General features: G+C 41.4%; 9 protein-coding genes and 1 long non-coding RNA gene across 13 annotated transcripts; 5 read left to right on the top strand and 5 right to left on the bottom strand.

Annotated features, from left to right (window-relative positions):
- The first annotated feature begins 817 nt into the window (after positions 1-817).
- Positions 818-5,515, top strand: LOC113581981. 3 transcript variants are annotated; one of them, XM_027017493.2, is made up of 4 exons: positions 818-952; positions 1,116-1,466; positions 3,557-3,684; positions 4,644-5,515. In XM_027017493.2, the coding sequence occupies exons 1-4, from the start codon at positions 886-888 to the stop codon at positions 4,698-4,700; spliced, it is 603 nt and encodes a 200-aa protein (XP_026873294.1). In that variant the 5' UTR covers positions 818-885; the 3' UTR covers positions 4,701-5,515. The 3 variants fall into 3 exon arrangements, with proteins under 3 accessions (XP_026873294.1, XP_026873295.1, XP_026873296.1); XM_027017494.2 differs by having other exon boundaries at positions 1,116-1,391; XM_027017495.2 differs by having other exon boundaries at positions 1,136-1,466.
- A 657-nt stretch (positions 5,516-6,172) lies between these two features.
- fdxr (ferredoxin reductase) lies at positions 6,173-16,236 on the top strand. Its single transcript, XM_035533332.1, is given in 13 exon segments — positions 6,173-6,886; positions 7,161-7,285; positions 8,743-8,838; positions 9,938-10,060; positions 10,176-10,289; positions 10,576-10,677; positions 10,947-11,054; positions 11,510-11,594; positions 13,937-14,020; positions 14,023-14,117; positions 15,152-15,323; positions 15,415-15,588; positions 15,961-16,236. Coding segments are annotated over 13 exon segments (1,491 nt in total). The 5' UTR covers positions 6,173-6,804; the 3' UTR covers positions 16,092-16,236.
- A 2,324-nt stretch (positions 16,237-18,560) lies between these two features.
- LOC118242401 (39S ribosomal protein L38, mitochondrial-like) lies at positions 18,561-22,658 on the bottom strand. Its single transcript, XM_035533333.1, is given in 10 exon segments — positions 18,561-18,755; positions 19,478-19,549; positions 19,552-19,613; positions 19,936-20,094; positions 20,220-20,265; positions 20,626-20,698; positions 20,834-21,036; positions 21,179-21,330; positions 22,200-22,374; positions 22,553-22,658. Coding segments are annotated over 10 exon segments (1,167 nt in total). The 5' UTR covers positions 22,641-22,658; the 3' UTR covers positions 18,561-18,618.
- Positions 22,659-22,727: 69 nt separating this feature from the next.
- On the top strand, positions 22,728-24,787 carry LOC118242402. The gene is made up of 3 exons (XR_004776838.1): positions 22,728-22,910; positions 23,480-23,661; positions 24,700-24,787. It is a non-coding gene; the product is annotated as an uncharacterized LOC118242402 (long non-coding RNA).
- A 6,687-nt stretch (positions 24,788-31,474) lies between these two features.
- LOC113581975 (39S ribosomal protein L38, mitochondrial-like) lies at positions 31,475-35,782 on the bottom strand. 2 transcript variants are annotated; one of them, XM_027017482.2, is made up of 9 exons: positions 35,663-35,782; positions 35,287-35,481; positions 34,307-34,456; positions 33,962-34,164; positions 33,755-33,827; positions 33,349-33,394; positions 33,065-33,223; positions 32,608-32,744; positions 31,475-31,881 (listed from the first exon to the last, which is right to left on the bottom strand). In XM_027017482.2, the coding sequence occupies exons 1-9, from the start codon at positions 35,748-35,750 to the stop codon at positions 31,745-31,747; spliced, it is 1,188 nt and encodes a 395-aa protein (XP_026873283.2). In that variant the 5' UTR covers positions 35,751-35,782; the 3' UTR covers positions 31,475-31,744. The 2 variants fall into 2 exon arrangements, with proteins under 2 accessions (XP_026873283.2, XP_026873284.2); XM_027017483.2 differs by having other exon boundaries at positions 35,266-35,481.
- Positions 35,783-35,931: 149 nt separating this feature from the next.
- Positions 35,932-41,566, top strand: trim65 (tripartite motif containing 65). Its single transcript, XM_027017481.2, has 7 exons — positions 35,932-36,024; positions 36,394-36,845; positions 37,257-37,352; positions 37,626-37,856; positions 38,049-38,217; positions 38,328-38,417; positions 38,801-41,566. Exons 2-7 carry the CDS (start codon positions 36,411-36,413, stop codon positions 39,337-39,339), a joined length of 1,560 nt encoding a protein of 519 aa, XP_026873282.2. The 5' UTR covers positions 35,932-36,024; positions 36,394-36,410; the 3' UTR covers positions 39,340-41,566.
- Positions 41,215-45,726, bottom strand: wbp2 (WW domain binding protein 2). The gene is made up of 8 exons (XM_027017484.2): positions 45,545-45,726; positions 44,769-44,877; positions 44,055-44,190; positions 43,689-43,781; positions 43,344-43,493; positions 42,821-42,931; positions 42,510-42,586; positions 41,215-42,232 (listed from the first exon to the last, which is right to left on the bottom strand). Exons 1-8 carry the CDS (start codon positions 45,601-45,603, stop codon positions 42,185-42,187), a joined length of 783 nt encoding a protein of 260 aa, XP_026873285.2. The 5' UTR covers positions 45,604-45,726; the 3' UTR covers positions 41,215-42,184.
- A 4,503-nt stretch (positions 45,727-50,229) lies between these two features.
- On the top strand, positions 50,230-54,147 carry bccip (BRCA2 and CDKN1A interacting protein). Its single transcript, XM_027017500.2, has 7 exons — positions 50,230-50,447; positions 50,634-50,708; positions 50,853-50,933; positions 51,123-51,209; positions 51,670-51,857; positions 53,372-53,531; positions 53,639-54,147. The coding sequence occupies exons 1-7, from the start codon at positions 50,325-50,327 to the stop codon at positions 53,807-53,809; spliced, it is 885 nt and encodes a 294-aa protein (XP_026873301.2). The 5' UTR covers positions 50,230-50,324; the 3' UTR covers positions 53,810-54,147.
- Positions 54,148-54,278: 131 nt separating this feature from the next.
- dhx32a (DEAH (Asp-Glu-Ala-His) box polypeptide 32a) lies at positions 54,279-64,060 on the bottom strand. Its single transcript, XM_027017499.2, has 11 exons — positions 63,726-64,060; positions 61,764-61,957; positions 61,083-61,455; positions 59,939-60,172; positions 58,297-58,390; positions 57,921-58,070; positions 56,819-57,010; positions 56,381-56,521; positions 55,817-56,007; positions 55,203-55,393; positions 54,279-54,691 (listed from the first exon to the last, which is right to left on the bottom strand). The coding sequence occupies exons 1-11, from the start codon at positions 63,960-63,962 to the stop codon at positions 54,499-54,501; spliced, it is 2,190 nt and encodes a 729-aa protein (XP_026873300.2). The 5' UTR covers positions 63,963-64,060; the 3' UTR covers positions 54,279-54,498.
- A 6,049-nt stretch (positions 64,061-70,109) lies between these two features.
- LOC113581973 (disintegrin and metalloproteinase domain-containing protein 12) lies at positions 70,110-143,445 on the bottom strand. Its single transcript, XM_035533227.1, has 23 exons — positions 143,218-143,445; positions 130,959-131,062; positions 124,922-124,995; positions 108,985-109,063; positions 104,658-104,734; positions 103,177-103,369; positions 98,298-98,363; positions 97,148-97,219; positions 96,505-96,674; positions 95,696-95,780; positions 93,351-93,499; positions 85,887-86,064; positions 84,664-84,753; positions 84,320-84,515; positions 83,783-83,891; positions 83,104-83,302; positions 81,208-81,285; positions 78,575-78,683; positions 78,255-78,390; positions 78,007-78,121; positions 76,194-76,499; positions 72,332-72,489; positions 70,110-71,960 (listed from the first exon to the last, which is right to left on the bottom strand). Exons 1-23 carry the CDS (start codon positions 143,312-143,314, stop codon positions 71,888-71,890), a joined length of 2,913 nt encoding a protein of 970 aa, XP_035389120.1. The 5' UTR covers positions 143,315-143,445; the 3' UTR covers positions 70,110-71,887.
- Between the last annotated feature and the right edge of the window lie 734 nt (positions 143,446-144,179).

A 144,179-nucleotide genomic window follows, 5' to 3' on the forward strand; every position in this document is an offset into this window, starting at 1 on the left:
AAAATTTTAAAAGTATGTCCAGGTTTCTCACTAGTTTTCATTTTGTAAAGAGATCATTTTCATTACATATCTTGCACATATGTAACATAAATATATATTTCTGATTCATATGAAATAGTATTTCACAGCTGATCACTGTGCTTATAGATCAAGGATGAATAAAGTTAATAAATTAATTAATCATTAAATGAATAAAGGATTAAGCATATATGTCTTTATTGCTGACTCTCTGACCATGGGACGTTATCAATATCTTATTAGATATTTTTGTGTCCTTCTCTACCTGTTCACTGTGGAAATTCACTGAGAACACTAAAACCCCTTGAGGTTATTGATTAAGCTGAGGAAAGAATATTTTTCTGTGCTCTTTTTGTTTCTGTTGGATTTCATTTGACATTTTGTCTTCTATTTTATACTGTGTTCTTAACATATATATTTTTTAACCAACCTTAATAAAATATTCCATGTGTTTTTTATACAAAAGCTACAATGTACATATAACATTTGATGAGGGTTTTCAGATTTTCATGTACATTAAACATTGAAACTGCTCCAATGTACACAAACTGTGTGGTGTTAAATAAAAAGCTACTTAATTCACAACTACAATTTGGGTTGTTTCTCACTATGTAAAGATTCACAGGGAACAGGCAAGGACATTTCATGCACTCGGCATTTCAGGGCTCACTGTCACCTCAAGCACTTATAAAAGGAAGGCAGGCAGCCGTGATCATCAGCAAGACCTGAAAAGGAAACTAGACTTCCTGTTATTACGAGATAAAGGAGGTGGGCTGTGAAATGACTTTTATGTGGCATCACCTACATGCGGATACAGCAGGGTACAGCATTTCAGCAGTTTTTGTTTGGTTCTGTTCCTGCAACAAGATGTTTAGAACTATTTTCTGTCTCTTCCTGGCTTTTTGCTGCAGTCCAACACATCTGACCAATACAGGTGGGCCACATGCAAAGTGTCTCCAACAATAATTTATACAGACACTTCACAGCTGACTAAGAATAACAGTATTTAGTTCCAGTCTGTGCAACAACAAGCGATTGGTTGTTTACTCCAGTGTAACTGTTATGTAGGTCGGTCTTTGTCTCCCTTTGCATCGCAGTGTCCTCTGGAATCTTTCAGATGCCATCAGCCATCACCCTCTTGCAGGTGAATTCCACAGCCGAGTTCCGCTGCGCTGCCACAGATGACGAGCCTTTTGGGCTGTACCTCAAACGCCGTTACGCTCTGAAGAGAGAGCTGCTCTACATGTCCCTTCCCAACTGCAAGAAGACCCTGCATGCCACCGTTGAGCATCGTCTGTCAATCACGGGCACCTGCTGCAACTTCATCCTGCGGTTGTCTCAGCTCCAGCCGCAGGACACTGATGGCTACATCTGTGAGTGGCTCTTCTACAACGGCGTGTTTCCACCCACTCACAAACAAGCCAACGAGACAGTCATCATTATTAGAGGTATAGTTTCACCAGACTTACCAAAAAACAGTAAATAAATAAAAACTCAGAGCTATTAATTCTGATATATAAAACCAATATATGTTTATATATATATATATATATATATATATATATATATATATATATATATATATATATATATATATGCCGATATTTTATAGATTTGATACATTTTTATAAATGTATTTATAATGTGGTTTATGGAATGTACAATGCTGTATAATGCCTGCCATAAACCTGTATAATTACTCATAGGTAGTTATATCTCCATGCATAACACTTTATGAAGTGAAACTATAACTTTATAGTCAGGTTTTATAAAGCATTATAACATTTGTTCATAAGAACATTGTTGTTGTACTATAACAGGTTCTGAATTTTATGTATTAGTTATAAGGCCTTATAATTTAGTTTCTCAAACCACCCTTGACCAATTATTTATAATAGTATATAACACATTTATATAATAGAGCATTATACTAGGCCACTACATGCTTTAAGTGTGTTTATGGCTTTCAAATTTTAAGGATATTCCATATCAATACATAACACTATACAGAGTTATAAGTGCTCATTACAGGCTTTAAATGAGGTGAAACAATCACATCTAAGTTGATTCAGAAATAGGACATACAGCTTAATGTTAATGTATATTTATCGTAAACATTATACAAGCATTTCTGCATGTAATATGGACAAAAATCTTTGAAATGCTAAATTAAATTGCACGTTTAGTCAATGTTATGAATGCAGTTATACGATATGCAGTTATACCTTAGCTATTTTCAGTTTACCCATTTAATTTTCACACAAAAAGTACACAAAGCTGTCTATTATCAGTAAATGTTTGACTCAAATATATGTTTGTTTGGGGTTTTTTTTTGTTTATTTGGTTTTTTTTAACATTTTCCATAGCTAAGAAAGATGATCAAATGTTTTATATACACCATATAGCCTACTCCTAGCTAGCTAGTTCAACAACATAACTTGTGTTGTATTAGAAAGCGGCAGCGCATGATGTTTACACTATGCCTTGAGAATTAGTTTAAAGTACATAAATTACATTACATAATAAGCCCAAGCTTATTATGTAAGAACCCCCAGGGAATTATTGTTATTATTTAAACATCTACTTTTTCCATATATAAACTTGTTTCACTAATTTTGAAGCACTTTGCTTGCACAGCTGATGAAGGACCTCTGTCTAAAACATCCTTTTTCTCTGGAAACTCTCTCTCTCTCTCTCTCTCTCTCTCTCTCTCTCTCTCTCTCTCTCTCTCTCTGTGCATGTCATAAATAGAGAGAACAGAACATTTCAGCAAATAAGCACTTCCTGTTTCTCTGTAACTCTTGTGTACTTCACTGTGAGTGTGTTATAATGCATTATACACAAGTTATAACTTGTGATATACAACTGAGATACATAAAGTTGTTCAGAACCTGTTATATGCACTACAGCAGTAATATGTAATATGTTCTTATTAGACAATTGCAATTGTTTATAAAACCTCACTTTATGAAGTTTTGTTGCTTATACTTTTGCTTTACAAGGCATTGTGCATATAGCAATAACATTTATTGAGTAATAATACAAGCTTATGGCAGGCATTATAAAGCATTATAAAAGTGTGAGTGTGTGTGTGTGTGTGTGTGTGTGTGTGTGTGTGTGTGTGTGTGTGTGTGTTATAACATATGTTATAAAACAGCCATGTACTATAGTAAAAATTGCAGGGAAGTACATATAAAACCTCTCTCTATCTCTCTCTCACTCACATATACACACACACACACACACACACACACACACACACACACACACACATACACACTTTTTTTTTTATATGCTTTAAAATATTTTTAGAATTGCCAGACAGATTATAATAAAAGATTATTTTGAGAGCTACTCTGACCTCTAGACCTTTAGTTTCAGGAAAGACATGATGTGTTCTAACAGGGACAGGAAGTGAGACTGGCTTTTTGCTGACTATTATATGAGTAAACACGACAGCCAAAAGTTTGTTTAAATGCACAATATTTGATATCTGTAGATGTGCATGTGAAACAAGTAAATTTGCTCTCTTTCTCAGATGGAAACCCGGAGGAACACTGCAATAAAGATCATTCAGCAGATCGCTGGTTCATCATGATCAGTATTGCAATGGGTGTTGCAACACTCATTATTTGCGCTTGTGCTATAGCCTGGAAAATCCGAAAGGTAACATAGCATAATGATTCAGGTCTAACTTTTTTCACAGTAAAGACCAACAAGCATTCCAACAAGACCAACAAGCATTAATTGTCATGTTAGCTCATAGGCCAGTACCTATGTATGTTAAATATAGTGTAAATAAAAGTCATGATGGCTTTTTGTTGTTAAAAATTATAAACAGTGGGAAATTAAACTGAGAAGAGAGGAGTTTTTCCCTCCTTAGTAGATAGCATCCAGGCTTTCAAAAGTGCTCTTCTGGACACTTGGATTTTTATATCTCCACCCTCAGGAAAGTACCTTGAATCTGAAAAATCACAATTAAAATGCTTTAAGCAGGCTTTCCAGTTTGGTCCTAAACAATTTAATTATGTTTTAATCATGATGGCAAAACTAAGAACTGCAAAAAGTTAATTCAAGCACAAATGATATTAGTCCCTGCTCTACCTACTTTTCAGTTAGCAAAAGAAAGCAGTCATCAGTAATGTAGCTTGATGACATGATATAAGCACTAATGTAGGTATGTCAGAGCAGTTCTATATTTATCTGGAATACTTTTTATTTAGAGGCACAGAACCATTTCTGTAAACCATGGCAGCAGAATTTTGGCAATCACAAACTACAGGGTTTGTTTTGGCCTGAGCATATAAAGACAAAATAGACACTGTTGTTCTGCTGATATGGAGAGTAGGGAGTTTCAGTTTATACTTGTATATCGCTGAAATGAAAGTAAAAAGCCACTTGAATGTCTTCACTCTTTGGATCATTCCATTTTTGCCACTGCAAGCAGCATTGCCCTCCTCTACTCAGATCACTATCAAGTCTGAGAGAAACATTATGTTATGATGCTCACGAGATTGTTAAGATTTAGATTATGAAATAACTGAGTCATTTCATGCTTAGGATTTATTGACTCCAGTGTTGTGTTGGTTTGTGTAATCTGTATTTTTTACTCTCATGTGTTTCAGATGAATTCTCTGCATTATTCAACTTCTGAGGTCCAACATGTGCATCACAGATCCTAATGCTCTCGTCACAGAGGAAAACACTACAATTCCCATGGCACTCTCTCTTAGCAACATACTCTACGTCTTCATAGTACACTCATTTGAGAATATATCTGGGCTACCTTAAATCTTGCCACAGGAGACAGATTAAAGAAAAGGCTTCATCTTAGTTTACTTCTTTCGTTGCTGTTCTTCTTTTATCCTGTAGTGTTTTCTTTCCCTTTCTACTGATTCTATGTTATTTATTTCCAAAAATGTATTTATTTACATGTATATGGTCTTGTGAATACTGCAATGGTGACACAGGACACTGTCACCAGTATCCAATAATACTTTTCCAGAGGCCATCTGGTAATGGAGTACTAGGTTGAGAAAGCATACAAAGCATATCTATTGTGGTTATTTTCCAATGTGACATATTTGAATGTTCTCATGTCCTGCTCAAGCACAGTTCTTTCATATATTTCTGCTTTCTTCTTCTTCTTATACTTATTTTCTATTCCCCTTTTAATTCTTGTTGTTACGTGATGCAGTTTCTTCTTTGACTAAATCTAAACTTTCGTTTTTTGCAGTATAGTTAAAATGTGTGTAAGTTTGTCTTTCAATCGCTACAGCTGGCTAAGCACTAGGAGAGTGAAATCAAAAATGTTATTTGTGTTCTAAATGCTCATAAATTGGAATTAGAGATCATAGTGTGTCCTAGTTTATTTCTTGGTATTTTCTCTTTTGGAATAAAAGTACTTTTGAGGTTAACTACCTGTGAGGGAAAATGCTTAATGCTTGCATAAAGGAGGAAATAAGGAATATGTGACCTTTGCCCTCATCTCGACCAGTTTGCAAGAAAGGCGAATAGAGAAGTGATGGAGTATGACAGTTATCACTTAACTGTTGCTGGGCAGGGGTGCAGGGAGTAACAACTCCTTTTTTAGCAGAAAAGAAGATGAAAATAAAAGCATGTATCTCAATGTATCTTAACCATGTATTTGAAACAGCAGCTTTAAATTTGTTAATATTACTTGCATTGGAAAAGCAACATCTGATCAGCTGTTTAACATCGGTATTGTACTGTACGTAAGTGGCATTTTTTCAATGTGATATAAGACATAAACATTTATTATTAACACATATATCACATAACACATCTTAGGCCTTTATCACTGTGCCATGTCTCTGCAATAGTCTATATCGTTGTGCCATTGTAATAAATGAAGGTATGTTAATAAACAATGACTAAAAAGGTCACTACTGTATTTTGCTTGTGTGTTTGTTTTATAGGGGGAAAAAAATCTCTTAATGACATATTTTGCGGACCACCGAAAAGAAAATTCAGTGAACTGATAACACTTTGATAAAGTATCTCGTGTTCGTCCTTCTAAATGTGATAAGAAGACGAGGCCATTCTTGAAATAAAGCATGGACCTTCAGCCAAGGTAAAAGAGGAACGTTTTTATCAACACCCTCGTTCACTACGGATCGTTTTAAAGGGCGGACGACATTTCTTGCAAAAGTTGTTGCAAGTTGCTACATTTTAACTCAGTTTACCCGAGTGTCTGTAACGTTGTTTAGAAGGACTGCATATAAAGTTCACGGATTTATACTTTTGATTTCGCTAGCTAAATTAATTGTTGCTATTTTACAAAAAAATCATGTTAGTGTACCTATCTAGCTAGCTAGCTATAGCTTGTGTAAAACTATTGTGATGTGTGACCGAAAGCGTTTTAGGTAGCCTCCTGTCTAATTACGTATTTGAGCTTTTTTGTGATCTAGAAATGACTAAAACACATCCTATACAGTTTTTCCGCATATATACTGCATACCTACAACAAAAGCAACCTTAGATGGATTTGCAAGATTAAAGCAATAGGCCCGACCATAATTAAATGTAATTCAAATTGTGATTTAACGGACAGCGTTAACGGTTCAAATCTTTTGCTATGTAAACTGACTAGTTAACCTAACTGAGTAAATACGGGACCATCTTTATATAGCTCTGGGTAAATAGAGGACCACCAGTCGTAGGAAGGTAACACAAATCGAGGATCAAAGCTCATTTGGTAGCTAAGGGGCATACAGTTCAAAAGTGGAAATATTCAGTTCAAGTCAAATCCCTGGATGTGTGAATATGAGAAATCTGAAGGGATGCACTGTGATCATGCAGCATATGTTGTATGCATCCAAATGGCTTGGGATTCTTCCGTCATCCGGTAAGTTTGTTAGTTTTATTTGAAATGGTAACATTGCAAATAAAGAACACGCTTCGTTCGAGTGGTTTTCTGTGACTATTTGCTGATATGTATTATCTAAACGATTGTAAAAGGGACATATTTTACGACTTTCAGTCAGAATTCAATCGTCCCGTAGCATAAGTGTTCAAAGTACACATGCTGATTTTTTAATACATTTGAGGGTACTTTTAAAGTTATTTTTAATATGCAAAGAACGTTTGGTGTTAGAAGAATTTTCTTTTTACTCTTTCAGGTAGTTGCTCTTGCTCTGTTTCCTTGCTCGTACGGAAGCTGTCCTCGGTGTCTGGAGCCGCTCCAAAAGTTTGCATAGTGGGAGGTGGCCCGGCCGGCTTTTACACAGCACAACAACTCCTGAAGGTTATCTTGCTTTTCTGTTACTCATTACATCATTTTGTGGACTTTATGAGAGGCTGGAAATTGTCCGAGCGTTATCGTATTGTGAACAAGTGTGGTTTCATGTCGAAGAAAGTGAGGGCTATTCAGATGTTTTCAGACGCCATAAATTGCTGTGTTTAAAAGGACTTGGATGCGGTACTATATTAACTATCTGAAAATGTAGTGTGCTGTGGAAAACACTTGTCATATTTTCAAGCCTGTAATGTACCACATAACCAGTAGCCGAATAAAATGGCAAACGAATTACATCAGCTCTGGCTGCCTCTTTACATTACAAATGTAAGAAAACCTTTCCATTTATTTCTAGCTATGTTTACTACGTATTTATCAGTTTACTTCAAACAGGTTAGTCTGGCTAACTTAAACGTTGCCAGCTAATGTTGTCTACCTTATCCAATGGATTAGCTGTTGCATGAGCACCTCATATTCTTTTGAGTTTCAGCAGTATGGAAAACTCACTATAGTTCATAGCGGCATTATTAAATTGCAAATACTTAAGAGATAAGTGAGGAATATGTAATTTTAATATTGGAGCATAGTACTCGATTTCAGACACAACTTTATTGTTTGGGTTTTATTTGGTTTGATTAGGTCAAGACAGTATGACACTATGTCACCACAGAGAAGGATTCAAGAAGTGAGATTTATGGCTTTCATTCTTTCATGTCCCAGCTCATGTTGCATTGCATACTGTTGTAGTCAAGGTTGACACCCTCTTCAGTGATGAAATTCATGCATCCAGATGGCATTAAAAGTACTACAGGATGAGCAATTTTATAGTTTGTTATATTTTCTACAAAACTATTTTGTGCCTTGGTGCTTTTAATACGTTGAGCACAATAAATTTAAGGGGGACCCTTTAATAGTTACTAAGAGTTTTATATTAAGAGAATGGCTCTGTTCATGAGATCCTAATATACACCAACTTTTAAAGCATTATTAAAGGCTTAGGTCTGATTTAACATACAGTTTAGTTGTAAAACTGAGAGGAAGCTTTTTCCCATGATATGTTCCCCAGCTTTTTTTCCTTTACCTCTGATCTGCGTGCATTCATTTGAAGCCGTGTTTAGATTTGGAACTGGAACTGGAGATGGAAGAGAGGAGCCAACTTAGTTTTATGGTGTGCACTAACATTACATAACTACAACACTGCAGTTCACCTATATGTTGGATCAGTTTGTCTTCAGTGAATGTGCTACTGTGGATTTTGTAAACTTTGGGGTTTTGCATTTACTTTCAGTCACTTGAAGGTAAATGTGGCTTTTGCCTTTACTGAGGAAATCATGCCTTATTGCTAATCACCTGAGAGGGGTCAATGCAGATTTTACTTGGTACAGAATCAGTGCACATACTTTGTTTCATTAGACAGTAAATATTATGTGTGCATAGTGTGAGTAAATGCATGTAATTTGCCTCAGGCCCGGCATGACATAGTTGTGGACATCTACGAGCGGCTGCCTGTGCCGTTTGGGCTGGTGCGTTTTGGAGTGGCTCCAGATCACCCGGAGGTTAAGGTTAGTTTTTGTTTATTTGGATAGAAGCTCGTGAGAAACCAAATATAATTTGGTTGAGTAGCACAAATGCAGTGCAATAATAAACAGTATTACCAAAATCAGTGCTTTGTAAAATGAAATGTGTGGTGTAGTAGAGTCATGTGGTGGAGTTACAGCTGCAGAACAACACCTTTTTATGCCACCAGCTTCTTTTCATCCTACAGTGGGGGTTTTACTACAGGTCTCAGATCAGTAAATGCTCGGTATTGCTCAGTATTGTGTTTGAACAGCTCTACTGCCTATAGCATGAAGGAAAGTAACAAATTCTTACAGATCAGGTAGTAATAATGTGTACATGTTAAATATCAGTCTGTTATGCTGATTGCTTGCTTTATCAAATGATTAAACAGCTCTGTACATTCTCTATTTTTGCCATACCAGTTTGCACCCATCATTTAGCTATCTCTGTACAATCCTGACCTCTCATTTGCAGATTTGCTTGTTTTATCAAATTATTCAATACTGGATTAGCATAGGGGAGCACAGTGCAAGAAAGGTCCATACAGCCCACCACCCTTCTGGTAGTGAATAGTAAACATGCTAGTAAAAGTAAAAGTGTTTGGGTTTTGTTTTTGTTTTTTTTCTATAACAAACTGTGTAAATCCCCTAATATACTTGATACACCTGGAATAATACTGTGATCTGTTCAGTAAGGTGCAAAAGGAGAAGGACAGGTTTTGGAATTTTCTGTGCTTTTATAATCCATTGTTTCACATGAAGATGAGTGGGTGTGTTGCCTCTACTACTAGTACTACTACTACTCAGGAATGCTTTCATAGAGATCTGGGATTTTCCAGACAAGCCCAATTTTTGGGGAGGGGAAAAATGTAAATTATAGCATGCCAGAAAAATATCTAGTGGAAATCCCTGCTCCATTCCGTCTTTCAAAATGCATTGCTGACCTCCAAATATGGCCTTTCTTTCAGGATATCAGATTTTCAGAATATCCTCTCTCAGGAGCCCTGACCTTTGCCCTTGAGAGCAAGGCCAGGAGTCACAGACACCAATGTATCTGATATATCTGCTGAGGTGTTTTGTTTTTTTTTTACTTCTTTTCTAGAACGTCATTAACACCTTTACACAGACAGCCCACAGTGAGCGCTTCTATTTCCATGGCAACGTGAATGTGGGGATGGATATCAGTGTTGAGGAGCTGAAGGAAGCCTATCATGCTGTGGTGCTTGTGAGCAGCTGTTTCACATGTTCATTCATCCACTCATACATCCTCTCATTCTATTCATCACATTCAGTTTTAACTGTTTTACAACTGAATACCACACTTGCTCTTGTTTGGACAGAGTTACGGTGCAGAAGGGAATCGCTCTTTGGCAGTTTCAGGGGAAGATTTGATTGGTGTGTTCTCAGCCAGAGACTTTGTGGGATGGTACAATGGACACCCCAGTAACAAGGAGGTAACACACAGCTTTCATTGCAATGAATGCATCTCAAACCCTGAGTTGGTGCTAAACCTGTAATGCAGTTTAAATAAATTTAGTTCAAATACTTTTTCTTCATTTTTTTTCTTCCTTATTCACTTGTCCTAACAATCAGGTAATTCTCAGGGCAAAGGACCTTCCAGGCTACAACTGAGTGCATATACAGAGGTATCCTGGAGCCCCAGAGAGCCTGTTCCCTCCACAGAAGCTAGTCCAGACTCCTTGCCTGAATTTTTCCCAATCCTGTTTTTCTCACACACAGCTCCACCCAGATCTAAACTGTGAGACAGTGGTGATTTTGGGACAGGGCAATGTGGCACTGGACATAGCCAGAGTCCTGCTGTCTCCACTGGACATGCTGAAGGTCACTATACTACTAATTCATATCATTAAGCAGATAGTGGTGTTTGTTGCTTTGTTTTTCATTTTCACTTGATACAAATGGTTACAAAAGCCATGAATCTACTGACAGATTAATAGAGTGTAGGAGTTCTCTCTTAAGTATGACGTTCATAAACCTTGTTCAAACTTCCTCTCCTGTATTTTTCTTGTTCCACGGCTGCATAATGCATTAAAGTCTCATTACCATATGATACAATATGATCTATTGAAGCTCATCTCCTTTCCCTACAGAAGACAGATATTACCCAACGTGCACTGCAGACTCTTGCAGCCAGTCGCGTCCGCAGGGTTTTAATGGTGGGACGAAGGGGGCCTCTGCAAATTGCAGGCACCATTAAGGTATAACATCTTTCTCTCTGTCTCATTCTTTGTTTCAGGTAGTTTTCTCTCATTTTGTGTTTCTCTTGATCTTTCTTTTTCTTCCATCACTCTCCCCACATCTGGGTCTGGGTCTTGCGTGCTCCTTCTCTCTCTACTGCATATCGATTCTGTTTAAGCAAAGACCTGAGCACTCTTTCACGTGCTTCCCAGACTAGTTTTCCTATGTTGACACAGCATCATTATATTGAAGAAGCCCAAATAGTATTGAGCTTTTATGTCCACTCCGTGTGTGTTTGTAAAGCAGCAATAATGCAGAAGAACCAGTTTATGGGAGTTAGAATGTTTTTTACTTAGTCTCTTGTGTAATCTTTGTTATGGTTAAAACATCATGTTTCATTGAAACATTGCGTAAGAGTAATGTGAAATTCTAACTTTATGCTGTCATGTTTTAAGCATTAACTTTTCCTCACTAGGAGGTGCGAGAGATGATTAACCTGCCTGGTACCAAAGCTGATCTGCTTCCTGTTGACTATGACGGCATAGCTGAGGCTCTGAACGGTAGGAATGTTGAACACAAAAGACCATCCCCTTTTTGATTAAAGTTTAATTAATGATTAATAAAATAAGATAATAAATACTCAGAATAATTGATGCATATAGTAAGCATGTCAGCTACACAGCTTCCACAGCTAGTGTGTAAAAAGTCTAATCGTTAAAATACTGGAGTTTAAAGTAACATGAAGACTAGCATGAAAGTTCAGTGTCACTGTAATAAATAATGTTTTCTGACTGGTTTGAATTAGGCAGCTGAATAGCATCTTAAAATAAGCACACTTCCAATTCATGGACTTTTTTGTGCGTGCGTGCTTTTTGCTGATTTAAAAGACAAACCCATTCTCCATGTTACCTTCTCATTACAACTGGAATTAGTTGCCCTGGCCCCTTGCACTTCAATTCAGGAATGTTTTGGGGCTGCATTTTGTGTGTTTGCCAAGAGTTTATGATTAATGTTGGAAATGGTTAAAGAATGAAGTGCTTTAGATCCAGTGCATTGTATACCAGCAGCAAATCATATTGCCAGCAGCAAAACATATTTCTGGGTCATTTGTTTTGAAGGATGTTCTGTTGGTTGTTGAAGAACTTTTATTATTGTTATTTCAACAAATCGTAAGGTAAATGGGGCATTTGTCGGGGATAAAATACCTTTTATATAAGAAAATGGCAAAAAATATTTAATAAAATGGTGATTATGGCTAATAACAACAAACTAGCTGGACCTATTTTCTGCTCAATTGCAAAAAGATAATGAAAACAGATCATGTATCAATAACCCATAAGGATCACAATGATAACAATTTATATCTGTGCTTGCGACTGTGTTTGAATATGATGGGTTAGCAGAAGTCTGTTTTCATGTAATCTGCAGCTATGTTGCCAAAAGTATTCGCTTACCTACCCAAATCATTGATTTCAGGTGTTCCAATCACTTCCATGGCCATTGTGTATTAATCCAAGCACCTAGGCAGACTGCTTCTACAGACATTAGTGAAAGAATGGGTCGCTCTCAGGAGCTCAGTGAATTCCAGCATGGTACCGTGATCGGATGCCACCTGTGCAACAAGTCCAGTCGTGAAATTTCCTCACTACTAAATATTCCACAGTCAACTGTCAGTGGTATTATAACAAAGTGGAAGTGATTGGGAACGACAGCAACTCGGCCACGAAGTGGTAGGCATGTAAAATGACAGAGCAAGTTTAGTGCATGCTGAGGCACATAGTGCGCAGAGGTTGACAACTTTCTGCAGAGTCAGTCGCTACAGACCGCCAAACTTCATGTGGCCTTCAGAGTAGCTCAAGAATAGTGTGTAGAGAACTTCATGGAATGGGTTACCATGGCCGAGCAGCTGCATCCACGTCTTGCATCACCAAAGCAATGCAAAGTATCGGATGCAGTGGTGTAAAGCACGCTGCCACTGGACTCTAGAGCAGTGGAGACGTGTTCTCTGGAGTGACAAGTCATGCTTCTCCATCTGGCAATCCGATGGACAAGTCTGGGTTTGGCGGTTGCCAGTAGAACAGTACTTATCGGACTGTATTGTGCTAAGTGTAAAGTTTGGAGGAGGGGAGATTATGGTATGGGGTTGCTTTTTGGGAATGGTCAAACATTCCCAAAAACACCCAAATCTTGTGGGAATTCTTCCCAGAAAAGTTGAAGCTGTTACAGCTGTAAATGGTGGGCTGACATCAAATACTTGGCACACTAAATAAAAAACAAAAACCCCTCTGTGAAACACCAGCATTACGAAGTATTGTGCAACAAGACTTCCTGTAGTACATCCTCCTGTTGAGCATAATGCCATATTACCTTCATTTTTTTAATAGTCTGTCTATCTAATAATAATGTCAGTTTTTATGACTTAAGCTTGGCAGCAACTGTAGAAAAAAATTCTTGAAACAGGCGAGGTCAAATATGAACGTGATCTTTTTTTATTCTTTGCTCTTTCAATGGACATAGAATAATAACCAGGAATAAAATGTCTTTGGCTTGGGCCAAAATACAAGACTGAATGAGAATCACAATTTCTCAAAGATCTAAGTAAAAGCCAAATAAAAAGGAATTACCTAGGTCACTGTCTATGGAATCTATGTAGGTATCTATGGGATTGGTTTGGACTATAGTAGTTTTGGTAAGATTCAAAGTTGGGGAAGCTGAGATGTTTCATTAAGTTAGACAAATGGAAACAAGCTCCAAATAAACTTCACAATCTGAAGCATCAGACAGTGCAGATTCAGTTATCTTTGAATATATACCAGTTTCCTGGTATTATATATCCAACAGAATACAGTGGTCATTAATTGTGGTTTACTTTCTTTGTGGGTGCATGTGTTTATATGTATAGACCTCCCAAGGCCAAGGAAAAGGTTGACAGAGCTCATGATAAAAACATTGAAAATGGAGGATGGTGGACAGGAAGTAAGCAAGCAATGGGGATCCGTTTCCTACGAAGTCCTGTGAAGGTGCTCCCAGGGGCTGATGGGAAAAGAGTTGCAGGAATTCGTTTGGCTGTTAAGAAGCTTGAGGTAAAAACTCTTGCATAGGAGAGTTAAATTGAACTAAAACGGATGCTTAAAAAAGCTACCCCTTTGATATTTATTGATATTGGATTTTATATATGAAGTAATGAATCATTGCCTATGGCAGCTGATGGCACAGTGGTACAGAGGAAAGTCTTTCTAGTCAGTCAAAATAGCCAAAATATGAACAAATCTTGTTGCATGATTAAGGAATTCATGCAAGAATTGCATGAATACCCCAGAAGTTTCTTCAGTGATTACACTGGAGTCCAAATGTGCACTACCAAAAACTAAAGCATTTGATACTGGAAATGTTTTTCACTATTTCCGTCTTGAAAAAATAATAGATTTGTCTCAGTCTTAAACATTGTAATAGGTATTAGCTGAGTCAAACTGTGTGTTGGTTTTAGATGTTTGAGCCTTGTTTGTTTTGTTGTAAAAACAAACGGGTGCTGTCTAGCAGGCATGTTTCCCTCACAATGATTTTTGATCAGTGAGATGCTGATGCTGATGCTCAGATTCCAGTGTGAGCAAAACGTTCCTCTAGTTGCACTTCTGATTTATCTTTATATTATGTGGCCTAGTAGCACATTGATGCACCGGTTCCTGTTGGCTAGGAAGTCACGCTGAGCTAAGATGGATAAAGTCACATTTGCATTCAGCTCAAGGCAAACCTAAATGATTCCAGTTACTATGAAATCCCTGAACTATGTAAAAAATTGATAGAAAGGAGTGAATTAAGTAGACAAAGTCTATTGTTTTGTTTTGTTTTTTTCCCCTTCGAGCTGTATCTTCCGTTTTAGGTGACAATACTGGGGTCAATGAACCTGACAGGAGGAGCAGAATAATACTCTGTCAGTTTCAAAGTTTAAGCGTGGCTATTTACAAGCTGTGAGTAGACAGCTTAGACAGCCTCTCTCTGAAAAAGAACATGTTTGCTTTGTGAGGCACACAATTCTCTTAAATATCTATCAAGATGATTTTGAAGTGTATGATCTGGGCTTGCTGGATGAAGGGCTTTCTCCTGTGTCTTTTCACAGGGCTCAGGGGAGGGGGCTCAGGCAATACCCACAGGCCATACAGAGGACCTGGAGTGTGGGATGGTTATCTGCAGTATTGGCTACAAGAGTCTACCTATCGACCCAGCCGTGCCCTTTGACCCACGCAGAGCCATAGTGCAGAACAACTTGGGCAGAGTGCAGGGTACAGCGGGTAAGAGGAACAGAAAGTGTTGCTGTGTCTTTGTAAATGGTGTGTGTTTGTGTATACATCTGTTTTCCATGGGTTCTTGATGTGTGTACAGGGCTGTACTGCAGTGGCTGGTTAAAGCGTGGTCCAACTGGTGTGATTGCCACCACTATGAATGACAGTTTTGATACAGCAAGAATTATACTGAATGACCTGGAGGCAGGAACACTGGACATGTCCATCCACAAACCTGGTGCTCAAGATATAACAGCCTTACTGAAGGCACGAGGTAAAACACTCATACACTAACAGGTATACATGAATGAATAAAAGTGCAAAAAGACACACACAAACATACATATAAATAATGGTACAACTACACACATGCACACAACAGTACTTAATAAACTGAATTTTTACAATCCACTGAGAACCATAGCAAGAGAGGTGACGTGGAAGAGAGTAATAGCCTAGAGAGACTCCTTTTTTTCAATCTGAACAAAGAGATGTTCCTCGAGAGAGAGTGTGAGAGAGAGAGTGAGAGAGAGAGAGAGAGAGAGAGAGAGAGAGAAGTCAAAATTCCAGTAAAGTACACAAGGTTTAGTCAAATCAGACATGTCTGTTCATTTGCTGATGTATCTCTGTGTATTTGTATTCCCAGGAGTGAGAGAAGTATCCTTCTCTGAGTGGGAGAAAATAAACTCTGAGGAGGTGCGGAGGGGAGAAGCTTTGGGAAAGCCCAGGGAGAAGCTTCTCGATGTGGAAGAGATGCTAGCAGTAGCCTGGTCCTGATCATGCCTTCAAGAATCCTGCAAGAATCCTTGAAGGCTGAACTACAGGGCATTTGAGGCACATAACCACAAGTCAGATTAGGAGCATGTCCATGTCTTACACCGACTCCCAGTATTAGTCCTGGGGATTGACTACCATGCCCTTTCCCTCTTCCTTAAGTGCTTTATTCAGTGCCTGAAAAAACTCGAGTAAAAATATTAACGTGCAGAACAAGGTGGATCTACAGGACCCCCTCCAAGTCTACAGGACTGGCCTTATGAACTACTCATCAGGTTATCAGTCCTGTGTCAACAATCTGACATGTACACCAACATTATATGTTGATAAACATTTAAAAGACCAGTGTAAGACAAACCAGTTAATAGTAAAATCCATTACACTTTCAAGAGCACATTGTCAAATAGCCTCTGTAAGCTTAATTCGTCTGACTGTCAAGGCTTCCCACAAAATTTTAAAATTGTCTAGTTTTTTTAAGTCATCCTGTGGTTTGCACATCTGTGAAGCAAGGTCCTTATTTATCACAGGAATGGTCACCCTCAAAGCTAAAGACCAGTTCAGTGTTTTCTCTGCCTTTACACGTTGACAGAATAAACTGGTCACAACTGATTATATATATATATATTCATATATATATTTCTTACCAAAATTCTTATCAAAATTGTGTGTGATGATATTATGATATTAATATTGAGTTACTTTAGGTTGAATCAGGTGTTGCAAACCGACATGTGTGCACAGGATCACCACGTAAGCACCAAAACTGTAACCTTTTCCAACACGTCTTTTTTTCAGCAGTGGCAATTTTTATATATATATATATATATATATATATATATATATATATATATATATATATATATATATATATATATATATATATATATATATATATATATATGAATAAATATAAAAAACCATATATATATATATATAAGTCATTTAACACATGATGATATTTCCTTACATTCAGCTAGGATGTTGATTGAACACTGGGAAAGAGCATATGAGACAATTAAGAAATGTTTAATACAAAATGTTTAATACATTCAGAAATATTACAGTGGACAAGAATTCACATTTTGAATACCCAGAGGCTAAGAACTAAAGCCTATGAGATGAATAATGGGTGGTCACAGCATTGGGTACAGAGGTGTGGCATTCTCTTTAGTAAGCATTACAATACTCACCTGATGAAATCTTAGCCAGTGAGAAGCGAGCCTGTTTCCATTGTTTAAGTGGCTGTGTGAACAGGGTTCTCCGGCTCACAGAAGAAAAAGTTTGTATAAGAAAGTGAAGGTTTATGAAAGGTTAGTTAAAGATAATTGCATGACACTGTGAGGAACAGAAAATAAAAATTCAAGAAGGATTAAGTTGTTTCGGCATTTGTCTGGACTGCTGTTCCTCATTTCCAGCACCAACAAGAGAACTGAAAATCCCAAAAATAAAGCAGTTGGCTTCCGTCACACCCTTTCGGGCTTGTCTAAAATGATAAAATGACAGGTCTTTTTTCTTGGTGTGTTTGTTTTTAACCATTGGGATTCATCTTGTGAACAAAAGTGGATTGAATATGTATCAGCCCTTTAATATGATTGGTGAGGTTAGTGCTTGTAAAAGGTTACAGTTTGCCAAAGAACACATTGACTGTCATGTCTTGGCATATTCATAAATGATTGCCATGGTGCTTACGTGGTGATCCTGTGCACACATGTCGGTTTGTTATTTTCCTGAAGATTTTGGGGTATTTCCAGTTTGTATGTAGCCAGGGCATCCAAAGTTAATATCCTGTGAATGTTTTTACTCAAACACCTGATTCAACCTCAAGTAACTCAATATCATAATATTCATCAGGGTGATCTGTGGTAAGAAACACTTAAAAGATTAATTTCCATCTACACACATCTATCCTAAATTACACCCCCCACACACACAATTTTGATAATAACAGAAGTCTGTGACATAAGTGGCTGTGTAACACAATCTGGCTCCTCTGTGCGTGTAAATTATTGAAAGAGCTTGATAGGGAGTGAGATGATTAGCTGAACACGATGAAGGTCGATGCATGACTAGGAAAAAAAACAAGTGTATGTGTCATTACACTTGTACCGTTGATGCAAAATAACCTGTTCATTAATTATAGAAATGGCTTCTCTCCCCACATCACACGATGGATCACATTCATGTTCTCCCCCCCCCCACCCCACCCCCAATCAGAAGTCTAAGAAAAGTTAAGAGTAAAATCAAGTTGGACCAAATGACCTAAAATAAGTTTTTGCTTTATAGAGCAACAAGACATGCAGGAAAAAAAAACAGTATTCTTCTGAAGCGTAGATCAAGCCTTTAACGCTATGCATGCACGCGAGAGATAGCTGTCGTGTTTGCTTAGGTTTTTGCAGAGATTGTAAACCTTCACATCTAATTACCACATAGTTGCTGTATGTATCTGCATTATGAAATCACATACACTGAGAATTTCACTGGATCAGATTTATATTTACAACAAAACATTTTTACAAATGTGTGTTCATGTTTAGTAAATGCCATAGGTATGTTCTTTTCCTCCCCTGTAGCGATCCAAATATCTGAGTGGCTGTCCGTGAGGGTATTTTTTCTGCGGTGGGTGGTACACAGGAGGTCTATCATATTCAAACACTGGCTCCCTCATATCTGTAGATGTAAAAACACATCATTACTGTGGGCTCCAATTTCTAGCCTGGACATCTTGGAAAGAACTTATTTCACTATGTCATAAATCTGTGCGAACATCTAACAACTGCAACAGTGCAGGGAGGCCAATATTACGCACACTTGTTCAGGGAGACACTAAACATTCATTTTTGGCACCTTTAATTTTATTTTTCTATTCCGGTCATATGACGGTTACTTGGTTACGAGATATGAAAAACTATTGAGCAAAGCTCATCTCTATAGCAAGGATTGTGAATCCAGACTAAGCAAGCACAAGTGGGTGTGCTCTTACTTGATTCGAACATAAATCTGTAGCGATTGCAAGTTTTAAAATATTGTTAATACATGTCTCACATTTCCCAACAAAAGATACTAATTTTGGCTTAATGCAAGACAGGCATTAACAAGCATAAAATTATTTTGTACTGATATCACTGCCTCTTAGGTTAAAAGAATGGTAAACATTTTGTGCTTGTCTGACACTGACCAGGACTGTTGAAAAATACTGGCATATTTGCAATATAAAATCCATTAGCAGAGGCAAAGATTTTTAAATGATCAGTGTGAAAAACCGAACCAAGCTAATCGTTTTCAAATATTAGACTGGCAAGTCTAAGTCTATCAGCATTAGATGACAGACAGCTGTGTGTGTGTGGTGTTTACGTGTGTGTGCAAGCTACTGTGCTTATTTTGTGACTTACTGAACCGTGTGAGAAAGGCGTCACTGACAGAGCTGTCCCACTGGCTCTGAAAGAAAACCAGTCCAGCAGGGTGATCAGGTCTTCATGTTTCCTGTAGAATTCCAGTGTCTTAAAGCTTCGCTTCTTTAGACTGTAACTATAACACACGCCCCCCCCACACACACAAACCAATGCTGAGGACATTTTCAACTGCAAATACTTTTGATACAAGATATACATGATGGATTCAACACAATTATTTTGTAGAAACACTACAGGGGTTGTGCATAACAGTTCAAATAAGATCATATATTACAAAATATGATTGACATAAAACTCAATGCAGACAGCTCTATATAGCTGTCTATTTAATATTCCTGAAATTGCATATAAATTCAACACAGTAATGACACAAAAGCAGCATTAACAGAGGAGCTTTATAAGGAGGCCAATTTAGTGCACTGGCTTTATTAGCTCACCAGGGAGAAGGCAGGAGATCACTGCTGAAGTCAACAAGTACTTCCTGCTTAAACAGGAGGAAGATGTATCTGTGGTAACCAGTTCCCTTGGTGGGAAATGGTGCAATGTATTGACACACTTCCTGTCCAGAATGTACCGCATTTCCTGGAATATTTCCTCTGTGAAAATAAAAACATTTATCTACATCACTGGTAAAGAACACTCGATATGTAGTAATATGCAGAACAATTCTCAAATAGACAACCTTTGCTATGTGAAAAGCTATTCCAGTTTGAATACTCACACTAGCCAATGAACATATTCTTGCTCACTATCCTGTAAATGCTCATCTGAGAAAACATGGACATTTTAGTCAATTAAATACCCATTAAAACTCAGGACAATGTTTCCATTTGTTAAAACTTTCTCCAAAGCTCTTATATTACCATCTTGTGGTGTACTTTGAAACTGACAAGGACTGTCTACATAATTTGTCCAGATTAGAATATGGGGGAAAACCCTGACCAAACAGGCAGTTATCACTTTCTCAAAACTTTCATTTTAAACTAACACAGACAGTAGGAGAAAACAACTGAGATCACTCCCTGATATACATTAAATAACAGTTCAAAAATCTGCTTTTTGAGCAGTACCAAAACAACTTTGAACCTTTGACCTTCTGTCTTTAATTCCAGGTATTTTATTGGTACCTGGGCTTGTCAGGAGCAATGTCCAGAGAGAATTCTCTTCTGCCTCAAAGCTTACGTGAGGTGCTAATGATGCCTGAAACATGATTACAAAGTCAGTGGTGGTGTGGGTGAAAGCTTATTCACTGAATTCCAAACAGCACCTGTGACAAGATGATGATTATCATAGATGAAGTAACTGAGTATCTCAGATTACCAGAGATTATCGTACCTGACTAGGTGATAAATGGTTGCCATAATGCACCATGGCACTACTGTCATCTCCATATGCCACCCTCAGCATGACTCTTGGCACAAAGTAAGCCATGGGGAAAAGATCCTGGTAGATTCCGTAGTGTTCTGCCAGCCTCCGAATGTGATGTGGCCCGTTTGTTTTCTCCCATGCTGCCTTCACTCTGTCCAAGGGAATGCGAACTAGAATGGGAAGGGTGAGGGGTGGAATCCAAGGTCACGATGTGCATGCAGGTGAATGTAAAAAAACCTGATTTATATAATAGCATTATGCATATTGTAGCAGGCTCAGATGAAACTGTGGGACAATGGAAGCATGACATACAGGTGCGCAGGCGGGTAGCCCTCTCCAGGTCGGAGTTGTTTTTGTTTTGCTTCGTCACCCTTATCCTCTCTTTAACTTCCACTTTTCTGGAAGGCCGACAGTGAGGCAGCCCGATGTTCACTGGCTCAAAATCTGCCTCATCCTTAAGACCTGTACACATTTACAGCATTTAGCAGATGCTCTTATCCAGAGCGACTTACAAAAGTGCTTTGTCATTTACTCATAGAATATATCCTAGTACAGTACAGTAGGTTAGAATCAAACATACCAATAAACTAGAATACAGGGATGAATGCTGATACCTAGAAGTGCAAAATACATAAGGTCCATCTTAAACAATGATAAGTGTTATAATCAATAAGTGCTAGAGTTTGTTAAAGAACATAAACTAATACCCTACAGCATGTAATAATTTAGTCAGTCAATATGGGAGCAGTGTCAGTTGTCCTTGAAATATTCTGCAAATAGACTGCATTTGAAGACTAAAAGGGACTCTGCTGTCCGGACAGAAAGTGGGAGTTCATTCCACCATCTTGGAGCCAGGACAGAAAATAGCCTTAATGCTTGTCGTCCATGAGACCTGAAGCAAGGCATTTCAAGCCGAGCCGTACTTGAGGTTCGAAGTACGGAACGGGCTTTGACCATTGACCTCATGTATGAAGGGGCTGGTCCATTTTTGGCTTTGCAGGCAAGCATCAAGGTTTTAAGTCTGATGCGTGCAGCTACAGGGAGCCAATGAAGGGAGCGCAGCAGTGGAGTAATGTGTGAACTTCGGAAGACTGAAAACCAGTCGTGCTGCTGCATTCTGGACAAGTTGTACACATGCAGTTCTTATTATGAGGTACACTAACTGTGACTGAATTCACACACTACATGCAGAACTGCCTATGCAGTTAGTGAATGAGTAAGCGAGCAGACCATTTTAGATCAAGTCTTTATGCTACATTCACGTCCAGGACGTCAAGGCCGAGCCTTTATATACCAATATAGATGTCGCATGTACCATGGTCATGTTCTGTATCTGTATTTCCTGTACGTCTTCCACCAAACCTCTTTATTATTAGTCTTCTCTGCCACTCGGATATAAAGTGTGTAGCTGCGATAATTCTCCAGTGACTCCAGGTTGTCCAAGTCTATGCCTGCGTTGGGCATTGGACCCAGAGGTGCAGCCCGTCGACATAATACACCTAAATGTGCTGGAATAAAAAAAAATGCCATTAAGAAGTTAATGTCAGCTACTTCTTGGACAGACTAGCTAATCACTGGACATGCATATGTGAAGTTTGAGATATCGAAGCTTCGTAGATTAAATCACAGACAAAGCAAAGGTGAACTGAGACCACAAAAACGTAAATAAATAAATAAATCGCTTGCCTTCTGTTTTAAAAAGCCTTGCAGTGGTTTTGACCCTCAAAGCTGTCCCGATACGCAACACGCGTCTCACCACCCTGCCTAAAGCCATTTTGGAATACAAAAAAGAGTGACGTGAGTACGTGTGCGTGCTTGTGCTTGGAGTGTCACAGCTGCTTCCGCAGTACACGTAAACACATATACGTATGCTATTTGTGACGTAAACACATATACGTATGCTATTTGTGACGTAAACACACACGTAAAATATTTATGCTTGAAACGTCACAGCTACTCCCGCTGTACACTGTGAAGTTCTGCTTAAGAGGAATTCGAATAGCTTTCGGATAGGTTACATCACATCATCTTTCAGCAGAGCGTGGTAAGTAAGTTATACGTTATTATCGCGGGAACATGTCAAATGCTGAGCTGAGATGTTTCATTAAGTTAGACAAATGGAAAACAAGCTCCAAATAAACCTCACAATCTGAAGCATCAGACAGTGCAGATTCAGTTATCTTTGGAAGGTGAAAGAGACTTTTTATAGCAAAAGGTGTATTCTGTAGGAAGTTGTGGATGTGACAAAAGGAGATAAGACTGCATCCACAGCATGGCTTGTTAGTATCATTCACTATATTACACTATAAACGACGATACAGTTGTACTGTATCAGTGATTGTATAAAGTGAAATGTCATCAGAGTATGAGAGGCATGTTACACAAGAGTAGACTGGCAGGCTGAGGTTAATTGTCTGGGATTCACCTAGGGCAAGAGCATGATTGTGGTTTTCAGAGCTTCCTGTGTGCATATGCACACATGCCCCGTTTCAACTGATCTCACATGTATGTATATCAGGTTCAAAAGTTTCCTGGTATTATATATCCAACAGAATACAGTGGTCATTAATTGTGGTTTACTTTCTTTGTGGGTGCATGTGTTTATATGTATAGACCTCCCAAGGCCAAGGAAAAGGTTGACAGAGCTCATGATAAAAACATTGAAAATGGAGGATGGTGGACAGGAAGTAAGCAAGCAATGGGGATTCCGTTTCCTACGAAGTCCTGTGAAGGTGCTCCCAGGGGCTGATGGGAAAAGAGTTGCAGGAATTCGTTTGGCTGTTAACAAGCTTGAGGTAAAAACTCTTGCATAGGAGAGTTAAATTGAACTAAAACGGATGCTTAAAAAAGCTACCCCTTTGATATTTATTGATATTGGATTTTATATATGAAGTAATGAATCATTGCCTATGGCAGCTGATGGCACAGTGGTACAGAGGAAAGTCTTTCTAGTCAGTCAAAATAGCCAAAATATGAACAAATCTTGTTGCATGATTTAAGGAATTCATGCAAGAATTGCATGAATACCCCAGAAGTTTCTTCAGTGATTACACTGGAGTCCAAATGTGCACTACCAAAAACTAAAGCATTTGATACTGGAAATGTTTTTCACTATTTCCGTCTTGAAAAAATAATAGATTTGTCTCAGTCTTAAACATTGTAATAGGTATTAGCTGAGTCAAACTGTGTGTTGGTTTTAGATGTTTGAGCCTTGTTTGTTTTGTTGTAAAAACAAACGGGTGCTGTCTAGCAGGCATGTTTCCCTCACAATGATTTTTGATCAGTGAGATGCTGATGCTGATGCTCAGAGTCCAGTGTGAGCAAAACGTTCCTCTAGTTGCACTTCTGATTTTATCTTTATATTATGTGGCCTAGTAGCACATTGATGCACTGGTTCCTGTTGGCTAGGAAGTCACGCTGAGCTAAGATGGATAAAGTCACATTTGCATTCAGCTCAAGGCAAACCTAAATGATTCCAGGTACTATGAAAATCCCTGTAACTATGTAAAAAATTGATAGAAAGGAGTGAATTAAAGTAGACAAAGTCTATTGTTTTGTTTTGTTTTTTCCCCTTCGAGCTGTATCTTCCGTTTTAGGTGACAATACTGGGGTCAATGAACCTGACAGGAGGAGCAGAATAATACTCTGTCAGTTTCAAAGTTTAAGCGTGGCTATTTACAAGCTGTGAGTAGACAGCTTAGACAGCCTCTCTCTGAAAAAGAACATGTTTGCTTTGTGAGGCACACAATTCTCTTAAATATCTATCAAGATGATTTTGAAGTGTATGATCTGGGCTTGCTGGATGAAGGGCTTTCTCCTGTGTCTTTTCACAGGGCTCAGGGGAGGGGGCTCAGGCAATACCCACAGGCCATACAGAGGACCTGGAGTGTGGGATGGTTATCTGCAGTATTGGCTACAAGAGTCTACCTATCGACCCAGCCTTACTGAAGGCACGAGGTAAAACACTCATACACTAACAGGTATACATGAATGAATAAAAGTGCAAAAAGACACACACAAACATACATATAAATAATGTATGCTATTGTGTAAAAAAAGCTAGTGTGTAAAAAGTCTAATCGTTAAAATACTGGAGTTTAAAGTAACATGAAGACTAGCATGAAAGTTCAGTGTCACTGTAATAAATAATGTTTTCTGACTGGTTTGAATTAGGCAGCTGAATAGCATTTTAAAATAAGCACACTTCCAATTCATGGACTTTCAAAAAGTTATTTTTTGTGCGTGCGTGCTTTTTGCTGATTTAAAAGACAAACCCATTCTCCATGTTACCTTCTCATTACAACTGGAATTAGTTGCCCTGGCCCCTTGCACTTCAATTCAGGAATGTTTTGGGGCTGCATTTTGTGTGTTTGCCAAGAGTTTATGATTAATGTTGGAAATGGTTAAAGAATGAAGTGCTTTAGATCCAGTGCATTGTATACCAGCAGCAAATCATATTGCCAGCAGCAAAACATATTTCTGGGTCATTTGTTTTGAAGGATGTTCTGTTGGTTGTTGAAGAACTTTTATTATTGTTATTTCAACAAATCGTAAGGTAAATGGGGCATTTGTCGGGGATAAAATCCCTTTTATATAAGAAAATGGCAAAAATATTTAATAAAATGGTGATTATGGCTAATAACAACAAACTAGCTGGACCTATTTTCTGCTCAATTGCAAAAAGATAATGAAAACAGATCATGTATCAATAACCCATAAGGATCACAATGATAACAATTTATATCTGTGCTTGCGACTGTGTTTGAATATGATGGGTTAGCAGAAGTCTGTTTTCATGTAATCTGCAGCTATGTTGCCAAAAGTATTCGCTTACCTACCCAAATCATTGATTTCAGGTGTTCCAATCACTTCCATGGCCATTGGTGTATTAATCCAAGCACCTAGGCAGACTGCTTCTACAGACATTTGTGAAAGAATGGGTTGCTCTCAGGAGCTCAGTGAATTCCAGCATGGTACCGTGATAGGATGCCACCTGTGCAACAAGTCCAGTCGTGAAATTTCCTCGCTACTAAATATTCCTCAGCCAACTGTCAGTGGTATTATAACAAAGTGGAAGTGATTGGGAAAAACAGCAACTCGGCCATAAAGTGGTAGGCATGTAAAATGACAGAGCAAGTTTAGTGCATGCTGAGGCACATAGTGCGCAGAGGTTGCCAACTTTCTGCAGAGTCAGTCGCTACAGACCGCCAAACTTCATGTGGCCTTCAGAGTAGCTCAAGAATAGTGTGTAGAGAACTTCATGGAATGGGTTACCATGGCCGAGCAGCTGCATCCACGTCTTGCATCACCAAACGCAATGCAAAGTATCGGATGCAGTGGTGTAAAGCACGCTGCCACTGGACTCTAGAGCAGTGGAGACGTGTTCTCTGGAGTGACAAGTCATGCTTCTCCATCTGGCAATCCGATGGACAAGTCTGGGTTTGGCGGTTGCCAGTAGAACAGTACTTATCGGACTGTATTGTGCTAAGTGTAAAGTTTGGAGGAGGGGAGATTATGGTATGGGGTTGCTTTTTGGGAATGGTCAAACATTCCCAAAAACACCCAAATCTTGTGGGAATTCTTCCCAGAAAAGTTGAAGCTGTTACAGCTGTAAATGGTGGGCTGACATCAAATACTTGGCACACTAAATAAAAAACAAAAACCCCTCTGTGAAACACCAGCATTACGAAGTATTGTGCAACAAGACTTCCTGTAGTACATCCTCCATGTTGAGCATAATGCCATATTACCTTCATTTTTTTAATAGTCTGTCTTATCTAATAATAATGTCAGTTTTTATGACTTAAGCTTGGCAGCAACTGTAGAAAAAAATTCTTGAAACAGGCGAGGTCAAATATGAACGTGATCTTTTTTTATTCTTTGCTCTTTCAATGGACATAGAATAATAACCAGGAAATAAAATGTCTTTGGCTTGGGCCAAAATACAAGACTGAATGAGAATCACAATTTCTCAAAGATCTAAGTAAAAGCCAAATAAAAAGGAATTACCTAGGTCACTGTCTATGGAATCTATGTAGGTATCTATGGGATTGGTTTGACTATAGTAGTTTTGGTAAGATTCAAAGTTGGGGAAGCTGAGATGTTTCATTAAGTTAGACAAATGGAAAACAAGCTCCAAATAAACTTCACAATCTGAAGCATCAGACAGTGCAGATTCAGTTATCTTTGAATATATACCAGTTTCCTGGTATTATATATCCAACAGAATACAGTGGTCATTAATTGTGGTTTACTTTCTTTGTGGGTGCATGTGTTTATATGTATAGACCTCCCAAGGCCAAGGAAAAGGTTGACAGAGCTCATGATAAAAACATTGAAAATGGAGGATGGTGGACAGGAAGTAAGCAAGCAATGGGGATTCCGTTTCCTACGAAGTCCTGTGAAGGTGCTCCCAGGGGCTGATGGGAAAAGAGTTGCAGGAATTCGTTTGGCTGTTAAGAAGCTTGAGGTAAAAACTCTTGCATAGGAGAGTTAAATTGAACTAAAACGGATGCTTAAAAAAGCTACCCCTTTGATATTTATTGATATTGGATTTTATATATGAAGTAATGAATCATTGCCTATAGCAGCTGATGGCACAGTGGTACAGAGGAAAGTCTTTCTAGTCAGTCAAAATAGCCAAAATATGAACAAATCTTGTTGCATGATTTAAGGAATTCATGCAAGAATTGCATGAATACCCCAGAAGTTTCTTCAGTGATTACACTGGAGTCCAAATGTGCACTACCAAAAACTAAAGCATTTGATACTGGAAATGTTTTTCACTATTTCCGTCTTGAAAAAATAATAGATTTGTCTCAGTCTTAAACATTGTAATAGGTATTAGCTGAGTCAAACTGTGTGTTGGTTTTAGATGTTTGAGCCTTGTTTGTTTTGTTGTAAAAACAAACGGGTGCTGTCTAGCAGGCATGTTTCCCTCACAATGATTTTTGATCAGTGAGATGCTGATGCTGATGCTCAGAGTCCAGTGTGAGCAAAACGTTCCTCTAGTTGCACTTCTGATTTTATCTTTATATTATGTGGCCTAGTAGCACATTGATGCACCGGTTCCTGTTGGCTAGGAAGTCACGCTGAGCTAAGATGGATAAAGTCACATTTGCATTCAGCTCAAGGCAAACCTAAATGATTCCAGTTACTATGAAAATCCCTGTAACTATGTAAAAAATTGATAGAAAGGAGTGAATTAAAGTAGACAAAGTCTATTGTTTTGTTTTTTCCCCTTCGAGCTGTATCTTCCGTTTTAGGTGACAATACTGGGGTCAATGAACCTGACAGGAGGAGCAGAATAATACTCTGTCAGTTTCAAAGTTTAAGCGTGGCTATTTACAAGCTGTGAGTAGACAGCTTAGACAGCCTCTCTCTGAAAAAGAACATGTTTGCTTTGTGAGGCACACAATTCTCTTAAATCTATCAAGATGATTTTGAAGTGTAGATCTGGGCTTGCTGGATGAAGGGCTTCTCCTGTGTCTTTTCACAGGGCTCAGGGGAGGGGGCTCAGGCAATACCACAGGCCATCCATACAGAACCTGAGTGGTGGATGGTTATCTGCAGTATTGGCTACAAGAGTCTACCTATCGACCCAGCCGTGCCCTTGACCCACGCAGAGCCATAGTGCAGACAACTTGGCAGAGTGCAGGGTACAGCGGGTAAGAGGACAGAAAGTGTTGCTGTGTCTTTGTAAATGGTGTGTTTTTGGTATACATCTGTTTTCCATGGGTTCTTGATGGTGTACAGGGCTGTACTGCAGTGGCTGGTTAAAGCGTGGTCCAACTGGTGTGATTGCCACCACTATGATGACAGTTTTGATACAGCAAGAATTATACTGAATGACCTGGAGGCAGGAACACTGGACATGTCCATCCACAAACCTGGTGCTCAAGATATAACAGCCTTACTGAAGGCACGAGGTAAAACACTCATACACTAACAGGTATACATGAATGAATAAAAGTGCAAAAAACACACCAAACATACATATAAATATGGTACAACTACACACATGCACACAACAGTACTTAATAAACTGAATTTTTACAATCCCTGAGAACCATAGCAAGAGAGGTGACGTGGAAGAGAGTAATAGCCTAGAGAGACTCCTTTTTTCAATCTGAACAAAGATGTTCCTCGAGAGATGAGAGAGAGAGTGAGAGAGAGAAGAGAGAGAGAGAAGAGAGAGAGAAGTCAAAATTCCAGTAAAGTACACAAGGTTTGTCAAATCAGACATGTCTGTTCATTTGCTGATGTATCTCTGTGTATTTGTATTCCCAGGAGTGAGAGAAGTATCCTTCTCTGAGTGGGAGAAAATAAACTCTGAGGAGGCGGAGGGGAGAAGCTTTGGAAAGCCCAGGGAGAAGCTTCTCGATGTGGAAGAGATGCTAGCAGTAGCCTGGTCCTGATCATGCCTTCAAGAATCCTGCAAGAATCCTTGAAGGCTGAACTACAGGGCATTTGAGGCACATAACCACAAGTCAGATTAGGAGCATGTCCATGTCTTACACCGACTCCCAGTATTAGTCCTGGGGATTGACTACCATGCCCTTTCCCTCTCCTTAAGTGCTTTATTCAGTGCCTGAAAAACTCGAGTAAAAATATTAACGTGCAGAACAAGGTGGATCTACAGGACCCCTCCAAGTCTACAGGACTGGCCTTATGAACTACTCATCAGGTTATCAGTCCTGTGTCAAACAATCTGACATGTACCACCAACATTATATGTTGATAAACATTTAAAAGACCAGTGTAAGACAAAACCAGTTAATAGTAAAATCCATTACACTTTCAGAGCACATTGTCAAATAGCCTCTGTACTTAATTCGTCTGACTGTCAAGGCTTCCCACAAAATTTTAAAATTGTCTAGTTTTTTTAAGTCATCCTGTGGTTTGCACATCTGTGAAGCAAGGTCCTTATTTATCACAGGAATGGTCACCCTCAAAGCTAAAGACCAGTTCAGTGTTTTCTCTGCCTTTACACGTTGACAGAATAAACTGGTCACAACTGATTAAACTGATGAGGCTAACTTTATGGATTAAAGCAGATGCATTAGAACAGCAAAACCCCTAACCGAGTACAGCACTGCAGCTCACTGATGACAGTGTTCTGCAGATGGTCTCAGCTCTGCTTTTCGAGCCCCAATGGCATCCATTTCTCCAGGATTAGGTACACTGCTGAAGAAGCATGACAGACATGAACAAATCATTACATCAATACATAGCATTATGTTCTTTTAACAACATGAGAAGTGTCTAAATAAAATGTGTATGCATACACCCTCTAGTGTTCCCAATTCTTTCCGCCTTTCACATTTGTTCCAGCTTGATCGCGTGATGGGTTTGACACTACATGATGGGTTGTTAGGAAGTCAACCCTCAGCAGTGTGAGAAAATCTCTCATCTGGCTTATCCTGAACTGTTCTGAGCCAGTCAAATGAAAACTATAACTGAAAGAATCTGTCATGGCATGTGTCTGGGTACAGATAATGGAAAGCATAAATAACACCTAAACCAAAAGCAGCTGTGTAACTACTGTCACGTCTACAGGGGAGAAGTAACATACAAATTTACAGGGTAAGAGATATAGATAGATAGATAGATAGATAGATAGATAGATAGATAGATAGATAGATAGATAGATAGATAGATTATATATATATAGATATATGCATATATATAGATATATATATATAGACGCGCACTATACATGTATATGTGCGTGTGTGTATTATATATGGATATATATATATATATATATATATATGGACCTGAAAATCCCAAAATAAAGCAGTTGGCTTCCGTCACACCCTTTCGGGCTTGTCTAAAATGATAAAATGACAGGTCTTTTTTCTTGGTGTGTTTGTTTTTAACCATTGGGATTCATCTTGTGAACAAAAGTGGATTGAATATGTATCAGCCCTTTAATATGATTGGTGAGGTTAGTGCTTGTAAAAGGTTACAGTTTGCCAAAGAACACATTGACTGTCATACTGTCATGTCTGGCATATTCATAAATGATTGCCATGGTGCTTACGTGGTGATCCTGTGCACATGTCGGTTTGTTATTTTCCTGAAGATTTTGGGGTATTTCTAGTTTGTATGTAGCCAGGGCATCCAAAGTTAATATCCTGTGAATGTTTTTACTCAAACACCTGATTCAACCTCAAGTAACTCAATATCATAATATCATCAGGTGATCTGTGGTAAGAAACACTTAAAAGATTAATTTCCATCTACACACATCTATCCTAAATTACACCCCCCACACACACAATTTTGATAATAACAGAAGTCTGTGACATAAGTGGCTGTGTAACACAATCTGGCTCCTCTGTGCGTGTAAATTATTGAAAGAGCTTGATAGGGAGTGAGATGATTAGCTGAACACGATGAAGGTCGATGCATGACTAGGAAAAAAAACAAGTGTATGTGTCATTACACTTGTACCGTTGATGCAAAATAACCTGTTCATTAATTATAGAAATGGCTTCTCTCCCCACATCACACGATGGATCACATTCATGTTCTCCCCCCCCCACACCACCCCCCATCAGAGTCTAAGAAAAGTTAAGAGTAAAATCAAGTTGGACCAAATGATCTAAAATAAGTTTTGCTTTATAGAGCAACAAGACATGCAGGAAAAAAAAAACAGTATTCTTCTGAAGCGTAGATCAAGCCTTAACGCTATGCATGCACGCGAGAGATAGCTGTCGTGTTTGCTTAGGTTTTTGCAGAGATTGTAAACCTTCACATCTAATTACCACATATTGCTGTATGTATCTGCATTATGAAATCACATACACTGAGAATTTCACTGGATCAGATTTATATTTACAACAAAACATTTTTACAAATGTGTGTTCATGTTTAGTAAATGCCATAGGTATGTTCTTTTCCTCCCCTGTAGCGATCCAAATATCTGAGTGGCTGTCCGTGAGGGTATTTTTTCTGCGGTGGGTGGTACACAGGAGGTCTATCATATTCAAACACTGGCTCCCTCATATCTGTAGATGTAAAACACATCATTACTGTGGGCTCCAATTTCTAGCCTGGACATCTTGGAAAGAACTTATTTCACTATGTCATAAATCTGTGCGAACATCTAACAACTGCAACAGTGCAGGGAGGCCAATATTACGCACACTTGTTCAGGGAGACACTAAACATTCATTTTTGGCACCTTTAATTTTTATTTTTCTATTCCGGTTCATATGACGGTTACTTGGTTACGAGATATGAAAAACTATTGAGCAAAGCTCATCTCTATAGCAAGGATTGTGAATCCAGACTAAGCAAGCACAAGTGGGTGTGCTCTTACTTGATTCGAACATAAATCTGTAGCGATTGCAAGTTTTAAAATATTGTTAATACATGTCTCACATTTCCCAAACAAAAGATACTAATTTTTGGCTTAATGCAAGACAGGCATTAACAAGCATAAAATTATTTTGTACTGATATCACTGCCTCTTAGGTTAAAAGAATGGTAAACATTTTGTGCTTGTCTGACACTGACCAGGACTGTTGAAAAATACTGGCATATTTGCAATATAAAATCCATTAGCAGAGGCAAAGATTTTAAATGGATCAGTGTGAAAAACCGAACCAAGCTAATCGTTTTCAAATATTAGACTGGCAAGTCTAAGTCTATCAGCATTAGATGACAGACAGCTGTGTGTGTGTGTGTGTTTACGTGTGTGTGCAAGCTACTGTGCTTATTTTGTGACTTACTGAACCGTGTGAGAAAGGCGTCACTGACAGAGCTGTCCCACTGGCTCTGAAAGAAAGCCAGTCCAGCAGGGGTGATCAGGTCTTCATGTTTCCTGTAGAATTCCAGTGTCTTAAAGCTTCGCTTCTTTAGACTGTAACTATAACACACGCCCCCCCACACACACAAACCAAATGCTGAGGACATTTTCAACTGCAAATACTTTTGATACAAGATATACATGATGGATTCAACACAATTATTTTGTAGAAACACTACAGGGGTTGTGCATAACAGTTCAAATAAGATCATATATTACAAATATGATTGACATAAAACTCAATGCAGACAGCTCTATATAGCTGTCTATTTAATATTCCTGAAATTGCATATAAATTCAACACAGTAATGACACAAAAGCAGCATTAAAGAGGAGCTTTATAAGGAGGCCAATTTAGTGCACTGGCTTTATTAGCTCACCAGGGAGAAGGCAGGAGATCACTGCTGAAGTCAACAAGTACTTCCTGCTTAAACAGGAGGAAGATGTATCTGTGGTAACCAGTTCCCTTGGTGGGAAATGGTGCAATGTATTGACACACTTCCTGTCCAGAATGTACCGCATTTCCTGGAATATTTCCTCTGTGAAAATAAAAACATTTATCTACATCACTGGTAAAGAACACTCGATATGTAGTAATATGCAGAACAATTCTCAAATAGACAACCTTTGCTATGTGAAAAGCTATTCCAGTTTGAATACTCACACTAGCCAATGAACATATTCTTGCTCACTATCCTGTAAATGCTCATCTGAGAAAACATGGACATTTGAGTCAATTAAATACCCATTAAAACTCAGGACAATGTTTCCATTTGTTAAAACTTTCTCCAAAGCTCTTATATTGCCATCTTGTGGTGTACTTTGAAACTGACAAGGACTGTCTACATAATTTGTCCAGATTAGAATATGGGGGAAAACCCTGACCAAACAGGCAGTTATCACTTTCTCAAAACTTTCATTTTAAACTAACACAGACAGTAGGAGAAAACAACTGAGATCACTCCCTGATATACATTAAATAACAGTTCAAAAATCTGCTTTTTGAGCAGTACCAAAACAACTTTGAACCTTTGACCTTCTGTCTTTAATTCCAGGTATTTTATTGGTACCTGGGCTTGTCAGGAGCAATGTCCAGAGAGAATTCTCTTCTGCCTCAAAGCTTACGTGAGGTGCTAACGATGCCTGAAACATGATTACAAAAAGTCAGTGGTGGTGTGGGTGAAAGCTTATTCACTGAATTCCAAACAGCACCTGTGACAAGATGATTATCATAGATGAAGTAACTGAGTATCTCAGATTACCAGAGATTATCGCACCTGACTAGGTGATAAATGGTTGCCATAATGCACCATGGCACTACTGTCATCTCCATATGCCACCCTCAGCATGACTCTTGGCACAAAGTAAGCCATGGGGAAAAGATCCTGGTAGATTCCGTAGTGTTCTGCCAGCCTCTGAATGTGATGTGGCCCGTTTGTTTTCTCCCATTCTGCCTTCACTCTGTCCAAGGGAATGCGAACTAGAATGGGAAGGGTGAGGGGTGGAATCCAAGGTCACGATGTGCATGCAGGTGAATGTAAAAAAACCTGATTTATATAATAGCATTATGCATATTGTAGCAGGCTCAGATGAAACTGTGGGACAATGGAAGCATGACATACAGGTGCGCAGGCGGGTAGCCCTCTCCAGGTCGGAGTTGTTTTTGTTTTGCTTCGTCACCCTTATCCTCTCTTTAACTTCCACTTTTCTGGAAGGCCGACAGTGAGGCAGCCCGATGTTCACTGGCTCAAAATCTGCCTCATCCTTAAGACCTGTACACATTTACAGCATTTAGCAGATGCTCTTATCCAGAGCGACTTACAAAAGTGCTTTGTCATTTACTCATAGAATATATCCTAGTACAGTACAGTAGGTTAGAATCAAACATACCAATAAACTAGAATACAGGGATGAATGCTGATACCTAGAAGTGCAAAATACATAAGGTCCATCTTAAACAATGATAAGTGTTATAATCAATAAGTGCTAGAGTTTGTTAAAGAACATAAACTAATACCCTACAGCATGTAATAAATTAGTCAGTCAATATGGGAGCAGTGTCAGTTGTCCTTGAAATATTCTGCAAATAGACTGCATTTGAAGACTAAAAGGGACTCTGCTGTCCGGACAGAAAGTGGGAGTTCATTCCACCATCTTGGAGCCAGGACAGAAAATAGCCTTAATGCTTGTCGTCCATGAGACCTGAAGCAAGGTATTTCAAGCCAAGCCGTACTTGAGGTTCGAAGTACGGAACGGGCTTTGACCATTGACCTCATGTATGAAGGGGCTGGTCCATTTTTGGCTTTGTAGGCAAGCATCAAGGTTTTAAATCTGATGCGTGCAGCTACAGGGAGCCAATGAAGGGAGCGCAGCAGTGGAGTAATGTGTGAACTTCGGAAGACTGAAAACCAGTCATGCTGCTGCATTCTGGACAAGTTGTACACATGCAGTTCTTATTATGAGGTACACTACATGCAGAAGTGCCTATGCAGTTAGTGAATGAGTAAGCGAGCAGACCATTTGAGATCAAGGCTTTATGCTACATTCACGTCCAGGACGTCAAGGCCGAGTCTTTATATACCAATATAGATGTCGCATGTACCATGGTCATGTTCTGTCTCTGTGTATTTCCTGTACGTCTTCCACCAAACCTCTTTATTATTAGTCTTCTCTGCCACTTGGACATAACGTGTGTAGCTGCGATATTTCTCCAGCGACTCCAGGTTCTCCAAGTCTATGCCTGCGTTGGGCATTGGACCCAGAGGTGCAGCCCGTCGACATAATACACCTAAATGTGCTGGAATAAAAAAAAAAAATGCCATTAAGAAGTTAATGTCAGCTACTTCTTGGACAGACTAGCTAATCACCGGACATGCATATGTGAAGTTTGAGATATCGAAGCTTCGTAGATTAAATCACAGACAAAGCAAATGTGAACGGAGACCACAAAAACGTAAATAAATAAATAAATCGCTTGCCTTCTGTTTTAAAAAGCCTTGCACTGGTTTTGACCCTCAAAGCTGTCCCGATACGCAACACGCGTCTCACCACCCTGCCTAACGCCATTTTGGAATACAAAAAAGAGTGACGTGAGTACGTGTGCGTGCTTGTGCTTTGAGTGTCACAGCTGCTTCCGCAGTACACGTAAACACATATACGTATGCTATTTGTGACGTAAACACATATACGTATGCTATTTGTGACGTAAACACACACACACGTAAAATATTTATGCTTGAAACGTCACAACTACTCTCGCTGTACACTGTGAAGTTCTGCTTAAGAGGAATTCGAATAGCTTTCGGATAGGTTACATCACATCATCTTTCAGCAGAGCGTGGTAAGTAAGTCATACGTTATTATCGCGGGAACATGTCAAATTTGACGCTAGGTTAAAACATGGAGTTAATGCCCTTTGCGACAGTGTCATTCATTGTAACTAACACAAATGCAACTATCTAGTAGTATGTTTTGATGGTAGCGTAGCTAAGTTAGCTAGCTAGCTGTCAGGCCATAATGGTCGCTCACATTTTGTTTGCTAGCTGGTTAAATATCGAGTTAGGAGTATAAATATTGCTTTGTTTTTCTTTTCACAGTGTCGTATTTAAATGCACTACGCCTCAGCAACCCTTAAACAATATGACATGTACCAATTTGTGGCAAACATTAGCTATCATCCTAGTCTACTGCATGGTTTTCTTTTTGACAGGTTAACGTGTTTGTGTCATGGAGGCGCACAGTTTATGCTGTGCGATCTGCCTGGAGCGTTTTAAATACCCGGCGACTATACCATGCGGCCACACCTTCTGCAAGGACTGCATCTCCAAGCACTGGGATCAGAGAGAGAAGGGGAGACCTCAACACGTTGAATTCAACTGCCCTGTTTGCAACGAGAAGTTCCCCACCAGACCCTCGCTCAAGCGGAACGTGTCCCTGTCGGTTTTGAGCGAAGCCGCCGCCGACAGCGGCGGAGATCCGAAAGATGCCGGTTCTCCGTGTGAAAGAGCCGACGTCGGCACCGAGCTGCTCTGCGCGCGCCATCAGAAGCCCCTTGACGTGTACTGCAGGAACGAGCGCATGTGCGTTTGTTGTGCGTGCGCGATGAATGAATGCAAGAATCACGACAAGGTCCTGGTGGAAGAGGAGAGGAGTAACAGAGAAGTAATAACGCTCACCTGCGTCTGTTTCAACTGTTGAAGTTTACAAGCTGCACTCCTGTTTTTGTAGTTCACTTACAAGTTGTGACCAAATTTGTGACCACATGAAAACATTCAAATAATGGCAAGGCTGTTCTTAGTAAACATTTTGTAGAGAAACTCTGCTGCTTGTCCACAACAGCTCTGACTTATGACCAAGGAATAAGAAGCCATGATTCCTGAGACACTTCTGTAAAGATATTGTTTCTAACTCAAACCATTGTGCCTTAATCATCATGTGATGTACCTGGTTTAAAGTATTTAGATATTATATCCAATATTCATGTTTTCAGTATTTTGTCAGATTGTGTTGTAAAGTTCTACCTGATGACATACAAAGTATGGAATGTTTGCTGTGTTTGTGCTGATTTGACAGGCAGTTCTGAAGAAGAAAAGCTTGGAGATCAGGAAGTGCAGGGAGAATACAGAGCAAAACATTCTGGAGCTCACAGAGAACATTGCAAAAGCAAAGGTAAGAAAACAGCCCAGTGAGAGCCTTAGCCGTGTAACTCTCTTATGAAGAAAATACTGAACAAAACTGAGTTTATCATAAGAGGATATTTTAACCCAGCCTTGTGTTGCACAGCATTATAAACCAGAACCACATTCAACCCATTAAAATCCTGCCCAATGGATGACCCCACTGAGTCACCGTGTATCAGAATGATGATTCCGGGCCATAGATCTGTGTTGTGATGCCCTGCTGGTGCTTCTCTCCCTGGCCTCCCTGGTGCTGCTTTCTCAGGTGTCTCTGCAGCAGACGTCGCAGTGGGTGAACGTGAAGTTCTCACACCTGCTGAAGGTGCTGGAGGAGAAGCAGGAGTTGACGGAGAGCTTTGTGGCACATCAGCAGGAAGCTCTGCTGTCTCAGGCCGAGGCACGCCTCCGTGACCTGCAGGAGAAGGCGCTGCAGCTCTCAGAGCTCGAGGAGCAGATCGCTGGCCTCTGCACCCTCCCCCATCACCAGCTTATACAGGTCTCTGTGCCAGTGCACCTTGGGCCACATTTGAACCTTCACAGATGATGGGCTTTTGAGTATGATTGAGATTAACAGATTTCTGACATAGTAAAGGTCCTGGGATCATGTTGGATGCAAATTTTAAAATGTTTTAGATAAAGAGTTGCCATATTATTCATGCTAGTTATATGTGTCTGTGTTCGAGAATAGGATTCCATGCTGATAGAGGTCCCTCAGATGGGTGAGGTTCCTGTAGATGTTAATGTGAACGTATTGGAGAAACTGGCTCCGGTCACAGACGTGCTGTCTCGCATCTCTAAGATGGTGTGTGAGGACCTGGATAAAGCTGTTTATGCAGCTGTGGGGCACAACAAAGAAGGTCAGTTTGGTAACTAAATTAACAAAAAAGGAGCTGTTTTAGATTTGTGTGTGAAACATAGATATTCTATTTGTGTTCTTGCTCTTTTGGGGTTTGTGTGTTTGTTTTAGCTTCACCTCAGGACAAAAGACCAGTGCTTGCTGTAGTACCCAGTCCTGCTACGCCATCTTATACAGCAGGAAAGGAAGGCCTTAGTGCATGTAAATAATTCACTTTTGTCATATTACATATAATCTATTTTATCATAGGTATTATTAGTTATCAAAGTTGTGTGCTATTACTAACACCATAAACAAACAGGAATAATTCTGAGGTTTATCTGGCCTTTTAAAGGGTGAATCTAGAATATAATAAGCAATCTAGAATAATAAGAGCATCTGTCAAGTGCTCCAGTTCTAATGTGTTCACCATTAAATTGAAACAACAAACGCTAAACAAAGAGGAGTCAAATATTAAACAACAAGCTAGGTAAACACGCTTGTATTTAAAAAAGTTTACAATAATCACTCTAACTTGATTTTATGACTGTAACACTGATTGATAAAATATCAGTTACGAATAATCTTTATTTTATTTTTCGCAGACCGTTGCTCCTTGACCTTTGACCCTCGCACAGCCAACGCTAACCTCCTGCTCTCTCAGAGCAACCGTCGGGCGGAGCACCTTACCTCTGGGCCCCGTCCTGTCCCGGCTCACGAGGCCCGCTTCGACCACACCTGGCAGGTGCTGTGCTTTGAGAAGTTCACCCACGGCCGCCACTATTGGGAGCTGGAGGTGTCCAAGCCATGGGCATACGTGGGGGTGACGTACCAGGCCATCCCACGCAAGGAGAAGGGACGGACGGGCATGCTGGGGATGAACGAGCTGTCCTGGAGCCTTCAGCTGGACGAGCGGCAGCTGAGCGCCTGGCATGCTGGTAACAAGGAGCCCGTGCTGGGCCAGATGCAGGGCCAGTCCCAGCCGCTGCGTATCGGTATGCTGCTGGACTACGAGTCCGGTACGTTGACCTACTACAGCGAGGGCCAGGTGAGGCTACATGCCTTCCACTGCGTGTTCACTGACGAGCTGTTCCCAGCCTGTTGGATCGGAGAGGGGGTTAGTGTTACTCTCTGCCCACCGTGAACCGCGAGACCTTTTCTGGCAAGGCTGTCGAACCACAGTCCTCAAAGTTTAAACCACCTTCCTTGAACCACAGTCCTCAAAGGACAAAAAAATACTTTTTCCAGCAAGGTTGTTGAACCACAGTCCTCAAACCACAGTTCTTAAATGCACTACATCTGAAAACACATTTAGCTCAAAGAGAGCTTGATAATGATCTGATGTCAGGCAGTTAATGTTCTCTTTTCTCTGACACAAATGATTTTGTAGCAGATTATGAAACACTAGCTACATAAAGTGACACGTTTTCTAGTGCAGGGAAAACATACAACTCTGCAGGGGAGGGCCTCTAATAGTTGTGGTTTAGAACTCTGGCACTAATTTGTGCCCAGTGGTGATGTGTCAGACAAGAACTAGACAACTCCATAATGAACATCTCCCACAGACCCTTTCACTAGAAAGGTGAAAACTGAGGCACTGTGTTATTAAATGGAGAGCCTAAGAAGTCTCATATACTCAAATAATTTCTACTTTTGAGTTTCCATGACACTCCATGATCTTCTAGTTTCAGTGATATTTTATTACATTTTAGAAGCTGAGAAATTCAAGCTGTCAGCTCAATTCCTGATACACTACCACCAATGGATATAGTAAGAGTGGTTGGGAGGAATTAGCAATGTATTTTATTTGTCTTGTAATTATAAATTGAGTTTGAAATCTGACTTATCAAGACACTGAACATTACTTTTTTTCCAGTAGAGTAAAGTATTTCGAATTCTCAAAGCACTTTTGAATTCCATAGAACGGAAATTGTATTGTATTCGTTACAAGCTATGTTAGATTAACGGTGGTAGTAATTTTGTGTAGGTCTGTTTTGTAAATTACCTTATTGTCATGCAGCTTGGCACAATTGTATATCTAGGTGTTTAAAGAATGGTTTAAGACTGTGTTCCTTGGAGCTAGGTCCATAGGAACCTTTTTTGAAAGACTTTTATAGAGTACTGAACTGAAAGAGGTGTTTTATGGGAAATGCCAAGGGTTGGTTTTCCAGCCATGGATTGAGCCTAGTCTTGGACTAAATTGCAGTGCCAACACTGAATCAGAACTGGGTTTCATATTTTCTCTAAGCATAGGCTTAGACTAAACTGGCCCCAAATGTATTTGGGTGTATAAAATGGATTTTAGGAATAAAACAATTTTCTTTGATTTTAAGTTTGATTTTAAGCAAATGTAACTTATGTTATGAGATGGATTCATTTTGTTAAGAGTTCAACTCAAGACTGTCACACACTGTCTTTTCTCTGTGTGGTGTTCAAATGCATTACACCCTCCTGATCTGTAGACAATTTTCTTGCACATTATTTTGGCACTAGCCTTTCCACTACCTGTCTTAAATGGTTACTTATAAATCAACATTTTTTAAACAAGTTGTATCAATAAGATGTGCGGTTTGAACCCCACCCAAATTCTCTTTACATCAATTGCTCTGCTTTGAGTCAGAAAGTGGAACACATTTAAAGCACACAATGTGCCATCTTGAATTTATTTATTTTAGAACTGTGAACAAGCTGGATTGTTTGAGTAATGGTACAGATGTTTAATCTCTTGATTCTTCTAGACAGAAGTCAAAAGGCTGAAAAAGATAAGTTTTGAACCATGTGCTCTTAGAATGGTTATACTGGATAAAGAACAAAACGCAGACTGCTGTCCCTCACCCACTGTTAGTCCATCACAGGGAGAGAAGGAAAGGACTCACACTAGAGGATGATCTGTTAGTGCAATACAGTTTTCATTACTCTATCAGTTCATTAAGGGCAGGGTGAATGCTGAATGTACAGAACCATATTTTGAAGTGTTTGTTTTTAAAAAAATAAAAATAAAAAATCCCTCAAATAAATCTTTCAACTTTCAACTAGTACATCTTTAATAAAATACATTACATGTTGGACATTGCAGCTGAGACCATGCTTCTGAAATGGTTTTACATTTCTTCAGTCATATAAATTAAGTAATTAATTACTTATAATTACTTGTAATTAAATAATTAGTAGTTAATTAATTACTATGCTCAATAATAAATAGTACTTGCAGCCAAAAGGGTGGTGCTGGGGGATTGTACTGGCATGACGAGAGTTAAAGTGCTATGTTAGTTTGCGCCATGCTCCAGGGCTAGAGAGATGCTTCGAGAGAGAACGGCAGTAGTCACAAGTGCAGCGGGACCACAGATCACGAGGGAAAGCAGATCCACAGGTGATGTGCACAGTATGTGGTGCTTTGGTCAAGGTACCTTGAAGTTACAACATGTTCCGGAAACGGGAATAATGAGGACGACTCCAAGTATGACAATGAAATGACTGAGCTAATACGCGAATACACAGTAATAGTGTTATACTGCATATCCAAGCTCACCGTTCCCATTCTCTCAGATAATCATGGTCCTTTCTATTTAGCACAGCACACACCAGCTCAAACTAGCCCATTTGCATTAAATAAATGAACATTGCAATTTACATAAGTCAATTGCTTCTATACAGCAATTTGTATGTAGCTATTTCTATGTAGTTACATCTTTACAAGTACAGAAAATATTAACAAATTCTAAACTCCTTTTGCTAACAACCCTAGCTAATATTTTACTTCTCATTCAGTATGAAATCAAAAACAGTTGTGCCATTTATCCTCTCCTTCCCCAATTCTGCCAGGGTACAGCATTTACTGCTACTTGCTGGAGACTTTCACTACTGCATGCAGCCTTACAGGAGGACACGGTTAGTCGGACTAATGAAATGAAATGAAATGCTGCTGTTGGGAACACAGGCAAGAGAGAGAAGACTTGGGGTCTGGCTGTGGAACTGCTGTCCTCAGACCTTTACTGCTGCTTTTTGTCTTCCGGTGGTGAGTAAGGTGGGGGCTTGTCCTGTAATGTAGAAGATATACACATCCAATTATTATCTGTCCATGCAGCATCCAAAGCTTTGCGTAAAGCGACTTTGAGCAGGTGTGCTGAATGTGTTCCTGGGAGACTCATAGCTATGCTCTGAGGCACAGACGTAGCTGCAAGCAGTGTAGGGAAACAATAGGTATGTGAACCTGCTGGGGGGGTTGGTTGGGCGGGAGCATCCGATGGGTGTTTGGTAGTAAATGAGTGTAAAAGAGGTTATTTGGTTCATGTGGGTTAATGGAGATCAACTCACTTCTGGCAGGTAAACGCGAGTCGGTGGGAAAGAGGAAGTGCTGGCACTGGCTGCTGCTTCTGCAGCCTTCGCCTCCGCTGAGAGACAGACAGAGAGACATGATCAACTACATTACCCCTAATAAAGCACCATTCATTCATGCTCTACCGAACTGTACATCTCTGTATATCTGCAGTATCTGCACATCACATCACAGCACATCATGCTCTCTCTGAAGTAGCTAGCCAAAGCTGATCTTTTTTAAGCACTATTCCTGGGAGATCATTGGAATCGTGATTATGATAATTATGTTGCTGGGCTGTGGTCCTGACCTGCAGGTGTCCGGGGAAGGTCTGGATCAAGCGGAGCTTGGGCCACAGAGGCAGAATAGGGTGGAGGGGGCATGTATGCTGCAGCACCGGGTGGATTGGGGTAGAACACACCTGGGCAAGAAACAAAAAAGGGACACTTTTGTGTAAAAGCCCATATGCAGGTCATAAAATGGGTAGGCCAGAGTATCAATTTTTAACTTTGCATCTCAAGACTGACAATGACAGAATGGACTGAGAACATCTGGTTGTTTATCTAAGGCTAAACAGTGCATGACAGTAGTCGGTGTATACGCTTTGCTGCCATGCAGGGTCCACTTATAGCACAGTTCATTTGAGTCAACATATTTTTTTTATTTACATTAATTTAAGTAAGTAGATGGGTCCCAAAACTTATGAGGAACAGAATGCACATATGATATGAGTGCAACCTTATTCTGATAATACACTCTTCACAAGCTCAGCTTGTGTCCACGCCTCAGCCAAATTGCAATTCACAATTAATCAATCACCCCCAGCGCATCACCTGGAGCAGGGGGTCCAGGAAAGGAGTATCCAGGAGGAGGGGGTCCAGTGGTGTAGATGCCATTAGCTGGAGGTGGGGAAGGGTACACATATGCTCCATTAGCCATGTACGGACACCCAAAATCACCGGTCACAGGCTGGCCTCTGGAGGCTAGGAGCAAAAACAAAAAACAATTCTGAATCAAACACATTACATTTGATGCACTGTTGTTTTTTTTTTCGGAACCCCTCCGGAATCCGAATAACCACAAACAATATGCTTGGAATCTGTAGTCTTTGCTGGTAGACATACCCCAAAGCCCCACCCCCCCAGTGACAGAAAACAAGAAGGGGTTGGTGAATTTACCCTGGGCTGCCACCTGTAGCATGTACTGTCCAAACTCAATTGCTCCACCAGAGATGAAGAGCATCTTGAAGGTTGCAGACCCCTCCCAACCACCTACAAAACAAAGTGACAACCAACGATTTTACTAATGTGTTCTACAATCACTTCAGGCAACAATAAAGATATCTATACACGGCCAGGTATGGTTGTTCACAGCTAAAGTTCATTAAACCGCTCAGCTCAAGTTCATCACAGGGCTTAGTCCTAGAGAACATAATCTGGTTAGTAAAGAACATCTTTGGGCTTTTTGTTAGAATCCTGCACTAAAGTGCAGTAAAACAAGTGTCATGAGTCTCTCTTCATTAACGAGGAGAGTGAAGCTCGTACCCCCTGGCTCAGCAGTCACTGTGCCCTTTATGTAGTTGGCTCCAAGGACAGGTTGTTTGACCTCACACCCTTCATCAAGTAGAATGGCAATCATAAAGGACTGCAGAACATCCTTCCCCTTTGCCACGAAGATAAGCTGATAAAAAAAAAAAAATGTAAACACTTAAGTCCTCATCAATGACCAATTTTTGGAGTAATGATTAAGACTAATGAATGTTAATAATCAGGATACCAGTATCACCTATGCCTACGTCTGGGCCTGATAAGAAATCCTTTCTTTCATTTAGAACACAGTGATACTTGCTCTCGACATAGAAGGAAGGAACATTGGCTATATATGGAGAATGTTTCTGGTGAGACGTTTACGAATTGTGTGGCCAATGGACGACCAGTGACGGGTCCTGTATCATTTCAGTTAGAGCCATTGTAAGGATTCCTGTAGCCATTACATCCATTCAGGTCTCCAGGAAAAAATAAAGCACTACCAAAATAATACCTTATAAATACATAAGCAGTTTACTAAAAAAGGTTTGACATTTGTACCAAGCAGACAGCTAGTACAGGGGAGCATGGTTACCCCCCCCCCCCCCCCCCAAGTATCCTGTTCAAGCAGAACTGCACTTTTAACATTTGCATAAGTAAGTCATGTGTTGTACTGGTCAGAAAGATCATCTCCATAAGGTCTCCCCTTTCTTGCAATCTTGTCACACTCACCCTGTATGGCGTAAGATAGATGCTCCCCTTTCTGGTCTTCCTAAAAGCCTCCGGTAAGTGGTCTGCATCACTGAATGCCAGCTCCACATTTTCATAGGACATCAAGACACTATGGAGAAACCCAGTCTATTCATGGGCATATCATGATCACATATTCCCAAGTTCAAAACTTGCTTTGATATCAAAGGGACACAAAATGGTAGAGCATCAAAAATAAAACATAATACATATTGTATTATAATTAAATAAATAATGTGTATTAATAATACATATCCCGATCCACTGGTTCCCACTGTATGGCCCAATTAGGCCCGATAACACCAACGTCTGTACTGGTTACAAAGTTCTGTAGCTAGCGTTAACCATTCAGTTTACCCACCTATGTCAGCTAGAGTAACATTACACACAAAATGTATGTAACGTTAGTCAACTAGCCAAGTTGTCAAATAAACAGCTCATATAATAGTACTTAATTTAATCAGCTAGCTAGCCATTACATGGCCAGCAAATGCAAGCCGATATTTTATTACGAGACACAGGACATGGATCACTATTTGCACAGAGCGAAAAGTCTATCAGCTGTAACAATGTCAGGGTTTTCAGTTAAGCAAAAAATCGTTGAAGTCAATTTAAATGACCTAGCTAGCTAGGTTAACTTAGTTAGGTTAGGTGAGATTACCTAACTAGCTATTCTGCGTTGACTTGCTTGCTATAGCTAGCTAGCCTAGATAACATTAAGTTATGTGAATGCAGACTGTCAACGATGATAACTTTACCTCTCACTGTTGTTGATGATGACACCTCCGGATTCTGAATGATTATGGTTAAGGGACATCGTGTTTCCACCTGTTTCCTGAGCATTCACAAGGTGAGCTCCTTTCCTTCCAACAAATTTGCGGAGAGCAAGAAATGGTTATTTACGACTGCACCTGCACTTCCGGCATGGACAACGCCTCTTTATGACGTAACAGATATTTGGAAATCAGTGGACGTTTCCCGAATATTTCTCATTAATATTTTTGGATTAGAGAGGTTTTAGCAAGACACTATATTCTGTTTCATTCTATCTGAGTTGTTGACGTGCCACCATGGAAACATTTGCGTTATTATCAACTTTACTAGTACCTTATTTATAAGGATTAGTGGTGGAAACCTGTCAGTGATGACTCTTAACTGTAGTGCCTATTAGATATCCGTTTACAGACCCTGGATTTTCAGTATTATTGTTTTTGTACCTGGTTACGCATGGATAGGAATATTCCCTGTGGATCTGCCTCGTCTTATTAATAAGATTATAAAGACACATAATAATAACTGAAACCAACCTGACTGAAATGGGGGAGATAATTGAACGTAAAACATAGTACGCTTAACAACGTTCCAGCTAAACTAAGAGACCCACTAAATTATAATGCACACACAAAAAACACCAAAATACAACATTAAATACTAAATTTAAAACTATTTACAGCCTGCGGGGAGGGGTACGGCATCTTGTGAATCCTAGCCGTGCCCTCTCTTTCTCTGGGCCAGTGGCTGATAGCACAATAAAGGAGCAATAAGTCATTTTTTTTCCCAAGGATTCTTCACGTTATGAAGCAGCCATTATATTTACACATCGTTTCTTGGATGTTTCAAAGATTTTGTTTTAAATATAGTTTAAACATGGATGCCTCCATGTGGGGGACCCTCTGGAGCATACAAAGTAATGAGAGTTTTTCTCTTGTGAGCTGCACTTTTTAGAAAAATTTAAAAATAAGAAATAATCACTTTCATAAATATTGCTTGCTACTCTTTAGTGGTAAAAATTACTCATTGCTCCTTTAAATAGTTTCATCCCTCTTTCTTGCCTAAGCAGAAAGCATAGGGTTACCAGAGAATTGCTCCTTTTGTTGCAGTCTTTCTTGTAATGATCGTCGTTCTGCAGCCTCTACATTTAGTTATGCAAGCATAGCAACAGCAACAACAACAACAATAATAACAATAATCATAATCGTAATAATAATTATAATAATAATATGAATGTAGTGTTTTCAAGTAGCTTCTAGTTTTCAAACTCTATATAAAACTTGTAAGTAGGCTGCTACATACTGTCAGTTTTTCCTTTAGAGCTTTAGAGTATCTTAATCTATGACAGATACCTACCATGCAGGCTTATTGATTTTCTTATTCTTTTTGCAAGTTCAACCTTCGCTTATATTTGATTATTGTAATATGTTCCTTAAAATTCTTAGGCATCCTTCAGCAATATTCACACTACAGATATTCAGCAGATCTCACATTACAATTAGCCTTTTGAATCATTTGAGATTTGGGGAAGCCCTACAAACAGGCCTTGAAAATCCCTGCACCACCCATTATTTATGATAAATAAGTTAGCAAGTAAAGGTGGCATGAAGATATACTAAGTCAAAGAACACTAAGCTTAAATTGCACTATGACATATATAAAATGCAACAAACACTGTTACTGATTAACAATCAAGTTATAATAGTTCTGGACTATTATCAAGCCTCTGGAACAGTCAAAATACAACCCTAAAATCCCTTAACATAATAAATAACTTGATTAACCAATTGGGAACAGAATAGCAAATGACTGACCTCTGAAGGTCTGTTAGTTTCCTGTTTAATTGCCTTGAGGACATCAAAGGTTAAACAAAGACAAAACTCAATTCCTTGTCCCAAAACCTGGGTGTTACAGAAATATTAATATCAATATTAGCTTTATGAACCATATAAGCAATGTTGGCAAAATTGGATTTTATCACATTATGTTAGAAATATATCCAAGGTCTGTGACATTCTCTCAATAGTTGACAGTTGTGATAAACTCACACATGCTTTTGTGTCAACTCCTCTGGATTATGCTAGGGCTCTTTTTGCCTGGACTTCTAAGAAACCAACATGAAGAGAGTGCAAATATTGTGGTGAGAAGTTTGACAAGCACAAGAACGAGAGACCATATTCTTCCTCTGTCTTTCATAAGTGACTTCAAGATACACTTAATGATCTTCAAAAGTGTATGGTCTCTCTCCATTGTTTTTCAGTGTACAGATTATTTGGTATGTTCTTGTAAAAGCTCTGAGATCTAATAAACTGGTCATACCTGCTGCCTGAATGTGGCAAGACAGCTTTTTCTAAGTATGGCCCTAAAGCTCTGGAATTTTCTTGCTAATGTCCTGGGGTCTCTTGACAGTTTAACTACATACAGTTATGTGCAAAATAAGAGCAGTGTGTTTAAAACAACTGAGAAAAAGATCAATCCTCATAATAGCATTACTTTTTATATACACAAAGGCACTGGGAGCACTGCACATTCAATTCCAAATGAAAACATGAATGAAATATCAATTTCTAAACTGAAAATGAATTTTTTAAAAAAGAATAATAGCCTGTTCAAAAAAAAAAAGAGCAGTGTCTTCATTTTCATTTACAAACTCAAATATTTACAGTATAAACTAAATGTTGTTTACAGATTGAGCTTTTCTGTTGATCACTGAACTAATATTTAGTTGTATAACCTTTATTTCCTGATAACTGCTTTACATCTGTGTGGCATGGAGCCAACTAACATCCGACACCTGCGAACAGATATTCCAGCCCAAGGTGACTGCAGAAGAACTGTGGAATGTAGTCCATTCTTGGGTTTTGCATCAAAAACAGCATTTTTGATGTCATTCCACAAATTCTCAATCAGATTGAGGTCTGGGGATTGGGCTGGCCACTTCATAACATCAATCTTGTTGGTCTGGAACCAGGATGTTGCCCGCTTGCTGGTATGTTTGGGGCCGTTGTCCTGCTGAGACACCCATTTCAAGGGCATTTCTTCTTCAGCATAAGGCAACATGATCGCTTCCAGTATTTTGATATTTTGATTCAGACTGGTCCATAGTGCCTGGTATGCGATAAATGGGTCTGACTCCAAAGTATGAGAAACATCCCCAACCATTATGCTTGCACCTCCAAGTTTTACAGTCTTCACAGTGTACTGTCATCTCTCAAACTGTCTGTGGCCTTTAGACCCAATAAGAACAATCTTGCTCTCATCTGTCCATAGAATGTTGTGCCACTTCTCTTTAGGCCAGTCAATGTGTTATTTGGCAAACTGTAACCTTTTGAACACGTCTTTTTTTCAGCAATGGTACTTTATGAGGGCTTCTTTCAAATAGTTTGGCTTCACGTAGGCGTCTTCTGATTGTTGCAGTACTCACAGGTAACTGAAGATCTTCTTTGATTTCCCTGGAGCTGATCATTGGATGCTTCTTTGCCATTCTTGTTATTCTATGATCTACGCAGATGGTAGTATTCCTTTTCCTACCACATGTTTTGGGTTTTGTTGGTCATTTTAAAGCATTTGAGATCATTTTAGCTGAGCAGCCAATTATTTTCTGCACTTCTTTATATGTTTTCCTCTTCTCCAGTCAACTTCTTGATCAAAGTTCTTTCTCCTTCAGTACAGTGTCTAGAATAACCCATTTAACTCACTGAGCAAAGGCTAAAACCAGCAGGTACAACATTTGCTGCCCTCTTTCTTTAAATAAGGGCCATAATTGACACCTGTTTCTTCATAGAATGAATGACCTCACTGATTAAACTCCATACTGCTATTAATTTGAATACGCACCTTTCATTAAATGAGTAAATTACACCCAATTAGCAGTGTGCATGTCATGACTGTTGATTCTCTTGGTTGCCCCTTACTCGGCTACACCTAGTCATGAATCTTTTCCCATGTTGTATTATCTTTTCTGCCAAAATCAGTAATTAAATACATTAGTGATGTTAGACTGCTATTATTTTGCACATAACTGTATATTATGAGGGTGAAAATCCATCTGTTCAGAATAGCTTTTTATTGACCTGTAATAAATGATTTTGGTGATTTTTCCCATGTATTTTCTGATCCTGCAATTTATTTGTTGCTTTATATTTAAAAGTTTTGTTTTATCCTATTTTATAATTTTATTTTATTTCTGCTATTCTTCTTCTTCTTCTTCTTAGTAATACCAAAATAATAGGGTAATATATACATTTAAGCCTCTAGAAAATGAAAGTATTAAAGTATTATTTAAAAAGATATAAAAATCTTAAAAGTATCTAAAATACTCAGTACTTAAATATATAAAATATTTATGTGTAAGGCTACTCAGACAGGATACTGTTAGCCCAGTATGGCAAATTAAACAGAAATAAATAATAAGACAGAATAGAGTAAACAAAGGAAAGAAGAATATTACATACTCACATACTCTGATATCATATAGATAAATGGGATAGCTTTTATTGTATAATCCTGGCAATGTATGGGCGGACACAGGTACTTTTATTTTTACTGGTACATCCTCACAAAAATGGTGGCTTCCATTTTACAGGTATAAAATAGAAAAAGAAGCCATGTTGGCTCTATGACTGCGACTATGCCTCCTTAGAAGCCTTCGTGTTGTAAGATCCGTAATGGCATTTGATGGCAGTCAGTTTTGCTGAAATAAAATATGAACCGAACTGAGCCTCATTTCCCCCTTTCCCAACGTGTGTCAATTATCTGAGAGGCAGCATGGCTTCATCAGCGAAAAGACGTGCAGTTGGAACTGGTGAAAATCCTGAGGACAGTGATGACAGTTTGGATGAAGGACTAGAAGAGGAGGACGACGAAGACTCGGAAGAAGAAATAAACGAGGTAAATAGCTTGGCTTGGGTTTTCTCTGGCGTAGCGTTAATGTTGACAAGCTGGCTAGCTAGAATGCTAGTTAAACTATCCTAACGTTAGCTAGCTATCAGATACTCTAGTCGGGATGTCATTAGTTCATATATATTTCCGGCTGACTAAAGTTTGTTACATTTTTTGACACTGACTTGTGTTCAGGAGGTTGTCGTGGATTTCGAAGCCCACGCGATATGTGACAACGATTTCAGTGGCGTTAAGAAACTGCTGCAGCAGGTAACTTGCTAGTAACGGCATAGCTTGAATTAAGAAATGTATATGTGTAACTAGATGGTAAACCATTTAGCCAGCCTTATTAAAACGTATTGGTAATAGCTAGGTTACCGTGTTTTAAGTCGTGCATTTCTTCTAACCTAACAGCTTTTCCTGAAGGCTCATGTGAACACCTCTGAGCTCACGGACATCATTATCCAGCAGTCTCACATAGGCAGTGTCATCAAGGTGAGAACCCATTTCAGCATGTTTTTAAACTAGTCAAGTGCAGTGTTCAGGGGTCTTTTGAGTTAGTTAACGAGCCAAACGGGCCGTCTACTGTTTTAACCGCCCCGACCAGTCAGTCTCTCTCAATCTCACACTTACACACGCCCCCACCCACCAGAAAGCAGGTATATTGCATGTCTGTGTTTACAGCAAGCCGAGTTGCCGGACGACAGCGATGAAGAGGATCCGGACGAAGTGTTTGGCGTTATCAGCATTTTAAATCTAACCGAGAGAAAGGTAATGTTACAATAGTTCTTAAGATTTGGGCCACCTTGTCGAAATGGCTTGTTGTAGGGTGCACAGACTGTAGTATGAAATATGGATGCTTACTAAGCTATATGGAATGCACAAAATAAAGTTGTTACATTTGTTTTCTATATACACTTTTAGAACGCCCAAAAGCAAATAATACATTGATAGGTTTGTATAATGCACTTAAAAATAATTACAATCACACTAAATCTTCATCTTATTATGATTTAAACATCTAAAAAAAACCTTGCATTTAAAAAAATCTAAGCAGTAACCTGATGTAATGTTCTGCACAGTCAGAAGCCCTTAGTAGTACTACACAATAGCTGGGATGTTCAATGCCATAAATGGAATAAATCAACAAAACCCTGGCATTTTATACTATAAAAATGTTATGACATTTTTATGTCATGTTCTATTGTGTGTGTGTGGGGGGGGGGTTTAGGGTGTTGAATGCGTGGAACAGATCAAGGAGCTGATTTTAGGGCAGTGTGAAAAACTGTGCCCGGCTGGTGTGCTGGAGCAATTTGAGAAGGTTCTGCATGATGGATCTCAGTCTGTTGGACTGCTACTCAGCGAACGCTTCATCAACGTTCCTCCGCAGATTGCTCTGCCTCTCTACAGACAGCTCCTGTGAGTATTCTCTATAGCCTCTTTTCTACTGTCTAACTGAGCCCTGTTCCCCAAAAGCATTGCAAAACAAAGGTCATCTTAGAGAGCATTACACCAAACAGTTATTATCTTAACACTATGATACTTTTGGGAAACTAGGGTTCTTATTATAGACTGTCTGATCGCATATCCATGCGAACAAGGCACAGAATGATTACAAAGCACGGTTAGCTAACTACGCTCAGAGCTGCAGAACCATTTGGGTGGGATGTCTTAATAACTGGGATTTGCTTATTTGCTACACAAATGGAGGTAGAATGTTTGTTGTCTTCTCTGCTGTTGCATTTGAACATGTCCTGTGCTTATTTGCAAATAAAAATAAATGTTAACATCTGAACAACTGCAACTTATCCGTCTTGTGGCGAGTTGTTTAGTGACCTTTTTGAGAGCCTGTCTGTGCCACAAACACTTCCTGGCCCTGATTTCCAGCACAATATTTATGGAAGAGGAAACGGTAACCAGTCTCAGGAGTCCAAAACAGCTTGACATTGCCTTAGTAACTGTTTGGCCCTACGAAGTGGAAGAGGCTACAGCTGCCATTTAGATGCTGGTTTTTTTGTTTTTTACCACAAGGGGGCAGCTGTTGAATGTCCTGAAATTTGTCCCAAAAACACTTGGAATTCAATAATACAAAATTATGGTATCAGCCTAGAGGGTTTTGTCCTTTTAAACTGGCATTTAGACCTTTTTGAATACAAAGTTTGTAACAACTCTAAGTTATACTGTTCTTACTAAAACCTCAGTATTTTGCATATGAGAGCTGTTTTTCAACAAGCAGTTCATTAGTCTTTCATTTGTAAACATGAGCATTTTCTGAGCTATAGTCCTTTAAATCCATGCTGGGAGTTCTGAAAGTGTATTGTCCTTTGTTTTTATTGTTTTGTGACAACTTGTGTCCCTAATTCCATCATATGGCTCAGTAATGGCACAGAATTCAGACTTGCATAAACAGTGCTGAGGCTGCATGTCACCTCATACCAGGCCAAACCCCCGATTTCCATGCTCTTCCGTGACAAATGCACAGCAAATGGCACCAGCATACACAAAGGACAAAGCTGCATTGAGCTTAAGCTCGACACCACCTCGATTTCTCCAAAGCATTGTAATGTAAAGATTAATCACAACCTGTACGCTTTTACGGTAGTCTCAAAACAACTTTGTTCAGTTAAACGAAGACCTAAAATCAGGCCCACAGTTAGCACTTACTCCTTTGTTGTAGTCCCACAGTGGTCTTTTGTGAGAGATTTTAATGTCTCAAGTTTCAAGTTTGGTTTATTCGTCACATACATAGTCATACACAGTATAACCCGCAGTGAAATGGTGGCGAGTGCTCTGTGCAAACTGAGGAAAAGAAAACAGGGGTGCGTAGAGAAATATAGATATTCTCTATATGTGAAATATATATATATATATATGCAAGAGAAATATATATATTCTATGTATGTACAAAATATCTCGCATGGACGTTTTGACAGAGAGGAGATGGCTGAGGCACAGAAGACCAACAAGCCCAGTGGGAAGTGTCACTACTGTCTGCTGATCAGCAAAACGTGTCAGGAAACCAAGAAGCCTGCCCGAGGACCTCCCAAAGGGGAGCTTCTTTTCGTCAACGCCGAGGAGGAGTTCTTTTATGAGGTGTATTCAGAGCACACGATCATCTTGCAAAAGTTCAAATATGATCATGGGAAATGTCTGTCTTCCACTGTTGGTCTAAAGGCGTTCTGTTTCTCATCCAATCACAGCAAGCCGTTGCGAAGTTTAACTACTCTGTCCAGGGGGAGGCTGATTCATGTCTCACAGGAAGATGGTCATTCGATGATGTGCCCATGAAACCCTTCCGTACGGTGTGTCTAGTTCCCATGGACAGAATGCCATTTATCATGGACAAGCTAAAGGAGTACCTCACCCTCTAAACTGACCCTACAGGCCTCCAAGCCTTTCATCTCTTTCAACACTGACGGACTGACCTTTGGTCCGCTATATGAAAATCTAATGAGATTTTTCTTTTACATCCTTTGGAGCTGTTTTCTAAAAGGTCAGATATTCAGGATTTTAGCTACTGACCAATAAGGCAAATGGGACTGTAGGCCAGGATGAAACCAGAAGCCAGTTCCTTTTACAGTAACTTAATAGTTTGCTGTAATCCACGAAACAGAAGTGTGTATATTACATCTATTTTCCCAAAACACTGTCTGTGTTGTGTGTGTGTAATCATCTGAAATGGGCTATAAAATAAAGTGCCTTTCTCTTATAGGACTTTTCATTAATACTTGGAGTAGCAATCAAAATGTTTAATTCTCCATGTATATAATGAAAAGAGGTGAGTAGATGGATTAGTACAGATAATGTTAGTGTTGGGCAGCTTATAGAAGTGAAATCATAGACAAAGCTGAACCTACTTTATTTTTACACATGATGTCTTACTTATGAAAATGCCGTGAAGAACTGTAACCAATAACCATGCTCACATGCCTGAATAAGACTGTTAAATCGGTGAAAAGTCTTGATGCTGAGTGGCCCACAGTGCGGGTTCTCCCATTAAGGGCCATCTGCTTTGAAAAGTCTCGGGTGTGGCTGAAAGCATGGAGGTCATGCCTGTTCATTACTGTAGCAAACATCTGTCGGAAGACCGTGACCCTTCCGTCTCTTTTGGGGCATCTGTGGCAACAGGCTGAGGCTTGCGTCTCCCGTTTCTGTTTGCAGACCCCTCACGGTCCAGAATGTGTTGCAGTATCTCCTTACTCTCACTAGAGGGCAGGTTATAGAAAAAATATTGTGGCACCATTTGAATGAACCTGCAACCACAAAGGAACAGGACAAATTGTTTGTTTCACAGAACACCGACTTCATCATATATCTGTAAATACGTTACAGCAAGGATGGCTGCTATGGTCGTTTATGAATTTCAGTCTGCTTTAATAATGCAAAAGATATCTTTAATCCTTTTAACATACTGAATGTAATCTGTAGATATTTTATGTAATACAATGGCACAGAGGACAACTCGCATTAAAAGGGCATCATGTTTGAGGGCATAAATCATGTCTAGTGGAAGCACAGTGTCAGGTACATGATATCGTCACGGTCTGTAGCCCATGTCCCAAACAAACATACACAAAACCATCACACAAAAGTGGTTTTGTATTCCATTAGTCCCAGAGTACCAAAGCACAGCATTAAATCTCCTGAAACAGGCGAGACTGCTCCAGGGCGGCTGCTGTGCTGTGCAGCGTTGCGGGACTGCCAGGGCTGGAGTGACATTCAGAACCAGATGGAGTGGAGGCGGAAGCCGGTGCAAGTACGTACAGCTGGGGCGGGATGGGCGTGGCCGTGCGGATGCAGTTGCTGTCGCAGAGTGTGTACTCGTGGAACAGCAGCCACTCGGGAGGGCTGAGCTGGGGCGTCTTGGCACCATACGCCGAAAGGGGGTGGAGCTTTGCCATGTGCTTGGTGCTCAGCATGAAGTAACTGCCTGAGCCGTCCACATCTCGAGCAATCTGACAAACAGCACACAGTGCAGCAGCAGTGCTACCTGGACTCACACTGGAGGACAGGGAGTCAGGAGTAGTACTGGCTACTCGGAATGGGACGGTGCTGACTGTTTCGCTTCATTGGTATCAGTATGTCAGCATTTCTAGAGGATCCTCTGATTTCCCAGAAGTGAACAGTATAAATAATCATTAACATTTTATTTAAAATGTTTAAAAAAAGAAAAAGGAAAAAAGAAAAAGATGACTTCCTCACGACTCAAGCTCTGGCAGCTTAAGGCTATGTTAGAATGGCGTTTTATTTCACTTAGTAAATTTTCACTTAAAGAACACAAAACTGCAATAACCTGACAGGTTGAACATCCTCTACAATGCTATTCTTTAAAACATGTTAGTTATAACACACCCTTAAAGTTTTCCTGGCTCTCGTACCTGCATGAAGAAACCGGCCAGCAGTGCTCTCTTGATGTTGAGCGTATTGGCCTTGGTGCCGAAGGCCGGCTCGGACATCGGCAGTTCCAGCTGCTTCATGATGTCTGTGAGCTCAGCTCTTATGGCCTCTGCGGTCTGTAGCGCTGCACAGCAGAGAAAGTAGTCCTGACACCACTCCTCCGGCGTGAAGTCTGGGGTTCAGAAAATGGCAAACACCACACAGCCTCCAGCTCCCATCACCTGCATCTATTGTACTTTGTCTATTGTTTATTGTTGTTTTTTTTTAAAGTAGGTTAGAAAAAAAAAACCCCACAAGGATGTCAAGTACTAGTCAGCAACGTCAGCATAGGCTTTAAATCGCCACAGAGGAAACTGTAAAACCTGGGTAGCTAAAAAGCATGAGTGAGTATCTTCTGAAGCCAGGTTTCTGGAACGCAGAAATATGCCTACAGTAGTCTATAAGTAAACCCAGAGCTAGCAGGGCAGTTGCAGCTCTGGGCCTGTCTGTCTGGGAAAAGCACATACCTTAATGACAGATCTGGACATGTGGAGACCCCTACTCACGTGGCTTTTCCTGGCTACTTTTGAAAGTGTTGTAGATGTTAATCAAAGTGAAGTGGTCTCCTTCTGGGTGATATAACTTCATGTAACACCTCATGGCTTCTGTTACCATGCCAACAGGGGGCTCCACGAAGCAGCTCGGAGCTGACGGACACGGCAGAATAGCGTACATTAGGTGATATTACAACCCGAGCATAGGTTGTGTATAAAAGAAAGGCCACAGAGCCACATAAAAAAACAAGCAAACAAACAAGCCCACAATGTAACAGTTAGCTATTATTAAACGAGTTCCATTTTACTTCACTTGGGTTGAAAAAAATGACTGTTTTAAACTGCACTGTACTAAAAAAATATATATAAGGTTGATATAGAAGGAATTTATATTAATTGCTTAATCAAATCTAAATCAATCAATCATTCTCGCAGTCTCAGTGTTTGTACCTGCTAGCATTGCTGCAATAGTTAACACCTCACTGACACAATCAAACTGGCAGGAGGCCAGAAGAGCCTTCGCCATCTGTGGGTCCAAGGGGAACTCGGACATTATAATCCCAATCTCTGACAGGTTCCCATCATCATCCAGTGCAGCAAGATAATCCAGCTCTTCCAGAGCCTGCATGAAGCCCTCGGGATCTGAAAGAGAAATGGAGATAGGGGCACAAAGTGGTCATCGCCAGACAGGCATGAAAAAAAAATACCTTCCTGCACAGTACTCATCAATACCCAGAGTGCAATTTCAGATCATATTATCTAGATGGATGTCATGCAAGAAGTCCATTTGTAACCATCATTGAGTGGATGATTAAAAAAAAAAAAAAAAATCTAATTAGCTGCCGAATATCTAGAGCCATTTTCAAGTAGGTGAAGATCAACCATATGGAAAGGTATCCTCACTCTGCCGTCTAATGACATTTCTATTATTCTTCTTAAAAAGTGGATCCATGGCAGTATTTTCTGGTCCTGCAGTCTTGTTACGTTGCCTGTTTTGGTGCTTTCTTTGCCCTCACACAGCCATTATAAGCACATGAAGGGCCTGCTGAATAGCTGACCCGCTACAGCAGGGAGAGCAAGCTCAAATAGCTTTCAGATCATACTGTTTCCCATGCAGGCCGAGCTGATGCTCAGTAACAATGAGATGTAGAGGACAGCAGGGGCTAGTGCCGTCAGGATGGTTAACACGCATCACTGGCTACCAGCCACTGAGAATGACTCTCACAGACACACGCGAGCACAGCGCATTTACTTCAGTTGAATACTGGCACGCTTCCTGTCTCTCTCTAACAAACATTACTCCAACATTCCAATCACTGCACTAAAAATTCTGTCTGTTGGTTGTACAAGTATTTGATCAGAGACACTTCATAAGACTTGCTTATTTAGTATATGAGATCATACCAATCTATTAATGATGGGTCTGTCTGAATCATTTTACTGCTGAACAGGGCCCTGGGTATAAATGGTGATGTGAGAGCAGTCAATACAATACAAACACCGATGGGTCACCTGACCCCGCAGGCAGACGGTCCTGATCTTCAGGTCTTACCTGGCCTGCTGATAAAGTCACAGTGTCTGAGTCCGGCAACCTCCATCCTCTTCAGGAATAGCACAGCCGAGGTGATGTTTGCTTCTAGTATGCCAGCAGGAATCTCAGGAGAGAGCTCCATCTCTTCAGGGTACAAACAGAAACACTTACCTTTTCACGCACACACACACACCCACACAGAGACCGCAGGAATTAGTTTTATATCATTCTTTGTGGACAGATTAATCTTACAAGAGATAAAGAAACACATGGGAAAATGTGTAAATGGGTACAGTGCAAAATTTGGGATAGAAATGTTTGAACATCAAAACAGCATGAACATCGAAGAGCCTCAAAATGGAATTTTGCCAAATAGCTTCCGAAGACGGCGACGCACCTGCCGTGCCAGCGAGCTGTTTACGGATCTCTGCCCTGCACCTACTGATGGGTCTGATCACCTCAGAGCTGGCTCTCACACGGGGGTTATACACCTGCAAAATACAGCAATAGCAATATCACGAGATATACAATGACAAGATACTGTTAAATCAAAAAGTGCCACAAGCACTGCTTTATTTTCACACACACAAAAAGATTTGACCCATGATTAAAAACATGGGTTCATTAAATACAAGTTATAGAAAATATAAGCTATACACCTAGTTGACAGCTGCACCTTATATGCTGACATACATTTAATATTCCACTGTTGTACTCAGAAGACAACTGCCTGATGGTAGCATGTCCTGTACACAACTGTGTCATGTTTCCTGTGGCCTCCTTCATGTTGTGACAGAAGGGCCCATGAAGAATCAATGACTCTGTATATATTAGTTTGAAATTGGACTGTGTTGTACAGGAAAAACTATATATATCGGCTGCACAAGCAAAGCGCTTCTAAATTAGTAGGAAGAGGAACTAGTTTATATTTGAAAATTCGCATACATACACACATGTATTGTTCAAAGAATTTAAGAGAACACTTAAATCACACATTGGATCTCGAACGAAAGATTCAAGTGGAAAATCTTTACCGATTTAACCTGTGTACTTTGTTGAGAACAAAATAATGTAATGGTCAATGGAAACTAAAATGAACAACCATCAAAATCCCACCCATAATCAAAGCACAAACTGAAGGCGTGAATTTCATCACGTGTCTAAGTAGTGTGTATGGCCCCACATGCCTGTATGCACTCCCATCAACATCTGGTCATGCTCCTAATGAGACAGCAGATGGTGTCCTGTAGGATCTACTCCCAGATCCAGATCTGGGCATCTCCTCATGTAATGGCACATGTCCCGGTATCTCTTCCATGCTCTAGAGACACATATGGATGCGTCATCCTGGAGGAGCTGTACCACCTGTACCACCTCACACTATCAGTAGTGACAAGGACACTAAACACAAAACTAAAGCACTGTAGAGAAGAATTCGGAGGATAAGGAGAGAGAAATTGTCTGTGGCCATCACCTGCAAAACTATTCCCCGTTTGGGGGTTTCTTGCTGTTGCCTGTCCAGCGCACCTGTTGTCACGTTCATTTGCACCAAAGCAGGTGAAACTGATTCACAATCGCTTCTGCTTCATAACTAGACAGACTGATATCCCTGAAGAAGTTTAACTGACTTTGTGCTACACTGTGATGATTAAGTGTTGTTATTTTTTTTGAGCAGTGCACGCACATCCAGACAACACCTCCTTTTTCATCAAAGCCAGGTTTGTTTTTATGTCATTTACCTACAGCAGGGTGGGGATAATAACTTGGCTTCCTAGTGCAGCTGTGCTGGCAAAGACATGCGGAGCACAACCTATAACCAACTGGATAAGGTACAGCAACATATTAGGTGCAGCCTTAGAGTAAGAGGTACTGAATGTAGATCAAAATAGTTAATTTAATTTATTAGGTCCAACACAGCTGGTGATATTACTACTGTGCAGATAAAAAGACAAATTAGTTGTCTCAGATCAGGTGTCGGTTCATTTGTAAATATACAATGCAGACATTATTTTAAAGCCATCACTCAAAATGTTACTTACAAATCTCTTTTCCACTCCTGTATCAATCACAAAATTCAGTGTGTCCACTGACCAAAACAAATCTTCCGATTGGCTACAAGACAGAAAGACCCTCCTACTCTTCTTCTGGTCCTCTGTGATTGGAAGGCAGATACCAGCATGGAGTGGACACATCGCCAAGGGAACTAGCTCTCCCAGGGTACCACTTAGCCTAGCAGCCTCCTTAGCCAAGATACTGCAAGCGCAGCTGACTTCCTAACGAACACACACACACACACACACACACACACACACACACACACACACACACACACACACACACAAACAAGGTCAAAATCAAATGAACAATAAACAAACAGTACAGCACTCTGTAAAGCAGACAGGGCTGACAGGTAGTGTTGTATGATCATTCACAATGATCATGTGATGATTGTTGCAGTGACACTGGTCTCTCTTCGCATCAGTCCATTTCAGGGATGTGGTGGCAATAGTGGGTGCAAAAAATTCCTAGGGTGTCTCAGTCACTTCCCATAGCTCCTCCCAGGGAAGCCCCGGGAATTTTCAGGCCAGCCAGATGATGTCATCCCTCTAGCGATCCTGGATCTACCCTGAGGCTTCATCCCAGTCAGCCATGCAAAGTGACTCCATGTTGTCATGCACAGTACCAATATAGAGTACTAAAACAGGCAAACGCCCCACTACCTAGCATAACAGAATGGATGTATGGCACAAATTCTGTAGCTTATAGATCCTGTTATGAATCTTTGCACCTTGCTCCGAGTCCGTGATCTGCAGCAGAGATGTTTTACCATGCAGTACACCTACTTGAAAATATCCCAGCCAGCTCAGAGTTTGCCAAAAATAAATGACCTTTAGAATTTACATTTATGGCATTTAGCTGACGCTTTTTATCCAAAGCGACTTACAGTTATAACTGACTACAACTTAAGAAACTGAGGGTTAAGGGCCTTGCTCAGGGGCCAAACAGTGGCAAACTGGTGGTGGTGGGGCTTGAATTGGCAACCTTCTGATTACAAGCCAAAGTAGCTTAACCACTGTGCTACTACTGCCCCACAAGTTTAGAATGAATATGCTGCGCCTTCCCTAAGCTCCATGCTATCTCATCAATGCAAACTGCAAATTAAGGGTAGAGCAGCACCGGTACCTGCTCCGAGGCGAGGAAGACGGCCATGTCGCCAGGCTCCTGGGCTCTGTGCACCTCCAGCACGAGCCTCAGGGCCGCGTAGAAGCTCTCCGCCCTGCCTCCACTGCTGTACACCACCTCGGCCGAGGGCATGGCCTCCACCCGCAGGTGGGGCACGCCACCATAGTGCGCGACAAGCCTGTCAGAGGCCGGGGGGACAGACAGCACCACGACGCGGAGCTCAGGCCGCTGGGAAATCACCTCGCGAAGCAAACCCAGGAGCAGGTCAGTGCTCACAGTGCGTTCATGGGCCTGGTCAATCACCACCACCCCGTAGTGCTCCAGCAACGGGTTAGACATCATCTCTCTCATGAGGACGTCATCTGTGCAGTACCTGAAACAGTCAGGCAGAAGCAACAGCAAGAATATATTCATTTTAAGGTTAAGTAGATTATACATGATTTATCAGGCTAAAATTGAGTTTACTCATCAAGCTGAAATTTTGCTATTGAGTGGAAGCATTCTGGGCACAGAATTATTTGGTAAGATTTTTTTCATATTTATCAGTTTTCTACAGAGGCCTGTTCATAAGTGGGCACATGTGGGATGGTGCATGCATGTGTGTGAGAGAGAGATTCATCACAATTGCCGTGGACCTAGAACCATTCAGTTCAGACTTTGTAAAGTGTGTTCCACACACACCTGAGAATGGTATCGTTAGAGCAACAGTTCTCCAGTGGTATACTGTAGCCCACTTCGTGACCAATGTTGACGTCCATCTCGTCAGCTACGCGCAGGGCCAGATCTACAGCCTGCTGCCTCTGGATCTGACTGCAGACCACCACTCCATGGTGATACTCCGCCGAGAGACAGAACTCTGCACACCACTGAGGAACCTACTCAATGCACACATACACGATCATTTGCAAACACTATTGATTGTATATTAAATGGTATTATACTGACAAAATTGTATAATAATCTTCCATGGTACAAGTGTAGGTGGAAATAGAGATTGCTATTTGTGAAGTGTGGCATACTCTTAATGGAAAAAAAAAAAAAAAAGACTGGGGAAGTTTGTTCCTGTTCACGTCACATTAAAAGCAAGATTTATCATATACAAAAGGATAGCAGAAGGGTTAATATATCGTTACTGATTTAAGTCCACAAGCTACAAGAATCAGCGCTGCTACTTAAATGCACTTTTTGCATGAATATTTAAGCAGCATTGTAAACATTTCATTCACAGGCAAATTTCAAATGAGAAACCAAATTCCTTCTTGCCCTATGCTGCTAACAGAAAGGCCTTTGGTGGTGGAGCCCTGGGGAGATCAGGGGTGTTTCTCGGCAGGAGGTTCCCCATCGCAGTCATCCCTCTGTGGGCTGCATGCTTTAGGCTATTATCTGGGAGGCCATTGGCCATCCATTCAAACCGTCTCTCACACAGTACTGTCTGATGAGCTCAGGACACCCTGCCAGGAGTCAGGGACTCTGTGAGTGGGGACAGGAGACTCTGCGAGTGGGGACAGGAGACTCTGCGAGTGGGGACAGGAGACTCTGCGAGGTAGGCGAAGGAAGAGTGGACACAGGCTGTCTCTTCCAGAAGGTCGAGTGCACAAACTCTGATGTCAGCCTGGACACTGCAAGTCAGATTATCTACTCTGAATACAACTAAGCACTATTGTAAATCGCTCTGGACAAGAGCATCTGCTAAATGCTACAAATATATATGTAATTTTAATGAATAATGGATATATAAAATTATTCATGTGAAATGCAGTAGGTTAACACGAACCCTTGTATTTCTTCTTGAAACAATAATTAGCCTAATAATTAGCCTACGAGTTCAAAGTTTTCTCTAATTTCGATCAGCTAAAATAAACTACCTATTAAAAGATAAACACATTCACAAATGTATCAGAACGTGGCTTGTGGCCTAGAGCACAAGTTATTCTGAAGACAAATGAGAAACTCATAAGGGGGGGACTCATCAGAGGGAATCCTCTGATTGAGCAATTACATATGTATCAAAAGTAGTCTTATTCTCCCGAAACACCTTCCTCCCTCTGAACCTTTAAGTAGCTTGGTATCTAGCAGTTTTTTGTGGTATCGCAGCCAAACAGTAATGTGCTTACTTATACACAGCCCACTAGCTAGATGAGTTCTAACGTGAGCTCAGTCTGACTCTTCCACACCTTTAGGTCAATGAGTGTGTGTGAGAGAGTTAACAGCAGTGCTGTCTAACGGTCCCCTCTATATTTAGAGACTATTGGGAGCATGCCATTATTAGCTTGCCTGTTAACTCTGTTGTGTGCCGTTTTGCTTCACGTTTGGACACATAAGCACAGGGCGGCTAACGCTCCGCAGTAGCTGTGTTCATGTGATCAGCCAACACAAAACTAACACAGTGGGTTACGTAATGCGTTATCTAGTCTAGTCCCACTCAAGTCAACGGTAAACAGATAAAGTGCATGGACTGCAAATCCACAATCAAGTAATCGCCAGGCGGGAACAAGAACCAGCGCCGGAAAAGCACTTCTTAGCGGGAGATTAGTGCTGCGCATTATTGCCTGCTGTTCTTCTAAAACACCTCTAGAATATTAGCAATGCATTTCTACTAAAACGGATGGTCAGAGTAAAAGAAGTTATCACATTTTAACCCACCTGTGTACTTTTCCCCGTTTTTGTTGTGCCTGAGACGACTATAAGCTGATTGTTTTCTAAAGCATTCATGAAATCGATTCTCGTTTTCCATATCGGAAGTTTCTTTCTCTCTTGAAGGAGTTTGTAATACCGGGAGGAGTAAGGCAAGCCATCAAACTGATTCAGCTCCAGGTGGTCTCCAAAACGGAAAACATCATCTGATCCTTCTACAAACTCCGAGCTGATTTCTTCCTCCATAGTGTCACGGTCCCACAGCCCGCTCCAGTGGCGCGCCACTTTAGAGAGGACTCTGTGCGGACAAACGCTGAGCTCCTGTGTGTGGTGTGATATGTGCCATCAACAGACGGGGCGAAAATATGCGCAATAAGCACATACTTGTGAGTTTTCCCGCGAATTTATAAGAAACAACACATTCCATGAAGCACTGTGTAAGAATATCTATCTCTGTCAGATAGGTCATCAGACTTTCATGTAATTTTTGAGAGCGCGCCACTGCCTCGTGCAGTTCTGTTACCCACGTGCTTTGTTACTCAGATTCGGGAAGAAGCATTGGGAAAGTCGGGAAGGTCATGCGCTCACTTAATCCCACTACAATAGGATGCAATGGCTCACCGGACTTTCTGTGAGATTGGGAACATTAGAGCGATGGTGGCGGCCTGTTTACCGAGCTCGGCAACATTTTGGTTACTACAAAATCAGTACAAAAGTCGTTTTCTTTTTCAGTCTGTCACTGATGGACAGAGATATAAGAATAGTCTGCTCGACTCAGATTTGGGCCAGACTACAAAAACGTAAAAAACCTGCCACCATCGCACAGGCTGCCTCTTTGTATTCTGAGTGATACATTTGCATGTCATGGTCCACTTGTTCCTATAGCAACAATCTGCAGTCATTTGACCGTATCCATGTATTATTGAGCGCTATTGAACTGACCAGCAAAACAGAATAAAATAAAGAAATGCAGATAATGAGTCTCTATCAACCAGAGCCTCACCGGTGGAACGTCCAGTTTATATATATCACCTTGTATATTTTGCCAAACATTTTTGGTAATTCATCATAATGTTCAATGCAAGCAAAGGCTAAAAAATGATGTTTGGAAACAATGAGTGTGAACATACACGAAACTAAAACTGCCAACTGACTAATTAATTGACAGCTATGCACCCTATTTAGTTCAATGACTAAATAGATCTACTCTCAAATAACCATATACCTCCTACCGGTAGCCTAGAGACAAGACTGGGAATAGATAGCCTTCACCCTTTCACAGAGCAGCTATACTCATTTTGATGGATTCGATATGCAGGCTACAGTTACTGTCTGAACGGTCATTTCTCTCACTCTTGATGAACATGTCTTTGATGTTTTTGTCTTGTCTGTGAGAGATTAGTGGAGGATCCTTGAAAACGGGATGTGGTCTCTGCATCATCCTGGTGGATTCTGAAGTGTTTCAGTATAATATTAGCGACTGTTTTATTTGTAGGATCAGTCAGCATCAAATGAATTCTTGTAGTGTTACCAGTAGATTGTTTACAGGTCAGCGCCTCTGGACAGGTAGAATACAAGCAAAGGCAGCTTATGTGGCTTTCTAAGGAAACCCACAGTTATGAAAATATTCACACATCTCTAGATTTACATTTCAGGATTTCTAGATGAAGTGTTCATTCTCAGTGCAAATGCGCTTAAGTTAAGGAATGGAGTTTTTTCAGCTCTTTTTTTCTACAATATCTACAATATATAGTATAAAATATATATAAAATATAGTTTGTGTGTGTGTGTGTGTGTATACACACGCGCACACACACACACACACACACACACACACACGCTTGAGTTCAGTGCCACCTAGTGGCTGAGTAAAACATTTTAAAATATCTTTACTTCAATAAAGATGAGACAGTAGCCTGTGAGACACTCGTCGTCGGGCAAGTGAGCCACCAAACAATCGAGCTTTTCTGGAGCAGCGAAGAGAAAGAGAGATGCATCTTTCCCCCTGACAACTAAGCCTGTTCCAGATTAGAGGCAAAGGATTGCAGGAGACATAGCTTTCATGAAATACAGCTCTGGAAAAAAATGAGACCGCTACAAAATGATCCGTTTCTATAGTTTTACAATTGATGGGTATGTGACCAGGCTGAGCAGTTTTGCTTTACTCTACTGGCAACATTTCTTCCAAATTTCAGATAGAAATTTTGTATTTTAGAGCATTTTTTTAAAAAAATGAAAATGACTAATATTCCAAATAACAAAACAGTTACAGAAATTTCAGTCCACAAATAATGCAAATAAAACAAGCTCATATTCATTTATAAACAACACAGTACTAATATTTAAACTTAGGATGAGTCAAGAAATCAATATTTGGTGGAATAACCCTGATTTTTAATCACAGCTTTCACGCGTCTTGGCATGCTTTCCACCAGTCTTTAACATTGCTGTTGGGTAACTTTACACCACTGCTGGCACAGAAATTCCAGGAGCTTGGCTTGTGACCATCCAATTTCCTCTTGATCACATTCCAGAGGTTTTCAATGGGGTTCAGGTCTGGTGATTGGGCTGGCCATGATAGGGCCTTGATCTGGTGGTCCCTCATCCACACTTTGACAACTCATGTGTTCTTCACAAAGACAAATCTGCCCGATTCCAGCATTGCTGAAACACCCCCAGATCTTCACTGATCCTGCACCACATTTCACAATGGGTGCGAAACACTCTCGCCTGTAGGCCTCTCCAGGTCTCCATCTAACCATTACATGACTGGGTGTTGGGCAAAGCTGAAAATTGCACTCATCAGAGAAGATGGCCTTACTCCACTCCTCTACGGTGCAATCCTTACGGTCTTTCACAAACTGCAGTCTGGCTCCTTTTTGCTTCTCATTGATGAAGGGCTTTTTTTTCTAGCATTGCACGACTTCAGCCCTGCCTCCAGAAGCCTGTTTCGAACCGTCCTCGCTGTGCAATTCACCCCAGCTGCTGCATGACAGTCATTTTATAGGTCACTTCATGTCATCTTATGGTTGTTAAGTGACATTCAAATCAGGTGGTGATCATCAGTTTGTAGAGAGTCTTTTTCAACCTCTGCCAGTCTGTAACTGTTGTTGTCCCATCTGTTTGCAGCTTGTCTTTGTTCTTATGAACTTTAATTTTTAAAATTTTCAAGATAGAAGCAACCTGATGCTCACTGTATCCCTCTGCTAGTAAAGCTACAATTGAATCCTTCTTTTCCTCATTAAGAACCTTTGTTTTCAACTCTTTTGGCATGGTCTGGAGCTGTATTGTGACTGCATCTCATTAAGTAGAACGAGGTGTGTCTGAAGGAATTCAACAAACACTTGAATGGAATGGCTGCTGTACATGTGGAGATGCTGATTTAAGAAAAAAAAGTGGCCTCTTATTTTATTCCGGAGCTGTATATGTGTAAGCCTACATCTGTGGATGAACTGCTGAGGACATATATTGAAAATTCTAAAATGCATATGTTGGATAAAACATGTTTTTAAATGTATGTTTCATTTGTCATTAGTTTTGAAATGTTGAAATGTATAAATGTATTCTTAGTGACTGAGTTAAACATGAAATCTTATTTTAATATCTGTAAGGTCCGTGAAAATATTATTTCGTATTTGGCCTGAGTGTCTTAATTGAGAATTTAGCTGTCAAAAGTGCAGACAGACAGTTTTTGGCTTTGTTTCCAGGAGATTCAATACTCAGATAACAGTGGACACTCTGGAGCCCAACACCTCCTACAAGTTCTGACTGAAGACTCCATCTGGAGAAGAGCTTTACAGCCCTGTGCTGTCAGTGTCTACTGCATGTATGTACACACACACACACACACACACACACACATGTGCGCACACACACATGCACACATATTAGAATAGCAAAGTATGCAGTCAGACATTTTTATTTTAGCATATTTTTACTGTAACATGAAAATGATTTTTTTCTCCCTGTCTCTATTTTCTTTTTATTGTTTCATACGATAATGATATGATAATAAGACATGAAAAATACATGAAACAAAGTGATGCATTCCATCCATCTGTTGAGGACGTGTGTTTGCAACATAAAAATTAATTTTGGTCTGTTTGTCTGGTTTTTCCTTGTTATTGTGTCATATGATAATGATATAGAGAGGCAAAAAATATATATATATTTTTAAAAACATGAGCAAAAGTTGTGCAACTTTAGTCTTGGATGTGTGCATAAGCATGTGCATGATGCACATCTCCTCAGGAGAACCGATGAACAGGAAGACGGACCTTCACCAGGCAGTGAATGTGAGTGCTGCAGTCGGAGGAGTGTTGCTGTTGCTTCCTGTCGTGGACATTGCGGATGTAATGGCTTTTACTCCACGTATGGCGGCAGTTATGAGAGGCTTCAGAAGGTAGAAACAAACCCGGATGATGTAGGTATCTATAGATAAGAGAGCTGCACTACTACACATATTTGTCACTACATTTCATTCTGTGCTAATTTAAATCAGTATTCACATTGTACATTGTGGTAGCTTGTATCATACTGAAAAATAAACTAGTGCAGGCATGGTTCATTTATGATTTTATGGTGCTGTAACGGTAGTGCTAAAATGTCATACCAGCTTAATGGGATACTTAATGGGAAGTTAAATAAATAGTGCTATTAAAAGAATAAATGATCCAGCGCAGCGCTAATGCAGCGTTTCACTCTAGTATTGTTAAAGTGTTGGATCAACATGGGGCAGATGTCAACATGAAGAGCACTAGTGGAAACAACAGGTACGCTCTCCAGTACACACACAGACACACACACAGACACACACACACACACACACACACACACACACACACACACACACAAGCCAAGAGGATGGCAACGCTCAAAAAAACGTAAGTTTACAATTACGGATGAAAGCCTGATATCTTAGTCAGTCATGGGTAGCTACTTACTAATGGGTTATGAATATTCATGTAAATTGGCACTTAGCAGATAGTAATAAAAAGGCTGATAAATTATGCAAATCGGCACCACCATGCACCAATTTTCAAACTAATTTCCTTTTGCCACGGCTCTAATTTAAATACTGTGTCATGTACTCTTGTTGTTAAAGCTATAACAGGATGTTGTGAGGGATTTGTCCCACATGAGCTGCTGTTGTGTGTCAGTTTGGCGTGTTTCTCAGGCCATCTGGAGGTGGTGCGATACCTGCATGAGCGTGGAGCAACCTGTGGGGCCTTTGATCGCAGGGGCTGCTGTGCTCTCCACTGGGCCACAGTTGGGGGAAACCAGCCCGTGCTAAACTACCTCCTGAAGGACAGCTGTGAGGTAGGACCATAGACTATATATACAGTCTCTGGGTAGGAGAGCCAGCCAGTGACTCACTGATGCATCTAATTTCCATTTCTGCTTAAATTAGGTATTTGATTAAATATGAGAGATTAAAGGTTTTAGAGATAAATAATTCATTGTAAACTGATCATGTCTCACTACAACAGATCTATGAATAGAGATCAAAACTACCAATTTCTCATTGAAGCAAAAGTTGGGCAAAAACTCTTATATTCAGCAGGTTGCTATGAGGCTGCCTCAAATGTCCAATTAGGTCCCTGATTCCATAAATCACTGCAATATGTGGTTAACCTCATATTAACTGTTAAAATGGGAATTCAGAAAGACATTACCAACAGTTGTTCATTTTTGGTGCAGTGTATTACTGTCACCCTCCACCACCACCACTGGAGTTTGATACTCCCACTCTAAGCTGTCTCAGTTATATTGCAGAGTGTCCCGTGTACCTCAGGTGAATATGCCAGACAGAGTGTGTCTGGGTAAGCACATCTTTCAAATGCTGAAAATGTAAATAACTATGTTTGCTTTGTTTAGATGTTCATGTTATTCTCATAACTATCATGCAAATTCCTGCTGTTGGTATTGATGGTGAATTACTTTTGTGTTCAACAGGTTGCAGTGCTAAATAACCATGAAGAGTTGGTTAAAATCCTTTTAGATAATGGAGCAGACCATCACATTAAAAATAAGGTAATGCGAACAGGTTACGCTTTAGATTCAGAATGGCATTAACTTCTGTTATAGGACAAAATGAACCGGATATTATATTTCTAACAGAAGAGGCTGACCATGGCAAGCCACCAGTGTTCCGGTCATACTAAACAAACCTTCCTGTGTGGATGTTATCGCTGTTTGGTGCTGGTGCTCTAGAGATGGCTAATGCTTTTGAGAGAAAGGTCATTCATTTTAGACAGCATTACATGTCGTGTTAGAGAGCCATTGTAAATATATAAAAAATTATTTTGTGTTTCAGAATATCATCCCTTTGTTAGTGACAGAAGGAAGAATGAACTTTCTCCCAGACTAAAATTGACCCAGTCACACTCAGAATAGTTTTATAGACAACTTTACTGGTTTGTAATTCATGAGTTCTGAATCTATGAATACACACACTGACATTTACAGATTTTTCCCACATACTGATTTATCAGTGTTATTTGAAGAAAGAAAAAAACTGTCTGAGTAACTGAGTGAAATAAACAAACTTAATATTATCTTTTATGTGTAGTAATACTGATAGAAGCTATAAAATGGTAAAAAGTGAATACAGGAGTAAAGACTGCCAATTCAGACAAGCAAAGCAACTGTTCTACTGTAGTGTTCCATGAAAACATAAATTAAAATGTCACCTGAAATAATACAGTATTCATGAATATGTACTAGATGTCTGCTGTGGACATCGACTAAAGACTGTAGACAGATTTCACACCAAAGCAAAACCCCAGAACACAGTAACAAGATTCAACATTATATATAATGTTAAAAAAAACCAAAAAAGTTCTACACTGTCTAGAGTAGGCTTGTGATAAATGTAGGCTCTGGGGAAATGCACTCTCACAGCCAAAAATGTCAATCCAAAAACAAAAAACAGAACAGACAGGGAAAAATACTCATCCCTTGCATACAGATACATCTTGTGACTCCAGTTTGCTACAGATATGTTTTTTTGAAGGGTTCCATTCTAGAAGCATCCCAATCCAGTTTGGTTTCCCCTTCCACTGTTCTTCCTGGTACTGCTCAGCCGGTGTCCCATTATGATTATGAAGATTATTAAAATTGCATTCCTGTAGGTTTTCTCTTTAACCCATGAAGCAGGCCTGCTTGTCTTTATGGGATCTTGAAATATCCAGACACATGGGGGAAGATCAAAGGGGGAAACTTCCATCCTTTTTTAAAAGTTGACCACAGTTCAACCCGATCATCATCTTATAAAAACTTAAAATGGCATGAGAGCATGTAATATGCACAATGCATCATAACATGGAGACATAACATAATTCTGTGTGACAGCACTGAGTAACTGGTGAATTAATTCTCTGAGTAGCCAGATCTAGAGTTCAAAAGCAACAATGAAAATAGAATCTTCAGTTCAGGATGAGTCTTTTTAGATGAAACGCTGAGAAAAAAGACCCCCGATCCTATCATGTGAAAACACAGTTTCAGAAGTGGGTAGATGAAGCCATCCTTGCTGGCTCCAGGAGACATTGTGAGACTAATCGTTTCCCAAAACTGTGTCTGGGGAGTGTACAGTCACAGCTTGGCACCAAATGAGTTCCTGAAATTATTCTACCTACTCCGATATTAACTACAGAAATGGCACTGATGCAGCTACGCCTCTGTAATTTCACATGGGTAACACACATGAGATTGTACAGTCATGGAGTGCATCTTCAGCAGAGTGGAACTTCCTAAACAAGTTTCCCTTACAAACCTTTCACAATCCAGTTCTAGCATTAAAAAGCCACTTGCATTATATTCTTCCAATCATTTCACAGGTTAGAGTTTCTCCTCATACCTCCTTCTACATGGGATAATCTTAGAATTCTGCCCATGAAACAAAAAATCCGATCAAAAAACAGGGATAAACCACATAAAACATGAGTTCACTACAATGCACGGTGCTGAAATAAATACAGTTTCGACAAACATAAATAATGTGCGACGTGTACCTGAGTGCAGACTCTTAGCACCGACAGGAGGCATAGCACCAAGGGGTTCGAGCCATCAAGCCCCCATGAGCAGAACGTTGTTCATCGGGACAAGCAGAGTTTTATAGTGCAAAAAAAATGTGTGTAATATCTCTGCCGAGGTCCTGTCAGTCCCAGGGTTTATGTGCTGAGTTTCATCGTGCCTGTGAGGAATTGTGGCTTTGGCAGTATAGGGGGCTGCTTGGGTGGAGGTCTGAAAGAGAGAGAGAGAGAGAGAGAGAGAGAGAGAGAGAGAGAGAGAGAGAGAGAGAGAGAGAGAGAGAGAGAGAGAGAGAGAGAGAGAGAGAGAGAGAGAGAGAGAGAGAAAGAGAGAGAGAGAGAAAGAGAGAGAGAAAGAGAGAGAGAGAGAGAGAGAAAGAGAGAGAGAAAGAGAGAAAGAGAGAAAGAGAGAGAGACAGACAGACAGAGACAGACAGACAAACAAGTAGGTAATGAATGACACTAATGAATACTGTGTATGTGAGTATGGAAATGAATGACTGCATGGATAGCTGTTGGACTGAAAGGAGTGTTTCCAAAGTGAATAATTGCATGGGTTTTTAAAGGGAATGTTTTCTAGGTAACCTGCTGGGCTGTGGGAGAGGAGTTGCTGAGCGGGGGGTGGTGATAGTTGGGATGGGAGCCGGGAGGCGGATTGCTGTGGGACTCCGCATCATCCGGAGGTTCCGCCCCAGTGGGTCAGCGGGCAAAGGCTTCTGAGGTGGGCTGGGTTTCTCAAACTCCTGGGAGAGACACAACGACACTTGTAGGCAGAAATAGATGCCCACCTAAACATACATATGAACAGACACCAAACCCAGTACTACAGAGCCTTGGCTAAGGAGATGAACCAGGCCAGTTACATAAAGGGGCAGTTCACACTGAAAAATGTAAAAAATTATTTGTTCTAGATGCTTGTCATAGCTGATCAGCTTATCTCAGCAGGTAGAACTAATTAGCTGAACCAACTGTTATGTTTGTCTTGTTTCCATCTGGATCTGGTAGCAAGGGTATTTTTAGGGGCACTTTTTTGTATTTGCTAAGGATGCTTTTCTGAATAGACAACTAAGCACTTTTGTAAGTCACTGTGGATAAGAGTAGCTTCTAAATGTGGTAAATGTAAATGGAGACATACTTTATATAGGATAGCAGAAAAAGTGCAAGACTGTTCGGGCCTTGGTTTCATATTGGGGAAATCTTTTCACATACAAATGATCATACAACACTTTAAATTGTTTAAATGCTATGTTAGAAGGGCACTACAAGATCATGTCATGGACCATGAAATCAGCCTTTTGCCAAGTCTTTGGCCGAAATATCCGACTCCTGGTGAAATGCAGGAAAAAATATCAGCTACTGGCTTTCAATTAAGCACAGTGTTTTGTTTTTTGTTGTTGTTGTTGTTTTGAGGGGTTTTTTTGTAGGAGGGTTTCCTAAAAATAGCGAGCTGTAACTATCAAAGTTACACTTTTGACTTACATCTTGCAGTACTATATATACGTAACATGTCGCTGTTCTTTATTGAAGAACATGTTCTTTATTGAAGAATTGTATGAGACAGAGAGAGTATTTTCACTTCAGTGACAGAATGAATGAAGGTGAGTTAACCCTCCTGAGGTTCAACACTTTCCACTATGAGCATGGCAGCCCATCTTACAATCCCAGCTGTGTAGTCAAGGGTTATTTAATAAATGACATGAAACGTAGCATTTATCTTCTAAAATATGCAAAATCTGTAATTCTTGAGAAGGTTTGTACGCAAAATTAACCAAGTTTAATCATGACTTTAGAAGTTCTACATATAAATAAATTCATGAAAATGTGTTAAATACATTCTGGGATTGGACTTGACTTGATACCAATATTCACTGATATTTTCTGTCTTTGATCTTCCACCAGGGGGCACACTAAGGCAGTATAACCAGAGCTGGTATAACCTTATTCTAAAGCCTGCGCTTTGCCCTGTTCTCTCCCCAAGAAGCATGTGATGAGGACCTGCCATGTGTTCCTAATCCACTGGCAGAAGATGATGTAATGATAACCGGAAGCTACCTACTACACATCTGTTTCTCATTCAGTCCCTCTCTTTCTTTCCAATTCTTGCTCGTTTCTCTTGTGGCCTTTTATGGGAGATCTATCCACAATTTCACAGTTTTGGTTCTGCACTCTTTTCACCCTGTGGACAGTTTTCCAATATAACTAGACTCCTTGCGCAGGCTGTTTCTCGTCATTGATCAGGCAGTGATTGATCAGGTAGTGATTGATTGCAAACAACATGGCCTGATTTTGTTATGATTTTTATAGTATTATGGCTGCTTCAGTAACTTCAACACTTTGATAAAACAGCAATTATATCAAGAAATAACATATACACAATTGTGTATACAGAAAAAAAATACGCAAAATGTCAACAGTTTTCTACACAGTGCAGCCCTCTCATTTAACCAGCATCCGTCACCAATGGATTCTCTTCGCTGCTATTCAGCCTGACCGCACCATTGCCCTCTGTCACTGTCCACCTGTCTGTCATGCAACTGTTCTTGCAGCCTGTGTGGGCCTGATTTAACAGTGGTCGTTGTCATAGATTCACGATCTCCTTCCTGATTCAGTGTAGTGAGCTGAAAAAAACAGCAATCCTCCAGCACTTGGTGATGGTTAGTACACACACTGATGAGATCAAGTGCTGGAGTTCATCACACTCAGGTTTGGCTTGTTGTGTTCCAATGATCGAGAATATTTGAACATTGGAAGCTTGTCCTGTTCCTTACAGTGCTCAGTCTGATTTATGTGGCTGCTGTTTCGACCAGCACATAGGAGTATATTTCTCAACCCAGACACAAACGAGAAGCTCAGTATCATATCACAGAAATTTTGATTCATAAGCACGCACACACACACACCTTTTACCTTTTATCCCTTAGTCTGTCTCTTGAGGATATCTTGTAAAGAACACTCAGGCTCACCCCTTACAAAGCTCTACAATGCATTTGGCCAAATTGACGCATTTATCACAAAGCTTATCAAATGTTGGAGCACTCACATCTCTGCAAGCTAAGTACTGGTCTCTCTTTCAGCCAGTAATCACTGCATTAATGATATGTATTTTTAGCCTTACTTTCTTTCAAATTAGCATGCTGGTTATGGGGTGACTGTAGGTATGGATGAACCATCTAGCAGGCCTTCGAGTGCTTCTGCACCACTAGACTGGAGAAACGAATGCAGTCCATCAGACAGCTTCTCTTATCGGCTGGGGGCTGCTCTCCACACTGACTCTGCGCGTGAGATGAGTCTTACAGTCTGTTTGTGTCTTATGTTTGTTTGCTTTGTGTTCGTCAGATCGTGTGGACAAGCCTGGGGTAAGAAGAGGACCTACAGAACCGAGCCCTGAGGGGTTCAGAAAAGCTGCAGGCAGGTGATTCTCGATTTATGCATTCAAAGTATTTCCAGACGAAATGAACCTGGGCTTTTCAGCCGCCTCCTCCAGACACGCTCCTCGGTTCTAGGACAGTGTTCACGCTGCTGCATGGCCTGATTTCTTTCTCTGCTTTTCTCCTACTAACATGAGAGTTGCAAAGCAAATTCGCAAGTTTGATGCTTTTTTATTTTTTATCTTTTTACATTGAACAGTCGTTATGTTTTTTTCGACTCCGTTATAGGTTGTAGCATGATCGTTTTCCTCCCAGGAGCAGGTGGAGGTTGTGTACATCTCCACTGCTGTGAACAGCCATACACTTGCACCGACATGTGCATGTATCAAATGAAGGATTACAAGGTTCCCACGTGACTGGCTGACCCCTGTGTTTGGGGTGTGTGGCTTTTATATATATATATATATATATATATATATATATATATATATATATATATATATATATATATATATATATATATATATATATATATATATATATATATATATACACACTGTAAAGACACACAACACACACAATAAATTTTTTGAAACCTAGAAACATTATGAAACTGCCCTGTTCGCACCACAGCACTGAACACATTACACCAGAAAACAATATCTTACTGTGCTCCTGAAAGCTTCACTTTATAATATGTCTGAAAGCCCACTGGGACACACACATGCACACCCATACATGTACTGGGACAAGAGAGAATCTGCTGCAGTTATCATCTAGGAGAGGATGTGTTTGTGATGCATACATATATAAAAACTCATATATAAAAACACATATCTATGGACTGTCTGGAGCGCTTCGCTGAAGCACCACAGACTTAAGTAAATAATAAATACTATGCAGACAAGGGCATGTGCGCATGCACACACACTCTTTTATTACTATCTTTATGGGGCTTTTTCATTTATGTATTGCTGCAGCTACATGTTTCCATGCCAAACAATCTCTAAATCTAAACCAAAGTAACCTAAAAGCATTTTAAAGGTTTTTAACCAGAAAGGTCCATGTTGTGTACTCACCATTGCCACCCTGCAGGTGTTTTGGCCACTCAGTGTTTGGAGGGCTGCTCCTTGTGAGGGGGCGTGAGCGCGAGAGTGTGTGTACATGTGGGAGCGGACGCACGGTGCTGGAGGATCCCTGTGGCTGGGTGAGATGGTGTGAGAGTGTGTTAGAGGAGGCAGGGGTGTGCGGTGTAAGGGCAGCGCGGATGGTGAAGGGGTCAGGGTGAAGGGAAGGATCACAGGTTGACTTATGGTCAGAGTAGGGCACTGGGGCAGCTGCTGCAGACTGTGGGAACCCGGAGCAGATGGGTGAGGAGACGCAGACTGTGGGTGTGTAGAGAGAGAGAGAGAGAGAGAGAGAGAGAGAGAGGGAGAGAGAGAGAGAGAGAGAGAGAGAGAGAGAGAGAGAGAGAGAGAGAGAGAGAGAGAGAGAGAGAGAGAGAGAGAGAAGGGAGGTAAAAGAGAGCGAAAGAAAGAAAAAGTAAGGAGAGAAAAAGCAGGCGATGTATTAATAACCGAATTATAAATAACATTCATTTCTTAAGCACCTGCAAAAAATCCAAGTGAAAACTAAGTCTGAGTGTGGCTGTTGCTAGATAACAAGAGTTGTTGAAAGAATATGACGAATGTGGCATGTGTGTGTGTGTGTGAGAGAGAGAGAGAGAGCGCAAGAGAGAGAGAAAGTGGTATAGGGTCCATCTATAGTATGACCTCATCTGCACATGGCTGACATGGAATAGACCTACATCATCTCTGCTCTTACCAACACACACACACAGACAAGCACACACAATCAGAACCAGCTGGAGAAGCCCCTGCTAACATAAAAGCACTTTAGTAATGCTTTATAACCCCAGCCTGTACTTCATGCAACTGTCACACAATTACAAACACAAACCACATTCTGTCTCTCTCACACACACACACACACACACACACACACACACACACACACACACACACACCTCATCAAAATTCCAAGGAACTGATGCTGATGCGGGTCTATCATTATTACATGCCTGGATTTCCTCAAACAAATTTGGACATCTTTGACAGCTAGTAAACACAACCGTGTATGTATTCACTGCCCACGAGCTTCAAAGCCTGTCCACTGTGTTCTGGAGGTGACAGTGTTTGTCCACTGTGTTCTGGAGTTGAGAGTATTTGTCTACAATCTGGCTTTTTTTTTTGTAACAGTTTGTCTACAGGTGTAATGTGACAGATAAATCACACCCACAGATTCAGACACACAGTCAAGGAGATGCAAACATACATGGATAAACAAATCATACACACACACACACACACACACACACACACACACACACACACACACACACACACACACACACACACACACACACACACACACACACACACACACACCTCATCAAAATTCCAAGGAACTGATGCTGATGCGGGTCTATCATTATTACATGCCTGGATTTCCTCAAACAAATTTGGACATCTTTGACAGCTAGTAAACACAACCGTGTATGTATTCACTGCCCACGAGCTTCAAAGCCTGTCCACTGTGTTCTGGAGGTGACAGTGTTTGTCCACTGTGTTCTGGAGTTGAGAGTATTTGTCTACAATCTGGCTTTTTTTTTTGTAACAGTTTGTCTACAGGTGTAATGTGACAGATAAATCACACCCACAGATTCAGACACACAGTCAAGGAGATGCAAACATACATGGATAAACAAATCATACACACACACACACACACACACACACACACACACACACACACACACACACACACACACACACACACACACACACACACACACACACACACACACACACACACACACACACACACACACACCTTATATATGCTGGCACTTTGTGGCATGGCATGGGCAGAGCTGGGAGGAGATGCTCTATGTCCAGGCTGAATATGGCTTGTTGAGATAGTGGTCATCTTGTCCGGTCCTACTGGCCTGAAACATTACAGACTACATGTCAGACTCTTGTGGACCAAAAACATGCTCTTTAGTGCTTTATTACACATCTGGTGTAAGATTGTCTAAAACCTTTTTTTTTTTTTTTTTAATGTTAAAACATTTTGTCCACCTGAGTTTCTCCACAGTGTTTTTCTTGTTACTGACGAATAGGCCAGCCAGAGTCTTCTTTTTAATGCAGACAACCATCCCCACGCACAGTAAGCAGAGAAAGGCCACGACGATGCCCACTTTCACACTCTCACTCTCTGTGCACAGGGAGTACAGTACAGTATCAGCACACACACACACACACACACACAGCATATAGAATCATACATCCACTCATTCACTTATCCATGACTAGCCACACCCACTCACAAACAACCCCCCCCCCACACACACACTTATACTATCTCGGACACACACCCCCACGCTCACCCAGTCTCATACCTGCCAGTCTTACTGGGCCACTGTCAACACTGCCCCCAAAGCCAGCTTTATCACAGAATGGGGGTGCCCAGTGCGCTTCACAGTGGCAGTTCTTTTTATTATTGCACACCTGCACAGATGAGACAACATACATACACACGAACACAGACAGTTCATAGATCAGTACATACGTCAGGTCATTGGCTCTGTGCCAGGTTCCCAGCAGTAAGTGATGTCATTGCTGCCTGGCATAAACTGAAAGGGTCTCTCCACGCTTAAAGCTGCAGAATACAGAGGATAACATTGGGAACCATGCCTGCATGCCTGACATTGATCAAAAACAGCAAGCTTTTATTTTGAAAGACTTGTCTCCACATGTACAGAGAGAGAAGATTAGTCCAAGCTGTAATGCAATCTTATTTTATACCCATTTGACACCTGAGGTACTGTTGATTTCTTGAAACTGGTGGATAAGGGAGAGAGACTGGGCTGTTGGCTCAAACTGAAATATCATATACCACAAAATAAACTCAAGATAAAATCAGGCAACTTCAGAGAAAAACTTTTATATATCATTATAAACAATCATTATATCCTATTAAACATTCATTATATCATTATAAACATTCATGATTGACTGACTGCATTGCCTCAAATCTGCTTAAACTGGAGTTGCAAAAATAGTCTAGATTTAAAGTACTTAGATATATTGTAGAATAAATAAATAAGGTTATGCCTGTATACCACCTGACCTTCATAATGTTAACAAGTTTGAATACAGAGATTGTCAAACCACTACAACATCATCCAGATGGGTTAAATGCTTTTTTTCTTCCATTTTGTAATACCAGAGAGGACCCCCTCTACATCACATGCACACACACACACAAACACACACACACACACACACACACTCTTAACATGGCACAGAATATTAAACCATACTCTGTCTCTCTCTCTCTCTCTCATTCTCCCTCTTTCTCTCTCTAGTTTTCCCAAGCAAGGTGATGGAGAGCAGATGTGTGGCCCTTGATCAGATCTGAGGGTTCATGAGTTAATTCATGGAACTTTCTCTCTGATAATTAAGCCTCTTAAGGCTTAAGGATAATTAAGACTCTTTCTCTCGTACTCACTCTGTCCTTTCCAAAACCTATCTTTTCATCTCTGTCTCCTTATGTGGGTAATCCCTGTTGGTGAATTAAAAAAATATTTTGCGCAGTCTGTGAGTCAATGAACAGTGACACATTATTTTGTAGTTGTTTTCCATCCAGGATACTGGAATGAAACAACAATGAGGTTAACGTGCCGAATGTCTGCTTTTATTTGAGCGTGTTTACATCTGTGCTGAGTAAACCATGGAGGGATCCTATGAAGACAGCTACAGGGAGAGCTGTGATTCCTACAGAAAGCCAGTGTGGTGCATGTGTGTCACATGTGCATCGAATTTTCTGTGATGACTAATTTTTCAACACCAGTTTAATTTTGCCACCCCGATTCCACTAAATGATGAACAGACATTTGATGAATCAGCAAATCAGAGCAGATACGTGCAGCTCTGTGTCATTGCCATGCTCCTCTGGGTCAACGAAGGACACATTTCAGAGGGCTGAGCAACAGCTGACATACAACGCATGACCAAAGTTGAGAGATTCGCAGTGTTTGTCTTGGAGCGACAAGCATAACGCAATTCCCACATTTCCAATTTCACAGCGCAAAGGCAGGTCTTGTTTCACGCTCCGGGAGGCGGCGTACGGCTCCTGCGATAGCGCTTAGCGGTGCTCTGAGAAATCATTAGGGCTAGGCGCAGGCACTGTGGAGAGCAGAGCTCTAATTTCTGAAGTGCTCTTCTCATCTCCATATTTCTGCACGTCTCCGCCTGGCTCCCCTTCCCAACGCATGCGGACTGTGTGTCTCTCGTCAGGCAAAGCCCGCCCATCTCGGCCACACAAGGACGAGAGGCTCGGAGTCACGCTGTGATGAATGGCCCTTTAAGACAGACTCAACCGAAGTTATTATGGCTAACTGAGGTGTTGTGAATACTGAGATTGATAGCAAGGTACAGGTGCATTTGAGAGGTAACACACAGGAAGACTATAGCATACAAATATGTGCTCGAGACAGAATGATGCAGAGAATGCATGAAAGGGGAAAGGTGAAATAGAAATACGTAAAGATGCATACAGGGCTCCACATGAGAGAGAGACAGATTTGAGAGAAATATACAAACACAGACAAAGAAACAGTATCTCAAGTTAGAGTACAGACAGAGGGACTGGGAAGGAACAGGATTCTCTCAGCAGTAGCACAATGAATAAATGATCATGACCAAGTCCACCAAACTATTTAATGTTTCATAGGCATTTTCTAATGTCAGTAACAGTCTTGCATAGCTCAGAAGCCAGGACTTGATGAATAATGGAGCAGCTGTCGTATGTGTCCTGATGAATGCATGTCCTTATGTATTTCCTATTTCATGACATGTCAAGCTACTGGGGTTGTACGTGCCGTTCTTTAAGATGGTTTTTCAGAAGAAGGTTAGAGGTGCGCAGGAAGCCGCTCAGGGCAGTGGTAAGATAGGAGATGGATTTCCAGCAGATGAACTGTGTGAGCGAGGGCTTGCCTGTGAATAAGATAGAAAAAAGGGAGCAGCTCACCCCACGTCTGCTGCATTTGGCCGAGCACTCATAGACCCCGAATGCACTGATGTTCTGACACTGACGATTCAGGCACATCTACAGAGAGAGTCAGAGAGAAAGGAGATAAGACAGTGAGTGCAACCACAGAGACCGAGAGATGGGATAAGCGCGTGAATGAGTGGGTAGGAAAGTGACCGAGCTAACGGTCAAGTGAGCGAGTGAGTGCTCGGGTGAGTGAGTGAGTGAGTTAGCACCTAAGTGTGCAAGTGGGGTAGTGAGCTAGCGGTCAAGTGAGCGAGTGAGTGCTCGGGTGAGTGAGTGAGTGAGTTAGCACCTAAGTGTGCAAGTGGGGTAGTGAGCTAGCGGTCAAGTGAGCGAGTGAGTGCTCGGGTGAGTGAGTGAGTGAGTTAGCACCTAAGTGTGCAAGTGGGGTAGTGAGCTAGCGACCAAGTGAGCGAGTGAGTGAGTTAGCACCTAAGTGTGCAAGTGGGGTAGTGAGCTAGCGACCAAGTGAGCGAGTGAGTGCTCGGGTGAGTGAGTGAGTTAGCACCTAAGTGTGCAAGTGGGGTAGTGAGCTAGCGACCAAGTGAGCGAGTGAGTGCTCGGGTGAGTGAGTGAGTTAGCACCTAAGTGTGCAAGTGGGGTAGTGAGTTAGCGACCAAGTGAGCGAGTGAGTTAGCAGCTTCACACTTTTCACAAGTGCAGGGCCGAACTCAATCATCTTAAACTTTTCCAGTGAAACTGGATTTTTCCAGTGAAACAGTGGCTGGTATTGTGGGACCGGCTCCACTCCACTCACATATAATGAGATTTAGGAACGCGATTATTCCAAAAGTAATCATGGAGAAGGAACACCAGAGGGGGATGAGCGAGGAGGATGTTTGGAAGACTGGCAAGTTATTTTGTGTAATTGGGAGTTTCTTAGTGTTTGGTGGAATAACTAAGAGCTTGCAGTAGGTCTGACACACACACACACCCCCGGAAAACCATATTTGAATAATAGGGTGTTGTAAGGGTATTTTTGCATTGTTCTTGCTCACTGTTATGGATGATGAGGCCACTGTTACCCTTATTAATATCTCAGTGTGTCACAAAGACGCACACAAGCACATGTAAAGTCATGACACATACTCACTTCCTCAATAAATAAATCATACACACACAAGGACATAGAGACCTATAAAATATATTTAAAGAAATGCACAGACTACATCAACATAAACAAAAAAGCATGCGCACACACACACACACACACACAAACAAACATCATATAGTATGTAACACATCCTTCCACTCTCACCAGTAAATACTATTACTATCTGACCACTCTATCCCAGGTTGCCTGTTAACAGTGGTATGTATTTGAATTACTGGTGTGAACTATAGATTGTCACCACATGAAGGTATTATGGGTTAATTATACCTCGACTTGGACTACTTTTACGCTAACGTCCTGATCCAGAAGCTCGAGGGAGTGGCCTTGAGACTCATTCCACAGCCCCAGGGCACTTTGAACCACCAGGGCTGTAAAACACTGGTCATCCTCCCATCTGCTTGTCAGGTTCATATCATGCAAAACATTAAGTTTTAATATAAAGCAAAAAGCTGAATGAAATGTATGGTTCCAAATCATGCATGCCCAAGGTTTGCATGGGGATTTGCTGTGCTTATTTCCAACTCTAAACTACTTCGCCTAATTTAGGTCATGAACGTCTTTAACAGGACCTAAACATTAGCTCCAGATGTGCTAGATTAGAGATAATTAACTCAGATAACAGATAAGCAGGAGCAGGTTTTGGCCCCCATATTCTAAACATATCCTTCCCTTACTTGAGTACCCTGCAGTTGCTGTTGTCTTTAGCGAGCTTGCATGTTGCAAGAGTAGCAGAAAGACCAAAGGAGCAGAACTCTTACCATGTTCTCACCACACTTTGTCCCGGTGAGGACCAGACCTGGGTCGGGCATATCGTCGCCCAGGTACACGTGTGTTCCCCGGCACAGGATCCGCCCACCCTCCTGCAGGGGAATGTTGGTCTCTATGGAAACTGCATTTGTGCCAATCACTGGTCGGTTAGCACCACCTTGACACTGGATCTTCCCACATTTGGCATCTCTAGAAAATAACATGACATTGATTTATGTTATTGATTAATGAGATAGGACAGCTGACACTAGTTGACTAGTTGATTACCTCTTTACAAAAAGTCTTCTCTCTCTCTCTCTCTCTCTCTCTCTCTCTCTCTCTCTCTCTCTCTCTCTCTCTCTCTCTCTCTCTCTCTCTCTCCCCTCCCCTCCCCCCCCCCATCCACTCCAATAATTAGTGCAATTACATCAATCAGGACATTGTCACTGAAATACTTGAAGTGCCTGCCAATCTCAGTCCAACTGAACAAGTGCTTCCTGTTTATGTAAATTGTAAGGGCACTTCCAGTGGTCCTTTTTAGATTGTACCGTTTTTCACATTTCAATAATATCTTCTCTGTATAAGAATTTGTAGGGTCATGTGTGAAAGTGTTTTTTTTTTTTTTTTTTTGGATGAGACAAAGAAAATGATATCACATGTTTACCATTAGTCTGAGAAAATACAACTCACCGAGCTTCACACTTAACGAATGATCCTTTGGCGTCTTTCCCACAGTTCCCATATGGGTCCCCTGCCGAGTTCACCCTCTCGAAACAAATACCTGGAGCTGGCTTTGCACCTACAGGACACACACACACACACACACACACACACACAAACAAACATACATAAGCGTGCACCCACATCCCCCTCAGCTCTATGCAACCTGATTTCATTTGGAAATATTAATAATGAAATAATAAAATGAAATAATAATGAAATAATAGTGAAAAGGTTAAATCTGCATGGAATTCTACATAAACATTTCAAACCTTTCACACAGTTTTGTTCATGTTGGCAGGTTGAGTTGTGGTGAGTTAACACAACACTCCAAGTCTGTCTCTGACACTCTAGTAATAAAAAGCCACTGGAAAACCTTGGCATAATGTTCAAGAAACTTCAACATTTTGTCATTTTAGCTTTGTAAATATCATCCATCATCAGGTTGAAGGAACCGCCGTCCAAAGTTGATGTTCCTACAGACCTGTAGGTGGTATTGTAACTCACCCTGACCCCAGAGAGTAATGCACTGCTGTTCGTGTGTTTGGCAGATGCCGTTGTAGCAGTGCCCATCCACACTGTGGCAGGCGTGGCCATCATGCAGGTAGACGTTAGCAGGGCAGTGAGGGTCTGAGCCGGTGCAGAACTCTGGCAAGTCGCATGAATTACTGGACTCCCGGCACGGAGTACCTGCCGGCTTCAGCTGGAAGTGCACATACACAAATACACATACAAAGAACCCCTGGACAAACAGTGTCTTTTGTCACATACTGTGTCACTTTTTGTCCTTTTAAACAGAAAAATGACAAATGCTTAAGCTTAGGAAAATCTCTTAATAGCGAGTGTCTTACCTGACAATCTTCACAGCACTGGCCGTGAGCGCACACTGCACTCTCCTTCAGAGTGCATGTACTGGCATTACAGCAGGGGTTCATACATTCCTACAGAGACAGACAGACAGACAGGGAGATAAAAGCAATAATGCTCTCTCATATATATATATATGCGTGCACACACACAGGAAGGTTCTTCCAGCTACTCCTTGTACAGCGACTCGACTTATTTAAATTATGCCCTTGTTCCGTCACAGCAGGATTATGTGATTTATCCGACAGGAAGTGGGGAACCTTAATGGACCCAGAGCCTGTTGTTAAACCTGAAGCAATGACTGGGTTTAGGAGACAGAACTGGAAATATAAAGATCTTACCAAAAACTAGCCAAGATCTGAGTTGCTCCTAATGTGTGTGGGAGTGTACAGAACCTCTCAGAGACTTATTAGCCTTCCAGTCATGGCATACTGACTCATTTTAAACAATTTATGGATATAGCATAAACAAATTAATTTTAACAGCATTGACAGGTCGGTATTGTTCTTGCACTCACCACACCCACCAACCATTGACCCACACACGCATACACTCACATTTACTCCAATAAGTTCTCATTACACAGTGAGTTGTCATCAATAAACAAACATTGGGATCAATGAAATGGCTTCAGGACTGTGTCACTAATGGGGGTGTTTTGTGAGGTGCTTCAAAGCGCTCTGGGCCCCCCCAGGGAACTTGGTCTTGCTCCATACATGTGCCTGGGCAGAAGGCTCCCATGTCTGGGTTTCCCTCTCAATGTGGTCGGTGGGAAAACATCCGTATGAAGTGTTCGTTTATGCCACTTGTCATGGGTTTGGATGATAAGACTAATGATCCATTACTCATGCCGAGGGAACGTTTGGAGTGGGAACGTTTGAAGTGAGAACGTTCGGAGTGACAGAGTGTAGTGAGAGTTCAGGCGGGTGTGTAACATGAACAAGTGAGTGAGCACACACACACACACGATGTCCATTTCAGACACTCGCGTCAAAGCACAAGTGGACACAGATATTAAAATTAATTCAGCACACACACACACACACACACACACACACACACACACACACACACACACACACACACACACACACAGGTTTTCACTTCTCCATACTTTACCCTTTTAGAGAGAGAACGAATAAGACAGCTATGCATTTTCATGCCAAGTTCCTCACTAGAAATGCATACTCCCACCACTCATATGTACCTCCAGATCACCACAGTCACATTCCTCTCCCTCCTCCACGTATCCGTTGCCACACTTCTGCCCTCCGTAGAGCACTTTGACCTCCGGCATGTTGAAGAGACACATCCCCACCCCCTTCTCCAGACTGACCTGCAGGTCCTTCTTACTGCATGAACTGAAGACAGTTGGGAATGGGTATCTGCACACAGAGAGAGCAAGAGAGAAAGGACTTTTCACTTTTCATACTTTATTGAAGTTTCAACCATTTAACAGCAGAAAGATAAAATCTAATATTAAAATGAACCCTTCATTAATTTCTTAATGCATCAGTTAAATGTTATTACTATAGCCGTGCAATCGCTAAATACGGTTATTGCTATTATTGAATGTAATTGATAAAGAGAAAAGAGAGAGTAAAAGAGATGAAAAAGACAGAGAGAGAGAGAGAGAGAGAGAGAGAGAGAGAGAGGGGTGGAGAGCAGGAGCAGGAGGAAGATAAGAAGAAGAGGAAATCTTAATGTAATCAGCTCGTAAATCTGTGAGAAGAAAAGAGGAAGTTAGCGAGCGCTGAGCAGGGAGGGAGGAGGAGGCATCATTCCTCACACTGTCCCTGTCGTTAAGCTCTGCTCACCCCACTCTCCTCATGTCACTTGACCTATGCACTAATCAATTAACCAATCAAACCGCAGCGGCCATGCCAGCGGTGTGATGTCATTGTGCTGCTGAGTCGTGAGATTGGACTGAAGCATGAACTCTCTCACCAGCTAGAGTGGCGCAGTCGGAGCTTGCTGTTTCCCCTGGCAGTAGTTTTGCTGTAATGTATTTGTGTGCATGCGTGTGAGAGATAAAGAGAATGAGAGCGCGATAAACCAGTCCTGTACAAAAGCAAAGGCAGACTAATGCATTGGTAGACAGCTGGAGACTTAAACCTGGGAAACTGTGGAAGGCTTCAGTGTTATAAGCTTCATATGCTACACACAACTGCCTTGTAGAATAACAATCACAAACAAGGGCTTACAAGGTATTGCTAGGACACACACATACTCCTACATCACTGCAAGACACGAGAAAGAGATTGATATGAAAGTCAATGTAGAGACTACCCCAAACGCATAGACACGCACACAATGCCTGCAGCCATCCAGAAAAGGAGCTCACGAGAGTTCCACAGGTCTTCCATGAATATCAAAGTCCTTCTGAACAGAAAATTCAGGAGTGTGTGAATCACTAGATTCTCACTAGAAAAAGACACCAACTGACAAAACTTGCTCACATACAGTGTGGTGAACGTGTGAAAATGAGAAATTCTTTAAATAACTAAAGGCATCTTACTGCTGACTGTTGTTATGAAGACAGATCTCCAACATTATGTTATGTTTAACATTGTCAATATTGTAAATCAGTGGTTCATGCCCCCCTATTGGAGGAAGAAAAAAAAAAATTCACCCATCCCCCTCCCAAGCCTTTTTTGGGACAAACAAAGATCACAAAGATCACGAACACTCATTTCACCTTTCTTTGTGCACATAAAAAGTGACACCCACTTACCATTTTTGGTTTTGCTTGCTGACGAGGACAGCGAGAGCTACCACTGGGCTGCCCTCTGTCGTAGCAGGGACAGCAGTTTGGAACAATACGGCACTTTGAGAAATGCTGATTTAGCGTGCATAAAGAAATGCAGGTCGGTATTACGTACATCAGTGAGCTTTCACTGGAAAAGAATGGTTTTGCCAAGATGGAGCCACTGACAGGTTCTGGCCCATGGTACAGATGGATGGCCTCTCATATCTCTACCGACAAAGCAAGACTGGCAGGTTAAATACAGCTTTAAGCTAATTCTGGACGTTGGAGTAATAAACAGCTCACGACCCACTGTTCCCCTCACGCTGGTTTTCTCAAATACCACATGGCAAAGACCGCAGTCCACACAACCATCACCCTGGAAGCCACCATGGGACTTAAAAAGGCTCCATTTGGGCCTTATGGACTGACAGCTATTGTTATTTGCATGCATCACAGAATAATAGCACACACGCACGCACACACACACACACGCGCACACACACGCGCACACACACGCGCACACATCGTTGTCAATATCTCCTCTTATCTTGTTCCTTCTCACATCTTATATCAGTTGATTGTTCCCATTACTTAATTTCTTTTGCAGTGTTACATACAGTATTAATTAATCTAAATAAATAGTACTTACAACTAATCTGAACCCTGAACTTTATTTTCAATGTATTTTTTTAAAGTGATTCTTATGTACGCAATATACTGACACACATACACACACACACACACACACACACACGGATACCTACACTATGCCTGCATAATCACTGATGTGTGCATGTTTTCGTGTGTGTGTGTGTTAGTGATTCCCGCTCCTCTGCCTACCACACAGCATCTCACAAACATTGATCTTGACCCAGTTTTCTGTGAGAAATCAATGAAAACAGAATGGGAACCATATTACTAACAGACCTTAATAATTAAAGAGTCATATATAAATGCCGACTTAATCCTACAACACAAATTCAACACTCTTAAATGATCACTTCATTTATAAATACACCATTTTAACTATTCATTTAATATCCCAATTTTGCATCATCACATAGCATGCATTGGCCCTCTTACACCTAGCTGGAACACTGTTTAATAGTAAATGCAGTACAGCAGCACCTGTAGTTCAGCAGCAGAGAGAAACTGCTGTCAGGCATCCTGGATCACAGAACAGACACTCTGTGAACTCCTCCTCTTCCTCCTCCAACCTTCTCCCTGATGCTCATGTCAGAGACTCATGGTGTACCAAACAGCACAGGCCAAGAAGCTTAGAGCTGCTGAAATATTTATCTGGTAACTGTGACAGCTCCTCCCACTTTAAATATAAAAGAATATTCATGACACCCTCTCCTCCACCTGGCTGATCCGCCAGCAAGCTCCCTTGTCTCTCTTTTGCTATTTTCTCCACTTTCTGTGTTGGCTTCCACTTTCAGTACAGCGAAGACTTCACAGTATCACGCGCTCACAGTCGAGGGTGGTGGTAATGTGTTCTCGGTAGACACAGACCAAGCCAAATGTGCAGAGACGTGTACAGTTTCAGAACACAGTCTGCCAGCGTGTGCGGCATCAGTACCCGTGCAGGAAACCACCTGAGGCAACTCAACATCACCATTATACAGAGAAATGCAACAGTGGCACCGGTTCTAGGAGTTTGAAGGCTAACACATACTTTGCTCTGAAGCCTGGCGAGCCAGCCACTTTATCTTTTGGAACGAGCATCATTAAACAGCTCCAGGCACTTATGGAGGAGAAATTACAGTTCGTCTGGCTACTCAACCCACTGAACTCCAGCATTCCCCACAGTGAGAGGGGAACCCCATCCTTACTCCCACCCACTGAGGTACACAGCCAATGTTGTGTACTGTTGTGGATCTCCACATATATACTGCAAATGGCACAAAGCCCGGTTGTAAAACACTGCGACACTGTGTTATAACTGACTGAGCTACTTGGCAGAGCACACATATTTATTTATTTTGTTCATAGGTTCACTAGTTCATTAGTTAATTCTTAGGCTTTATCATGCCAATTCCGACATGCTGAACGTCTTGCAAACTGACTCACGGATGGTTAATATCTTGAAACACGCAAGGCCAGAAGTATCCTAATCTCCGTCTGCTGATTTCTGTCTGGGGAGAGTGAAACTGTCTAGAGGCAGATCTGGAAGGCATATTAACCTGTTTTTAAATCCAGAAAAAGGACACCAACCAAGTCCATATATAAATATAAATGCATATGTTACCTGCTTTACTGATAGGAGCACTTAATTTTTGTTTTTTACAAACTACTTTGATGACATTGCTTACTTTCCATAGTTATTATGTGCTACTGCTTACAAATACCAAGGGGCGATTAAAAAGGGCACTGTGGTTGCATTCTGCTTTCATACACATGTGTTTAATATCCATCGTCTATTTACACACATCCTCTCCCCTTAGTGATCCATTCAAATATATGACATAAGTGACCCCCTTAATTATGCCATAAACAAGCCAGACTTGACAATAATATATTATATATATTATATAATAATATATATGCAGTACTGAACTATTTTCACCACAGTGCTACCAGACAGAGTGAACAGCTGCTGACTGTCTGAGCTTAACTGTAAATGACCATATTCTACATTTTACACTCACTCCCATGCATGAAAAGTAACAAATTAGCAACACACTTTATGCGTCCAAATATTAACATTTGATGGTTTTAATTCTGACGGAGTGACCACGCTTTATTTTGGGTTGTTGGTCAACTAGTGTCAAGGCAATGAGCCAAAGTACTATTATTAATGGCTTCTGACAATAAAAATAGTAGCTGAGTTTAATGGGGTTTATTTATTTATTTTGGTGTGAATGTTTCCTTCACAGAACGACTATGTGGCTGGCAGCAATGACTTCATGGCCTCAGTTTGATCTTGACACAGCAGAACAACGATTATGGATCAGCAGGAATAAAATCTTCCTGTACTAACAGGCAGCAGAAAGTTCACTCATCAGTACTAATTCTAGATTTCTATCATCTAGGAGAATGCTGACCTAAATCTTCTGACCTAAATCCTTAGGGGGTGAACATTGTGAGGATTCCAAGTATGAGAAAATTGTTGACTTTTATCTTGCGTATACAAATCATTGTGAAATGGCTGGATTCCTTTAGTCTACTGCACTAACTGCCTCATAGAATATCAGCTCCACTGCATGTGCCCTGGTCTTGATGCCTGGTTTATTTTTCAGAGAGGACTTTCACAAACTGCTCATTAGAAACTAGCATTTTTTTTAATCTGAACTTAAATTGCTGTAGTCAGTCCAGAAACATAATCTGGGAAATACTAAATACTAGAAAATATAGCACTAAAATTGTTACATGAAAATTTGAATGATAATCACCATTTTCAGAATGTGAAAATCTGTTTTTGAAAGTCTGGTTTCAAATGCTCACAGTATTGAAATGACATCAGTCAAGGAAGTTAATGGTCTGAAACTAAATACTGTACAGAATGATGTTTTATTGCTGCTTTTAACACCACAGATCACAATATATACCTAAATATGCTTGAACGTGGGCTACACTTTCAGATTAAATTATTTTTCTATTCATTTAACTGACAGATAGTACATTGTTATTCTTGGTGACCATGCCTCAGATATGCATGTTTTTCTGTGTAGTGTTAACAAAAGATATGTACTTGGACCCTTTGTATTTCCTTTGTGCCTGCCGCCACTGGGCTACACAACCAAAGAACATGGATTGGAATGTCATAGCTATGCACACAATGCACAATTCTATGTATCTATGGCATGATACCAGTGATCTGTTTTTCTAATTATGTAAATTGGACATATCAGTTTACAACAAAAAGAATACAATGAAGGAAAATACTAAGTTTATTTTACACACACACACACACACACACACACACACACACGCACACGCACACGCACACGCACACGCACACGCACACACAATAATATAGCAGCTGATCATAAAATGAGGGGAAAAAAGAGGGACGGACAGAATTGATCTAGCACAAGATGAAAACACCCAGGGAATCTCCACAGGAACCCTGAGACACAAAACATCCATGAATACATCTAAGCAAGGGCATCCGAAGATGAGCTGATAAGCAGAGGTGGCTGATGTCCTACCAACAGCTGGACATGGCAGCGTAGTGACGCTAATCAGTTAATGTGCAAAATCACTAATTAAAACTGTTCTGAAGGCAGAATGAACCTAATTGGTTACCAGCCACTGGATGTGTACCGCAGTAGTCGGTGGAAATACAAAAATGCAGCAGTAAGCAGAGCCAAAGCAGTCAGCAGAACTGAAGCAGTCACTGGAACCAAAACCATCACTGGAACTGCACCACATACTGGAATCGCAGCAGGTATTTGATCTGCAGCAGTCAGCCAAACTGAAGCAGTTATACTTGTAGTAGACGTCTACACATGCCCTTCATGCACAGCAAGACCAAACTATCACAAAGTTATTAGGACTGTATACTGGGGGCAGTTTCACCATAGCAACATTTACATGGCTGTATATGCTGGCAGACACTACACAGTGTTAACATTGCTAGCAAACTATCAAGTTGCCATCATTTAGGTAGCATTCTTAGCATTTAACTTTAGTTTGCCTGCACAATACCTTGCTCAAACAAGTGAGTAAAGAAGATGGTTGATTAGGGGCTATGTAATGCACATAAAATATACTAAGAAGTGCATAATTTTATAAAAATAAGACCTGCCTTTTGGCTATTTTGAAGAACATTTGTATGGTCTGAAGGCATGGCTGCAGTTTTGATTACCAATTAGCGACAAGCCCCTAGCCACTAAACTTGGCAGCACAAGAACAAGCACTAATCACCAGGTTGATTGAAGCTGGTGTGCATCACACCAGACAAGACCCAAGGTACATACTGTGCAAAAGCCTCTGAGAGAACCACGTGGCCGCATTTAGGAACATATGCATGGTGTACAAGTTGGACAGCCACAAGTCCAAATGTGAGGAACCATAGAGAGTGGTTGAGATTCCCAAGGCTGAGATCCTGTAGTACCTCCAGATTAGACACATAAGCAGGTAGTGGTACAACAATCAGACACACTGACAGTAGATTACATACAAAGAACAGGAGTGTTATGCAATGTAGATGTGGCAGTTCCAAGTGATGGAAACATCAATGACTAGCTGGAGAAATATCAGGGACTGCAAGAGGAAATCCACAGATATCACCAAGGTTTTCCCAGTGGCTTCAACAGATCCCAGAAATACAAGCATCACTCTCAGTCCAGAAGAGTGCAATTCTAGAGTCCAAAAATAGTACACTGCACCCTCAAATTCCCAGGCCTCTGATAGAAGACCTGAATGTGAGAAAAAAGATATGAGCACCCACTGGAATGGTGAGACAAGGAGAAATAAATGCAGGATTAATGATTAATCAAGTGCCTTGAAGTGGCAAGGGATCATTCAAGTGCTTCTAAAAGAGGTGACTACAATCTACATCTGAAGAGAAAAAGGAATTAATTTTACTGTCTGGGTGCTAGTATTGGAAAGAGCTTTGTGGTGTGTGTTCCCTGACTCTTGACGGGGTGTGGTTCAAGACGAGCTGTAAACTATCTGAAGAGCTGTATCAAAGTGTATTCTTATATTTTCCTTTGTATTGGACTGTTCAATGCATTCTGTATGTATCTCTATTTGGTTGTAAACCATGATGTATATATAGCAGTATTTTTGTTTTAATTAATTTATTAATTTTCCAGTTTTACCATCTTATTTCATTAATGATTAATGAGCTCTTCCATATTGGTGTATGCAAGCTCTCAACACTCCTGAACCAAAAGCTGGGAGCTTGGATGGAGGTAAAATGCATATTGGGGTGTCCCAGAGGACTGGAAACACAGCTTTAGAGTGGCTTACCCAGTAGAAGGAGTCATAATGCAGCCACCTCTGTCTGCTGTCACCCTGCAACCACACCCACGCTCTGGTGTGTCATGGTTCATTCCAAAGTTGTGTCCCAGCTCATGGGCCAAAGTAACAGCAGCTCCCAGGGGGTTGTCAGAGTGGTCCTGAGAATAAGAGAAAAAAAGAAGAAGCAATAGCAAGGAAAAGATAAAGTGAGGGTTCTCGTTAATTGCATGCACACATGCTCCCATATAAATCCGCAACTTCACAGCATGGCACTGCAACCAGCAGCAGCACGCTTTCATAAAACCCATCAATTTCATTTCCAAACAAGTAAAGCCAATTACTTAGCAGTATTTGCCATGGCAGAGGGGTCAGGGTCGATTACACTCTAGCTGCCCTCCAAAGATTAGATTCTTACCAACATCATCACATGTGCATTTGTTTTTCTATCATAGAAAATAGAAAAGTGTTGTTTCACATGAGAGAACTAATCAATAAGGCACAGACATCAACAGCCTGTGTAATTGCTTGTCCACAAAACCATTATTGGAGCATAAGTCAGGACTTGCGCGGTTTACCTAATTGCTCAAACACTGCCAAGACCAAATGTATTAAAGTCTTCCCCTCTGAAAGCTGTTAAACCATTTAACAGTGCTCTGAGGTGGACTCTGAGGAGCACGTTCATAGGTACACTTGGGTTAAAGTGGGTACACTTTTCTAAACATATGGCAATGTTAGAGCTGTGTGCATACAGGCATGCTTGCATGTGGCAGCGTTAGAGGTGCACGCATGCGAGCGCGTGTGTGTGTGTGTGTGTGTGTGCACGCGCGCATGTACATGAGCAGACACCAGACCTCAGGCAGCTAGAACACAGCAAATGTGCTGCTCATTGAAATGAGGATGTTAAATGATAACTTCACTAAAACAACTGACCTTTGCACAGACACACTGATTATAAAATGGAACTAAGAGAGAGAGAGAGAAAGAGAAAAATACAAAAAAGCACAGTGCAAAAAAGCACAGTGTATACAACATATATATGGAAGGGCAAGTGAAACTGATTGGAAAACCTGACCCTAATAATCTCAGAAATTGGTATACTCTTTATCACTGACCCTGATCATTCATTCATTTATTTAATTAAGGCAGAGTAGTGTAACATGCTGTGTCTGTTTTTTGTTTAAAAAAAGAAAGGAATACCAGATCTCACTATAGGATCTATTCATTCAGAAATCTACATGATTAAAAAGTGCTCAAAGCTTTTGAGATTGACAGATCAAATGCTTTGGTTAAATATTGTTTATATTAGCAGATGTGCCATACAATTAAGTGGAAAAACAAACATTTGTCAGGGAACTGGTCTGCAGAGAGTTAGTGAATGAATAAAACAGATTTTTATAAACCATTTACTGAATGAGCTAATGTAAAAAACATATAGCATAAACATTTGATATCATCGGGGTCTGTGAATAATGCCTTCTTAATTTCGTTTGTTGGCCAATAGGAGCAACAGATTCATCACTGTTTGGGTCTATGTATTCAGTCTCCTTCCTTACGGCCCCAGAGATCGCTCCAGTTTCCTGCAGGCAGCAGGAGGAGAAGTATGGGAGACTGAGACTAATGGTTGTGTGGAGCCATGCTGATCCACAATGGAGGAGGCCGGCAGAACCATCGCTCAACGTCTGGACATGCCATTCAGATCTTTAATCACCCTGTCATGGCCTTAGCCTCTGCACCAGGCACAAAAGCCACAACTAGATGGGACATTCTGGAATGGTGATGTGACCAGAGAGAGGGGTTCCAGAGCCATTCCAGAGTGGCAAGTCTGTTCTAGATGAGTTTTAATGACCTAATAAAGGGCTGGAGTCTGAACCAAGGCAGGATTCCATTCCAAAGCTGGAGTCTCAGTTGCTAATCACTCCCAGAGCCGTGGTATAGAACTCCCTCCCTTTCTGGTGGATGTGATGTTTCCCTTGCCGACCCTTCGTTTGTTCTGCCTCATTAGGAAGTAAACAGCCACGTTTCATGTAATCGATACATTTGGGTGATTTATGGCAAATATTTTTGGATGGCCTTTATAGAACCTCTTCTGCAGGAACAGTAGGGTGGGGACAGTAGAATAATACAGAGATCTTCACTTTGACAATAAAAGCATGAAACACAGAATAAATATAAATTTTCTATGTAATGATGCATTAAGTTAGCTATGGCTAAATTAAATGGAAGCAGGAATAGATAAAAATGTACTGAAATAAAAAAAATGAAAAATTATGGAAGACCAATGCCAAAAAGTGACCTTTTCAGGTTTGACGCAAATGATGTATAAGTTTTGCTTAACAAAAGACTCACTCACTCACCATGACAATGCCACCTGACTGTTCAGCAGTGCACATACTCATAATGGGAGCCATTCCAATTGTGGTACCCTGGAAGTACACCCCACTAGAGAGACAGAGAGAGAGAGAGAGAGAGAGAGAGAGAGAGAGATACAGACATTCATATTCACAAAATGATCCAATATGCACATCTACAGTCCAAACAAGGCCAGATGCACCACAAATGATGCGAGTCATCTGGGCTTGCTGATTCTGTTCTCATCATAGCAGGAAAATACTGCCACTGGCACAGAACATTGAGAGGCTCCACTTGGATGTGGGTCTGCCACTCATTTTCATACAGCTCCTCCAGTTCTGGTTCCAGTTCCACTTACTGATGATCACCCTACTGATGATCACCCACACCTGACACTCATTCATGGACTCATTAGGCTTGTATATATACAACTTTGCTCATTCACTTGTGCAAATTTTATTTATGTAATTAATTAACAAAAAGAAAAAGCACGCTGTCTACCTTTTACATGTTTTTCTCAGTTGTTGTACCCATTTTTGTCCCTGTGCCTGCTTTTTTGTTTATGGGCCTATGTTTGATGTCTCTCTCTGGTTTTGGCTGGTCATCTGTAGCCACTGCCTTGTTAGTTGCATTTTAAGTGTTTTTGGGTGCAGTGCTTGATCAGTACCAAACCTAAAAATGTTACTTAATATCTTTTGTCGTGCATCAGTTTAAATAGCAACAATAACTATTTAGTAATTTAGTTATATTGCTGAAAATGATTACTGCCATATATCTCATCTGTATGTCCGGTGTATGTCCGGAGTTTCCTAACCTGATGAGCTGTGCATTATCATGTGGTTTCTGTGGTAACAGCTTGAGTTTCCTCCAGTCCAGGAATTCGTGCAGTGTGGTGAAGGGATCCTGGGTAATGATGCATTTGTCTGAATCGCTCCACACCTCCAAGCCCACCAGTGCCACACGGATGTTTAGTGCTCTGTAGAACTGAATTGCACGTGAAGCTTGATATTAACAAAAACTCAAGCATTTGTTACTCTTGCCACAAACATCAGTGGTTAACGTTCCACCTAGTATAAAAATACACCAATCTATGGAGGATTGAATAGTTTAGCTTTTAAGCATTAACCAAACACTTTCACATTGTTAAAGGATAGTCATAATAGGCTTCATCATTGCTGTTTTTTGCCATGTCTTTGTTCAGTTTTATGGATACATGAGGCATGTTTCCATTATCAACCCAAAACCAATGCTATACATCAGGTTTCTGCAGTTCCAGTCCTGGATGCCCTACATGGCACTGCGCATCTTGGTGTTTTCCCTGAATGGAGGAGCTTGCTGAATAGCTGATGGGTCAGATCAGGTGTGATCAAAAGGAAAAAGCACTAAACTACTTAGTAGTGTGGTGATGCAGCAGTGATTGCACACCACCACCGTAGAAGAATATTAGCCATGTTTACCTTGTCCACGTAGTTGGCAATCTCGGCCAGCCTCTGTTTCACTTTCTCCACGTCTTTGCCCTGTTTCTGATACTGAAAACCAAAAGCGGACAGAAACCTGCATGTTTCACGCTACTCAAATTGGCCTCAACACTGAGGTTTGTAGATGTCACATGAGGCAAGCGATTTTCCATCTAAGCTCCAATTCAGTACAGATGTTCAGACTCTTTCCCATGTTTTGGCAAGAGAGAACAAGTCTGGCTTGATGGTTGGGCCGATGGCCCAGTGAACATAAAAGAGTTGCACAGAATCAAAGCATGGAAAAGCTGTTCTGTAGGATTGTTCTGATTCTGTATGATCTGTATTATTATGGGCTTGAGCATTAAGGCTTGGGACTCTAATCAGAAGCTGAGTGTACCACAAAAACATCACTAACAATCGATGTTCTGAAAAATATGTGGACTATTATTGTTACTACTATTATCATTCATGATTTTATGTTCTTGCTAAAGAAATAATGACTATGGAGGATTGTCACAGCTGGACATTCAAAGAACCAAACAGCTCCAGTTTATTCCCTGATAGTGGTAGGCTTTAAGAACAAAGACTCAAAGTAGAAAACCTCTTAAAAGCAGACATGCACCTAAACATTTGCCAACATGGATTAATAGGTTGAACTAATCATTCAGAGCACCACAGAGCTTCAGCTGGAACACATTTGGAAGGAAGCCTTTTCAAATACTGCATTTAAAAGCACAAAGTTACTTAGGGTCAGTTTTAAATGGACAAATTGGGTCAGGGTCAAGTGTCTGCAGCTGGAGGTCTTCTTTTCCTGTCTGAATCCAGAATAATGACCCTGAAGTGCTACTTAAACAATCTTTCAGCCGACTGACCAACATCTGCAGTGTGGGCCATGTGAATAAGTTGTCATTAACTGACCAACGTCTGCTACCCAAGTGCCTTCCCCTTAGATCCTAATGAGAGTTCAGTGCACATGACCCCAAGCACTGGGATAATGACCTTGTGGCAACGGCACTTCTGTGTTCTCACATCTTCAGTAAAGAAGAGGCTGGTACAGGGCATGGCTTTGTTTTTAACCTGACAAAGGCATGACATGATTTACTTTTGACTGATAGGGAGAGGCATATGAAGAATATTTTTGGTGACATACCTCACGGTTGTCTGCAACGATAATCAGCTCTACATATTTAGTGTTGCTCTGGGCATGTCTCTTGTGCTGCAGAAAGATAGAAATGAAGGAGAGTAATGGGTGATAGAAAGAAACAGGAGAAAGAGAATGAGCGAGAGAGAGAGAGAGAGAGAGAGAGAGAGAGAGAGAGAGAGAGAGAGAGAGGTGGAAAAAGTATAAGGGGAATTAATAAGAATACATATTAGAAAACTGCTGCATGCACTCTTCCAGTGCCTTGAATGGACTTAATATAGCACACAACCACAACCCAAAAGAGTTTTTCACTGGATATTTCAATCCCAGCTTTCATACTGAATTGGTTTTTCACTGGGATTGTTCTTCATATCCTTGCATGGATGACACATGATGGCCATCACCTTTGTCGTACATCGCAATCATTTTACAAGAACACTTGATTCAAGAGGACTAAATGAGAATGTTAAATTCATAATGAAATAATATGTAACGCTCTAGGAAATGGTATGTAAGTGCACATCATTTACGAAGGCAGTTTATTTGACATATTTAATAAAATGCCCATTTAGTGCATGTCAAGTTAAAGCAAGAGAACATGTCAGGTTTGTGTTAATTCCTAATACTTCACATTACGGGCAGACTCGGCAGAGTGCAGATATTAGCCCATGATTAATGAGGTCACTCCAAGTTCAGAAAGAATTCTGAATTATTATTTTTCAAATAATCCCATGCTCTCTGCCCTGCCCATTCTCTGGGAACTGAGCTTCTGTGTTCTGATTCTGTATCTAGAGCACAGCTGTCTTTTGGACTGTCTATGTGTAGAGCTATAAAGGCCTCACAACACAAAGGTAAGACACTTTTATTTTAAAAAAGCAAATAAAAAAAAAAAAGATATTGATCAGCAGTGTAACTAGTCACAGTAGACCCAAGTTTGTGTTTTCCCAGTTTTAACATACATTTAACTACTCCATGTGTCCTGGAGCTGATTCAGGTGTGTGGGAACAGGTAACTTTTCCTGATACTTGTAAAAGTTACAAGGATCAGGAGTTACATTACAAGTATCAGGATCTGTACAACACTTGGACAAAGTGCAAATAGAGCCATCTATACCCAGCATACTGTCTGTGAGATAAGGAAAAAATGGATGAGAATCATCATGAAACAGATTGTAAGAATACAGGCTGGATGCCTGGCTTTAGTGCACTTTCTATGACATTGTCCATTCTGGGCAAATGCAACCCTTACGATTTCTTTCTTGCTGAGAAACCTCTAATGTCTCCCATGGCTTTAAATAACTACCATTTCGCTTACTTTTGGTGATTGATCTCTTTAATTGGAATAAAAGCATTTGCACATCAGCAACATCCTTTGAATTAAGAGTGACTGTGATTCCTGCTCTCAGCATCCATAAATTCGACCAAAACTGTAGCTGTGGGGACTAGGGAGGCCTGCCTGGAATTCAGTGCCATTGGCTGTGTGTGTGGAGGACAGAAAAGGGGCATACACCATCCTTTATCAAGAGTAAAGCCATATTTTTGAATCTGCCGGATGCCTGAAAATTGCTGGCTCTGAAAGGACCTTCAGTACATTGTGCTCCTGACAGATAATATAATGTTAACTTTGACTCATCAGAGCAAGCTCCAGCTCCTTCTAAGAAATGTGCATTCACCCAGCACAAAGCCTGCCTCATGAAACTGACTCAGGACTTTTCTACAGCAATAGCAACCTGCCTGTTCACTGTCACGTGGGCCAGACCAGGAGCAAATTGCAGTTCAGCAAGTTGGACTCTGCTTCTTCTCACCTCTCACAAGGTCAGTGCACAATGAGTGACCATCATATTGACAAAGACATATTAAAATACTTAAAACATTAACATATTCAACATGGGCAAGTTAACAGGAGCAAAAAATCCTCTATCTGACATGCTTATCTGACATCTCATCATGAATGACTATGAATCAACTGAAACTGAATGCTAGCAAGCCAGAAATATTGCACATTGATTCCTCCCTGCACCAAGATCTGGCCATTCCCTTTGAGAACACCCTTAACAAACCATTTGAAAATGTACGAAATCTAGTTGTGCATGCAGATTTCTCTTATGTGACATCAGAATGCCACTAGTGTAAGGATTTCTTCCAGACAGACAACAAAATACTATTTTAAGTCACTCTGCTAACAGCTGTAAATGTAATGTAATGTAAATGCATCCTTGCCATTTCCAACCTGTTATTTTCTTCCATTTTCACCATTCGCTCATTAAGGACTTATGGGTTAACTGAGGTTTTAGATAATAACTGTACATACATCTCCACTCCTACCCCATGCCTATTTACACCCCTACCATACCCCACCTCCCCACCTTTCCCTCTGGGATGAAATTTTCCGCCCTCCTCCTCTCAATCTCCTTCTTGCTTGCTCTCCTCCTTTGCCACTCTTATCTCCATTTGGGGGTCACGTTCTCACCTACAGAACTGCAGCCAAAGGTTCTCAGAGTTCTCAGCCACACAGTCAGCTCCACCACATCCATTACTGGAGGTGCTGTCTGTGATCGCAACCTATGGATTGGATTGTTATTATGGATTGAATTTGTTCAGAAATGTGTCGCTCTACAATAAACTGCAGTCTTACTTACAGATACAATATTGCCATGAAATGACCTTGTATGGATAAATTAGGAGCGCATTCACATACAGCTACAACCATTATCTTAGGATAGTATAATAATAGAATATAATATAGGATAGTAAAAGGAACCATATTTATAAAAAGTACTGTGATTAAAACAGTTTGACGCTTATTAGCTGATTTTGATTGTATCTTTCTCCAGACAGACTACATTACTACAGCTGAAATAGACAGTGCTGGACTATGTAAGACCTAAGGGTGACAATAGATTTCATTGAAAATGCAAGAGTGCAGAAGGCTATTTGGTGACCTTTGCAAAAAATGTTTCCTTGGAAAGATTTAAAACTCTTTGGAAGATGTGCTCCATTTTAAAAAATAAAAGCAGTCCCTGTGTGTGATATACTGTAATGGCTTAGGTGGGAGAAGCTTCAACTACGAGGGTTTTGGCAGAACATTACTGCTTGTAGTAACACAGTTAGATATTTGCCAAAACACCATGGCATATCCTTTTGAGGATTACCTATCCCAAATCAATACAAAACTATTCTGACTTTTCCCTTTATCCCCTGATGACATTTTAATTTGATTTTTATCCTGGAAGTTGTCTCTTTCAGGCTGACAGTGCCCCCATCTACAAGACACAACCGGTCAATGAATGGTTTGATGAGGGTGGAAATGCTGTGAATCATATGATGTCCCTCACAGTCACCACATCTCAACCCAGCTGGACACCTTTGGGAGATCTTGCACTGACATCTTAGAGAGTCTTTTCTACTTCATCAAAAAACATTTTTTTGATGGCTCATTTTGCTATGACAGTTTGTTGTTTTTTGTCCTTTATCATCCATGGCTCCTTGATGTCTTTGGTGAAGTGAAAACCAACAGTTGTGTATGTGAGTAATTGAGGAAACTGTGCCACAACTGCTCTTATCACATTTCTCAGTGTTCTCAGTGGGAAACAAGAACACAGAAAGCAGGACAAGTCAGAGCTCTGTACATTCTCCAGAACCTTCCTACATTATCCAGAACCATCTTACATTATCCAAAACCCTTCGACACTATCCAAAACCCTCCGACACTATCCAAAACCCTCCGACACTATCCAAAACCCTCCGACACTATCCAAAACCCTCCGACACTATCCAAAACCCTCCGACACTATCCAGAACCCTCCGACACTATCCAGAACCCTCCGACATTATCCAGAACCCTCCGACATTATCCAGAACCCTCCGACATTATCCAGAACCCTCCGACATTATCCAGAACCCTCCGACATTATCCAGAACCCTCCGACATTATCCAGAACCCTCCGACATTATCCAGAACCCTCCGACATTATCCAGAACCCTCCGACATTATCCAGAACCCTCCGACATTATCCAGAACCCTCCGACATTATCCAGAGTCCTCTTACATTATCCAGAACACTCCTACATTATCCAGAGCCTTCTTACATTATCCAGAGACATCTTGTATTCTCACCTGGGACATCAGTTTCATCACAGAATTCAGGCCCATGATCAATTCAATGACAATCCACAATTCTGGGATGTGTTTCTTCCACCTTATTCCCCTTATTGGGAAGTGACCAGAGATGACATCACATGATGTTGATGGTTTTTGCCAAAAAGAAAAAAGAAAAAGCTACAAAAACAATTAATTAAAAATGAATTTAAAAAGTCAAATAGAATTTAAATATAAAACAAATAAAAATAATGAAATCTTAAAATGAATGAAAAAGAGGAAAGTAAAAAACACTGAAGTTCATTCAAAGAAAAAAGATAAAAAAAGAGTAAAATGAGAATTTTGAGCACTGGTCCTGGGTTTTACCATGTGCAAGTTTATTTTTGCCTTTTGCAGATATGTTCATTAGCATCTTTGATAAGTGTTTTAGATTGATTGCATTAGTGCCTAGTTTATTCACAGTAGAGGTTAGGCATTTGATTGATTTGTGTGTTTTGGAGGCAAAGTTTCATTATGAGCAAATGTGTTTGAGGCAGTGGTTTGTTTTTGCCAGACAGAGATGCATTTTGATGAACTCGGGTTTTGAAGAAATGAGATACAACTTCAGAAAACTTTGTTTCAACAGTTGTGAAATTTGTCTTGTTCACAGTGATATTCATCATGAGAAACACCAAGTTATCTAGAAATGCCAAGTTATCAAGAAATATTGTCATACTATAACCTTACATGAACACATGAAAGATGAAGCCATAGAATGGTTCTGTGTGACTGAATGCCCTAGTTAGCTTACCCTGGCACCTTGTGAGGTGAACATGGTCCCCAAACTGTCTGAGACAGGTGCAGCGTGGGATATGTAGTGCCCGTGGCCACACATGCCCTGTGTGAGATTGAGATGTTCTCCCCTGGAGATATAATGCAATGTGCTGTTGGACTCTTGTGCTGGCTCCAGGATCAACACTTTATCTTTAAATGTGATCAGCCCTCTATGAAGAGAGAGAAAAGGAGAAAGACAAGGAAAATAGAAACAAAAACTGAAATAGAGAATGACAATGAAAATATTGAGGCTATAATCAAAAAGAATGGCCTCATTCCTCAGTGACCTCACTGAAGCACAATGCTATGGTGTAAACAGTGCTGTCTAGTCCCTTCCTCTTATAGGAAGTGGTCTTTCCATTTTTCCACAAGTTAAGAAAGCTTGAAAAAGATCTGGAAACTTGGTTATTTCAACATCCCTGCCACTGTTGGTCAGCATAGCATCAATTTTGTGGATATTTTACTGAAACAACACTACTCATACAGCCCTATAACCAATGTTTAGTGGTTATGGGATATGTTTCAAGAAGATTTTCTCACACTTTAAAAGTTACACGTTGATTTAAAGTGACATACTCTACTCTTCTGCTGAGGGATAGCCAAACCTTGGGCTAGACCACATAAACGTCCCTAAAAGCCCCACTCACACCAGCACTGCCAACCAAAATCAACACTAATTTGTTTTGGCTTAAATGCCAAGAAACACAACTCCAGTCAAGGGAGCTCTGTGGATGTGTTGTGTGTGTGTGTGTGTGTGTGTGTGTGTGTGTGTGTGTGTGTGTGTTTGCTGCAGGGTTGGAAGACAGGTTGCAGCTGCAGACCAAGCCTAAATAAAGAACTTAGGCAATAAAAGGGTATCACTCCAGAGAGAGTGGAGACATTTGCTGGCTAATATGCAGGGACATTCCTATTGCTATCCAGCAAAATTTTCATAGTAATTATCCTGGCATGACCTGCTATAATGTGTGTGTGTGTTTGTGTGTATGCATATGTGTAGATATCATTTGTCCGCTTGTTTTTTTTTTTTTTTTTTTTTAATGTAACTCATGAATGCACATTGTAAAATATATATAAGCCCATTATCCCTCATTCACCATCATCAAATCAGCACATGGATTTTCCAGTGTTACATCTAGTATAGCTGTACACAGTCTTAGATAATTAATACCAGTGTAGTCAGGACTCAAAGCTCTCTTGCCTAATATGATGGGAGCAGCAGCAGGCCTCCAGCAGCTCACTGGTGTGAGCTCACAGTGCCTGGTGAGTCACAGTTCAGACTTTCATTAAACCGTGCTTCCTTCAAGTCACTCCAGTCGTGGAGCGCTCACTGAGCCCTGAGAGTGCAGTGGACCATGGGCAACATCAGAATCTGGACGGGCTGGCATGTGGGTGTGGGTGTTGGAGGCGGGGGGTTATGACAGGTGACCTCCCTGAGTGGTGTGTACTACTGTAACACACCTGAGTCCTGTGCAGGTGCTGAGGATAACGCCAGAGTGCTGGTCACCGCTCACCTCTCCATGGTAGTAGCAGTTTGTCTAAAAAACACACAAACAAGGGTTTAATATACACCCCTCAGGACGCAGACAAATGACAGGATGTGTGTGCATGTGTGTGTCGATTGTGTCCTCCTTGTTAATTTATTTTAAGATTTCTCGTTACCAAACTAAGACTGTGAACCATCAATCAAGAAGACGTTACACACTTCCACAGTCTGCTTTCAAACAGCACCTGCTGTGCTACAGAGAGAGAGAGAGAGAGAGAGAGAGAGAGAGAGAGAGAGAGAGAGAGAGAGAGAGAGAGGAGAGGAGAGAGAGAGAAAGAGAGAGAGAGGCAGGCATGCTTTTCAGGACAAAGCTGGTTTGTTTCATTCAGAAGGGAGGACTTGTCTTGTTTGGACGGAAAATATGGCTTTGAGGTTCCTATCCCCATACTGATCTTCCCAGGTCTCTTTCTCACGACTACCCAGCAGAGCACACTCACTGCCTACACTCCCCCTCTCTGTCCACAGGCTTTCAGTGGGAAATGTTAATATTTCAGAAGGTCAATGTTTAGTTTTTGGGGTTTTTTTTTTGCTGGGAGAAGTTTAAGATTTTTAGCCTTTGTTTAGAACTGGCATCTTCGAACTACACACAACAATGACAAAAAACCCCCAAAATGTGGTCTGTCTGATTTTGCTGAGTACGTCCATCCGTTGTGTGGTGTCAGGTCATTATTTCCATACTGGGGCCCAATCCCTCTCTCCCATCCCAGCGGGTCTCCTATCCTGAAGCCTGTAATCTGTCAGAACGTCACTCCGGTTGGTAGAAGCTGACATGGAGGATTGCTCCGAATTGTCATGCCCTCTGGTGGTCTATTTCCTATGCTTCCAGAGGTACAAAGGACATTCGTATCATATTAAATATGAAATACACCATGGAACAGAGAGCAGCAGGGAAGGTTCCTGATTTAGCAGTGGGCTGAGGGCATGAAACCAGGCGTACTGTATGATAAAGTGTCTGGCAATGGGGACATGGAGTTTCTGGGGGAAGAGAAAGCGGCATCCACACTCTGCACCAGGTGCTTTTAATTAGCCAACCAGAGACCTTTATTTGGTGTATGGTTCTGATCTAGAATGTGTACAGTATAGAATTACCAGATGACCAGTTCTCACTGAGCTATAGCTGTCTCAGGCAAAGGCGGTTTCCATGCTTACAGTAACAAACACAGGTTCATTCGTTTGATCACTTAGTCTCATTTATTTGGTCTGGTCTGTGCATGACTAGCAAAAGCAAATATGAAGAAAACACCTTAACCAAGCAAAGATGTAGCAATATCACCATAACTTCATCAATTCAGCAAAAACTAAGCTGATTCATATATCTGTTGACATAACAGATCATTTGATTGCTCAAAAGAATCCAGATTAATGGATCCAATATGTCCTCCTAAGTATTGCATTAGTCATCCAAGCAGCCCAGACCTGTTTAATGCAGGAGATAAGCAGGGCTGTTGCCTGTTATGACCAAATAACTTATAGCAGAAACTGTCCATGATTTACAAAGTATCCATGACATTTAAGAGATTTATTCTTAGATATGATCAAAGTGCAAAAGAGGTTCTTGATGGTACTCTGAATTCAACATTTTGCCTTAAGAACAATCTCTTAACATTCTGAAAATGTTCTCAAATGTTCAAAAGCTGGTCAAGCCCCACATGGTCCCAGCTTGAACTGGCTTATGAATGTACAGTTCAGTCTGTACACTGTTGGTCAATGACACAGTTTTTGTTATGACTCAGTACTCCTCCACACTGTATTTGAAATAACATGCTGAGTGCAGAATGTCAAACTGAATTTGAGACTAGTTCTTCCATTTTGGACAAACTGCAGAAGAATTTGAGCCTATTCCCTCCATTTCATAGAACCCTGAGGAACTTTTTAAGGAACTTGATCCTTGGCCTGCTGACTACTGATGTGCATTGTCACATCAATAGCTCATCAATAGAGGTGGTTTTAGATACTTCATTTAGATGTGGCTGTTGTCATCCTGCAACCAGAGATCAAGAGTGTCAGTACCAAAAAAGCAAGCCTTCACCAGGTGGAAAGCTCAAAATAAATCACCCAGTGTCTGACACACAGTTAAGAAGCAAGAATGAACTTGGCACCAAGAAAAATCACAGCAGCAGATGACTGAAGGACGTCCCTCAATGCAACAGGTATGGGGATGGTGCAACCCAGGATGTATCCAGCACAAAGAGAAAGAAGTGTCAAAGTCTACCATAAGGAGAAGAATAAACCAGAATCACCTTGGACTCCATACAACGCACTGCTGTCTTAAGAATGGAAAACTCTGTAAAGATCTGAAACCAAGTTTTGAACAGATGAGAGTAAGGTTAAGTGGGTCGAGACTGACTAAGCGAGAAACAGTGGAGGAAAGGGACCAGTCAGAACTACTGATGCAATGACACACAATAATCAATAGTCATCAATCTACTGGCCAGCACAAGTCCACTGATTTACGGGCCTGTGAAATGGCTGGGATTTCAGTGAGGTTCATCCAGTATGTATGTGTATATATATATATATATATATATATATATATATATATATATATATATATATAAAACTAACTTCAAATTTAAATTGACATTCTACTCTTTAACCTCAGTCTTTTATTTCAAATCCAGTGTGAAGACGTTCAGAGCTGATCGTGCTAATACGTGAGATGTCTAACCTTCCAGGGGAACGGCTCACTTGTCTTTAATTATGATGGCAGTAGCTGGATACATTTTTAAAATAGATTTTTAAAACATGTACTTTTAAAAAGCTTATCTGCTCAGATCCAAGCAAATGCTTCAGGGCTCCCTGACACGTTCTTCACCTTACAGCAAGACAATGCTCCAAAACTGAAGCACCCAAAGAGTTCCCAAAACCCCAGTGAACATGCTTTTCATGTTCTGAAGACTGAAAAGAGCCACTGAAACAAGCAGTGAGTAACAAGACTGAAGTACAGGAACCACTAGTGCCTACCCAGCAAATACTCTAGTATTAAGTGAACTTCCAGTGCTTACTGGTGCCCAACTAGGCATACAGAAACAGTGCAGATAGCAATTCACCACCACCATACTATGAGGGGTGTCTATGGCTTACAATGTTTGCAGTCATTGACTGCAAGAAATGCAAAACACGACAGTTTTATCTGATTATGTTTGATTAACGTCCCCTCGAATGTGGGGCTATGTATAAGAATGGATGTAATTTCTTTATCATCCAATGTAAATATGCTTGATTTAGATCTAAACATGTTTGAATTAACACTGACATTCTGCTGTTTAACCAAATAGTCACTCTTTCAATTTATCTTCAGTGCAAAAACAACAAAATGTGTGTCCAGCTATTTATGTTTGTGACTGTGTGTGCATGCTCATAAGTGAACGTATGAGGCTATGTTTATGAAAAATGATATCCTGGCTGTGTCTTCAATTTTCTTGTGATAATTTTGTTTACTTTTCATTCACTTTACCTAATCGTCACAGGGATCAGGACGAGGACCTGCGGAAGTCAGGATAACGTGAGCTGCGTCCATTGCCTTCCCTCAAAACACAGGCACACCTCACCATGCTGGAGTGAAGCGTGCTGTCAGCACACCCTGTCTCTGAGGAGCGCGGGATGGAACAGCGAAATGAACACAAGCACCCTCTCGAATCTCTCTCCCATCTTGTGAAATGCCATGGCAAATATTTCGCTGACCTCGAGCAGACCTCGCAGGACAGACAGAGACATGCTCAGTCTCTCTCTCTCTCTCTCTCTCTCTCTCACTCTTTCAATCATTCCTCCCAACAGTTCAAGTCTAGGCTAGTCGTTGAGAGTGCTTGCACAGGGGACAAGTAGCAGCCGTTGCCCCTGGTGATTTGATTAATTAAATGATGAAAAAGGTGAGAGTAACAACAGTCCACAGTTTATGTCCAAACTGACACTTCATTCCTACACCCTGTCCTGGGATCAAAGTCTGAGAAACTACAAAAAGAGAAAGAGAAAAAGAGGAAGCGAGAGAGTGTGTGAGAAAGAGGGAAAGATGGGCATCAGAAGCATTAAACGCAGCAGGGAGAGAGGTATATAAAATTAAAAAGATGATTAATACATTTCTTACTGCCCTTCACCTCGGAACCATGACCAAACCATCACAGATGCTGGCAACATTCAAATGTCAAAACTTTAGGATAAGATTTCAGAGAAAGAAAGCATAAGGTTGTACTTTTGTTGAGCGGTGAGGATACTCAGCACAGTGTGGTGGAGCAGTAATCTTACTGTGGCTTTAGGTGAAGTGTTGACAACACGCCTTCCCTCCAGGTAGTGTGTCTCTGTGTACTGACTGGCAAACAGCGCCCTGAAAGCGTGCACGAACACACACATACACACAGTTAGAAACATGCACAATATACAGTATATAGAGCACTTCACAAAACAATATAAGCAACTAATCAAGATGAGTGTTGTACGACAGGCTGTGCAAGTGTCTGTGTATGTGTGTATGCTGATGTTTGGAGCCTGAATGATCATGTCCATTTGCAAATGATCTATGTTTACAGAACACCTCCTGATGTGTGTTTCACTGATGTTAACGCTTAGAGATCCTTTGTCAGTGTGGCAATCTCCTCATTGACAGGGGTCAAAAAAATTGGGGGGGGAGAGCAGGTTCCTGCACTTTTATGAAACACTGTAGTGTGGCAGTAAGGCAGTTATGTGTACCCGTATGTAAGTAGTGGATGGCCTGTGTCAAGGCGTGTTTCGGGTTAGTGAGACCCTAGGGGATGTACAGGTTTAGCAGTGTGCTAGGGTACTCAGGATTTGAGATGGGTAATAAATGACTGTAATGCAATGATTTAAATGATGCAATGATAAGAGGCCTGTACTGGCTACAGAGATCTCTCTCTCTCTCTCTCTCTCTCTCTCTCTCTCTCTCTCTCTCTCTCTCTCTCAGCTGAGAAAGAAGCTCTTCATTAAGTCCAGGCATTGTGAGGGGTGGACATAAATCATGTGCCCTGTCCTCTTTAACATGTGCTTCTCTGCAGCTGTGTCTTGTTAGCAACAAATAGACCCCAAAAAGACAACAAATGAATAAAAATGAAAACCTCCATGAGAAATGCTGAGACAGGCAAAAAATACTGACCTGACTCCCATTGTCAGGGCTTGTCATCTACTCATGTTTGGAGAAAAGCTGAGTCAAGGGACCCAACCACCATGTGGTAAGATGGTAGGATCAACAGCATTAAATCTTACAGTCCTCATACTGAGCTCAGCTGAGCTCCATGCGGCAAAAAAAAAACAAAAAACACAAACAAAAAAAACCCCAAAACAAACAAAAAATTCCCCAAACTTGGCCCCAGACAAAACCCTGAGAAGCTTATACACATCTGCCATAATTGTATATCCTTTTAGTCATCTGGGTTCTACATCGAACTGTCTCTGAGCTAGCATTTTGACTTTGGCATTAAACAAACACATACTTTCATTATATCACTATGGTAACTTACAGTTTCAGAGTCATATCATCCTAGTTACCAGCGAAAATGTCACCAGCTGAAAACATACTTGGTTGTCATGGAGATGTAGTTTAAATTAAGTGTGTGGCAGTCACAGCAAAAAAAAGTACTCATTAATGCCAATCACTGATGGGGCGGAATACCATATTCGAAAGGTAGAGGGGTCACACAACACTTCTGTTCTGTTTCATATATCATGTAGTCTGTAAGATCTAGCACCTCCTAAATATAGAGTTTATTAAAATATGGCATGTTGTCTTGTAGGGGTGTGAAATGATGCACAATAATCTGAACTTGAACCTCATTAGGTCTGCATGAAGATGTTCTATACATGATGTGAATATTAAGCAAGCCAAACTTATAGCAGCAAAATTCGAACAGAAAACATGCATTGCACCGATGGAAGGTACTGAGTGCAGTAACCCGTCTTCCCATCACAGCTGTCTTTATTCTCGGAGAGAGAAGTAGCCCTCGTCAGTCCCAGCTCCAGACGTGGAAAGTGATTTTCTGTACATTACAGCTTTTATCCTGTTTGGCTCTGCTCTTGTATTCATGATTCCAGACATCTTAAGAGAGCTCTTAAGCAGGCCTAGAGCCAGGGACATCGAACATAAAAACTTTACCAGAATGCGGTAAAGAGACTAAGAGTGGAAACTGTGACCTCCTGAACAATGCTAACCCTGCAGACTGATGAATCAACACAGAAGAGGCTTCTGGTAACCCCACATCCACACGTCCAAATGGAAAGCAAGACTTTTTATGTGGAGCATTAAAAATGAGAAGTGCACCGAGACTGTTCTGTGGTCTCACTCGTCAATGATGAAATCCAACTGATCTCTGGAAACTGCAGGAGACTTAGTCTGTGACACGAGGTCTTAGTGTTTTTCAATAACAGAAATCCAAAGGTGATCCAGAAGATATAATTCATTTTTATGGAAATGGATTCCAAATACAATTAGCCTTGACTCATTCAGCAGTAGCCCAGATGACGCATTGTACTAAGAACGTGATCCACAGTGAAGAGACGTCAAACCCCAAAGAAACTCTTTTGATAAGGTGTCACAGGACACAGCTGGACACACTGCAGACAGAGGCTAAAATTTGGGGTCAGTCATCTGGTCCTTACGGTTTATTCAGCGATCGTCCTGACAAGCTGAAGTTATTAAAGGAACGCGTGAAGAATGAAAAAAGGTCCCACATACTGAGATCATTAAACTGTTGGAACTGTAAGCAGAACTCCCAGAGAGACAGCAGGATCAGTTCTTTCACGTGTCCCTCCACAAGTCAAGCACATTACGAATGTTGCCTTAAGCAGACATAGTACAGTCTTGCTTTAACAATATCAGTAGTTGTCTGGTGATTATTGTGTTTGTTTGATGTATTCTTGGCCAATGCAATTCTTCTGTTAACTTAGACAAGCTGTCTATGAAATGGATCTATAAAATGGATCCTGTTAATAGCATTTGATAAGCTTTAATCTTTACCTGGGAATTTTTTGTACAAAATTCTCTGTTAATGATGGCCTGAAACAAACATCACTGATAGTATATCTTCATTACCATAGTGAAAAGGGTAGCTTAATCAATAATCATTGATCTTCTTTCTGTCTTAGCAGCACATACAACTCAGCTCATTAAGGCCACATAATAACCTGATATGGGAATTTAGTTTAGATTCATGTGATAAATATGATGAAGGGGTGACTGTCATCAGGCAGACACTACAATATTTTATGAGCTCTTTACTTTGCATTTATGCATTATGCATAAGCAAAACTGCACAGCAGAAGCAAACCATAAAAGACGTTTGAAAGAACATAGAAGAGTGAAAGAAAATCTCTCCTTTTCACCATGTATGAAAGCAGACTCTAAGGACAAAGGATATAATCAAATCATCATTGGAGAGGTGAAAGAACGTACGCTAAAAGTAATTAAAAACCCAAACCAAAACCAAAAAAAAACCCAGTCTCTGGACCAGGGCAGTGTGGTGTATGGTCTGCACAATTCTAAATGTTGAATTGTCCATTTCTCTTCACACCAACGCCAAGGAAGACAGAATGAACATGGCAAACAATCTAACTAGTCTTAGCAGGTTCTGATTTTATTTTTCATTTTTGCTTCCAGCAGTGAGCCAAGTAAGGAGCCAGTCACTGCTCAATCAGAAAGGTCCAAACACTGCTGGGGCAGAAAAACAGCAGGAATGAATGAACGGATGTAGGCAAGAGGAGCTATAGCAGTTCATGCGATTTTTCCTGTCTTGGCATATAGTGGCAGGTATGTGAGTGGAAAAAAACAGTGAGCTGCCTTCTTGATCACAAAGTGAAGACCTCTTGAGGTCTTTTTCATGAGGAGAAATCTGTTCAGTGTTCATCTTCAAGTCATCTACAGTGTATTGCTTGTGTTTCTCTATGCTTCTAAATATCTGCTTGTTTTCGATTGTCTAGTCAATAATTGAGAGCTGGATTGGCCATTCTGAATCTCTATTACAGACCACCCATTACCATTACCATGGTGACTGTCTCCTTGGAGATTGATGCCTGAGGGTCAGGCAGGTTCCAAAAAAATCAATACAGTTCCTTCAGTGGTAATGTGCAAGTGATGAACGACACTGGCAAAGCACACACACAGCACCAATTACAGGGTGCAGGTGATTGATATCTGGGAAACAACAGCAAGATAACTAAAATTAGGGGATACATGAGATACAGTTAACTGAAGTGAAGTGACAGATGGTTGAAAGATGAAGTGGCTTCTACAGTTAAAGATCACCAGTTCTTACTATTATATTTATATAACACTGGTTTAAAACTTGACAATGGCAATATTGAATTTGTTTTTGTTTTTTTAATGGATGTAAGAACAGACATGAATGAATAAGATTTTAAGAATTTATGTTGGAATGGAATTTCCTCCTTTTAAAATGATCTTAGTCATAGCATTTATATGATCTCAGGTATTTATATGTTTGATTTCACGTAAATATTTTGTGAGACCAGGTGCACTTGGTGGATAAAGTTATGTAACTCACAAATGTCAGATATATGAAGTCTCAGTGGTCATCATTCAAACGCCTTGTCTAAATACAAGCCTAACTGAAGTCTCACTGAAAGCAACATGAGTTCTGAATTACCTTGAGACAGAGCAAACCTGCAAGCAAGCACACTATTAAAGGCAGCTCTCCATACAAGGGCAGTCTGAAAAGCAAACCCTGTAACAGGGGGAAACTGGCTGATTTATTTGACATGTTTATATAATCCTTGGAGGACATGTCACGGAGTTGATTTGATGATGCCTCATTATTAAACATGAGTGATGTGCCAGGTTTGGAGGGTTTGCTGACAGGTGGAATTACATCCTTGGGTCCGAAACAGGATGGGCTGAGTTCTTTCACTGTGAAGTGGTACAGAACTGTCAGGTATAACTGCCTCTAAAAATGTGAGTCGTATGCAACCAAATTCTGTTCACAAGAGAAAGGTGTGCGTGTGTGCATGTATGTATTTTGTATGTTTTATCATATTATTAGTATACATTTGATGTTTTTTCCAAGAATTGTAATAATACATGAAATTTTCATGTCTGTGTTTTTCACCATTTTATTATTTTTTTAAATGGTTTTTTTTTTTTTTTGCTATTGTGTTTTTCCAGCATTTTCATTAATATACACTGTCAAGGAAGACAGACTTCCCCTATGAATGGCCTTTACCAGAGTTCAACATATGACCCTTACCATCACCTAAATGCTTATTTGGACTCATATAACCTCCATCCCATTTACACCAGCATGTCTGTGTGTGAGTGTGTGTCTGTCTGTGTGTGTGTGTGTGTGTGTGTGCGCGTGTATGTGTGTGTGTGAAGTCTGCCTGGATATATTGCAGCATTGTCTGCTAGCCCTACGTGACCCACATAAATACATGTGGTGTCAAAAGAAATGTCTTGCCCACTTCTGGGAATCAAGACCTTTAACTCCCAATGGCAGTCATGTCTGCACAAAACCAGTCAGAGAGAATTGCTATACTCAAAACTCTTCGAAAGCAGGAATTTGATTGAAAGAGCTCAAAAGTCCTTCAAAGGGCTGGACGTATAATCTGTGATTTCCTTCTACCTCAGAACTGCCTTGGCCAGAGCAGAGGATGATAACAGAAGCTCCTGGAAACTCATTTTGGAGATGTGTAACAAGAGTGATGGGCTCTAAAGAACAAAGGTTTGAGTGGCAGTGAAAGAGGAGGAGATAAAGCACAGATATGTCAATCAAAAGGACTAACCCTCCGGCAAACTGACAGAAACTGAAATAAAATAAAATAAAATGAACTAATGTAATAACAGTTCATGCAAGCTATATCAGTCATATGTTATCTCTGTCAGAGTCTGAATGCTGGTGAGAATACAGTGCTTTTAGGTAGATATTAAATCACGATTATCACTGGTGAACAGCTGAAATGACGCACAGGAAGCCGCACGAGACGATGCATGAACTCGGCACAGGCTGGCCCACCTCAGAAGCAGTATAACCATGCTGTTCCAGCTTGTGGTGCTAACGGATGCCCCCATCATTTCCTGTGTGAAGCCACCAGGTGCTCTGAGACAGCTGCTGTTCCCCCGTAGGCCCGTTTTCCGTCAATCACAACAGTGTTGCACAAACCGCTTGTGGATTCTACAGGGCTGATGTTTGACATCAATAGAGAATCATAAAACACTAGGTTGTGTTGTTTAGAGGTTAACTATATTTGCTTGAAAAATTATACTTTTTGTATGGCGTCACCCTTCTCATAATGAATGTGTTACCAATCAAATGCTTTCTCTACAACTCACAGCTAAATGTAGATAATCCAGAGATCAGCCCAGGGCTGGGCTCCAGATAACAGATGTTAGGATTTCATTTTTACAATGTGACTTAGTAGCACAGATTTTAAAATTCAAAATCACTATGGTGTAACAGGCAAGAACATTTATAACTCATGTAACTTTGACAAAGTGTGAGCCAAAGAGATTCTTGTACTATTGTCAGAATCAAATAATCATAAAGGCAGCAATCCAAGAGCAAGATTCTTTAAAAATATACTACCAGCCTAAACTCATTTACTCCCATGCGTTCAAGCAAGGGGAACTTCCTCTTGTTTCTTTTCTTTGGCCAATAGGGTGACTGCTGTGTCCTGTGAGTAAAAGTGTGTGTGTGTGTGTGTGTGTGTGTGTGTGTGTGTGCGCATGCATGCTCCCTTCTACTTCTATTTTCCATTTGTCTGGGGCTGTATAGACAGGTTTGTTTGCTGCCATTTCTAGGCAGATTGCGGCAGACAGCACACCACACCGGCCCTGATTCAGCAGCCCATTAGTAACATGAAGAAGCACTGGGAAACCCAGTCCACTAACCCTCTGGCTTAGTAACCCAAACCCTGCAGTTCCAGCAGATTTCCCAGCTTGTCTTCTGGAAAGACAGAGAAGATTTCTGACAGCTGCCACGGAAATACTGGGAAATCTCAGCCTCAGTCACACCTGCTGAACTCCGACTGTGTGTAGACAGACAGCAAATGTGCACAACACTATGACCTGCAATGAGCAAAACAAATTTGAGTCAGCAGTACCCAACCAGAACCTTGGAGGGCCAGAGTTCAGCAATTTGGTGATTTCACTGCTCAAAAGCACCGGAGGGGAAATGGAATTTATTTTCCCAAAATGGAAACTACTTCAGAAACTAAATTCACAATACACTGTGGCAGAAAACACTGTTGCGTTTTCCAGTTCTCACAGAGCTGAATGATCAATATAGTTTTGAACACTTTCTGTGTTGTCTAAACAGATAAAGGGTCCTCTTAATAAAAAGATATACTTTTTTCCCCGTGTTTATCTACACTCAGACACGTCCATGCTGTGCTTAACAAGAGCCTGGGCTACTCAAACAATTCAGCTCATTCTTCTTTAAACACAACAAATGCTTGCATAAGAGAGCAAATTTTCATTTCAAAGGACCTGTCTGCTTCACCACCTTCATCCACCACCAAAAGAGAGGGAAAAACAATCGAAGAGCAGAATGCAAATCTCCTGCTCATTCATTCATGGTCAAAGCTCACCATCCCTTTTCACACTTTACAATGACCTGCATTCTGCAGCAGGAACGGAGACCTGTTCACGTTGCGATCAGATGCGCTAGAGGGGTTTGTCAGCACCTGAAGGGCATGGTTAGTGTGGTTTTTCCTTTACCACCACACAAGAGCATGTCCAGAGATTAGAAATAGATAAATAAATAATCAAATAAAACAAGAATAGCGGTTTGTTGGAAACTGTCGGCATTGTCATGAGTATTGTGATACGGACAGTAAGCAGTGTGGAACCCTTGTGCTTTGAATTCAGAATCTGTGCTGAGAAGGCCTAAAAAATGTCTCTTGGATCTGACCTGGCAGGCCTCGTCACTGAGGGTACTATAAGATCAGCGCCGTATTCCCTACAAACACTGGCTTCCCGCAGCCAATCCAAGCCTGCCTAGGCTTTCCATAACGCTCAAACAACACACGGACTATCCTGGATGGAAAGATTCATCACTCCATCTACAAGAGCTCACCATCACTTCAGGTCTCTGGCTCCTCTGTACGTCGCATACTTAAATATCACAATATCGATCAGCCACTGGCTGAGCCTGTCCGAAACCATCAGCCCTCTGAGCCTCCCGCCTCGCACCCCCTTATCTAGCTCCCCGTGCCCTGGTGTGACTCCCAGCTAAGCTTTCATCACTGCAATCAAAGCCTTCCCCACAGACCTCCCATTCACACGCAGACAAAGAGCCCCAGAGCCAATGCCAGACTCACACTCACAGCAGTGACCACAGCAGTGGAGGGCCAACACATCTGCTTTCTGCATGAGCAAGGAAAGGAGGATGAGAGACATAGAGACAGAGAGGAAGAGAGGAAGAGAGGGGGAACCTCAGAACTCTTGTTATATGGTTTGTGGCCCTGGTGGACCATCAGTGAGGAAAGATGCAGAAACCTAATGCTCACCTATTCCCTTTTCCGCAATCTGTGAGCGACCGATCCGTTTCAACAGCTTCACTCCTTGCCTTCCCTCAGCCTACCAATATTAACTAGCAAACGAAAAAGAACTTTGCACCCCTGATAAAATCAAGATGCTGGCATCGGTAATTCCGTTTCCTCCACAGAGAGGCTACCTTCAGGGAAACACGGCTTGCTGTTGTACTGGTGGGCTGACAGAAATGTAAAACATTTTCTCCTTCTCCGGTATAATCCCCCCCACTCCGCTCACCCCCGTATTTGTGTTTGGGGAAGGGAGTCTGGGCTGCCCTTGCCCTCTAAAAGACCCCAGTGGGAGAGCTGTCCTCACAAACCAGTGCAGCAGCGAGCAGTAGCATGACTGAACTTGGGCCAGACTGTGTGCGGGGGCAGGGATTGGATGTGATAGAGGCAATGGAAGGAATAAATGCAGACAGGTATTGGGTAGTAAATAACAATGCTACCTTTCCTGGCAGTGGATTGGGGTGCAATCCCCTGTCTGGGTACGTGCTCCACACTATACCAATAAGAGTCCTTGGGCAAGACTCTTAACACTACATTTGCTTGCCTCTGTAAAATGATTGAAATTGTAACTTGCTCTGGGTAAGAGCATCTGCTAAATGCATAAATGGAACTAAAGGTTTTGCAAATGCCTAAAAGCTATCTGCTAGTCTTTGGGGAACAGAACTGCTGCTGTGAGCACTGATGGTCCCCACATGGCCAGTAGACTGTGAAGGACAGGCTTATGTTTGGACCCTCAGGGTGGAGCTCTTCCCTGAGAGCCTCTCTCTGCTGGCCCTCAATGATCTTTAACACTGCCTTGATTTTAATTCGGGTCAGAGGAGGAAAAGGAAAGATGAGATTTAAGTCTGTCTTGAGGTTTGGTATAAAGCATGCCTGAGGATGTCTTCAAGCACAGCACAGCACAGCACAGCACAGCACAGCGCAGCGCACACACACACACACACACACACCTGTTCACACATGTAGTGCAACTAGACAGTATACTGCCCATATACATCAGTCTATATATCTTAGCATAAACATTAATCCTACAGATGCTAGTATGGTGTTAATGGCTAACATTAACAGCCCAGGGAGGTGTGTGAGGCCAATCTAATTAGTAGAGTGGAGTGAGAGCTGTTTAGATCCTTTTCTTCTCAGTTTCAAAGCAAAATAGCACATCATTATCTTCATGAGAGATGAAGACGTGCACTCAGTTCTGACAAGAGAGTATTAATGAGAGCAATGCTCTACAATGTGCAAGACCTCTGTGATTACCCCCTCTGCATTCCCCTCACTGTTAATTTATGTGAACAACCAAAGATGAATTCAGTGTTTAGAGGCAACAAACTTGTAGAATTAACAAAGGCAGAATGCGGTCAAATCTGAAACATTAAAAACCACAAATAAGTGTATGAAACCAGAGTAAGAGAGGGACACCAACAGCCAGTAGACAGAAAACACAAGCACGTGCATATGCACACGCACACACACACACGCGCGCGCGCACACACAGTATTACTTATCTGAGTATGCGACGTGTTTTACATTTAGATGATAAATGCTCTTGCAGATAAAGTTAAGCATAACAGTCCATTAACTTCCAAGTTCTTGGAAGGTCTGAGAGAAACTGAATCTCAACATAGATGTCCAACCCCCCACACAGCAGCAAATACGTAAGTTACACCAGTCTGCAGTGCACACCATATCTGCAGTAAAAGACGAATTAATGGCCAGACCACTCTTATTCTGTCTCCTCATTTCCTTCAATGTGTGCGAGAACACACACACACACACACACACACACACACAGTGCATCACTCCCTGCACACAGGGAGGTGAGGAGGAATAGCCTGCAGCAGACCAGACCTCCTGCTCTCCGGTTCCTGCTCACCCAGACGAGATGAGTGCCATGGACAGTACAGAAATCACACTGTGCCATGCAGGCTAAGAAAATGCCAATGCTGACCCAGAGAACCCACTGCGAGCACAGCAGTATGATCATGTCACAGGCCCGTCTGGATGTCTGAGGATGGCTAACATAGTGATAATCACGTAGAGTAATGCAGCTAGTGAAGTACTGCCCCGATTCATGGGCCAAATGCTGGCACGGGTCCAACAGCGCACCACTAATGGCTTACTTTACCCTAATCACTAAGCAGGTACTGCTCACATGCTCGACCCCCAGGTGCACAGTAGGGATGTTAAAGTGAACATTAACTCATAAGGAGGTACTGCAGAGCTAACAGCCAACCAGGGCAGACCCAAGAGGTTCTGAGGTTCTACAGAACTTCTGACCAACCTGTTATGGACTTGTTATGGACTGATTGTGTAGCAGGAGCTAACGGATGTGTTTAACAGGTAGCTGACAGGGGGCTCTGGACCCTATCTGAAGCATACATTCAGCAATACTGCGAACTGACAACAGAGAGGATAGAAGAGAGGTGAGAGATGGGCGAAAATTAGTGAATGGATGTGCCAGATGTGGTAACAAATGTGTGAGAATAAAACAACACACACACACACACACACACACACACGCGTGCGCGCGTGCTCATGCATGTGTCCTGGGGCTAAGGGAAATGTTTTCTAAGGGACCTCCGTGTTAACAGGTCCGTCTAATTAAACAGGAATGCAGGTAGTCAGTTTGCCTGACTAATTAAGGCTCTAAACTGGGAAATAATTGGAATTCAATAGAGAAAAGGCCCCTTCTAAAAACACAGGCTGAAGAAAACTGTTGAAAGTGCCCAGTCTTCATCCGAGTGAGACGCCTGGTTCAGCAGGCTACACTGGTCGCCCTAATGAAGTCCTGTGTTTCTTATTTGTATCTCTCTCTGACAGTACAGTTAAAAACCAGGGTGTGTGAAGACTTTATCAGGAGGAAGAAGGGAGGTTTTAATGAGTAGGTTAATGATACTGGCCATGTGTGTTCTAACCCACTGATAATGCACACTCAACTCAGTTCAAGTGATTCAGCAGTTCACAAGTGCAGAAATAAGATCCTTTCCAGATGCACATTTCTTATTTCTCAAATATCTCAGACTCTGAGACATACACTCCTACACACACACACACAGGCAAACCAACGCGCATTTGTGAGAATCCAATTTGCCCTTTTCCCCACTTGATTCTCACTCACTCTTGGATAGTTCATCTCTGCTTTATGTCCAAAGACACTTCCAACAGTCAACGTTCCTGTTAAACCCTGCTCTTCTGTCCGACCTCACCTCTCACACACTTCTGGTCCACCAGGGCCCTCTTCCTCCAGAATCCCTAAGTGACATTAAGAGAGCTCTTTTCATTCCCTGTGTCTCCCTCTCTCCCTCCGTCAGGTAAGCGGTGAGGCTAACGCCTCTGAAAGATGTGAAACTGTGGGAGACCCAGACCTCCACTCGCACTCCTGCCCCTGGGCTGTCACCTCACTTTGATAATACCACGCCTTCCTTTCCTGTGACTGGGGGGGGGGGGGGGCTTACATAAACGCTCTAGTCACACCCCTCCCTCCTCTCTTCTTCTGTCTGACCGTGTCTGTTCCTATGCACATCTCCCTGTGTACCTCTCTTTCCTGCTTCCTCCCGACATTTCTGGTGTTACCATGGGAACAATCTGCATATGTGCATCTTAACCTTTTTTTTTTTTTTTTTTTTTTTGTCACTAACTCAGAAACATCTGCAGTTAATGAAATTCTGGCGACGAAGCGCTTCCAATACTGCAGTGTCGTAACATGACAAAGGCAGTGGTAAAGACCTCACGAGGCCCGGGGTGAAATTTTCCACACGTTTTCTAGCTGTGTTAAGACAATCAGATTTATTAGAATGTACAACATAAACTAAACATAAACACATATCCTACATCAGAGCTTCTGCTGTTGCAAAAGTAACACATTTGGCCAAATGCTCATTACAGAACTTTAAAGTATAGCCAGCAACCTCTATTAGCTATACAGCCCCTCAGTGTGTGGTACAGGCTGTATCATAGAATCACGCAACTGAGGTTTTGGGCCCATTCTGCAGACATAAACAGCAGCACACTGCTTCTACACATACGATTTCACTACTGCTGAATGGCCCCAGAGCATTCAATGCTCCCTAGCAGGCTGGTGCAAAAGGAGAACCTCAACAAGCTCTCTACACTTCTGCCCATCAACAAACAAACAAACAAACAAACAAAAGAACAGCAGAAATCTGCTCACAACGGTGGTGCATCCCTCACCTCCCACAGTGCACTGAGGCATAGGACAAAAAACTCTGTTTATGTTTCCAGAACTGCTGTTGGTCTGAAATCAGAGAAGTATAAAAAAAAACACATCTGTGCTTTCAATTTTCATTATTTTTGACAATCAATCTTTTTTCCCCCTTCCATCTCTTTCTGCATCACTTAGTCCTGTTTGAACAACTGGTGTTGATCAGGGCAAATGTGGCTGGCAGCCAGGACACTCAGACAGTTCCCTTTCACATCAGCTCTGCCGACGTTCCCTTCCACATCAGATCTGCCAAAGTCCCCTTTGGCCTCAGCTCTGCCGACGTTCCCTTTGGCCTCAGCTCTGCCGACGTTCCCTTTGGCCTCAGCTCTGCCGACGTTCCCTTTGGCCTCAGCTCTACAGACGTTCCCCTTGGCCTCAGCTCTACAGACGTTCCCCTTGGCTTCATCTCTACAGACGTTCCCCTTGGCTTCATCTCTGCAGCCGTTCCCTTTGGCATCGTCTCTGCCGACGTTCCCCTTGGCTTCATCTCTGCAGCCATTCCCTTTGGCTTGATCTCTGCTGAAGTTCCCTTTCGCATCAGCTCTTCCAAAGTTCTCTTTGGCATCAGCTCTGCCGACGTTCCCTTTTGTATCAGCTCTTCTGGAGTTCTTCCTCCACAGTATTCAAGAAACCACAGCGATCACAACCAGTACAATGCAATGCATGGTCAATATAAAAAAATTCAGCCTTAGAAACTTAATATTCAATTATGAATACAATTATGCCAAGTTCACACTACATGATTTTAACCCCAGGTCATAGCCAAATCAGAGCTTGTTTGGGGTTTGGAAATGGACTCTCAATTCCTAAGTGTGAACTGTTTAAACACCTGATCTGAGAGGCTCGCCAATCACTCACACAGTCCTGAAATATATCTAGAATGCTAAGTATCTGGAACTGTGGGCGAGTCCAAATCCTGTAGTGTGAAAAGGGTTGCCACCATAGACTTCTATATAGTCTACAGTTGAGACCAAATTGAGACTGGTAGTGTGTGTGGTGTCAAGCTGCAACCAATGAGAATGCAAGACAGAGAGTGAAGGGAAAGCCGGGGGTGAGTTGTACAACATCAACAAGCGTGGATATAATATGTAAAGATATTACTTTAAAGGGAAAACAACAACAACAATCCATCTTGTGCAGTCTATCACATCATTCTCCGTGTCATTTCTTGTGTGTGTTTTCACTACAAAGTGTACTTTCGAGACCAGACAGACTCGCTGGATGGTGAAATGTCTTGTAGTGTGTGATCCCCTGTTGCTGATAAGTCATATAGACTTATTCACCATTATGAGATTCCTGATTTCAAGTGGTGGAGTGAATAGTACAGAGACCTGGCAACTTTGGAAATCATGTAACGTGACCGTGGCACTAGTTTCCAGTTTTCTGTTGTTTTGTTAGAGACAGGCACTAGAGTGTCTGATTTAACTCGTGTTAACAAGTGACTGTTGGAGATCTGGCTGGTCAAAACAGGACTCTGATCAGGGAAAACATTTTCATAGAGTTCAGAACCCTCATAAACTAAATTCTGTCTGTGGGGTGTTCAGGACAGCTGAACAGATTCTTTTTATGTTTGTATCCTCTCAACTGACCTTAACCCCGGGCACCCAGGAAATGTGACCCACTGGAACTAAAATGACTATCCAGTGCTTTCACAATGTGAACCGTTTGCTCAAGGTGCTTGATTCTGAAGTCATCTGAGGAACACTCAAGAAAAAGAGAGTGAGTGGGAGAGACACTTAATGATCTTAGCAGGTCATTTTCTGAGTTATGTGATCATTTGTCTGAATACTTTTTTTCTTACTCTACTGAATATATGAAGTGGGAAATCCATGGATGAAAGAGCAGATTATTGAAGCCTGCCACATGGTCTGAAAAAGAAATGTAGTTTTGGGCTTAAATGTAGTTTTATATAGATTTCAACTTGAGTCAGTATTAGTAGGATCTGTAATTTATTGCCAAAGATAAAAAAGGAACCATACCATCCTACTATTCCAATAATGTGACTAAAATCTGCAGTCATTTTCCATTTTAACAGCTTAATGAATAATAAGACATGTTTGAAATTATCAGTGCAGATTATCCTATTATTCCCCATCAAATGCAATTTCACATGAGTAAAAGTGACAGTTTTCAACTCTCTAGTTCTTGAACTCCTATAATGACACCAGGTTTGATCTCATTACCAAGTCCCACACTTTAATGGTCTAGCTGGGGGTCTCTCAGACCACTTGTCAAATTTCTCACCCTGCAACAAATGAGCTTCACAAGCATCCGGTCGTCCTTGTACAAGCACTATGCTCACAGTTACATGTGCAGCAGATTCCATAATTAGGCTGTTTTGCTGCTTTAGTAGCCCCAGGCTTGAATCTGCCAGTGCGAAAGTTCAGATGCTTTTCAGAGATCACTCTGTCAAGGACTGGCATCCACCCAGGCTCATTAGGCTAAACCGAGAAGAACCATCTACTTTGGTTCCTCTGAACTGCGTGTAAGATGACGGCATGCACTGTGTTGGCAAAGCATTACTTCATAGCCCATCTCTGATCAGATTCCATGTGTCTTTTAAATGATTCTTATCCTGGACATTTGTCTTGCGCCCATTACATATGGCCACTGCCTGGTTGAATATTTTTTGAAGATTTGTATTGTCTTTGGAAGCTGGCCAAAACACAGCTTGGACAAGCTGGCTTTTGTGTGACCCAAACATATCCAATAGGGACAAAGGTATGAACGCTGTCCTGATAAAGATCAAACAGTCAAAAAATATATATTTATGAGAGAAGACCTTGGCAATTATTTGGCTGTTACTGGAAAAAAACCTGCAGAAGAAGACAAGAACAGAGAACATGGTTTGGAGTCCTATGAAGCTTCTGATTTGTGCTTCAAGTTCTGGGACCAAATACTTCAGAAGAGTTAGGGTTCCAGAACCCCACCCCGCAGGAGCACAGGACTGACGGAGAGCATCCCTCACAAATGTGGGTGGCAGACAGCACTAAGGTGAAGGACGTAGTGGAGAGACTGCTTTAAGGTTTCAAGAAGTTCAAAATGCTGTAGCGATGAAATGAGGACATGAATTATGAGAGTCGAAAATTCAAATCAAGCCTGAATGTCCATCTAGAGTGGGTTCACTTCACATTCTGTGTCCTTTCTGTACTGCACTTACATATAGTTTATCTTCTACTTTACATGCACAAAAAATGACGTATATGAAATTAGTCAGCATTTGTCATTGGACTGATTACAAGAGACAAAACACCACAATGAATTGTGGTGTGCAGTGAAATGTGATGTGCAGCGGTAGAATGAGGAGAAGGTTGGCTTCTGTAGTCACTGTTAGAGGATGAGTTTGACCTAAACACAGCCACAGCCTCGGGCAACACGTGCATCTCTCACCAATTCATATTCCAAAAAAATGGTTTTATTCTAGTCGGTGAGAGAAAGAGAGAGAGATTGAGGGACACTTACTCATTTTTCTGAAGTAAGAGCAGCAGCTGTTCACCTTCCATTTCAATCAGGAGCTTCAGCGATGCAGGATGGCCCTGAAACAAAAGTGTGTGTTTGTGAGAGTGTGTGTAAGAGTGCATGTGTGTTGGGGGGGTGGGTGGGGGGGGGGGGCAAGAGTGTTTTAAAATGAGCTGCATGAAATGTGACCAAACTAATCTCTCTCTCTTTGGCTCTCTCTTTCTCTCTCTTAATTGATTTATTTTTAAAGAGGCCAAGTGAAAACACTGAACGTTTACTGTGCATAACTCAGAGAAGGAGGAATTTACTGAATATAAGTAGAAACAGCCCATTAGACACCCGTTACTTCCATTTATGCTTCATTTGTAAACTGAATTCATCCAAGGCCAATTTATAACATAACTGGTTAAATGCCACTTATAGACATAGGGGCTGATTGGTTGATAGCATAATTAAATGCACCTGTGATGTCTTGTTCCCTGTTCTGACCTGGAAACAACTTACCTGTTTAAACAAAGGCTTATACTTCACTACAGTTCTGCAGGAAACACTGTGAATCTGTGTCTTTTCTATGTTTACAAGCAAACAAATGACCTTGTCTGTGTAATATAGTCTTATCGGTCATTGCGCAGCTGTATAAATACTGTTTAATACCAGGGTGTTAACAGCAAGTTAATGTACACAATAAAAATCCACAAGAAATAGAAGATGGCAAGAAAGATGGAGTGTATTTTTGTGTTAAGATTGCTTTGTTTGGGATAAAGAGTGTGTTTGACTTGTTTTATGGCCCACAGAATCTCATCTAGTACACCCAAGCCGGCGGCTCATAGGATTAGCTTTATGTTTCAATTCTCTGTGACATTAATCCAATCCACAGTCTCTCAGACAGACCACTACAGAGCTCCTGTTTACAAGGATTTACCCCAGCTGAGTAATAACACAATAAAGCAGGAAACTGCAAATCATGTCAGAAATACATCTATAATATTCTACTAAACAATGTACGCATAAGATTTGCACATATGTGACTCCCCCACCACACACACACACACACACACACACACGCACAATGTTAAGTTACCACTATGGCTATATTTTTACATGTAGTTTAACAATCTTGATAAGATCTCCATACAGTGACTTTATATATCATTAATCAACGTGTCACACTGATTTGGTTTTCCTGAAGCCGCCACACCACCCACATGGGATCAGGGGCTCACACATGCCTCACAAGAAAAACAACAATAGCACTCACACCCCCCCCCCCCCCCCAACACACAGACACACAGCAGACATACATACATACATTGGTTTGGGTGGTCTCACTGTCTTCTCTACATGCATTGCTTAAGGACATACACACGTAAGGTTGCTTTATGAAATGGTTTTATTCCCAGTATGAAATAGCACGTGGGAGGTATAACAAATGCTGTAGCTCAGCAATTCTGCAACAGCTAACATCTTTATGGTGGCATAAAAGACGCGTAAATTAACTCCCCCCACCCCCTGCCCCCTCAACTCACTAATAGACAGAACAGCAGCAGTTACTTTCATCCATATAAAGCCTTTGAGCCCCAAATTGGCTTAGAAATGTTTTTCATTACAGACCGACAGAAACAAATTGCACTGCTGCTAGAGTGTTCATTTTAGCTTTCTCACACACTTTAAGTGTCTCGCTTAAGAGAGTGCGTGACACAGCATACAATCTAAGCGCCACTAAAGTCTGTGGGCAAAACATAGCCTTCTGCTCATCTGTACAAGGAAGAAGGGATAAAGCCCAAAATAAAGGGAGCATGGAAACTGTAGCCCATGCTTAAAGGATGATGTAGGCATGCCTGAGAGTCCTGAAGTGTGCTTCCTGTGTCCCCGCCTCTCTCCAAACACAGCAGAGAAGCCTGAACTGCACAGATATCATTATCTGCTTTTGCCTTTTTGCACTCTCTCTCTCTCTCTCTCTCTGTCTTTGTCACCTTCTTTTTCTATCTTTCGCTCATCCCTCTCTCACATGCTGTTTCCCTTTCTCTTTCTTTCCCTCTTTCTCATTTCCAATATCTCCAGTGTTGAATTGTGAGCTTTGAATAGTTGGATGGAGAGGTAGTTCTTTTTTGCTACAACACCATTCAGAATGAGATAGGTAGGTGGTTCCTTCTCTCCACAGTTGGCAAACTCCAGAAATTTTGATTCTGAACAAATCAAAATCTATAGGCAGACAGTGATAAACTAGGATTAGTGTTATTTTTTTTTATTAAATTGGGTATATCTTCAGATAGGAAATGCTAAGTATAGGTCTGCTGTAAATGATTAATTTATTGACCTTAGTATTAGCCAAAGGTTTAAAATAACAGTACTGCACAGCAAATCAGAAACAAGCAAGACAGTTGTAGTTTGTGAGAACGCTGAACAACTGTGGATGTGCCCAATGAAACGTCTGATAAATCACCGACACCATCCTGTCTGTAGCAGTATTATGTGTTTGTCACGGGTGGCCGGCCTCCCAGCAGGAGAACCACGCCCACTCGCTGGAAGGACCACAGTGACCACCTACCCTGCTCACAATCATCAGCCTACTGACCATGTGCACCTGTCCCTTGTTTCTCCCTTCCACTATTTCAACCTGCAGGCCAGCAGGGACGGCACTACACATTAGCGGATTACCACGACAAGCACTTACCTTTTGTTTCATTTTTGTTGCTATACACCAGTGCCTTTAGTGATGGAAAATAAAGAGCACCTTCTAGCAACCACGCCTCTTGCTCCATCTGTGCCGTCAGCGTCACAGAATGCGCAGCCATCAGGGAGCGTGGCGAGCAGCCTTGATTGGGCTAACCTGCTAGCTGTTCAAATGGTGGCACTAGAACAACAAAGGCAGCAGATTGGCGAAATACGCTCCATGGTTCAGAGCGGCGGGCACTGCGTGAATAGTATCACTGCGAACCCTGAGAACCGACCGACAACTTCCACCACCAGGTCAATCCCAGAGGGGGTAAGGTGTCTCATCACCACCCCTGATGTCTTTGGGGCAGATACAGAGAGCTGCAAGGGGTTCGTGGTGCAGTGGGAACAGTACTTTGGGTACCAGCCCCTCCTGCCTGATCATACCAAAGTGGCATTCGTGATATCCCGATTGACAGGGAGTGCTCGTGCCTGGGGTGCCTATTTGGTTGTGAATTCCTCCCCGCTCCTGAACGACTACCCTGGGTTCATATGAGAACTCAAGTTTGTATTCCATCACTCTCGACGGGAGGATCTGCGTGCAATCCCTGCTTAGGCTAAAGATAGGGGTTGCGTGCGGCGACTGATTATGCTACGGAGTTCAGAATACTGGCGGCAGGATCTTGATGGAATGAACCAGCGCTCATAGACGCATTTTTGAATGGACTGAGAGCCGAACTACAGGCTGAACTAGCCTGCAAGGCGGAGCTGGCCACGCTAAACGAGGCGGTCTACCTAGCCATTACTTACAACTGTCTGTTGCAGGAGAGACATCGAGGTTTTCCCAGAGGCTTGTTGGGTCGAGATACCACGGTGACAACAGAGACCTCGGAAGAACCCATGAAATTGGGCGGGGCCAGGATGCATCACCAGTGCAGAGAGCAGAAAAAGGGGAACAACCCGGTGAGTTTCTCCCCAACCCCTTCAATGTTTCAAGTGTTGATCAAAGTGTTGCAAAAGGGTCACTTTGTTTTCTCGGGAGCATTGGTGGACTCTGGGGCGGCGGGGAACGTAATGGACTGCTATAAAGGCAATTCACCTGCCCTCCCCCCTGAGTATAAAAGCACTGGATGGTGGGCTCAGGCTTTGTTACACGTCACTCCCTGTGTTCAACTGGAAACAAATGGGGATCACATAGCGCAAACCTCCTTTTACCTAATCTCTTCTCTCTCTCACCCCTCATCATCCCCCAGGAGAACCACAACCTGACAGAGGTGTTCAGTCCGGTGAAGGCTACACAGCCCAGATCGGGAGTGGGACTACACCATAAACCTCAAGGAGGGATCCATACCTCCTAGGTGCAGGACCTACCCTCTCTCCCAGGAGGAAACCAGGGCCATGGAACAGTACATCAGGGAGGCCATGGCGCAGGGGTACATACGCCCCTCCACTTCTCCAGCATCGGCAGCATATTCTTCATCAAAAAGAAGGACGGAGGGTTGAGGTCGTGTGGATGAACTACTGGTTAAGTACCCCTCTCCCCTCTCCCTGGTTCCTGCGGCGCTTGAGCAGTTGAGGGGGGTCCGGTATTTCATTAGGTTAGACCTGTGCAGTGCATACAACCTCATCAGTATCAGGGAAGGGGACGAATGTAAGACCGGCTTTAGCACATTTTCCGGTCACTATGAGTACCTGGTCCTGCCGTATGGTTTGGCTACAGTCCCCTCAATATTCCAGGTGTATATTTATGAGGTCTTAAGGGAGTTCCTAGGTAGCTCAGTCATTGCGTATATGGACGACATCCTGATCTATTCCACCTCCTTTGACCAACATGTGCATGATGTTCACACTGTTCTCCGTACCCTTTTGAAGAACCAGCTTTACTGCAAGCTAGAGTTTCATTGTGGAGAGGTGAACTTTTTAGGTGAGTTTCATAAGGGAGGGTTGTGTAAGCATGCAACCCAGAAAGGTGGAGGCTGTGACAGGCTGGCCAAGACCCCGGACGCGCTGGGAGTTGCAGCGCTTCTTAGGATTTGTCAACTTCTTCAGGCGCTTTATAAAATCTTTTAGCACCCTAGCCTGGCCCCTCACGGACTTGCTTAGGGGAAAAACCAAACAGCTAAGGTTGGGTGAGGTGACAGAGAGAGCGTTTGCGGCCCTGAAGACCGCCTTCTCCACCTCTCCCGTGTTGCAACAACCCAACCCGGAGAGACCCTTTATTGTGGAGGTAGATGCCTCGGATGTGGGAGTAGGAGCTGTGCTGTCTCAAGCGAGATGGAAGGAAGGTAGGCTAGGTCCCATTGCTTACTTTTCAAGGAAGCTGAGCCCGTCTGAGTGGAACTACGGTGTGGGGGACAGAGAACTCCTGGTAATAAAACTCGCATTGGAGGAGTGGAGGCATTGACTTGAGGGAGCGAGAACCTAGAGTACCTCCAAACCACAAAAAGGTTGAACTCTAGGCAGGTGCAGTGGTCTCTTTTCTCCTCCAGGTTTGCCTTTCGTGTCACCTACAGGCCGGGAGTGAAAAACGTCAACATCATGCTGAGGCCCAGTCCTCCAGTCAGGAACTGGTGCTTCCCCTCTTGTGTTTCTTGGCCACGGTGACCTGGGACATCAACCACAGCATAGAGGCCACGGACCTCTATGAGTGTGGGCCGCCACCAAGGATGGCCGAGCAGGCCCTTCAGGCAAACTGTGGGCCAGATATGAGGGTCCGTATACCATAACAAGTCGGGTGAATACAGGGCAGACACATGGAAGGCCTTCAGGGCCTTCCATATGTCTGCCCTGAAGCCCGTGGTGGAGGGTCCCCTCTCAGAGGAGGGGAGCCCCTCGGGAGCGCCACCCCTGCTGCTGGAGATCGGGGGCGAGCCGGCCTAGATTCTCGGAGGAGGATCTCGGGGTTGCAATTCCTGGTGGACTGGGAGGGGTACGGACCCGAGGAGCATTGCTGGGTGCCGGCCTCCCAGGTGTTGGACCCCAACCTCATTGCCTCCTTCCACCGGGAGCACCCGCGGAAATCTGCTTCCCGTGGGCCAGGCTGGCCGTGCTCCAAGAGTGCTCCATCGTGGGGGGGGGGGCCCACTCGCTGGGAGGACCACAGTGAACACCTACCCTGCTCACAATCACCAGTGATGGAAAATAAAGAGCACCTTCTAGCAACCATGCCTCATGCCGCCAGCGTCACAGTGTTCTATTATGTGTTCTATTCCAACTGTTTTAGTATTCACATAGAATAGTTTGTGTTTTCATGGAGCAAGGGACATGTTAAACCTCAAATTAAAGCACTACACCAAAAATAAGGCAATTGGAAATATCATCTATTCACATACAAGATCAATGCCTTTAGTCTCTGCACAGTAGATCAATGAGATGCAGCCCTTACCATTGTCTGCAGGATGCTGATTGGTGCCTTCTGCCCTCCAATTAGAAGCCAAGGCTCTGTAGACTCATATTTCCTACTGAGTCCTAGCTCACTGGGTAGATTTGCTGAAGAAAAAACAAAACAATTTGCATCATATAGGAACCACTTCCCACATAAAGACACATTACAAAAGGAAAAAAACAAAAAAAAATTGGAAAGCTGTCAGTAAGTTTTGAAAAAGGAAAACTGCAAAAGCAAATAAGCTTTGGTGTATGTCATCTATTTGTTATACCAACCTCAAATCTCTTTTGTTCTAAAGCAGAGAAAGGGGCATTCAAATATGTTAGCCATTATTTTTTAGGTTTAGGTATACCAGTGCAAATTATGGCTATGTGTCAAGCCTTCTATTATGCATGATGCATAATTCCTGCAACCAGTCAAATTTGTCATTTGCTATAGTGTGTACATTACCAATCCCACAATGCTCTGCACTAGGCCTGGTTTCCATCTTTGACTGTCTGTCATCGGTCGCTGTCTCCACAATACAACAGACACTAATGTCCCTAATCAATGTTTTCAGCCCTTGTGGCAGCAGAAATGCCAGTTTCCCTGGAAACCATTCCACTGGCTGCAATTTAGATGCATTTTTATCATTTCAGAGAAAAGAAAGGTTTGAATATTCTGCATCTACATTCCAGTTGACTATCCTCCTGTCCCGATTTTATGTTTCCTCCGTCTCTCTCTCTATGCCAAGACAACATACACCGCCCTACTAGTGGCAGTGTTATGGTTGTTAATCACAAATGAAATGTGGCAGGAGGCAGTTAACATAATGCATATGTGACCATGCTAGCTGGTCCCCAATTGTTCCCTTTCTACTTAGTGTTTTGGGCGAGGGAGCCTATACATTATGCTCTCACAGTCAGAATGAAATCACTTCAAGGGGATGCCGGCAGAGACGCCAGCGTATCTCACACGTAGAACATCAAGAGATGATTTTATTTTATAAATGAGTGTTGTTCACTGACACACAACTAATGATCCAGTCCAGGACAGGAAGTGAGCAGGGTGGGTAGAACGACTCTATACAACCCTAGACTCCGGTACAGCCTAGCTGACGTGATTGGACATGCATCATCCTATAGAGATAGTGAATCACATGAATGCTTGCTCACACACACATAAAACAATAATAAAGATTGTCATTGCAGAAATCCAAACATATGTGTAATATCATGAAAAGACCAGCAGCTCTGGAGTTGAGAGAGCGCTCCCGCTGGAAGTCCTCTTGTCAAAACAATAAGAGTTCACTGGTATATAGTCCTAGCAAATCCACTAAGCATCTTCATTTCTGTCTGTGTAAACATACAGTTTTTCCACTTGGTATTCATTCTACAAACCCTATTTGATTGCAGTGCACACATTGCAGCTAAGACACAAAACTGTTTGCTGTTTGCCTTGGCTTGCTTTTCTGAGTGTGTGTGTGTGTGTGTGTGTGTGTGTGTGTGTGTGTGTGCGCATATTGAAAAGGCAATTTTATTATTTCAGTTGACTAAGAGAGCTCAGAACATAATGTAGTTTCTGATATATAGGGGCATGCTAATGCGTTTTACCTAGAGTGACCCCAACATCACGCCCTCTTTCACCCTGTGTCAGTCACACATCTGAAGGTCTCTTTGTTCTCGCTGAGCACACAGACATTTCACTAAGGCACACTGGTGATTCATCACTCTTTCTCCTCGTCCTCCGTCTCTCTTGCTCGCTCTCCCTCCCGCTCTTTCGCTCTTCTTTCACTTTCTCAGTCTACACAACCTTTTTTTTTCCTCGCAGTCCCTCTCTGCTGTAACTCTCTCTTCCTCTTTCCTTGCTCATGGCTACCACCCAGCTGGAGCACACTGTCGCTGATCCTCCTATGGACGTTACAGCTTCCACCAGCATGCGAGAAGCGCCACTGCTACCGGAGAGGAGAGCGGACATGCCAGCTCAGCACAAACCTGCTGGTCTTCATCGCGGCCGACAGCTCTGCGCCCCGATTTCAGGGCCCCTGGAGTCACATCCCTGGAGCCGCACGGACCCCACCATATACCAGGCCATGTCAAATCACAAGGACAAGTTCTTTTCACAGCAGTTGTATTCATTCTGTTCCTAGTTTGAGCTAAGCCTTTTTTAAAATTACATTCTTTTTGGGCTTCTTCCCTAATTTACATTTACATTTTCTGCATTTAGCAGATGCTCTTATCTAGAGCGACTTACCAAAAGTGCTTTGTCATCTACTCGTAGAACGTATCTTAGCCAGTACAGTAGGTCAGAGTTCAAGATACCATTGAACTAGAACACTGCTGAAATACAGAAATCAATGCTGATACATAGAAGTGTAAAATAAGCATAAGTTCTATATCAGACGATATAGAACGATAAAGTCCAATAAAAAACAATACCAAACAATAAATGCTAGAGTGCTAGAGTTTCAGTTACTCAACAGTAGTATGAAATTTCACAGGTGCAGAATCAATGGTCATTTAAATATTCCACAAATAGATCTCTAATTGACTCTGCTGTATGGACAGCCAGTGGAAGGTCATTCCACCATCTGGGAGCCAGGACAGAGAAAAGTCTAAATTAGGCACAAACAAGGCATAAACACCCATCCTTAAGGGTGGTTCTTCCATGTCATACAACAGCTGTCAACCAGGGAAGACGAGGGCTGACACAGGCTTCCTCCAAGGCAAATGCAGCTCATGCAACATCAGGGGGTGGAGTAACACACTCGAAGCACAGCACTCTCTGGCCCGTTCTGATGCATGAGCTCACAGCCACCTATGATTAGCGAGTGTCGCTGTAATTGACAGGGAAGGGTGAGTATGCCCTTCCTCCCTCTCCGAGAGGATGACCAATATTGCTGTCTTAGGCCCCTGACCACAGATGGCTGTAGCATCATCAGGGATTCAATGGGATCTCCTGATGATATAGCGAACACTTTTCTGTCGCACCACTCTGGAGTGCCAGCTAAACCTTTTTTATGGAGACGAGCGAGCTGTCCTGTGATGTTAAAGCAGCCATATATTGCTTTCTTAATCCATTCTGCATCCTTCTTCTTTTCTACATAGAGCTTTAATTCATTACTGGTACAGTAAATGATCTAAAAAGGGTTAAATCAAGCAAGAGTTCAAACTGAAGTCTTGAATACAGTGTTTAAATCTTAATTAAAAAATAGGTCATCTGGACCTGAAATAGCTGCACAGAAGGCTCGCAGCAGTCTGAGTGATGCTTTTCTGTCCTGGAGTTTGGCTAAGAGTGAAAGCGCTGAGGTCTAGATGGGTCACTTGCTTTACGAGCAGTCTTAAGCCACACATGGAATCATCATCACTTCCCCGGCCGTGTCGTACCAGTAACACTCTGAAGGCTCTATTCACGGCCCTAACAGATCAGCTTCCTCTGCATACGAGAGCTGCAGCTTCAATGGGAGTGTTTGTTTTTGCAGCACAGACTCAGTTATAACTCACAATTATGCGTAACACAGACATGGAGCAAAGCCTTGTCATAGGCTCAATGGTTTTCCACACAGTCCATGAGCAGAGACGGTTGTTAAGTTTAAAAGCGTCTAACAAGCATGGTTACACTGTGTAAGTAGCATCAGTAAATTACAGAGTTATTGGTCTAAATGTCATAAGGCAGTGGTAAAACAGGCTCCAGTGCTTATTAATTCTCCGACAGAAACTGCACGTAAACCTTAATAAAGACGTCTGTGCCATGATGGGATCCCTTTATGTTTCACTCATACTATTTTTATTTATTTAATAAAGTCTGTATGGCTGTGAGTGTATGGTTGTGTTTGTGTGTGTTTCTGACTGATGCGTATTGAATGCATATTTACTACTCTGAACATCAGACATTTGTCCAGTTTGAGATTTTAGGGCTTATATGATGGGAACAAAACCATCGGCTTCAACTCTGGAAGGTTTGTGCACTGAAAGATCCCCACGTGAACCTTTTACTCCACTTAGTCCCTGACGCATTATCATAGCAGCCCCTGAATCTTCTGATTTAAAACATTATCACTGTCATGGAATAAAAGCTATCGGTGGCTCAGTTACAAATAGAGCTATGAAAGTTCCTGAGGCCTTCGGTACAAAACATCTCAGACACAGAATGATCACCCGCTTCATGCTATTTATTGATGAGGACATGAAGTACAAAAACTCTCCCTACCTAGGCCTTGATAAACTGAGGACATTATTATATGGCTTAAAATAAAGCTATTTCTCAGTAATAAAACATTCATGTGTTAAAAAAGGAAATATGGATGTCTGCACAGCATTACAGCATATAATTTATAAATGTTCATAAATATTACTTTTGATTTTCTAGCATGGGTAAATTATTAGGATTGTCTCAAGTTCATGAACCAGCAGCTTGGAGGTATTTCAGGACTGCACAGCTTTTTTGTCTGCTATGATTCAGTACACTGGAGATGTAATCTATCTCTTTATCTAGAGATTAAAGTTAGAAAACGATTCTAGTTAGAAAATTATTGCATATCCATCATCTTGGACTGATGTGCACCTGGAGGTACTTGGAGGAAGACATATCAAACGAATCATGCCTCATTTCTGGCTTGCCACCATCTCAAGATGGTGACCCTGAAACACTTCTAGTGTAAAACCTCCCGTGAACAATGGCAGAACCCGATTTTCGTTCCTCTCGGCTCCTTGCAGAGTGAGCGCGTGCAGATATAATCTCCTAACAGTGTTTGGCTTCACACTACAAATGGAATTCTGAATCTTTCATTCCCTGTTTGATTAAGGTGCCATCAACTCAGAGCTGGAGCTCAGCTTCTGCAGGGACTTACAACGATGGTGGAGAGGGCTTTCTCCTACTGTTCCCACCACTCTCCTTCACTCCCCTCCCCTTCCGCTGTTGCTCCGCACTAAGCTGACACACAGGCAGTGTGGCCTTGAATAATGGCACCGTCCAAAACAATCTTTGCCGTCGGCCACCACGGCATACGCCTCTTTTAGCCCCCCCAGGACGCTCACGGACCAATCACCTCCCACTATACCACAAAACAAAACCATTGGCGATACGCAGGTTACTGCACATGGGAAAACCATTTTAAAAGACACAGGGGGAACAGCGCGTAGAGGCACAGAAGAACAGGAGGGATTGCTCAGGGACAACAGAAACAAGGATGCATGTAGTGTGGCAGAGTCAGGCAGCTTCAGAAAAAGGAAAGAAGGAAGAACAAGGCGAGGCAGGATTCAGCAACGGGTTGAGCAACGTTTATTAGCAGAAATCTGGAATACACAAATACTAAACCAGAATGTAGCACAGCGAAACAACAGCAATAAATACAGTAGACAGTGGTAAAAACATAGTGGGAGAAAGAAACGCACGACAACGCACGAACAAGGAACAGAGTGCAATTGTGAGTTAGTCAGAAGCCCACGGATTTACAACAAAGGCTGGAAAAGGAGAAGCATAAATACACAGGATGATTAGGAGAAAATGAGACAAAGGTGGACACAAGGAAGGTTGGAGACACACAAATCAAGACAGGGCAGGGACAAAACATGATTGAAAACAAAACCACAGGATGCTTAATGCAGTGGGACCCTCAGCACCCTAGTGGGGAAAGTATGACGGAAAGTCGATAGACATGGTGACGAGAGAGCGGAATGTGTAAGAAGAATGTGCATAATTAGAAGTAATGGACATTACCTATCATTTCCTTTTGTCTAGACAAAGCTCTTAGCATCAGACAAAAGCAAGACGGCATTCAAAGCAATGACTGCTCTCTCAGTACCCTTGTTTAAAATAACATGCTTTGTGACGATATATTGGAAACTCATGATTAGTGAACGGTGCTGAATTATTATGGTGAAAAGAAGACAAGAAAGAATAGATACTGCTTAAAAAAAATGGATGTTGGCATTTTCTCAAAAGGCTCTTTGTTTTCCTAAAATGCTCATAGTTGAAACTAGAATTAATACATATATGCCATATGTTCACATTATACTATATTGCAGAGCTGTCAAACAATCAAAGCAACTTTTCCGAGGGAGTTATGAGAACATGTGGCTGGTTATGATTAGATCAAGTGTAATCAAAGACTAAAAAACATTTGCATTGAAGAGTCTCTTTGTAAATTCAGTAAACTGGTCCGCAAAGCCCCGCCTTGATCTGGCGGTGCCTAGTGCAACACAGCTATGGACGTAGCATGACCTGAGAAAGGGCACCATGTTTTAAAAGCCAGCCAGTCATCTTTGTCTAGTGAAAATGTGGTGTTCATTTTTCCATGCATGGTAAATGCAAATGTAACTATTGGGATTTTTGGCAGTTCAACTGTGAAACCGCGAAAAGTGATCAGCCCAAGCACCACTGTAGAAATCAGTTAGGAACAGTCAAGTCATCGCAACATAACATTATAAACGGGAGAGGTTGGCACATCAGGATTGTTTGTGTCCCTGCAGCATAACCAGACGATGGAATATTCAGAGAAGCCTCTCCTTGTTCGTTTATAGTCCACAAATAGCAGCAGCCCCTTGGTAAGCAGGTTTCAGAAGGCCCAATATGTCAGGAACATCCACAGCATGTGAGGGATGCCGAGGTTCAAGTAGGAGGACATGATTTCAGAGCTCAAGAGGAAACAAGGGTTCAAAGTCAAGCAACTTCCTCGTGAACAGAGCCTCCACAGTCTCCTATTGCTCTCGCTCTCTTTCCTTTCAACCCACTCCCTGTTTATGTGCATACTGTAGCTCCTAATTTCTCCCAAAGCATGATGTCACCATCCATATGGTGTGATAACTCACAACATATGTATGGCAAGGTGGTGAAAATGATGCCCCCTGTTGGAGAGCAGTGTACTGTTGATTTCACCTTCTCTTGGTTCTGAACCCAAGTGTCTGTGCAGCGGAATCAGCACATATGCACATGTGGGTGTGTGTGTCAGTATATGTGAGACTTCTTATGGCCATGGAAACCACGTTTGGCACCAGTTAAATCTGCACCATCACCCCATCTACATAGGTGAAGGAGAGGAGAATGCCTTCCTCACACACTCCCACAGCCCTCTGAACTAGACATCTAGGTGTCCATGTCAATTGTTCATAGATCCCAGAAGCAACAGCTCTGTTTCCCTGTCGGATAGTGTCCATGTTAATCATGCTGTATTTTATTACCTCAGAAGGCTCAGTGTACTTCTGCTTTCAAAGTTTTAGAGTGCTGAACCACATGTGAAGGTGGAGGTCAAATATATATAGACTGCCACACAGAATATAGAATATAAAATATAGAACAATAGAACACAGAATATAGTATGCCAACTGTTCTCACCCGTATCTTCAAATAATAAGACCTCTGCAACACTCGAGGGTGTAAGGTCTGTTGTTGTAGAGGGAGTATAGCAGTGGGATGTCACGGTGTAGAACAGCACTAGGACCCAGTGGAGGTCTGCCACTATGCTCTAGCATGCAGTGTTGGTGGTAGCTCTGCCATATGCTCCTCTGTGGCAAAGAGGTCGAGGTGAGCCAAAGCCCCCTCAGATAACCTCTCATGACCTCTTGGCAGAGCTGGGGAATTGGGTCAATAGTGGGTCACAGTAGGGTCACGGTAACCCTTGTGCCCCCTACCACTGCTTTGATAAAAGACACACAAATGTGAAGTTGTCATCAGTGATGTCTGCATGTTCATATGAATTTGCTATGAAACCCATCAAGCCAAACTGACCATATGAGTCCCATATGAGACTGAAGTACTGTGTTCAGGATTAGAATACTCATGGCAGTGAGATGATAGATAAACATTTCTCACATGCAGGATTCCCAAATACTTGAACAGTACACCATTACACTTACTCAAGCCAATCTGGAGTCTGTAATGCTTAGCTTGGATCTGATGGCTATTCCTTCTGGCTAAAGCACTTCAAGGCCACGTGCAGATGAGCCTGTGGACGGATACAGCCTCTTACATGGCTGGGTGATGGATCATCTCTGCTGGGAGCCTGCTCTCTCTCTCTCTCTCTCTCTCTCTCTCTCTCTCTCTCTCTCTCTCTCTCTCTCGCTCTCTCCTTCTTCATGCTCAGACTGCTGTGGGGCTGGGGGCTCCCCTCCGGTTCCGCCATGAGGTCTCCTCCACATGGCATTGTCCAGCAGCGTGGTCTGGAGGGAAGGGCAGGGCTCCCAGAGCCTCGGCGTTCACCCATCCATGTTTCCACACTCTTCCAGAGACTAAATTTACACGTCTTCACGGACAGCAGGGCTCCACTTCTAACGGGCTTACAGACCTGTTCTGGATCCCATCGCTCCTTTCCAGAGCTTTTGGATTTGAAATTCTCCATGGAAATGGAACAAATGCAATTTTAGATACGTTGGTTCTCTTTTATGCCAGAGTTTACTGATTTGTATACACTGAGGCTGCAGTCACAGTCGATGCTCAATATGGAAAAGAAATTATAATATTTTAGACTTTTCTGAATAACTTATTCTTTGAGGCACCATTATGAGCCTCCACCAACCTTAGGTTACAAAGCCATTCTTGTTAACATTTCAGGTACCGATATCTCCATAGCTATTAAATATACAGATAAATGGTTTGAAACCCACCTGTCATATCTCAATCCCAGTTGCTCCATAACTTTGCAATTATAAGTCAATTATAAAGTCAATTATAAAGTAACAGGAATGGAAAAAAAACAAAGTTTATTCATGTTGAAATTATATTTACCAAAAAAGAAAGAAAACAATATACTTTCTAAATTCAGATAAAATTGCAGCTTAATAACTCTTACGAGTAAAGCCCTGTGTCTATAAGTGTAGTGAGAACTAACTAACCTTTCAACTTCAGAGAGAGAGGTCACATTAATAAACCCACCAAAGGACAATTGGGCCCAGACATGGAGTGAAAAGAACACACACACACACACACACACACACACACACACACACACGCACACAGACACACACAGTCATCTACAGTTCACTGCCTGTAAAACTTCATATGTGGTAGTTAGAAATGTGCTCTTCAGTAGCAGGGTATTTGGGTATTTCTCCTCTTTCTCACTCTCTCTGTTTTTTTTCCTTCTTTCATACTTTTTCAGTTTCTCTCTCTCTCTTTCCTCCACAGTGCCAAACACACGAGCTGCTCGACAGCTGCACGAGTGACTGATATGGTGTTTGGCAGCAGGACTGATATGATGTGATCTCTCCGCTGCTGGATTCAGAATCACACTCAGCTGTCTCCTGCTCTGTCAGTGGTTGGGTTTTTTTGGGTTTTTTTTTTTGGTTACTCTGTACAGCGGAGGGAGATAGGCTAATGTCAGATTACATTTGGCAGTACTGCCTGCCACAAAGTCTCTCAACTGTCTGCCGACATTACAACGAGACTTCCTTTCACAACACAAAGGCAACATCTTTACAACATTGTAGGCCAGAAGCACCACAGCACAAAGGTCATTGTGAAATGGTACAGCGAGAGTCACTTGCAAACTATAGGAGGGTGCACTAAGGCATTTGGCACCTGGAAAATGTGGGTTGCTGATGTTAAATTGGTAAACCCTTACTTGGCACTGCTGTCTGAGTGTTTGAGCATGGGTTAACAGTATCAGCAGCCAGACAGACAGACAGACCTAACAAATGAACAAACAAACAAAATTGATCCTTGAGGAAACTATAGCTTCCCAGGAAAATTGCAGCAAATAAATGCAAAAAAAATCAGATTGGTAAATGTGTAACTTTCTTTGCAGTAATTGTCAGGTCTGTGTAGGATGTTATGGTAAAGCTGACTCTTTGTGCATATTAGTAGATACCCTTGATATTATATAATAAATCTCAATAAAATACGTACCTTTTGCCTCAGGCAATGTACAACCTTACATGCACAGGGGTCAATGGCACCTATAAAAATGCACACAGATCCCAGACACCAGCTCATAAAAGCTTTTCGCTCATGAGTTCCACTAATTTACTGCCTCCTCCTGCATTTATGTGGGGCTCCGTGCTGGGTTCACAGTGCAGTTTCATCCTGTTCCAATTTAACCTCCTGAGACCATGGAGGGGCACCTGTTCTTTTGGTGACGCTCCGGGCCAAATTAAATTAATTACCCCTTAATTAGCCCTTAACGACCCCAGCCAGGACACCACTTCCTGCCATTGGTGTGCCCTTCTTCTCATCAGGAGGTACTGTGGGAAGATGAATTTTCTTCTCACAAATGGGTTGCTCCAAGAGACTTCAGGGTTTCACAAATACACTAAAACACACGCAGGCACTAACATTTTATAGAGTGAGGGAGAGAGAGATGGAAGGAGAAAAAGATGTAGGAAGGAGACAGAGAGAGAGAAAGTGTTGAAGGCAGGACTATCAGGTTCTCATGTAAAGGGTGTTGTCTCGAAGCATCTCCTCGTGCTCACCACTCTTGCTCTGACACCGCACTGGGGCTGTTCTCAAGCAGGACAACATTCCAACCTCATTTTCCACACTCCTAGTCATTTTGCTGCATCCTTTCATGTCATTCAAGGCGAACACACACACACACACACACACACACACACACACACACACACACACACACACACACAGTCTCTTCTCCTTCCTCATGCACAACAGCTTGTCTTGTGTCATTGACTGAACTCACTGTGCCAGGATGCCTGACACATTACCACACGGTGTGTGATGAAGGGTTATAGCTTAATGCTTAATCTGAGGTTTTCTGCTTTAATATCTGCCTTCTCCACACACTTTTGTTTTACTGTCCACTGCCTAATTTTTTTTAACTTTCTCTCCTTTATTTTTATTTTTATTTTTTTGCTTCTAGAACTTTTGTACTGGGCAGTTTTTGAACAGGTCCTGCTATACACACACAAACTTTCTCTGTCGCATACATACACACACAACCACACATACAGGAGTCGCACATGCCCTGGGTGAGACATATACATGCACGCATACTAAGTTCCAATTTTTTTCACCTCTCTGATTACATCAGGGGAAGTTCCAGCTGATTGAGCAGCTATGTCAGAGCACTTCTGATTAATCTATTGTGGCTGTCAATGCTTCCTGCAATCATCTCATTTCATTAGTGCCCACCATCCCAGTAGCTTCCCAAATCACCCAGCTCAAGGAGCTAGACTCTTGGGGATTTTAATTTAACTGGAGAAATGCCTCCACTGGTACTACATCAGTTGTGTCTTTGTTATGTGTTCAATGCAAGTATTTAATTTTGCTCTACATGGGATAAACCTCGAGGACATAAGCTTGGGGACACACCTAAACACAATCATTGAACTGAGAAAGAAGCACCCTCAAAAACAAGGACGGAGCATATCCTTATTAGCTTGTTTGTTATTATTTCAAGTGTTTAACCCATCAGACACATCACATCAATCACAGAGCAATCAATACAAGCAAAAGTTCAACAAATACAATCCCCCCCTCAACACCCACCCGTCCACACACACACACACACACACACACAAACACACACCCGCACACTCTCCACACACACACCCACTCACAACCAGTGCTGTTGAAGGTTGTTTTAATGCAGCTCAATAGTGAGTCAATATTGTAGATAAACTCTGGGAGGGAATCCCAGATCTCAAACATGCACAAGCAGATGTGCAACATCCCACCACAGAAACTTAAACCTGTGTTCACTTCATTGTAGAAGCTGAACTGTTCACTGCCCTGCGCATCTTGATTTCAGTGCACCATCCTAAAATGTACTTTTCCTCTTAGAAATCACAATAGTCTATTCCATTAGAAAACAAAGTCTTTAATAACTAATACTAAATAGTACAATATCGACCCTTGTCCATCTGTGGCTGTTATTAAATCATGCTGCGATTCCGCGCAAAATTAAATCTAAATATGGTAATTACACCTGGTAGGGCCATTAGAAATCACAATAGTCTATTCCATTAGAAAACAAAGTCTTTAATAAGTAATACTAAATAGTACAATATCGACCCTTGTCCATCTGTGGCTGTCGTAAACCATGCTGCAATTCCGCGCAAAATTAAATCTAAATATGGTAATTACACCTTGTAGGGCCATTACACCATGTAAAAATCAATCAACGTAACAAAAGCTCTGTTCCGTCCTTCTGAACGGCTCCAGCGGAGACAGCAGCCCTAGTGTGAGCAGAACGGATGTGGGCTTTATGCTGATGTATCTACTGTGCGACGGGCGAGTGCTCTCGTCAAACACGGGCATGCAAAGCTAGTTATTGTGCAGAAAGAAAAAAAAAAAAGAATGTTAATTTTTTTCCCCTGTCACTGAGTCTTACCTTCGTTTGACGGGTTGTGCCCAAAACAGACAGCGAGCATCGCTAGAATAAGAAAACACGTCCGAACTGCAAACTTCGAACTCTGCCGGGTTGACATGTTGCCCGGCTTCGGATGAACGGGCGATCCGGACGGTATCACGCCTGCAGCATGATGATATATGGGGAAACAGCTAATGGACCGGACCTCAGTTACTTCCTGAAATACGATCAACTACTACAGACTATTCAATCTAGGGCGCTCTCTCTCCGCTGTTCCAGTCCTCAGTACGAACTTTCCAGGCAATATCTTCTCAGCATTAAATATCGCTAGAGCACTGAGAATATTACCAAATATATATATATATATATATTTACATAAATAAATAAATAAATAAATAAAGCAAAAGTAACACTTTATTTCTGTAGACATGGGACAGACCGCTGCAAACGGTTTGGCTGGATGTCACCGACGCAGGAACCGGGGGCAATTTACAGAACAAAGTGTTGTCTTTCACCGCGACCATGTGCGGTGCAGAGGAAAGCCTGCACGGTCCTAGCGCCTCTTTTCCTGAGGGGAAAAAAGACGCGCTTACAAGCTGAAAGTGGACGCGCGTCCAAGGGTACATGTCCAAATGATCGGGTGGGATTGTTAGGTTATGCTTTATACGTTTCATGACTCTGGGAAGAAAAAAAAGCTAGTCTTTTGGTAAGACAAGAAGAATTAGAAACTGCTCTCTGATGTATATCAGAGGCAAATTGCACGTTTCATAATGCCAACTATAGATTTGCCTTAGAGCCCAGTTATCTGGTCTCTGCAGTGGGGTATAATTGATAATCAGACTTGAGAATTCATTTTAATGAGAGAAGATACTTGGAGTCTTACACAGTCAATTTGCATTTGTGACTGCAGTCGATTCAAATTAATTTTTGCAACATCCTAAATTAGGCCTATCTTTCTGAAAATGATATACAATTATGTGTGT

Source organism: Electrophorus electricus, chromosome 14 (assembly GCF_013358815.1).
Source record: "Electrophorus electricus isolate fEleEle1 chromosome 14, fEleEle1.pri, whole genome shotgun sequence".
Lineage (NCBI taxonomy): Eukaryota > Metazoa > Chordata > Actinopteri > Gymnotiformes > Gymnotidae > Electrophorus > Electrophorus electricus.

Excerpts from the sequence above, each read along its gene's own strand:
- LOC113581981 (XM_027017493.2), top strand. The coding sequence starts at position 886 with ATGTTTAGAACTATTTTCTGTCTCTTCCTGGCTTTTTGCTGCAGTCCA. Across the intron at positions 1,467-3,556 it reads GACAGTCATCATTATTAGAG|ATGGAAACCCGGAGGAACAC; the intron begins GTATAGTTTCAC and ends TCTCTTTCTCAG. Across the intron at positions 3,685-4,643 it reads TAGCCTGGAAAATCCGAAAG|ATGAATTCTCTGCATTATTC; the intron begins GTAACATAGCAT and ends CATGTGTTTCAG.
- dhx32a (XM_027017499.2), bottom strand. The coding sequence starts at position 63,962 with ATGGAGGAAGAAATCAGCTCGGAGTTTGTAGAAGGATCAGATGATGTT. Across the intron at positions 60,173-61,082 it reads TCTTCCTCGCCTCGGAGCAG|GAAGTCAGCTGCGCTTGCAG; the intron begins GTACCGGTGCTG and ends TGTGTTCGTTAG. Across the intron at positions 58,391-59,938 it reads CAGGAGTGGAAAAGAGATTT|GTGTATAACCCCCGTGTGAG; the intron begins GTAAGTAACATT and ends TGTATTTTGCAG.
- bccip (XM_027017500.2), top strand. The coding sequence starts at position 50,325 with ATGGCTTCATCAGCGAAAAGACGTGCAGTTGGAACTGGTGAAAATCCT. Across the intron at positions 50,709-50,852 it reads TTAAGAAACTGCTGCAGCAG|CTTTTCCTGAAGGCTCATGT; the intron begins GTAACTTGCTAG and ends CTAACCTAACAG. Across the intron at positions 53,532-53,638 it reads AGGAGGAGTTCTTTTATGAG|CAAGCCGTTGCGAAGTTTAA; the intron begins GTGTATTCAGAG and ends ATCCAATCACAG.
- LOC113581975 (XM_027017483.2), bottom strand. The coding sequence starts at position 35,750 with ATGGCGTTAGGCAGGGTGGTGAGACGCGTGTTGCGTATCGGGACAGCT. Across the intron at positions 35,482-35,662 it reads AAGGCTTTTTAAAACAGAAG|CACATTTAGGTGTATTATGT; the intron begins GCAAGCGATTTA and ends TTTTTATTCCAG. Across the intron at positions 34,165-34,306 it reads GGCTACCCGCCTGCGCACCT|TTCGCATTCCCTTGGACAGA; the intron begins GTATGTCATGCT and ends TTCCCATTCTAG.
- trim65 (XM_027017481.2), top strand. The coding sequence starts at position 36,411 with ATGGAGGCGCACAGTTTATGCTGTGCGATCTGCCTGGAGCGTTTTAAA. Across the intron at positions 37,353-37,625 it reads AGAACATTGCAAAAGCAAAG|GTGTCTCTGCAGCAGACGTC; the intron begins GTAAGAAAACAG and ends CTGCTTTCTCAG. Across the intron at positions 38,418-38,800 it reads AAAGGAAGGCCTTAGTGCAT|ACCGTTGCTCCTTGACCTTT; the intron begins GTAAATAATTCA and ends TATTTTTCGCAG.
- LOC113581973 (XM_035533227.1), bottom strand. The coding sequence starts at position 143,314 with ATGTCAACCCGGCAGAGTTCGAAGTTTGCAGTTCGGACGTGTTTTCTT. Across the intron at positions 83,892-84,319 it reads CATTACTCTCTGGGGTCAGG|GTGCAAAGCCAGCTCCAGGT; the intron begins GTGAGTTACAAT and ends TGTGTCCTGTAG. Across the intron at positions 71,961-72,331 it reads CCTCTCCCACAGCCCAGCAG|ACCTCCACCCAAGCAGCCCC; the intron begins GTTACCTAGAAA and ends TCTCTCTTTCAG.
- wbp2 (XM_027017484.2), bottom strand. The coding sequence starts at position 45,603 with ATGTCCCTTAACCATAATCATTCAGAATCCGGAGGTGTCATCATCAAC. Across the intron at positions 44,191-44,768 it reads TCTATCTTACGCCATACAGG|CTTATCTTCGTGGCAAAGGG; the intron begins GTGAGTGTGACA and ends TTTTTTTATCAG. Across the intron at positions 42,587-42,820 it reads CCTTCCCCGGACACCTGCAG|CGGAGGCGAAGGCTGCAGAA; the intron begins GTCAGGACCACA and ends TCTGTCTCTCAG.